The 116,755-nt window shown below is 32.5% G+C and overlaps 6 protein-coding genes across 12 annotated transcripts; 4 read left to right on the top strand and 2 right to left on the bottom strand.

The window, feature by feature from the left end:
- The first annotated feature begins 22,914 nt into the window (after window positions 1-22,914).
- On the top strand, window positions 22,915-26,443 carry LOC124539711 (general transcription factor IIH subunit 3). The gene is made up of 9 exons (XM_047117050.1): window positions 22,915-23,069; window positions 23,139-23,319; window positions 23,712-23,810; window positions 23,970-24,066; window positions 24,192-24,308; window positions 24,506-24,634; window positions 24,808-24,943; window positions 25,393-25,429; window positions 25,997-26,443. Exons 1-9 carry the CDS (start codon window positions 23,054-23,056, stop codon window positions 26,058-26,060), a joined length of 876 nt encoding a protein of 291 aa, XP_046973006.1. The 5' UTR covers window positions 22,915-23,053; the 3' UTR covers window positions 26,061-26,443.
- A 12,394-nt stretch (window positions 26,444-38,837) lies between these two features.
- Window positions 38,838-52,361, bottom strand: LOC124539729 (E3 ubiquitin-protein ligase MARCHF5). Its single transcript, XM_047117073.1, has 4 exons — window positions 51,921-52,361; window positions 46,621-46,866; window positions 42,120-42,310; window positions 38,838-40,814 (listed from the first exon to the last, which is right to left on the bottom strand). Exons 1-4 carry the CDS (start codon window positions 52,098-52,100, stop codon window positions 40,445-40,447), a joined length of 987 nt encoding a protein of 328 aa, XP_046973029.1. The 5' UTR covers window positions 52,101-52,361; the 3' UTR covers window positions 38,838-40,444.
- A 709-nt stretch (window positions 52,362-53,070) lies between these two features.
- LOC124539675 (ileal sodium/bile acid cotransporter-like) lies at window positions 53,071-85,693 on the top strand. 6 transcript variants are annotated; one of them, XM_047116995.1, is made up of 12 exons: window positions 53,071-53,291; window positions 72,804-72,980; window positions 74,925-75,077; window positions 77,968-78,098; window positions 78,581-78,700; window positions 79,915-80,089; window positions 80,457-80,719; window positions 81,404-81,590; window positions 82,565-82,640; window positions 83,221-83,234; window positions 84,026-84,132; window positions 85,227-85,693. In XM_047116995.1, exons 2-12 carry the CDS (start codon window positions 72,818-72,820, stop codon window positions 85,251-85,253), a joined length of 1,416 nt encoding a protein of 471 aa, XP_046972951.1. In that variant the 5' UTR covers window positions 53,071-53,291; window positions 72,804-72,817; the 3' UTR covers window positions 85,254-85,693. The 6 variants fall into 6 exon arrangements, with proteins under 6 accessions (XP_046972951.1, XP_046972952.1, XP_046972950.1 ...); XM_047116996.1 differs by having other exon boundaries at window positions 53,079-53,283; XM_047116994.1 differs by lacking the exon at window positions 53,071-53,291 and adding an exon at window positions 57,500-57,629.
- Window positions 85,694-86,930: 1,237 nt separating this feature from the next.
- Window positions 86,931-89,610, top strand: LOC124539727. The gene is made up of 4 exons (XM_047117071.1): window positions 86,931-87,302; window positions 87,711-87,966; window positions 88,308-88,427; window positions 89,450-89,610. The coding sequence occupies exons 1-4, from the start codon at window positions 87,100-87,102 to the stop codon at window positions 89,537-89,539; spliced, it is 669 nt and encodes a 222-aa protein (XP_046973027.1). The 5' UTR covers window positions 86,931-87,099; the 3' UTR covers window positions 89,540-89,610.
- Window positions 89,611-89,632: 22 nt separating this feature from the next.
- Window positions 89,633-97,108, bottom strand: LOC124539726 (isocitrate dehydrogenase [NAD] subunit beta, mitochondrial). 2 transcript variants are annotated; one of them, XM_047117069.1, is made up of 9 exons: window positions 96,948-97,108; window positions 96,552-96,641; window positions 94,483-94,575; window positions 93,873-93,989; window positions 93,326-93,533; window positions 92,564-92,727; window positions 91,277-91,486; window positions 90,601-90,737; window positions 89,633-89,900 (listed from the first exon to the last, which is right to left on the bottom strand). In XM_047117069.1, exons 1-9 carry the CDS (start codon window positions 96,987-96,989, stop codon window positions 89,804-89,806), a joined length of 1,158 nt encoding a protein of 385 aa, XP_046973025.1. In that variant the 5' UTR covers window positions 96,990-97,108; the 3' UTR covers window positions 89,633-89,803. The 2 variants fall into 2 exon arrangements, with proteins under 2 accessions (XP_046973025.1, XP_046973026.1); XM_047117070.1 differs by having other exon boundaries at window positions 96,585-96,641.
- A 391-nt stretch (window positions 97,109-97,499) lies between these two features.
- LOC124539889 (sideroflexin-1-3) lies at window positions 97,500-114,670 on the top strand. Its single transcript, XM_047117249.1, has 9 exons — window positions 97,500-97,680; window positions 101,073-101,238; window positions 101,890-102,044; window positions 102,494-102,611; window positions 103,287-103,362; window positions 110,759-110,847; window positions 111,866-111,993; window positions 113,497-113,681; window positions 114,133-114,670. The coding sequence occupies exons 2-9, from the start codon at window positions 101,090-101,092 to the stop codon at window positions 114,190-114,192; spliced, it is 960 nt and encodes a 319-aa protein (XP_046973205.1). The 5' UTR covers window positions 97,500-97,680; window positions 101,073-101,089; the 3' UTR covers window positions 114,193-114,670.
- Window positions 114,671-116,755: the final 2,085 nt, after the last annotated feature.

Below are 116,755 nucleotides of genomic sequence, written 5' to 3'. Positions count from 1 at the left end.
TATACTCTAATAACTTATTTTCTAACGATTATAGAATTTTTGACAACCCTACAATGCGATTGGTTAGTTACTGCTAAGAGGCCATGAAAATTGTTTTACGCCTTTCCAGTGTCGACGGACCTCTTCATTTAGCAGCTAAATTGAAACCTAAGTGTTCAAGATGTGACTAGTAACGCAGTACGAATGAATTTCAAATTAAAATAATACATTAAAATAAGTAAAAATGATTAATACGTACGATGAAAATAAAACTTGCACTCAAGAAGTATTGATTAATCTACCGTAAAAATAAAAGCTGGTGATAGAATATCTAGATATCAGATATTTATACAATTATATATACTAGTTGTCACCCTCGGCTTCGGTCGCTTTATAGATTTTGGTTATGAAATGTCAGGCAAAAAAATAGCCTATGTCCTTTTTTGGAGTTAAAGTTTGCTTCATACCAAATTTCATCAAATTTCGGTTCATAGGTTTGATCGTGAAAGAGCAACAGACAGACAGATTTACTTTCACATTTATAATATTAGTATAGAAGTATTTATATAAACACAAAAGTTGGCAACTTTTGTTTTATGGAGAAGTAGCTTTATAATCCTCGTATATATGTATGTATGACTACCTCCGTGGTCGAGTGGTGTGTACACCGGTTTTCATGGGTACGCCACTCCGAGGTCCCGGGTTCGATTCCCGGCCGAGTCAATGTAGATTATCATTAGTTTTCTATGTTGTCTTGGATCTGGGTGTTTGTGGTACTGTTACTTCTGATTTTCCATAACACAAGTGCTTCAGCTACTTACATTGGGATCAGAGTAATGTACGTGATGTTGTCTCATATTTATATTTATATTTATTTGTGTATATCCTTCATAGCGCAAGTTTTAAACGCAATCTACCACGTGTGCGTTAAGGAAAATGTTTATTCCGAGGTACATGTAAAACTCGGGTTACAGTTTTTACAAGGTCCGCCAGACAATTAAACATAACATGCAAAGCCAGGCATCCCGAAGTGAGTTATCAAGTATGAGCTGTTTTATTTGTGCAAAGCAATTAACACAGCGCCGCCTTCTTTATTATTCTTCGCGATTAATCGATTTCAATCGCGGTTTTAATATCGATAACGATCTCGGATGAATTATGTTTATTTGTTTTACGATATGAATTTAATCGACTTCCACAATTTAAATACTGTTATGTTACATAAAATTATAGAAGTTATTAAATATATATTATACAACAACGTAATAATTTAAAAAAAAATTGTTGACATAATAAGTTTTTATATAATTTTTTTTTTTAATTAAATGTGAATTTTTCTGGATAATTTTATTATAATACATACGCAGTTAGGTTTTTATATAAAGGCAACGTCTAATTACTTGTCTGTGTATAACTTGAAAATTACCCGATAAATATTAATGCGGTTTCATTTGCGGAAACATTTTCTAGACAGTTATTATACTCCTGCAAATACAAGTACATTCATTTATTATTTTTCATACAAATCCTTGTTTCACGTTGTATTTTGAACTTTATTTTTAAGGTAATAAAGGCGATACAAGACTTGTTTATGGATATAAAATACACCAACAAAAGTACTAATGAGTGGAATTCAATTTCCCATCGCGTATATACCATTTTGAGCGCCAATTAAACTTTCGAAATGACTCCACTTATATGGGGTGATAGCAAAAAACTCTTCTTCGACTTTTACTACGTAATACAAGACTCGGTACCCTGTTGCGCATCACGCCTATTATGTCGATGTACAGACATTGTGATGTGACTGAATAATGTATAGAGGCGCCTTCTTCGATCTTAGTTAGGATGGGTCTACTTTTCCGATAAATTGGTAATACCGTAGCTGTCGTATTAAGTGTGAACGTGTTCTGCCAGGTCTGTGGATTTAATGAGCTATATTAAATTGCTTTATATAGTTTAGCTGCTGCCTACGAACTTGGATATTTCTAGCTTTTTATTGTTTGAGAACTATAACAATTTATTTTACAACAAGGAACGGACGCTAGAAATATTATTATTAAAAACTGTCTTTCTGCGACAATTTTGTACGAATTTAACACAATTCTAGAGATCTAGAAACAAAATTATTAAGCAATTATGTATCATAAAACTGCAACGTTTTCGTACAAGAGGCCGTTTTATATTAACTAAATATATTTTTTACATTAAACACTTGGTACTTTTAATCCTTGCACTACATTTTTAACTCTACATCATATAAATACTTTTTTAACAAAAAAAAAACTAGTTTAACAAACATCTACAATGTATAGGTACATGGCCCTTTCTAGGTTTGAAATAATATAAGCATAATTTGTTAATTTATATACAAATGAATAAAATTATTTAATGGCAATAAATCGCTGTTAATATATGACTAATGAATATGAACAAATTTAAATTATAAAAAGAATATTAATAGTCAGTAATTACTCGAGTTAATGAGCAGTGTACTGATTATTAACGAGATGTTGATTGTTATTATTGAAATTATTTTAAGTTATTTATCTAATGTGAGCTGTCTAGTTGGTCTACTGACTGGTTTGAAGGTTGATTTTCCAGAGGTCGAATGCAGAAAGAGGTGGATGAAAAAATTTTATGTTGCAAGAAGTTCTTAGTAGCAGCCTGGAATTTTGGAAGTTTGCAAGTTTTCCACTTTAAAGAAGAGTGGAATGGTTCTCAACAGTTAGATCTCGAAATTATTGACAAACTTAACTGTTCACCGTATCCATGATTAACGGATACCATGTAAGCCTCACACATATTATGGTGACGACAATTCACCAACTATTCCTTATTATATCAGATGTCCCCTAGGATGAGTGACATCATCCCAGCGCCGGGTAGGAATTCCTTTAAATCTCATACATATATAAAACTATATTATATAATATATTATACTAGTAGTCGCCTGCATCTTCGCTTTAGAGGGTTGGTTGGCACGTCACAGGCAAAAAATATCCTATGCCCTTTCTTATAGTTCAAGTTTGCTTTATACCAAATATCATCAAATTCGGTTCTGCGATTTGATTGTAAAAGAGCAACAGATAGAGAGACAGACAGAGGTAATTTCACACTTATAATATTAATAGAGATTTAATTTGTTAAGCTTGTGTTGGAACCGAGTTTTACGTGATCTATGAAGTCCAAAATAATACAACGCTACTTTTTGCCCAACACACAAGCGCTCTAAAGCACGAGCGAACCCGCGGGCGACTATCAGTATATCATACATAAAATTAAATGAGCAAATCAATAACAATGATTACTCAACAAACGCTGTATCGTGTGTCATCATTCGTATAATTATCCGAGCCGATGATAGCCGAGCGCTACGCTTATCCGAACTGGTCCGGTCGGTACACAAGCGCCTTAATTGACTTCAATTCTAAGAAGGTAATTTCACAAATTACTTTTAGCTACCGGATTTTAAGATCGACACCGGACAACGCTTAGAACCCTGTCGCAGTATACGATTATAGGTAAAACCGTGGAGCGTATGGAAAACGTTGGTGTGACAAAGTTGCTCGTGTACCGGTGGACACAAAAAACGACGGTGTTTCGTGTCCCCAACTCGATGTTATAGGCGAGTTTGGTTTCGATGTTTTTGTTTAGTTTACCGTTTAATTAAATTAAGTATGAAATTATATTAGTTATCTAGTTTATATAATAATATATAAGCCGAGATGGTCGAGTGGTTCGAAAGCGTACAACTTAACCGATGATTGAGGATTCAAACCCAGGTAACTCACTGAACTTACTTAATTTTTGTTTATAATTCACATCTTACTCAGTGGTAAAGGAAAATATCGTAAGGAAACCTGCATGTGTCTAATTTCACCAAATTCGGCCACATATGAATCCACCAAAACGCGTTGGACCAGCGTCGTGGAATAAGCTCGTAACCTTATCCTTAAAAAGGAATGGGAGGCCTTGGCCTAACAGTGGAATTTACAGGCTGTTACTATCTTCTATCTATCTATCATATTAATAATAAGTTATTTACCTATATAGAATTCAGTCTTACATTACCCTTAAAAAATTACGAATATTTGGGAGATTTATGAAGACAATTAAAACAAATGGCGAGCAATAAGCACGGCGAATATGAAAACTACTGACAAAACAAAATGCGTGTACTTTATTAACCTTATTATTTTATTTCACATTATAGTAATAATTACCCCCTATATAACGTAGAAGAAATAAAAATAATGTGGACATTTCGAATATTGCCGTAAAACAGTATGCACTACAACATCGGTCTGGTCGTATCAAGAAAAAGTATCACTTAAAATTTTGTACCCAAATTAAAATTCGTGAATTTTGTCGTGTCTGCGTCCCGTCGGGACGAAGAATTTTTCTTGATATAAATTTCCTCATAATTAAACTTAATTTGTATGAAGATCGCAACTTTAAGTACATACCTACTAAAAACATAATTATATTACAAAAAATAACCATCAGTCAACTCGTCCGAGTAATGATTTTTCTCATTATCTAAGAATTCCTCTTAAATTGACACCACGAAAATCCTTATTAATCTATAATAATGATCTTCATATTCCGTCCAGTTAGTGTTACCATCCGAATATTTTCATCCAATTAACTTGTTACATTCTCGCTTCCGAAAATAGCTACTTGTAAAAAAAAAAGGTATATCAAAGGCTCGTTCCCCGAAATTCGACCATTATTGACCGTTACCTCCCAAATAGAGTGTGATCAAAATATAAGATAACCCTTTCACGTTGACTCTACTAATTGGTGCAATAAATTTAGAACGAACGCGACAAGTCAGAATACATTAGTAATCCGAAGCCCTATTTTGAATTTGGAACGTTATATTTTTCAATCTCATAGACAAGACTACAAGAATCTGTCAAATTCGACCGCTGGGAACAAACGATTCTCGTCTCTATTGACCCCAATTAATGAAGAACGCGAGTAGATTTGCCTCGACAACGGACGTAATAAAGAATTGTCATCTCATTTAAATTCCATTTCGAAGTTGAAAAAAAATTATACAGACATCGAATAACCAACTTTTAGCGTTTATTTGGCAAGTAGTTCTACATACATACATGAAACCTAAAAGTTTTTAAATGGTATATTATTTTTATTTCTGGATTATTAATTAAATAAATGCCATTACCGATTAATGGCTTATAATTAAATAAATCACCCTTCATACTTGATGATCTTAAACGCCGGAAGTGTGTCACGTGTCCGAATGATAAGAACAAGGATTTTTATTGACAGATATTGTAATTACTTTTTAAAATTATCCATAATCATCGAGAGCTAGCAAAATGCACCATCAGTTGTTCATAATTAAATCGATATTTCAATCGACATTACACGAGTTTCGCGGATTTATATTCGCGTAATTATAGCCCATAGCGATGTCGGCTGGAAGCTGCAATTCCTTAGTCGTGAAGACGGACGTTTTGTCTCATTTTTTTTCTCTTATATATATTTATTGTTCTCGTTATATTTATTGTTCGTTCTCGCTACTGTGCGTGCTTAACGATTTTGGAGATAGCGGGTGCATCCAAATTAGGTCGTGTTTGGGTTCGGGATGCAAATGGCCTGCTTTGCATAATCACAAAAACAAGATGGCTGACGCAAATGAAAACATCGTTACCGCGATGCAAATGATCATGGGAAAAATCGAATATACCCAATCGTTATTTTAGAGTTATTGGGGCAGCTGAAACCTTTTATGGAAAACAGTTTCAATTTTTTATAGCAACTTTTCGATAGTACTTATTGGTAGTTTCGTTTTTCATTGGATATATAAAATTTATTTTTACGCGCGAAAGTTTTGTAAACTTTTTTTGTATGATGAGTCCAAATGGTGTTATCGGTTATCAGAGAAAATCGGGGTGAAGAGTCATCTAATTTTTCTTATTGTTGAGAATATTTGCAGATAAAGGAAAGATGGGATTCGAGGGGTGATTATTATTTAGATATTATTATATTGGGTATGAAAATTCGTAAAGAAGAATGGTTGAACGTTTTAAAGAAGGATCTTTTGAAACACATAACTAACGTAATTTATTTGTTATCGACTTGTTAGCAATTTTGCTGCTTTTTTTATATGGTTTGTATGTTAACTTCTAATTTGACAACATGTTATTAAAAATAATTTAACGTTCCCATCAATAAGATAGTACATCTTATTGAGTTGAGTGAATGAGAGATATTCATACGTATTCGTATTTGAATTCAAAACAGGTTAAGCGCCATATGTAGTCTTCACTGAAAAATCACAGTTTTTCCAACTAAAATTGAACAGAAAAATCCCTTAATAAAAATTCCACGCAGGCTCATAAAACACCTTTGAGTTGTCATGATACAGTATTCAATTCAGTGTAAACCAATACCAATATACAAATATAATATCAAATGTTACAGCAATTTCAACAGCTCTATTAACTATAAATTCTTTGTATACCCTGATGTAGTTGTCCTTTTTTACCATAATATCACAAACTCATGACTTCATTGAGCAAATGATTGAAAATTGCCTTTTATCTATTTGACCAAAGCCTTACATTGCAATATCAATAAGTTAACTGCCAAAATGAACACAATAATTCAAAATAGCTGCGTGTGGCCAGCGTCAAAATATTTGTTTACGCAAAGTTGTCGTATTCTTGGAAAATAATTGTACCATTTCGACTTCAAATAATGCTATAAATTGACTCTATATAGTTAGAAGAAATAGTTTTGATATTTTGCTAAACAATCTTACATATATTTGACGTTACTAATTTAATTATAATAATGATGAATTGTATATATGGACAGCTACGCATTGATATTTTACTTATCAAATGTTTTGCGTGGATAATCATTTCAAATCAACTGTATACATTAAAACTTTAAGATATGCAATAACAAGTATCAAGACGATTTCATCTAACAACATTAATTTTAGTACAAAATACTTTGACGTAAACATGAATGACTACAGATACAATATCACAGCGGGTTTTGCAAACCATTTTTGCACAGTTCACTCAATGAAGTAGTAAATAGAAATATTTTTCTGCACCATTCTATTTTACTACACTATAAGTGCCCCTATTATTGTAAGTAGATAGATATCTGATTTACCTAACACGTTTCATTGCACTATATATAAAAAAGTTAGCTTTTAGTAATGGTAAAAGACCTAATTTTTTTTTTGAGATAGGTGGCAAACGAGCTGGAGGCTCACCTGATGGAAAGTGACTACCACCACCCATAGACATCTGCAACACCAGGGGGATTGCAGGTACGTTGCTGGCCTTTAAGGAATGAGTATGCTCTTTTCTTGAAGGTTGCCATGTCGTATCGGTTCGGAAAAACCGCCGGCGAAAGCTCCAGCTTCCACAAAGTGGTTGTGTGAGGCAGAAAATGTCTAAGAAATGTATAAGAATGTGGATTTTCGGACATCTTTAATACTTATTTGTGAATATAAAATGTTGACTCCTTAAGAAATTTATCAATGAATCTTTTGTTTATAAACATTTATATTTTTACATGAAATTATGGAAAATGGATGATATAAAATGTTGAAAAAGTGTAACTACTGAGTTTCTTGTCGGGTCTTCTCTATATAATATGCATTCGAATCGATGGTATACACATAGTTTGTAAAATTACGATCCAAAAGTGCTTGTAAAAACTTGAATAAAATATATTTTATTTTGATTTTGTAATATAATTGTCAATCAAAATGGATAAATTAAGCAAGAAATTGAAACATTCGATTCATATTTATTTTGTTGAATCGAATTTGTTTAAAATAAGTAAAGTAAAGTAACAAGCTGTATATTTCCTACTGCTGAGATAAGGCCACCTCTTCCATTAAGGAGAGGGTTTGGAACATATTCCACCACGCTGTTCCAATGCGGGTTGATGGAATGCACATGTGGCAGAATTTCGATGAAATTAGACACTATGTTTTCCTTCACCGCCGAGCACGAGATGAATTATAAACACAAATTAAGCACATATATATAGTGATGCTTGCCTGGGTTTGAACCCGCAATCATCGGTTAAGATGCACGCGTTCTAACCACTCGGCCATCTCAGCTCCTTAGCTCCAGGAATTTGTTTATAAGCATTTATCCCGGGTCAATAAATTTCATACACATTTCATACAAGCGTAAGTATAAAGACGCCATATTCTTTAGAAACGTTCATAACAGTATTTTATAAAAAAAAAAATGTACGCATGAAACTTTCATCAGTTAATTTATTGATTTATATATGAAGTAACGCGACGACAAAACAATAGAACAAAACTGTTAATACAAAGAAACCTCTTTGGTTTCACACATTAAATCATATCTCCGTCTCGGCTTTACTTACGAGCATAGACATTTAAAGTACACAGATAATACATTGAAAAACAAAGAATTTTAATAACAGTGCTTTTCAAATTAATTACTTTTCAAATCTTATTAAAACCTTATAATTAATTTTAAATTCCTACCATAAGAGATACGAGAGCCGTCGATAATAGACTAATTGTTTTTTTTTTAATTGGCGCTTATAACGTCAATGATCTGAGTTTAAAGCGGATTAAACTGTTTGTAATTATATAACAATAATATATATTAAAACATTATCCAAAAAACGCCCCGTCATCTTCGCCTAAATCAAATTCTAAGTCTAAATAACATGTATATTAGTGTAATGATTTTTTTCAGATAAGCATTAGGTACGAAAATAACTTGTACTTGATTATTAGTATCAGAGATAAATAATATAATATTTTATTAAAAAGTCAATTTAACATTGTATACTTACCTACTAAAACATTTTTAATTAGTTTCATACACATTTATTAAATGGTTTTTATTTTAAACATTAAAAAAGGAATGTCATTTATTAATATAAATAATTGCTATAAGTGATTGTTATATTTGGATATTGATATAAAAACTGTAACATTCATTCTCATCATGTAGTATTGATATACAACGCCATACTCGTAACCGTTATATATCCATTTAATTGTGATTTAGAACATTGTATTGGCTTAGAAATGCGACAAAAACAAAACTCCAATGTAACGAGAATCGTTAGCAGATTGGCGCTGAGTAATATTAACATTCTTTATGGGAGAAAAATGTTTTTCTGTCATGTTCTGATAGGGTTGTCAAATAACCAACAATTGAATTATCTATATATTTTTATAATTATAATAACACAACGAATGTTTGTTTTACGTAATGTAATAAAACATTAATTAAGGTAAAATTTTAAAATAGTACTTAACTTGTTTAAAAACTTTTCTTCTTTTATAAGGCAAACCTTACGATCAATATAATATATAATAATATGTAGCACTGTACAAAAGTGCTTATATATTATACTACACTTGTTTAATATAGTAATTATTGTACAACAAATATATATCGAATTTATATTTTAAATCAATATAAATAAAAACAAGCAAAATAAATATTCAAATTGACATATCTATAAAGTCAATATATCTTTATTCATAGCAACCCTATTTATACAAGAGACTAATTAATTTAATAAAAATGAATGCGCCTAAAGAAAAACCTTCTGGCATAATTAAAGCGAGCGAAGTATGCGTAATCATTAGCCAACACTAATATAGTGAATGCGTTCAGTTTATTAATAATAAGTACTTAAAATGAATATATTAAATTTCTTAACATCCAAAACACATCAGTCCAAAAATATATTAGTTTTTTTTAATCTGTGCAAAAAGTTTTTAATTTTAGATTTTTAACTTATTTTTTATTTATTTATTTCTTTTTATCATAAAACATACACATTAATATATTTTACAAGCCATTAAACCATTTTCTGGTTTGTATTGGCTAAGAAAAGTATTCGCATATACTATTTATTAAAACTAAACAATACAGGCACAGTATCGATCAATTCTGCCAATCGATTATCAATCTTGTCCAATAGAGCATGCTTGAATAGAGGAATAAAAAACATTTTCTTAAAGAAAGATTTCCATTCTTTTTTAAAAAATAAATTGTAGTGATTATAGTGAACCAAATATTCTTCTTGTCTCCCACGGAATTCCGCGCGATATTTGTCACTATAGTGTAACGTTATACATTAAATTGTACATACTAGTAACCTGCGCGTGCTTTACGAGTTTTGAATTCGCTTCGATGTTATAATCTATATTCTCACAGACCACTGACTCTTTTACTTATTTACGGTCGTAATCATATCCCTAGTGATGTTCCAATTATATAATTATAAAGAAAATAGGAATATCAATTTCATTTTTAACCCTATTTCAGTTTGAATTCTGAATATATATTTATTTTAATTGTAAAAAAAAGGAATTAGAATTTTTTAAGTTTATAAGGTATTGTATACGATACTATTTCTATTTAGTGTTTTCCTCACCAATCCTAAATTTTTCGATAGGTTATTATTTTTACTGTTCAACACTATTTATAGAATCGGATCGTTCCTGGAATTGAATAATAACCCATAATCGTGATAAATTTACGGACTATTTTTTCACAAATTCATATTTTTAGTACAAAACAAAATGATGAATATAATCATTATCAATTACGATGCAAATTTGCAGAGCTTATATGAAATACAATAAGTAATTTTTAATCGAATAATTAAAAACTCAATCCATTATACTACAAAATCACAAATAAACCGAAAAACGTAGAAATCTTATCAAAATTTTAATAAAACAATATAAATTATAATTGTCACAATAATTCGCATTTAATGTTGCCTGTTTAAAAATTCCACTCAACGAACGTATTCGTCAAAATGTCGGGGGCATACCGTTGCACAATTAGCACAAATATAATCGGCTTTTTTGTGACAATCTTTATAATTAAATTCATAATTATATTTACTATAATTACTTATAACTTAACATTCAGTTGCTGTTTCGACTTAATTAAATTATGAGCAATTTCAACCTCATTTATCAAATATACTGTCCAGTTTTTCACGTAAGTACTACATACTAAAATATTTTAATAAATAGTATTGCCATATTGACGATTATTATCAAATGAACGTTGAATTGAAACTTCAGATAATGTGATGGCATAATATAACAAACGCTGGTTGAATTTCATGCCGATTGCAAGAGTTAGTCGAAATATAACAAAAAAAAAATGATAAAAAGTTTTTTTCCTACGGCAATAAAATTTTGAAAAGGTTTAACGTAGAGTCATAATTCCTCACGATATTGAATGAATGAAAATTCATCATCACATTCACAAATCCCACGGGATACTAAAATGAAGACGTAATAGATTAACTCTTAACAATAAAATGAGATACCTTACTGGCCATTTTTTGCATGTCATGAATGAATGGAACTATTGAATGGATTGCCACTTGTACCAGTGAGTTCGGACGATAAAAATTTGTTTTGTTGAATGTGTTATTATTTATGGTTTTAACTTTTTTTGAATGGTAGCGCGTAGCAAAGGTATCACATTTTGGGGACAGTGTAAATCAAATACATATAAAAAGTCAGACAACGTTTAGAAATTAAGTATGAAAATATTCGTAAGTTCATATAAAATTTAATAATAAAATATTTTTTCTTACAATTTAGTCTTAGATTTATTAAAATTGAACTTCAATTTAAAATAAACTTTTTGAACACATTATTAAAACACTTTGTTCTTAATTAACATTAATGTATAGGTTCAATAGCGTAAATTAGAGATTTATTAAATTTATTCATCATTAAGGTTAAACAATGAATTTATGAATGGTTATTGTAACAAAAACTTAACCGCATGCGTTACTTGGCTTTATTAATAGCCCAACAAAATTAATCGTTTGGAAAGAATTGACAAAAATTGTCGTCGATTGATACCCAAGAGATACAAATTGACACAATGTTCCCACGACACGAAGCAGCATTTTCTATTCACCTGTGTTAAATAATCGACCGAAACATTCCACATAATTAAACTTATGTATCCACTCGCCGCAGCTTAGTACAGGTAACTCACCGTAACAATATCTATATGTTGTGTCATTTTATCAAAACGAGACCTTCGGTAGAAACCGAAACAAATCGCTTGTTATATCTCCAATCCGAACAGATAACTAACGCTCTAAAAAGTTTATATTGATTTCGTTCGGTAGTGTTAAAGCCTCATATAAACAGTCATAAAAGTTCAAAAATCCCTATCTCGTAATCTCTCGGTACCCTCATGAATGAAACTAGCTGGTGTATAAATTCAAATTTCCTCTTCTCCACACGCTCATTTCCATATCTCGGCCACCCCCTATGCTTTATTAAAACTCCGGCAAAAACCGACACCCGACTTATTCGCTATCTATATTCGGAAATGGCATTATCGGCCGAGCGGCCCGAATCGCACACGTCTCAGCCAATAGAGCATTCTTATCAGAAAATGACTCATTTCAAATGACAGAGTGTTCTAAAGTGCCTCGAAACGTAAAACGCCGCAAATGGTCACTAGATAATCGTTCAGATTTAAACCTTATGTATTTATAGTGAGAGTTCATTATGACGTGTTATAAAATAAAGTAGTTACGGCCAGTAATTTGGAGGACGCTCGTAGCGAGAGGAAATTGGAATAAGAAAATTTGGGGTGTAAAATGAAAGATAGACGAGTGCTAATTTCCGGCTATTACTACGTCTCTTTCTTTCCCGCACATTTATTGGGGAGGGGGGTGAGGTGGTGTATGCTATCTTTTTCAGTCGTGTGGTGGACTTTTAATAGATGCGGTGAAACGGGGTGTTGGGGAAGCGTTCAAGTTTGTGAAGCACTGCAATGGGCACGGCAAATTGCAATTTAGTTTTAATTTCCATTTCATTGTTATTGTTCAGTTTCTTGTCGAAATTCAGCAACATTTGTAAAACTGAATGTACATTTTATATTTAACAAAAGATATGATACATTCAACGCTGTATAAATATTCCTTGTCAAATGTTTAGTCTGCTATGTTTTTTTTAATTACCTATTTTAATTCTTAAGCCCATATATTAAAATATACAAAAATATCGAGACGAAGAATCTTAGCATTTTAAAGAAATTTATGTGATTACTCTAAGAAAATTTTACGTAGATACGTAATTACCTACAAGATTGATTTTCCAATGACGTCCAACAATAGTAATTCCAATTTAGTTATGAAGTCGAAACTCTATTCCGCAATGTTGATAAACTTTCAATATCTGACTCCCCTTCAAGCTTTCAATGGATTTAGCTATTCCGATTAAAATATACGTATTCAATAAAAAAACTGTTGTATGTTTGTCGTATTATTTTTAATATTCCTCAATATTTTGAAGACAAACATTTACTTTGAAGATTAATTTTAAATTGAAAATAACACTCAATAATATTTATTCATTTAATTGCAAACTTCAAACGATAACTGCCAAATGATTCATTATCGAATTAAAATTTATGTAACAAATTAAATATTAAGACCTACTCTTATAGGTCTCTCCATAACTTTGCCTAAGACACCAGCACCTATATATATCATTAATACAGCTAGCTCAAATGATACCTACTCTATTATCAAGGACTTCAGCTATCCTTAGTCTCTTTGGACATAGAGAACCAGCCCACTTTACTTCGCAAATTTTGCAAGCTATTTTGTCCGGCCTTACTAAAAATAATTTTAATTTTTCCTTTTAAGACATTTTGCAATTAATGCTCCACAATATGTTGAATTACCTGAAATCTGTAAAATAATCCCGTACTGCGATTCGAGGTCATAGCAATCTTTATGTACAAGGAGTTTTAATGTATATTACATGAGTTTTATCTGTGTCTCTGAGTGAAAAAAAATTATTGTTACAGGTCAAACCTTTTTTTTACGAGGCGAGGCATTAAAAATAGCAAATATTGTTCATAATGTAAGTTAAAATAATATATATATTGTTCATTGCAACCAAAATATAATCTCTGAGAAAATAAATAACTAACTAATAACATTGAGTTAGTCGAGATCATGAATAGTCACAGTGACATTAATTAGAGTCTTGTGAAAAAATTACGTCACGAAGTTGCTATCAGGCTTTTGGAATTAAAAGTGAAGTAGGACAGTGTTGAATTATATCTAAGAAAATATTCACTAAGTACTTCAGTGTAAAGGTTGTGCATTATATAACAGAGATATAACCAAATGGCTTAGAATAAGGTTTGTTTATCGTTGTTATTATTTTCAATAAGGGGTAAGGGTAAATATGAGTTCAATATGTGATACAAATGTATCAGATGTTAGCTGAAAGTAAACAACAGGAAATCGTATATTTGTCTAGTTGAATTTTCACCTTTGTCCGATTCACATAGGAGGAGCTAACATCCCTTTCCTAAATCCCATACAGATGAGGAACTATTTGATCAGCTTTGGAACACTTGTAAGTCGTTGAAAAGCATTCTTATTGATTTTTTCTTATAATATTGTTTACACCTATAAAGATGTGTCACCTCGAATGTCACCCATATCAAATATTATTTTTAAGTTTTCAGTGATATGTCGATGCTGTAACTTTTTACAATAAATAAATAAACAATAAACAATTATCTTAAAGATGTGCTACTCATACACATAACATTATTTGAAATAAAAAATAGCACATCTTAAAAGTTATCAATTTATACTTTAGCCTAATAAGAGATTACTATAGAAATTCGAAAAAAACGAATAAATGTTTAAATATTTATGTAAAGAAGTAAAGTCACGGTATACGGCGAGTGTCGCGCGGTCCAATAGCGCTACCTTTGCTACAATTGCTTGGACACCGGACCTCAGTGGAACCTGTGAACAATTCACTTGTCGGTAACTCCGAACTAAATGGAATGAAATTTATTATAACACTAGCAGTAGCGCGTGGATTTTCCTCAAAATTTATATTTTTTTAATAAATTTTCAGTTGTAATAATTTATTGGCTTAAATAACATGATTCAAAATATCTAAAAAAAAATTAAATTTTCACTTCTGTGAAATTATTTTATTACACATTAATAATATCAAAGCTGAGAGTGTTTAAAATAAATAGCTAACTATTGGAAACAAAACAATAGTTGTTTTGTAAATATCTATCGAAATTTATAAACAATCTAAGCTCTATACTTTATACATTTAAACAAAATCTACCTAAGAAACGATTAATTAAGGCATCGATGTCTAAAAGTCACCCAACGGCCGCATACAGTCCCATAGGCATTGTTTTATAGCTTTCATGAAATGAAAGCAAACTGTCAAATGTGTGATGCCTAATAAATAATATTTTCTTAACAACATACAGTGAAATTTATTTGAAAAACGAATTATAAATCAAGAACATACCAACATCAAAAATTATTAAAAAAAATGTGTTAAGTTGTGTGACCAGCCAGAAAATAATTACGCATCTTTTAATTGTGTTTCGATAATACTTAATTTAGGTTTTAGGACAATTAAATTAACTTGAGTTAACATTTTATGTTACGACCTCTTTAAGTAACACGTTTAAAGCGTAAACATCAAATGAATTTTAACCTAAATTTACATACAAAAATTATACTAATCAATGTCAAGTTTGTTACAAATCCAATAAAATAAAAATAATCGTATTTCAATCGAAGTTCTTTGGTTTGAAACTGTTCCGAGGACTCTACTGAGGGCCGGCAATCATCTAACCTAAGTAAGAAATATGCTAAATCTTAGTCAAGTTATAGGCAGAGACTCTCTATGGTATAATTGTAAACTTAATGTGTTTTGCGGATTTTAGAGTTTAGTAATAAAACAATTATGCGTAATTATTCTAAAATAATTATTTTTTCAATAAACGTTTGAGGTGTTTAATACAAAAACAATAAGCACGAAGTAAGTATGCTCACTTTCAAATGACTTATCTGATAAAAAATGAAAAATTTAAATTTCGAGTATAAGAACTCTTATTGCACTTTTTTTTCTTCTCAATCAAATCATATCCTAAGGCAGATGATGTTCTGCCATGTCATATTACTTGATTAAGTTAATTTGTTTTATCTTAAAAAAAAAAACATAAAACCATCGCAATATTACCACAAGCGCGCAATCTCTGTAATAAGTGCAGTTTAATTTGCTGAGCCATTTGGGTCGGATGTCGTGTAACTGGAGAACCTATTGAGGGGCTATTAACACGACGCTAAATGAAATCACCACTATGTTAACTTAGTAATAACGACACTTTCGTTGATTATTTTTAAAAATAATATTATTAAAAGATATATGAAAAAATTTAATTTAACTCTATACAAAAATCTACTTGTGACAGGAATAATAATAAAGTATAAAGAAGAGAAATAAAATAAAAAAATCTAAAATATATAATTGTTTGTAAAAAGTCCTAATAGCTTCTATTTAGGGATGATAATAATTAAATATGGTAATAAAAAAATACTACCCAAAAATCAAAAGCTTTAAATACAATAACTGTAGTGAAAGCGAAAAGCAAGGAGTAGTTATGTAGGTATAATTGAAACAAAAGAACAATTGGTCAAAAGCGCAAACAATTTATTTATTGTGTAGATGACACAGTGAATTGGGATTACATATTTTTTCTAATTATTGTGATAGATAGTAAAAGGCATATCAGCTGCTATTAAATTAAATTACTAATATTTGACGACCTAAAAACAGACCAAAGTGACAGAAATATAAACGAACCAATAACACCTGTACCCGATGATTTATATATTTTTTATCTGTCACAACTAATAAAACGATTCTTAGACAGTCCCGCTACCATAAAATAACTCATAAATCATTCGAAAAACAAACATGAAAAATTGTCGAAATTTTAATAGAATACATTAATTATATTTATTTTATTAATGAAGGCCACATTAACCTCGATGTATATGTAACAAGTAAAACAATTCCTTTCAAATTAAAGTTCCTAAACAATAAAAAAGCCGAGTCACAATTAATTCAAATCGATTTCCACTTAAGCAGGCCTTGGCCGCGAATGATCAGAATTTCAAATTGACCTTCCGAGCAAGCTGGCAGCACCGTGTAAAGGTTCTTTTTTGATTCCAATATGCCATTTAAACGGAAAGCGCCAAAAGAAATAGTAGTTACGACCGAGTTAGGTTGGCCAGCCTGATGCTATCTTGGCAGTTGGCACACCTGACCGACGCTAATTGGACAATAAATCAATTCTTCCCCGCTTCTTATTGGCGAATCGTGGCATTCCAATATAGAAAATTTGGCCGCGTGATATTGACAACATGATAAAAAACAATAGGCTGTTATCTTTTTCTTTTGTGTTCATCTCGGTCCCCGGTTCTTATTAAGGTTGAATCGTTTCTGTTTTTGTTTTCGTCGGACGTCTTATCGTTTAGACAATTTGTTTTTGGGAACTCGTTATTGAATTATTAATATTAAACGTTTGCTACATACTATGTATCAACTAAACATCAACTAAATAAAGCATTGTACTCAGCAATGATAAAAATGTAATAAGCGAGCAAAAATAAATAAATAATAATGCACCGGTCACCCATTATTAGAATTATTAACTAAAAGGGGTGTGCGTTCGGCTAATCTAGACGCTGTGAGCATAATTAAATTCTGAGAACAAGCGAGCTATTAAAGCGAAACGGTAGCGAGACGCCCATTACGAAACGGAACGTGCATAATTATTTCGTTCCCGCCTTTTTTTCTTATTACCATTTCGATTTTCGAAAGCTTTCGCTAATGTAGCGTCTCTGCCCTCTGGCACGAAGTCTTGTAAACAATGTTCTCGTAAAATCTCATTCAATTACCGAGTGCGTTTAATAAACTGATAGGCTGCGAACTGTTAATTATTTTTACTGAAGAAATTACCTGTTTATAAAGTGAGCTGCGCCTTTAAACCTCGCTTGAACTTTTGCTAATGGCAACACTAAATATCAGCGCTACGTTAATACGAGGGATGTATGTATGTGAATAGATGAATTTATTACCGTATTAACCATGTAACCTTTTCATTAAATAATAGTTAATTTAAGCAATGTCGTCGTTACTCGTTGTTTACATAGCTGGGCCTATTCCTAAAATAGGTTTGGTTTATTTGAAAGTGATTCAGAAATTTTAACACTATTCTGTAACATACTATAAAGGCCTGGCTGGACAAAGGATGTCCTTTTTCTCTTGAGGATAAAGTTTGGCGCTTATTTCAATACACTATAACGATAAGGATGGGCCATTGTCGTGTATATTGTTTTATAATATAGTGGATAATTTATATATATATTTTTTTATGTAAAATAAAGAAAAACAAGATCCATAGTTTCAGATAGTTTTATCTCGTTAAGTATTAACTCATGTTAAACGCTATGAATATATTTAAAAAAAAAAACAATCGAAGCTGTCACAATAAATTATACAGCGTCGAACCCTTCTTGATACAATATTTCCTTACGATAACTCATACAAACTTGTATTGACTGGATACTAAAAACTGTAGCACTACACGGTTTTTTCTAGCCCGACCACCAAGGCATTCAAATGAACCATATCATTAGCCGTGTATAAACAATGTCGTAAAATGACAGGTAACACAGCTTGTCAAACACACTGTATTATTCGAGTTATCGGTCGACGTCATCTCGCCGGGTACTGTTAACATATATTTTGACAGATGACATAAGTTTAAGTCCTATCTCCGATGAAATACAATTTGAAACCAATAATAAGCTCCCGTCTTACGTCTGATAAAGCGGTTTGTGTAAATCAATGTAATGGTTTCTTGTGTAGTACCTTTTTTGGTACATTTAAAAATAATTTATGTCCCTTTGTTTAATGAGTTATGGCTTAATATTATTTATACAATTTAAAAATTAAGGGTTTTTTTACAAAATTGGCTAAGTTCGTTTGTTATTAAATTTCTGTAATCTCGACAGTATTGTGTACAGAGTTAATTTATTATCACTGTCGTAACTGGATATTATTGTAAGAAAGATAAGCTACTGTCATTAAATCATTAATTAAAAAATAACTAATAAAGTTCAATTCAATTATCTAAGTAACAGACATACATAGTACTCATAAAACAAAAATCAATATCTAAGTATCAATATTATATACATAAAATTATTTCTCTACCTCGTTGGAATCGTAGCTAACTAATAAGGCTGAAAACCCTAAGGTCCAGAGTTCTATCCTGTACGAGTTATTAAAAAAATATTAGAATACCTCATAAGCACTTCGGGATTATGAGTGATTATATACAAAAAAGAATGCATCTATATTTACGCACAAACTTGTGCAACATAATATGAGAAAAAAATACATCGTCAGCGACGTCATCAGTATACGAGTACTAACTTACTCATAATTATCGAAGTACCTTTTAATGCCACGTGGAAGAACAGTCAGTTAATAGCCAGTACAGAGTTTAATTGTATCAGGTACCAGCTACGCCCTTCGAGTGCGTTTTAATTTCACACAATAGTTATTGTTCATTTCGATGTTTTTATTATAACTTATTAATTATGTATTAGGCTTTTGTGTTATTAAGTCGTTGGTGGGAGGCGCCCGACTTGACGCTGGAGTAGTGGAATGCGCGACAGTATTAGGATATATATTTTTTTTATGTTATAGGTTGGCGGACGAGCATACGGGCCACCTGATGATAAGTGGTCACCATCACCCATAGACAATGACGCAGTAAGAAATATTAACTATTCCTTACATCGTCAATGTGCCACCAACCTTGGGAACTAAGATGGTATGTCCCTTGTGCCTGTAGTTACACTGGCAATGGGAACACAACAATACTGCGTACTGTTGTTTGGCGGTAGAATAACTGATGAGTGGGTGGTACCTACCCAGGCGGGCTTACACAAAGCCCTACCACCAAGTAATTATTGCAACGTGTCTTTAATGTTACATTATACATAACTCTAAAATACAATAATAGTAGCCTTAGTAACTCCTTATTAGGTACATCAGCTTCGGCTAGTGGAAGTCCCATCAAAATCGGTGCAGCCGTTCCAGAGATTAGTCGGAACAAGCAGACAGACAAAAATTGTAAATAATATTTATTTTGGTATATTTACCGAGTACACATACATATGCATTTATTAAAAAACGGTTATTATAATATTACAAATAGACATCACAATTATATTATTTGTATAGATGACTGACCTACTTGTGTTACTAGTATTATGCTTTAATTATATTATAGATCAATTGGAACTGATAATCATATCTTAATATTTTCCTTTCATTGTATAGACACATAATATAACAACGCATTAACTATAAATTATAGTTACAGAGAAAAAAAACTTGAAAGATCGAGATGTTTTCAAAGAACAATCGTACAAAATCGTCATTTAATTACAGGCTCGAAGTTGGTCTGATATTATCAACAAGAGCACGAGTCATAACCGGGACATCGGTATATGATGGATTCGTGCGTCTACATAAACATTTGAATAACGTTAGTGTGTAGGGCTGTCGCTTAGAAGTTATTATATAAAAATATCGGCCTTATTATTGTCTCAGAAAATTATAAAATACTAATGTGTTTCCAAAATCAATATATCCTTTACTGAATTAAGGTATAACCGGTGTTATTTTGATTCATTGTTTTACAGTATTAAATTAAATAGAAACAATAATTTAACTGTTTCAAGTTCACAATTTGGTATTAGGGTTAAAAGGATATCGTATGGAATAGTAAATATAACTCTTAGTTGCACACACAATTGCTCAAAAAAATCCAACCAAAAAGTACAAGCATAATTTAAAAATTATAATGTATTTTTAATTACGTATACCACTTTAGAATTATGCTGACTGTTAGATTACATGAAGTTGTAATGGTAGCGTTGAAATTATTCTTTTGTTTAAAATTGGCTTAAGCTTCAATATACAAATAAACCCTTTGTACAGTCGCGGTAAGACAAGGTTTGTTACCTTACGATCTATTTTCGTGTGCTCAGTATGAGCGATAATCTACTTTTCCGATCGATAATGACATATTGTGCCGCAATGTTTTCATGTTTACATTCAAAAGGTCCTAAGATTTTAAGATCTGATAAAGGAATGAATTTGAAAACTGACGAAGGTTTTTTTACTCTGACCGTACATTATAAACATTGATATAATTTTATGTCGTGTGTATCAGCCCTATATCGAAGTCACAGTTGCGTGGGCAAGTATGCATGGAATGCCCATTTGACAAATATGAATCTATGACATCTTGACATCTGTCCACAAGTGGCCATCACACTATTAATTAATCATTTAAATTCTTATAAATGCTTAGATATGATTTACATAACTCTACACTCGAATTATAAATTAAAACATATCGTATGATAATTATCTTTTTTTGTTCCTATCATTTAATTCTACCAGGCTATAGCTTAAACTGTTACTGCCAAATAAATCGTGACTGAGTAATCATTTCAATATTTTAAATTATCTGTTTCTTACTTTTAGTAGAGCTTACAGTCAGCCCCTCTGGTAAGATAACATCAACCCATTGAACGAGCCAGCGAAACTTCAAGTAAAAGGGACATAACATTCTAGTTTATAATTTACAAGGTTGGTGATGGATTGACGACACCCTATTTGTGGGCGGTGCTGATCTGGTACCATGGTAGGTACCAAGAAGATCTATACATTCATCGTCATCAATAATTATTTAAAAGCTTCAACTTAATTTTCCTTTTTTTTCGAACTGTGTACTGCTGTTCGCCCTACTGGCCTTTACAGCGTCACCGGGCGGGGTATTTTTCCTGGATATTGAACAGACATACAAAAGGTTCATAAGTATCCTGTCAGTTTCTCAGAAATCCATTTCCTGGAAAACGCAGTAAGACTTTTTTTATCTGTATCTTAGCCTCTAACAGCATATATTAATCATAGTTTCCTTAAATTATACATAAAAAAAATATATTTATAGTTAATATTAACTTTAGATATTGCTTTATTAATACAATATCATAGATCAGATACCAAAGAGCAATATTCTGATTATTTTTCTATTTTATATGAAATATTGAAATAATTTTAATTAATATAATAGCATGTAGATATGTATTATAATATTCTCTGTGTACGTAGGCACAAATATTTCAAGACGCCTGTTAAATAAATTATGCAATACTTCTATTAATGATAACGAAAATATAAAGTGTTGGATCGCAGTACAATATATTTTTTTAATTTTAAAATGTAAAAAATATTTATATAACTATATTTTAAACTTTAAAATTAATTTTAATCAAAAGTGCGAAGACAAAGCGACATTTGGAATCATACGGCATGATATATATCTCTCATATATCCATGGAAGACAGACTTGGGGTAAAATATGGAAAAGTACCGTTTTCAAAATAAATAAAAATAACCATATAAATTAAAAAGTCGTAATTTTTAAACTACATGTCATTTGACCTAAAACACGAGCCGCCATTCTGTGACGTAAGAGGGGCAAATTCGGTCAGTTCAGTGTTAAGTTATTAACAGCTAAACTATATCTATCAACTTTAACTTCAAGGATTTACTTAAACATTAAATTAAAAAAAAATCAAAGTGAATTTTATTTCTTGGTATTTATTTATTAAAATGCAAACTGGATTTGTAAAAGCAGAATGCCGGTCGTTTTTATGAATCTGGATTGTTATTTATATAGGTGTGACGTCACAAAAATGACTAACAGCGTTTTTTGTGGAAATAAAAAGGGTTAAATTTTGTTTTTTTGCCATAATATATATTTTTGTGGATTTTTATGAAGATATCCCACATTTTGAGGTACTAATTTAAACACCGTAGAATACCCTATTAATAATATTAACCATAGACCTTGGCTTGCCTATGCTATAGACAAATTGACCAAAAACTATAGTTACTACATGACAGTTGACACTTGACAATGACATATGACTTTATTGTCGAATAACAAAAACAACGCACGTTTCTTCCCGTGATCAATGTATAAAATTATAAATAAATACTTTTATTTTATTATAAAGTAATTAGTGATAGTAAAGAAACTTTATAGATTACATTAGCAAAATGGCAGACGATGATGGTAATTTTGTGGCGAATTCAATTAATACGACTGAGTACTTGCAAATTTAACTCTCACTTTACATTTTAGCGCCTTCAGACAGCAGTCTTTTAGTAATAATAGTGGATACAAACCCGAACCAGCGATATATAACAGAAGATCCAAAAGTACTCACCGGCTGCCTCGATGCCGTAATAGCATTTGCCAACTCACATCTGATGCAGAAATCCAGAAACCAGTTAGCCGTGATCGGTTGCCATTTTCATAAAAGGTACGCCACTTCTACTAGCAATCTCTTCACATAATAAGATGTTTGGGTCAAGTTTAACTAAAACAAATAGTATTAACAACCTTTTCTCAGTGGGGGATTTCTCAGCTGACAAAATAAACTTGAGCCTTGGTCAGACTTGACAAATTAGCCAATTTTTTTAATTGTATTAATTAATTTAAATTTTTGCCCTTAGGAAAGAAGTATTTATTTATCATATTCAAAATATAAATTGGTCTATAATTAAATACATAATAAAATAGAAATTTTTACTTTTCTTCACATTTTGGCACTGTCAATTAGTGAAGTGTGAGTAAGGAAAGGAGATTAATTAGCCTATACTTAAACTATATGTAAATCCAACAAGGTCTATCTTTAGAATTTTATTGTTTCAGTGAATACTTATATCCATCTCCCGGAAAGCCATTGGATGTACGACAAATTGATGGACAATATGAACTATTTACTTTGGTCGAGAAAACTATTAAAATGAGGTAAATCTTACCCTTTTCTACAACATTTTATTGTACATAATATATCATCAGGAATAAAACATCGCACACAAATTGAACATCCTAATTGATCTGTAGGATAAATTTCTTTAATAAAAATTGGTTTGAATGCTGTATGTCATTTAACAAATTGTTTTTCAGGCTTGTTAATTTAATTAAAAGTCAGCCACAAGAAGAGAGGCCGGGAGAGTCTCTGCTTGCTGGTGCAATGGCAATGGCACTCTGTTGCATAGCCAGGGTAATATACTCATAATTTCTTATCTATTTGCTGTTTAATCAATATAATGAATAATATCTTAAAAAATTCAAACATTTTTTTTTTCAAATAAAGTGTAGATGAAAAAGCCTTAATGCTTTTTACAGATGCGCCGAGAAGCATCACCAGGCCTGAGACTGAGCAGTCGCATTCTCATAGTGACAGGGAGCTCGGATACTGCAGCCCAGTATATCAATTATATGAATGTGTTTTTTACTGCTCAGGTACAATATGAAATAATTCATTATAACAATACTAAAGTTATTAAAAATTTTGAGCATTACTTTAAACTACACATATGAGTAAAATTACATATAAGGGACTACACCTTTGGATTTTATTGCTCAAAAGGCCAATCTAAATTTCGAATTTCCAAAAAGCTACAATTGGACACCACAATTAAAATAGCTTTTAATTTCAGAAACAACAAGTATTGATAGATGTATGCTCTCTGGACAAACATCTGAGCTTACTTCAACAAGGCTGTGACATCACCGGCGGACTTTACTTAAAAGTACCTTCACTGGAGGGATTATTACAATATTTATTGGTATGTTTTCTATTACAATATATACTTAATACATATTACACTTAGTCGTATTTATTATTTTTCAATTGAAAACGATTAATCCTCTTCAATTTTTCTTTTATGTTACAAATGAATTATTCATTTCTCAAGTTAGTTTTACTTATGAATTTGCATATTTTTATTTGAACACATAGTGGGTCTTCTTACCTGAGGCATGGGAACGCAAAGAATTAGTGTTACCAGGTCGAGGCAGGGTGGACTACCGCGCTGCTTGCTTCTGTCACAGGGAACTGCTAACTATAGGCTATGTGTGCTCCGTTTGTCTTAGTGGTAAGTTTATTGTTGTTATCATTTATGATTATTTCTTGATGAACAAGTAATTATTTTAATAAAGAGAGGAATAATAATTTCAAATCGTTTTTAATAGTTAATGTTAATGTTCTTAGAAAAATGAAAATAAATTCTGACGTAATTTACAAATATTCTTACACTTAAGTATCAATTACTAGACTAACAATTATTCTGACTTCTTGATACAACAACTTAGATGTAGCATCGGAAAAATCGTAAAACAGATCACATCCGAATTATGCATCTTCAAAATCTTCAATATTTATCTATTTCTTATGCGAAAATGATCCTTACGGAGACGTAATAAGTTGTTATGTCATATATCCAAATTCATTAGTCAAATTGACGATTGTTTTTTTTTAATTTGTCGATGCTCTATTTAAATTGTGTCGTACTATACTATTCTTATGAGTAAATTGATGTTTCAGTGTTTTGCAAGTTCAGCCCTATATGCACAACATGCCAGTAAGTATATTTTTAATAAGTGTGATCTAAAATCCATTAACAATGAGCCATATAATCAGATAGTATATATATCATCAATCTCCTGCCCTTATCCCAATTTTATTTGGGGTCGTCGCAGCATGTCTTCTCCTTCCATACTTCTCTGTCAGACATCATCACACATGTAACATTCTTTCTAGCCATATCGTCTTTCACACAATCCATCCATCGTTTCCTTGGTCGTCCTCTACCTCTATATCCATCCACATCCATGCTCAAGGCCTTCCTCACAATGTGTTCCGCATTCCTCCGCATCACACGCCCATACCATGATAGCCGCCTTCCACATAACTTCTCGGCTATCGGTGTCACTTTCAAACTTCCTCTTATGTACTCATTCCTTATTCTATCCATTAGCGTGACACCACACATTCCTCTCAGCATTCTCATCTCCGCAACATGCAATTGTCTTTCAGTCATCCCTTTTGTAGCCCACTCACTCAGATCCATATAGGACAGAGGTCTGATCGTGGTATATATATAAATATGCTAAATATTTTTATTCAATAATGACAATAAATATTTCAGCACCGTATTCAAAATCGCTGGTCCGTTGCCGATTAAGCCCAAGAAGAAGAAAATGAAAATTTAAGTTATGGTTTAATAAAATAAAGTTTAATAAATTCCAATGGCAGATATAGATAAACAAAGTTTGTTTGCAAGGACATTTACATGACTAACCTAACGTAATTAATCTGCTACACTATGTACCACAAACAGTTCTTGATGAATATATCTTAATTTCAATTCCAATATAATTCCACTTAACTACTATAATTCACTATAATTTTACTTCCAAAGCTCCAAGAACAACTTTGCCAAAGCGTCTTCATTCACGAATCCATAGATTATTTTAGATTGCAACCATGGTGTCGTGTACATTCAAGGTCAAAGTGTTTCATTTATCTCTTGCCACTGGAATAGGATATATCTGTATATATAATTAGTTTTATGACAGTAAAATGATTTTTTAAAAATATATTATTTTCTACTTATTATAACCCATCCCTCCTTCGTTCACACCTTGTTCTTTGAGGTAATGGAGTCCGATATGAATTGGCAGCTCCTGCGTCACCTTTAGGTGCAAAGTGATCTAGCTTGCCTCACACAAAGATGGACGAAAGAAAATGGGGCATTAACAAACAGCTTAGATATAACGAAGGCCTTCGTATGCATCTGACCAAACCGCTTCCTTCGAAGCTTTCTTCCTATGAGCTTACCCGGAAAATTATGCAATTGGATCACCAGCGTTGTTGTCAACGATGCATGCTCTGACTTCGTCAATACTAAACTCGAACTCTAATCAATTTAACACCAAAAAGTAGCCAAATATTTTGCCCGTTAACCGATAAAAAGCCACAATTAGTCGTATCTCCACGTTTTAAGAAAACTGCTGCCATAGCTAATATTGCATTGGCATTGATGTTCACGTTCACTGCCACCTAAATTTTTCCTATGCTTATAGCGATGCCGGCATACATAATGCCGCGAACACGCTAAGCGTGTCCCCGGCATCGCAAGATAAATTGTATGGACAAGCGTAGCGTGTCCACTGGCACAGGAACAAAAAAATGATTATTTTTTTGTTAAAACGGTCTTTTTTAGTTAATATTTCTTGTGTTATGCAATAATTAAGGTGTTTAGAATAATGTTGTCAGTGTTTTATCCTGGAATTATGACAAAAAACCGCTTTTATGGTAAATAAACATCATAATGTAATCAGTGGTTGTAAAACTTTTTAATAAATTCCCACATATATTTATATTGGTGTCGAATTTGATATATACTTTTTATCGCGTTATGATTTAGTTCGTATTTCAATAAAAAAATTGTTCATGATATATACTGTTACCTGTTATCTACTGTTGTATCCCTGCAAAGGACGCGGGTCAGTTTGAAAATAGCAAGGTATAATCAAATAAAATAAAATAGAACTTTCAATACAAATAAAAACAGAGTTTAAATTTCGCTTCATAAAGTGTCCATAAAAATCCACCTTTTTTTGTTTTCTCAAATACATACTTATTAATTTCTAAAATCAATTTTTATCTCACTTTTTTCGTTCACCTTCTTATTAGTTGCTAGAAATGGTCAAAGGTCATAGGATATCGATTCGGTGCACATGTCTTGATATAATAATAAAGAAAAATTAAATAAGTAATAATTAATAAACAAATAATTAAAAAATAATCAAGCTTCTTGTAAGCTAAACTCGTTTTATTGTTTCATTACTTCAATTCTTGTAACACGAATTTGAAGTTGACATGAGTTTACATTTTTAAGGTAAATCAGCCTTATTTAGTGTTTAATTTTATATATTTGGTGTATGTATGTGGTAGTTAATGATTAATCGAACTAACATATAGGTACTTGTAATACATAATCAGTATCAGTATCAACATAACACAAAGTAAGACAATTTACTATAAACTTTGTCATTAAATAGGAATGGCAGAATTACGGCTTATATAGTTTTACTACAAAGGTGTATAAATTTTTATAATAATAGATATTTGTACAAAAAAAAATGTAACTAAGTTCTGCAAATTTGAGAAAACAATAACAAAATTAGTTCAATTGTCAACAAATTGGTAATAAGCCATAAATAAAATGTGGTTTGTTGAAAAAACAGTTTGACAATCTATGATTATCCTTAATAAGTGAACAAGCCTAGCGTGTCGCCGGCATTACAAAAGACACTTTTTTCTAAAATAAAAAAAAATATTATTTTTAACGGGCCACTTAAAAACTCAGTAGCTTATCGCTTGAAGATTGCACACAATTAGTTTGAATGAATAATTTAGCCTAGTTTTTAAGATATCACTGAAATTCTTAGAACAAGCCTAGCGTGTTCGCGGCGTGGCTATAGAAATTCGCATGAACACGCTAGGCTTGTCGCTGGCACTGAACGTGTTAAGGTAAGACTTGGTGTTAGCAAGCAGAAACAGTACTCACGCCCATCACCTTAAAGTTCTGAGCAATCGTTTAGATCCGGAATCCCGGAAGAAAATTTTATCCGCACTACCTAGATGGCTGAAAATCCGCGAGAGCGCTATTCTTAAAGCATTTCTTGCCTCGCATAACTACTGTGGAACCATATTTTGCGGTTTTCCGCACCGAATTGGGATTTTTTAAGAAAAGACTGTTTACATTTCTAAAGGCCGGCAACGCATCTGCAAGCACTCCGCAGTTTTAGATATAAGTGAGTGTTGGTAGTCGTATGCCATACATGTATACCTACCATAAAAAAACTATATCTAGATGACAACTAACTAAAACATCAATTTTTAGTCAAGTACTCAGCTAGCTTTAAATTCAAGCTGTCTGCTACGTAGGAATAAATAAAGGAGTATTTTAATTAATTTGTCTCCATCTTTACTCAGCAGTCAGTACTATTTATACTTTGAATCGAAGTTGTATGAGCGGTAAGTTTTGTACTACCCGTATAGTGTACTTTGTTCTAATTTAACGTCAAGTTATTTGAGCGTAAAATTTAGCACTAAGTCTACTAAGCATAAACAAATCAATTTAAGTAATCATTCAAAACAAACTTTATTCAAGTACTTTTGAAACATAATATTTGTACGATGAATTATACGTATAGCTTCCACCGGTTCGAAACGTAAATATAAACATCAATAATGTAAATAGCACTCAGTTCCTATCTTTCATTTGAAGTTAACCTAATTGGTCATTTGTTACATTCAATCTTGTTTATACATTAGAGAGAAATAGGTACTACTCACTGATTAATCACGATATCTTAGAAACTATCACACCTACAAACTTGAAATTTGAAAGAAAGGATTCCTTATAGGATGTTAACATCCGCTAAGAACGGATACGAAACTCCATTCCTAAGGGGGTAACAAGGGATGCCTGAAGGAGTAAAAGTACATGAACGCTTCAAAACTCCAGCGAGAACACCTACCGCAAGTCACCTTTGGTGACAGGACCTTTGAAAAAGTTGACCAGTTCGTGTATTTTGGCTCCCTAATAACAAGCAGCAATGAAATAGCTGAAGAAATAAATCGACGACTTATTGCCGCAAATAGATGCTACTTCGGCCTTCTTCGCTATTTACGATCCAAACTCTTATCAAGAAGAATTAAAATACTTCTTTACAAGACCTTGCTTAGACCCATATTAACCTATGCATCAGAAACGTGGGTTCTGAGCAAAAGAAGTGAGGAGATGCTGCTTGTTTTTGAGCGCAAAGTACTGAGACGCATATACGGTCCTGTCCTTGAGAACGGTCGGTGGCGCATAAGATACAACCACGAGCTGTATGCCCTGTATGCCGAGCCAAATGTGATTGGACACATAAAAATTGGACGTTTGAGGTGGGCTGGTCACGTGCAGCGCATGGATAACGCAAGAATGCCTAAACTACTTGCAGAAAGCCAACCAGAGGGTCGCAGAAACCCAGGAAGACCAAAGCTTAGATGGTACGATGGTGTTAATAAGGACGCAAGAACTGCGAGAATTTCGGACTGGAAAATAACATCTCTCGATAGAAAAGTCTGGAGAGACCTACTTGACCAGGCCAAGGCCCACAAGAGGCTGTAGCGCCAGAGATGATGATGATGAAGGGGGTAAAAAGGGATGCCTAAGAGGGTAAAACGGAAATCAGAAATTTTTTTTATGCTGCGGCTTTACCCGCGTGAAATTAATATTTCACACGGGTAAAGCCGCAGATTCAGCTAATTTACTATATAACAATGACTGAAGAAGAGATCTACTGAGTACACAATTACATCTGATATACTTTTTTATATACTTACAATTATATTATCACACTAAGTCCTTAGTGTCGTATATCTCTTAATTCACTACCGACGATTATCGACGACTTCCGTGGTCAAGTGGTTACGCACCACCGGTTTTCATGTAGATACCTATACCTAGTCGATGTAGATTACCATTCGTTTTCTATGTTATCTTGGGCCTGGGTGTTTATGGTATGTACCCTCGTTACTTTGATTTTCCATAGCACAAGTGCTTTAGCTACTAAAATTGGGGTCAACAAAAAAAAAACTACCTATTCTTTGTAATCCGAATTAAACCGTACTCGTATAGACTTATTTCTTTTTCGAATTGACAGACTCTTTTGACCAAAGTCGATTCTACGGTGGGCGAGTCTGCACTCTGCAGAGTACAGCTCTCTGGCGTATGGTCACCTTTTCATAGACATTAAGATTATTCCATAGACAATTAATAATTTTACTGACTGGTCAAGAACAGGTTTTGGATTTGTTTATTCACATTTGATATCTTCGTTAAGAAAGAGTTTCCTATACTCCTCATTTAATTTCCATTGAAATTAGTTTTCTTTGCGAAGTGAGCATCAAAAATAATTTTAAATCAACGGCTAGTTGATTGCCATTGTCGTTATCTCAAGCCCAATTTGGTTGTTGCGTAGATTATAATTAAACAAAACGTACGTAAACATTGTCTAATTGTTCCAGAACAAAATAGTCTACCGTGCTTTGTCCGATTGCAATCAATTTTTGTTCTTTAACCTTAATTATAAACAGCGAATATATCGCTTTTCCCATCTGTAAATTTATATAATATTTATTATCACATATCTATACAATTATCGATAAACTCTTCGATAATATTCAGCTTTCTAAGACTCTTATAAAGAAACCGTCGGTACATAATAAAAGCGTAATCGTGTAAATTGATACACAATTGCTGATATATTCGAACGTATAGTAAATAATATAAAAGGTATGGCTGTATACGGTTGTACTTTTGACCTTTGGCTTTTTTAATTTCGATTATGCGCAAGGATACCCTTGCCATGCGGCAACATGGAGGCAAATTGAAATAGAAAAACATTAATATTTATAATACTATATAATAAATATGTCTATAAAATGTTGTTCAATTTATTTAAATTGATCTTAATCGATACCGGCCATTGTAAATTTTGCGTAACTTAATTGTCTCCCATCGTTTGTCATTGATTTAACAAAAAATATTATAAGTCTATTGTTTACTATGAGTATAATGATTTCCATAATCTTTTCTGATTCTAAACAATCCATTGACTTCGCTGTTGTAATTTCTTAGAATGTATTCAATTTGGAAAAACCTTTCGCTTCATGCACAAAAAAGATATAATATCGAATTTAATATGGCCCAATTTCAACAAAGGACGGTATACAGATTATTATCCGTATTATATGTCTGCGAAAGTGAATATTTATTATAAAACGTTATCAGAAGGTATGAAGATTAATAATGCATATCAAATTTGTGAAATCAGTCTTTAATGTCGTACATAATTTAGCTATATATATTATATCACAATATTAACTGCTTTGAAAATAATATAAGTATCAATAAAAGTTATAACATAAAGTTACAAATATAATTTTTCTCGATAAATTTTTATTACTAAATAGGTACATATAATTTATATGGGATGAATTTATATCATCTTTTTTGCGGTTATTTATAATCACAAACCTTAAATAACATATTTAAAAAACACACAACTTACACATTAAAAATTATTAGATATTAATTTTATTTATAGCTTTGTTATATTATATTTAATTATAACAAGAATCATTAGCAAAATCTTTACATGACAATTCAATTAAGCTACTATCATGAATACTGTAATTATGATTAAGATCGACACGCTTCAAACAATGATTAAAATAGCCGCTGTTATTTACGACAACGCGACGTACCACAATACGACATTGTACTGGGTATTTTGACCCAACGTGCAACGTCTCAAAATTTCCTATGTGCCAGTATTGGCCCAATCGGCCAACAAACCGGACCACATAATCGGCGGTCGGATAAAGAACTGTCGATTTTTCCGACTAACAATTGTGTCATTTGTAAAGAAATTATGCGAGACTTTAAATACGAAAAAAGCGTTTTTTGTCGTATATTATATGAAAATGAATAATAGATTTTTATGGATATTTATCATTCATTATTTCACGTATAAGGTTATGAAAACTATTGTTATAATCTAAAAAGATAATATTGACATCTTTCAAATGTGCTTAGAATATAGACACTAACATTGATAACAGATGCGTGACGTAATCGATAGGATATTATCAAGAAAATATTATAAATAAGTATGTTTTTTTTGCAAATGAAGTACAAAGTTAACCAAAGTCGATTCTTATGAGAGCTCATACATAAATGTAAATAGAAATTTTAGGAACATCTTTAAACGATTGAAAAGTTATGACAAAATAAAGCAATAATTTTCGTCAAATTTGACATTGTCATAATCCAGTAACATTCAAATGTAACTTTACTGCCATGTTACCAAATACGATTATTTTTAGCTCTGGTGTATGTAGTTGAATGAACGAATTCACACAGATAGTATTCCAGATCCCCTAAACACGACACTTGAGATACTTTTTTGTATAAATTTAAAACGGACTATTGATACTCGGAAAAAATGCTTTGTTGGCGTATGTTTTGTGCCAATTTGTTCATCTACTTCAATAAAGTTTTAAAGTAAATGGTTTTTGACTGGACCTTCTGACACAAAACTGATATAAAAGTGTTTTCAAACTAAAAAGAGGAATCTGGAGTCTGCTCTGACAAACCTAACTTTAATTTTAATTTGAAAAACGCAATTAATTTTCGTTTCAATATTGAATTTTTTACAAAAATAACCTTAAATAAGTAGTCATAACAGGAGTGACGTTACTAAACGCTATATTAATATTTTGAAATAAGTTCCGTTTCACGTTACTTTAATTCATAATTATTCTTAAAAACTAAATTATATCAAATATAAACCTTGCAGTGGCCCTTCTTTTATAATTTTTAAAATTTTAATAGCAACGTTTTCATAAACATTCTTTTTGCATGTAGCGATAGATCCGTTAAAACAATCGTATAAATATGTATCTTCTTTGTAAATGATCACCTCGATATCTATATTTTAACACATATGATTTTCTCAGACCATAAATCACGTTAATGATTCAAATTTGACACATTGCATCTTAATACAGACACGAAGATCGAAATTCAAATAATTAATTTCTATTTAGAAAAAATCACAATAATCTAGATTGTTTTGTCACCAGCAACACAGTACAGTTCAATCCGTAAAAGACACTACACACACGCACATAAACAATTACAGTTGAAGGCATGTTAACTATAGGTATGTACTGTTCCTAATTTAAAAAATAGTCCTGTCATTTGAATTATTAAAATCAATCTTTGTTGATATTCTTTTATGGAATCTTTCTAAGCTTATAAAATATCTTACAGTATATTTCAAGTAAATTATAATTATAATCTAAATAATAGAATAAAACCAATGATATTCTTATATACAGATATGTTATACCCATACAAAACAACAGAAAAAACGTTTGCCGCGCCGAGAACCGTTTATTTTACATTTCGTTACAAGTAAAAAGGATAGCTTGATAAAAGCAATAAGTAAAAGGGATAACTAGATGTTTTAATTACGCAAAACGTATTACTACGTATTTATGATGTATTATATCGTATTATTGGCATAATTATGATTAAACCACTAAAGGCAAACGTCCCAATTAGGACGTTTTCTAGTCTTCACTTTTTGCGCGTTAATGACATATCAGTTTACTAGAACATCATTGAATAGAACATTTACATTCTTACTTATATTTTGTCAATAATTTCAAACGCGCTGTCGATTTCTTCTTCGGGAGTTTTAATTTCTGTTGTTTGATTGAGTTGAGTTGAGAAGTTTGTGGTTTGACTCATTTCGATAACCGCCTGCTTCTGATTATTCGTGTGATATTCATTACATTTACTTTTTTCAGTCATTTGTATTTCCTAGAAATTAAACAAATATATCAGACGAGATTTTATTTAATAAAATCAATATTTAATGTGACGTCGTTATAACATTTTTTGTTTTTTTTTTCTTTAATGGCTAATTGGTTTCTGATCGTATGTACAACGATGGCGGAAATATGTTAAAAATACCAAATAAACAAAAGAAAAAAAAAATAAAGACCCCACACTCAGACTTGTTAGACGGTTTGGAGATATTTAAACTATGCTTCTAGTGGTGCAGTTTGGTAAATGACATCATTTCATCAGATAAATGCTGATTACTTCACTAAGTTTTCTTTGTTTCCGAGCAAGATATAAATTAAATTATAAACAAAAATGATTCTATAGTTTGTCAGTATTTAAGTAAGCTACTTCCGGTTAACCAATGGTTAAATTCTTGTCTATTAAAGGTATAATAAGGTAATATATAAGAAAGAATAAGCGATTATTTTCATCATAGATATATCTTCACTATAGTCTTCAAAGAATTTAAGCTGTGGTTTTGCAATCTAATCGTCAACAACTTATGTTGACCACGTTAGTTCAAATTGTCACTGTAAGTAATAAACGCATTCCTATTTATATGGCACTCTCTATGCGCTTCCAATCATAGACATCTTAGATGTCAAGTCCCGAATTGCTTACTCGCCTTTCAAATTAGATTATTACTTTAAAACAACTGCTAAGCAGGTGGAACTAGTCCAATCATGGTCAGGTACGTGCTACTACTGAATAAAATTGGTTGTTAGAAGTATTGCAGCCTTTATAAAAAATTGAAGTGTTTATAAAAAGGCAAATTTTATCACGAGACCTAGGTATAAAAACTGCGTTCTGGCATTTCCTTTATCCGTGGGTGCCAGGGCGCTTTATAAACTTGTAAGACTGGGTTTGAGGGTAAGATGATCCAGATCATCATGCCCAATTTTCTGATTAAGGAAGACTTATAGAGTGCCTAAGTCATTTGTGTGGCCAAACTCTTTAAATAAAAAAAGACCTAGGTATATAACTTGAAACCTACACCACAACTTCTATTACCATAATTATATGAAATACATAAATAAAACTTACATGATTATACAATTCTAAAGACAATGAGTGACGTTTTCTATTAGCTTGTCTCATTCTGCCAGATCTCGATATAGATAACTTTCTCCTGCCGTCTAATGGCGGTGCCACATTCGGCTTATCTTCTTCCGACTCCTCGTATCTAGACGATCTCCTTCTATCACTCGTGTGGAAGATGGATTTTATGAACTTGGCCATATTTCCTAATCTAATTAATTCGTGACCAATTATCTGAACATTTTCGATTTTTTCTAAAACAGAATATTAATATTATGCAATGGTTCACTTCAGTTTCATTTCACTTGTATTTAACACTTCAAAGTTAGAAATATATACATACACAGATAAATACACATATCATATCAAATTTTCGATATAGAACAAAATCCAAGATTACTTTAAGATACCGAAAAAAAAATTGATCCAAAAAACCTTTTAACTATTTCAAAATAAAATATAAAAAAACACTTACGTACTCTTGCAAGTGAAGAAATAAATGGACTGTTGATTCCAGCAAAATTAACAGTACCGCAATATGGACCTTACACCAAATTAAAGATAAACACGTATTAAAAACCGAAACACGTCTAATTACCGACAATTGTTTCACCCGCTTGATAAGCTTGTTTGAAAATGCAATCTTTTCGCTACTGATAACACGCGCGAACACAAGTGCAAATGGTTATACACTGCACTCTATTATTTACTGTGTGTGATAAGATACGATTGATATACTTATTGATAAAGTTTTTATGATAATGAATTAGATTATCATTATAAGGTTAATGATTTTGTTTGTTGTTGCTTTATATTAAATTTAATGCCATGCAACTTTAACGGAAATCGAGGATTGGTTGGTAGATAAGCAGTATCATTGGACTATTACCCTAATTATGTAGTATTCGCGAACATTATTATTGGCTAAGCCATTTACTCGCATTATTTTTTATTATATAATAGGAAAACATACTAGTAAGTAGTACAATAAAATGATGGTAGGTAGTCTCAGCATAAGTGTCGCTTTAGGTCCATCGGTGTATTTGTAAGTACAGAGGGATTAACTACTTGAGAAGATTTTAGTTGAGTATCGAGTTATACTACTAGTTATATTAGTTAATCTGATTCATGATAATTTAACATTTAAAATAATATATTAATTCCACACTTTTCAGAACATCAACAAGAAATTAAAACAAAATCTAAGTCATTAAATTGAAGTATTTTTCACAGAAATCATACGCTGGGATAATGATTAATAATACACATTGTATTTAAAAATATCTATTACGATAACTGTACAAAATAAATGAATAAACGTACAAAGTTACAAATACCGCTCTCGACGGGATATCAAGACGCAACATGTTATAACTTGTTGCCTATTCCGATGGCAGGTGTAGTAACATTAAATCAACTGCTTTGACCTTGATTCGATATGACATTGACGTTTGGTTTTGAATTTCGACAGAATTATCATCGATTCTCTAAAAGCAGTCGTTAAAAAACATAGTACTCTATTATATAATGAAGACATTTAAATAAAGAACTATTTTAAGCAGAGCTAAGAGCAGATCGCATAGAAAGTCTAAGTCTAAGTTATGTGTAGCGTAACTACTCCTGCCAGTGGAATATACACATTAGTAACTGTAAACTGATATATGATTTTGTCTAAACCTGCAGATCTGTTAGATCCCAATAAAATAAAAAATGCTTAACTGCTGAAATTTAAGATAGTTAAAACAAAGTAAAAAAAGGAACAAATTTTCTTAAAAATCCATTATTTTTTACATAAAAAAATCATTAATAGTTATTTTTGTTTATACTCAGTGTTGCGACTGATTCTATAATTTTATATTATAGTAACACATTATACATAATAAAGTGAAGTTCTCGTAATTAATAATTTTTAATTATTCATGCTGGTACATGATCAAACACCACGAATCACTTTAAAAGGCCAGCGCTAAAAATACAATTTTTCAATAATTTCAGGCAATTTGGCATTTAACATGCTAGTAATAGTCATTGCCTGTTTATCTTATAATATTAATTTGTCATGATAGAGTTGTAGACTATTTATATGGAAAATGGATTCAGCGAGTTACCAAGCTTTGAAGATACAATTACCGTTACTAAATAACGTTATAATAGTACAAAGTCTTCATTACAAACTTTCATAGAGCACTACTATATTTTATTACATACGTAAAGGAGAGATCTATAGGTTTTGCTTGTACACTCACCTTATTTCTTTATAGAGAGAGAAATAAATCATTGATTGTAGTTTTTACATTTAGCAGTAAAGTAGTTTCAGCTAAAAGAAATAATCATAACAGCGAAAATGAATGTTAATATCAACAAGATTACGCTTTAATTAGATTGAATAGTTGTGACTGTTAAGTGAGACATTTTTTTTGCAGTTATAAAATGTTAAGTAAAATATACTTATTGTCAAATTAATGATATTGATGTCAATATCACAACTATAGTCTATTCCTAATCAACAAGAGGACAAAAGTCAAACTACAATGACACCGAATTGACGCCACATCATTGATCGAGAGCTTTAATAATACTCTATATAGTATTTGCTTTTTGAACATATCAGAAACTACTATCGGAACTTTGGAAATAGTATAAAAGTGGATATATGTATTGTATTGTAGTGAAGTATTATAAATAAATATATGTTAGGCAAGAAAATCGAGATGGCCCAGTGGTTAGAACGCGTGCATCTTAACCGATGATTGCGGGTTCAAAACCAGGAAAGCACCGCTGATTCATGTGCTTAATTTGTCTTTATAATTCATCTTGTGCTCAGCGGTGAAGGAAAACATCGTGAGGAAACCTGCATGTGACAAATTTCAAAAAAATCTGCCACATGTGTATTCCACTAACCCGCATTGGAACAGCGTGGTGGAACATGTTCCAAACCTTCTGCTCAAAGGGAGAGGAGGCCTTTAGCCCAGCTGTGGGAATTTACAGGCTGTTGTTGTAGTAGACAAGAAATGTTAGTAATGCACAATATAGTTGTCTATTTGCAAAAGCGAGGATACGTCAATCTATGGTTTGTTTAACTTTATTCCTACTATGATTGGAATAGACTACAGTATGTAACAGGATATATCAAACGCAAGCATGGCATCAATAATTAGTACATATTAAATACACGCATAGCTTCATTTAGCTCCTCTCAATCCGGTCTCAATTCATAAATTCTAAATATAGAAGAGAGTAGAGTTTTTTCATGATTTTATACATATTATTACAATGAATTAATATTATTTTTGTTTCACCACTGTCATACAGAGTTATGTTTTCTTTTACATTAAAAAGCGTTGATATAATGGTTTTTATTGTATATGATCACAGCTATAAAAGAGCACAGAAAAAATATATTTAGTATTACTCTATAGTTTTACGTTACGATAGAAAAATATTTACAATTTTCAATAAAACAAAAACATGATGCCTGAATGGACGGACCATCCAATTTATTTTACAATATTTATATAATTTTCTTTTATTTCGTTATAAATTATTTTTATTTACATTTTAGTATTAGTGTTGTTTTACTAAAATTGTCTTAATTAATTAACACTCGAATAATTTAACATACTTATTATTTAAATTTCTAATGAATAAAACATAACCGTTCTCACCGAATAGTTTCTTTTGACAGGCACAGATTTATATATACAAAAAAGAATTAAATGGCAAAGCAAAAAAAAAAGTTGCCGTAAAGATACACAATTTTCCGCAAACCGTATACTATTTTCTCAGTCCTTCCTCGAAAAGAATCTCTTTGCATTACTATATTTTATTATCGATTATACAAATCATTAATTAGAAATGTAACTTTTCGAATGAGAATTTTAGTTTAATGGCAACACTAGACGTTCACTAGACTAATTCGCAGCGATATAACTTTGTCAAATATTTTCTGTTTCAAGTATTACGACGAGTTTGAATGCCTTTATGAATTAAACGCGCAAATAACTCAAATATGCCAAAATATTGCAAATAGTGCATGGCTATTGATCGAACCGAGTGTGGACTGTAAATACAAATATTTGTCTCATTTGATGTGCAACTAAAACCGACGACTGGACGGACGTACTTTCTACTTGCGTTATTTGGCATATTTGTGAAAGTGAAGCATATCGGTCTAATGCATTCTATCGGATAATTAAATGAATAAGACTCGTTGCGTCAAATAAAGTGCTGAATGTAATTGCCTTATGAAAAAATGGTTAATTAAACTATCGATTCACTTTCTTTCAATCTCGTCAACATTATTTCCAAAGACAAATGTGTGTGTGAAATTTAAAATAAATCGAATATTTTCATAAAAAAATACGTGCCGATTCACAAATTATGCAACTTGTCGATTTACGAAATGAAAAAAAATCAATGTCAAAATTAATCGCAGGTAATAAAATTTATATGAGCCAACTTATTCACGTAAATAAGTATGGTATATAACTTTTTTTTTTAATTTCATGAGAAAATGAAACTTAGGCACAAATATGTTCGTATGGCGCATTAAAGAGAACTGTTGCCGTATTAGTTGCCACGTGTAAAAAAAGAACTATCAAATAGAAAATTAGTTTAGCAATACTAGTTTTTTCTATTGGCAAGCACAATATAATTAAATACTTATATATTTATATTTACTTCGTTTATTTACTAAATGTGTAGAGAGTATTGAATTGTTATCGATTATTTTTTGTTTTTAATGTTATTAAAGTAACGTTTTTCATTTGATTATAATGTAAAACTGATTAATTAAAAAACCAAATTAAAAATATAGTAACCATTTATTTATAGAAGCTGCTTTTATTAAAAAAAAAACTTGTCATCGCAGAATAATGATTTTTTTATTATTCTAGCGAATTAAAAAAGAAGAATTATAAGTTATCTTATAAAAAGTAGAATAAAAATACACAACAGTCAATTACGCGTTTATCACATGCCATATGTACTGTAAGTACAACCGTTACTAGACGTTACGTCACACGATTTTACGTTACGTTTAAAAAAATAACGTTATTTTTAACCATTTCTAAAGATTTATATAACCTGTTCAGAATCGTTGGTGCTGGAAACGACATCGGTTGTATTCGAAGTCATGGCACTTCTATATAATTTTAAATTCGACTCTGTGTAATCTAGAATTTTCCTACTAGAATGTCTTATGTATAACATTTGTTTGTGGTATATTTTGAGAGCTCCTTTGATTGTGATGTACGTCAGACCGCCTAGTATGGTCCGGTGGAGGTTATTTTGCACGGAACGGAAAAACATCTTGCCGATTAATGTTGAAATTGTCGGCAACAGCAATGCGGAACAAAATATTCTGGTTGGTGACAAATTTGAGTTTCCATTCTGATTTGCGTTGTTATTCTGTCCTGTTACGATGGCACCTCTGTCACCCTCCACGCTGAAAGAATGCAGAAAACACTGTTAATTCGTTATTGTATAAAAATAATAACTAGCAATGCACCTGTGTAGGTACAGTCAGCGTCAAAAAATTAGAGACCCTCAGGATATTCAAATAATTAGTGAATATGAATTGAGTGTCTCTAATTTTTTGACGCTGACTGTACCAACCACTTAGCTTCACCTACCGCCAAGCTGAAATACTAAGTAATGGTATGCTACATTTTGAGGAAATATACCAATACTTAGTATTATATATTTAAGAAAACAATATGTCTTTGAGATTTTTTTACAAATTTTAATATATAATAGATGATAAACATTTAAATATGAAAGTGGAAAACATTAATTTACATTATAACCACGACAACATATTTATATATAATTACGAAATATTAGGAATCCTATTTATTTAATCCTATTTTATTTTTTTATTAGTATCTTTATTTTCATTTTAGATTAACTATTATGATCAATTTATTCGAGTACTTACACTTATTCCCAACAATATATACTTGCTTATAATTTTAGTAGCTAAGTAAAACTTCTATCAGGAGGATAAAAACGTGTGAATGGTTTTATTCTATTATCTATTGTCCTTCTATTGTCTATTTCTATGACTTTGACTGGTCATTATTTATTACAACGATTGAAATTAACACTCAAAGTATTAAATGTTTAAATTATTTACAGTTTAAATAAATTTCAACAGCTGTTTGGTTTTTAAATTGAAAGGTATCCATAACGTTATTTTACGTATTATTTTGTCATAGTAGAATTCATTAATAAATTAGACTGTACTAAAATTAGAACAGGTGGCCTCATACAAGCATAGACATACAGCAAAATGATAAATGGGATTATTTGAGATTTAAAATCCTATTGACACAGTTTGAATATTGAGATATGGCTGTGAGAAAAACGAGGAACTTCTTACCGAATTGTTGGGAATCCAGGAAGGTTATTTTAATGATAGCTATATTTTTTGAAACGCTTAAAACTGGTCTACCTAAACTTATGTCCCTAATATAATTTTAACGACCTCCGTGGTCGAGTATTGTGTACACCGATTTTCATAGGTACGTGGTCCCAGGTTCGATTCCCGGCCGAGTCGATGTAGAAATAGAATGCTCATTAGTTTTCCATGCTGTCTTGAGTGCTTAGCTGTACAAAGGCGCTTTAGCTACATACAATGGGATCAGAGTAATATATGTGATGTTGTTGTCCAATATTTCTATAAAAAACCATTCTCTACTATCAAAAACCAGCCAACAAAAATTGTGGCAGTTACATATTTCGTACTCACTTTCCAAACGGTAGTATATACGCAAGAGCCGGAATCTTCGCACAGTATTTCCTCAAGAAGAGAAGCACTGAGTCCTCCCAGTTGTACATCTTGGCGCTGATCAGCGTTACTGGTATCGTTGGCAACAGCACGAGAAGCACTAAAGGATCAGCTGACTCCATCATTTCTAGACCTTCTCTATGACCGACCACCTAAAAAAACGTTTTTTAAAGAATGAATGAATGAATGAAATATACTTTATTGTACACCAAGGAAAGTACATAAAATTTTAAAACAGAAAAAAAAAAACAATGTTATAGAGTATACAATCGGCGGCCTTATCGCTAGAAGAGCGATCTCTTCCAAAAACCGGTTGGCATAGGACATTAGAACAAATAAATAAATTTTGGGTGGAGGTGTACTATAATACAAATATAATAAAGTAGTAAAAATAATACATACATATATAATGAGAAAATACACACATAACTGGTAGAGTTTACAAATTCAAAATAGAACTGTTTATTTATCGAATAATTGTCAATTGTTCAGGTTTACAAAAAGGCTTAGCTATGATAAGTCGATTCGAAACAAGGATTTAACCTTGAAAGCCATCAACACTTCCTTCATTCCGATCCATCAAATTAATGACCTTTAATATATTTGAATAACATCATGAGCTTCAACAAACATTAAACTAACGTAATCTTTACGAATTGCAAATACTATATAATTATATATTAGCATGTATTATATATTTTTACAAACAGTTATTTTTGAGTGTTCGACCAGTTTCTTAATATGTTGATAAAGGTCAGTTAACTACATCCACTTCAATTTAACTTTCAAATACGTCGCCTCCATTAAAAACGCCAAAATCGCAAGTGACATTGGCATAATAATCACATTTTTTTAATTGGCACAAAAAGAAAATATACAGGAAAGAGTGAAACAATATATCTCGACCAACTATATGATGTCAATTCAAGAATAGTTTTTTATTATCTGTGCATTTGGAATCTGTGTACTATTAAATTTATACAATCGTAATTTAAATTATTTGAATAGATTATATTATTTTCTATCAATATATTCATGTACTTAAGAGTTATTTAACGAAAAAATACGATGTACATAATGTGCATAAGAATCAAATATGATGTTTTTAAATCATTTTAAAATATAAAGATGGTTTTATGTTTCATGTGAGACTGAAAATAAACGAAGATAATAAGTTCGTGTAGGTATTCCATATTTCATTGTATTTCAACCTCATTTGAATTTCGTGTTTTTTCTTTTTTATAAATGGCGAAGATGTCTTTAGCTTTAAAAAATATTTTCCTTCTCACGTATATAGGACGTAATATGCTTTTGTTATAAATATTTCCAACTTTTAATTTATATATTTCTTTTAAAAAAAAGTAAATTTATAAAACAAAGAGTTTTATTGTTATTAAAAATTTACGAAACAAAGACGTCATACAATTCCTTAAACATACATTATCTGTTCGGAGAACAAACAACAGACTCATCGGCTAACAACAAAATAACAATTTCTTTGTCATAAAAAGTACTGAGTTTTAAGATATTTTTACTAAAAAGAAAGTAATATTAAACTACCTGTTTAAAATTTAATACAATACAGTACGCAGTTAAATAAACAAGTTAAGTGTTTCAACACGAGTTTAACACACGATATTAGAACACAACGGTAAAGGCACGTTATACAAACAGCTAACACGTTTAGTAACAAAAATCGGTACGTTATGGCAAATCGAGAGCTATTATTATGTACTTTGTTTTTTTTTTTAAATTGTATTATTGTCCGTCTAATACAATGATTCCCAAAGTGGTCCGGGTGGATCCTCAGGGGTCCACGGGAGACATGATGGGGGTCTATGTAGGTGTGAATAAAAAATGGGGGTCCACGAAAATTTATTTGCCTTTGATAGTAAAAGGTTTGACAGGCTCTTATTGTTGTTGATGTAAGACTGGCATCGAATAAATGTTTATAAATAAATACATTTAAAAGGCAACACATAATCAAGCTATGAATATTTATTACATTTGACAATGGTGTAACCGTAACCAATCACACTTATCAAAATTGTCAAATTCGGTCACTGTTAGCTGAGACACACTTGCCTTTGTAATAAATTAAATGAAAAAATTACCATATAAAAAGAAACCACATATTTTTCGTCCAAATTAATTTTACAGACATTAAATATACTTCAAAAATATTGTCGAGATGGGGGACTGGTTAAAACACCTGATTATTATCCGAAAATTAAGCGATCAAAAACGGGCAAGGAGTTATTCACTAAATTGTGCTTAGCGGTAAAATTACCGTGAGGAAACCGACAACAACATGTGCTGGATGAAAATCTGCCCCTATCCATGAATTCACAATGGAGCAGCGTGGTGGAAATACTTTGGCTTCTAACCTTCTCCTCAAACAGAATGAAGGCCATAGCCAAGCAGTTCCAACTGCATTAAAGATTGTTTCCTTTTTTTATGGTATAGGTTGGCGGACGAGCATATGGGCCACCGGATGGTAAGTGGTCACCATCACCCATAGACAATGACGCTGTAAGAAATATTAACTATTCTTTACATCGTCAATGTGCCACCAACCTTGGGGACTAAGATGTTATGTCCCTTGTGTGGCTCACTCACCCTTCAAACCGGAACATAACAATAATACTGAGTACTGTTATTTAGCGGAAGAATAACTGATGAGTGGGTGGTACCTACCCAGACGGGCAAGCACAAAGCCCTACCACCAAGAAAACTTACATCCATTCAAATTACTATTCTTACTACTTCAAAAAATACATCCATTCTCGAAAAAGATATTTTAGATGCGTAATCAAACTGTTGCTAAAGTTTTCTTTGCATTAGGTATTATTCAAAGATATTGCTCATTAATAAGATGACTAATTAATTTGTATCTAATAATTAAAGAAATCGCAATACCCTAAATATGTATATAATTACTAATACTCTGATAAACTACTCTCAATTAAACGCTGATATCGCACGCAGATATTGAATAATTATTCCAAGATTAACAATTTTATTTTTATTATATTTTCGCGATATAATATATTCTAGATTCGAAGGCCAAAAAATATGTATAATTTTTTTTTTCGGTTTTTTTCGGTCAAATTATATGTATGCGTGCTACTTCTTACCATCGTAACTTTTGAACGTCTGAAAAAATTTGGATGTATTGGGATGTACGTCAAACTCTCGATTATTTAAAAAAAACATTTGATTTGATTAAAAACTTCTTTGCAAACGATGTTATTTATTTATTTTATGTACTGTTATTTGGCGGTAGAATAACTGATGAGTAGGTGGTATCTACCCAGACGGGCTTGCACGAAGCCCTACCACCAAGTAAATGTTTATAAAATGTCCCACTTAAATCTGACTACCTACAATTTCGCTCTCTGTAACGTTTTATTTGGAAAAACCTTTAAATTTTATATTTGTCACTCTCACCTAATGACGTCGCACTATTTTTGTATAACCTATTCCAATTAAAAGAAACAAAAGTAAAATAAACTTATGGCATCGAATTGACGCGACGTCTTTGGTTAAAAGCTAAAATATTTATGGTACCTATACCAATATTTTATTCCAAAAAATGGCATTATAAACGTCAACGAAGCTGTTATCGGAACATTTAATGGCAAAATCGTACATACGAATTAAACTTTATTGCCCAATCACTAAAACGATTATTTTATGCGCAATGTATGTACTTTGAAATAAAAAAACGGAAAAAAAGACTACCATAAATGTGCTTTTCTCATATTTTACTTTATTTCTCAATAAGAGTAAAAGCAACAAATTAAATCTATGATTTAAACTGCGTTACATTTCGAGAGATAAATATTTGTCTAACTGGGTTCGGTTCAGCAATTTTGCAACAGTTGTTAGATCCTATTTAAAACAAATGACTAAAATATTTAATCATATAAAAACTTTCTACTAATAAAAATTACGGTATGCACGTTTAAACGCAAACTACTATACTATACTAACGTATTATACGTTCAGTAATATTAAACGATGTTTCAAAATAGTTTATAATGAAAAGTCAAAGCAAATCGTACGGTTAATCTGATCACTTGTTTGGTAAACAATGACGATGACATTCCGTTTATGCACTTGTCACTCGCTGGTCGAAAGTCTAATTAGCCAAAGATCCACATTATTACATAACCCTGATAAATTATAATGTTAAACATTAAACGATTAGAGATGTATTAGCAAACAATTAAGAAGTTCAAAAAGTTACTATACAGTATGTACATTAATTAGTATATATAAGATATACAGCTTTAGTAAATAAATTATTAAAGTAGGATCATATTGTGGAATGATGGAACATCAACTAATTTCAAATACAAATCAAGCACATGAAAACATTAACAGTTGTTTCATTTTTCACTTTTTGTATCCATAGAGAAATGTCCGTCATCGATGATAATAAAATGTATAAACTAACCTGCATCACAGTAACAGCACCATATGTAATCGCTATCCAGTATATTGAACCCAGTAAGACACCGCCAGCTATAAACGGGCTAATTTTATATGTGATCTCCTCCAAAGCATCGAGTAGTGCCACAAAAGCGCCCATTGAAGGAAAGACGACAATATATTCTGCTTTACACTGAGGACACAAAACTTTTCTGCTTATATTTCCACGTTGCTTTTCATCTACCCACCGCTGGAGACAACTCTGATGAACCTGAAAGAATTATAAAATTTAGGCTTACAAAATAACATTTTAACATAATATAAAAAATAATATCATCACTATTAAAAGAATAATATATTTGTAATTCAAAATTTTGAAACTTTATTATTCCAGTCACATTTATTTAACTTTTTAAAAATACCTTGTTATGAAACAAAATCTAGTATTATAAAATATAAAACAAGTCAAATAATTAACACAGTTATCATTATTTACATTTATATTCATTCAAACAATCATGCTATACGATCAATACATTTTCCCACACCTCGTAACACTATCAAAGTTCATAAAATTATTATATAATTATTTAATGGTGTTTGGTTGTGCCCATAGAGTGAAGATTATTTGAACATGTGCTCTTAGATCTTTTCGCTTCTTTGAAAAAACAACTAAGATAAATATTTAATGTCTATATAATTTAGCAACACAGTGAATGAATATAACGGAGAAGGCATGTCCGAGCGCGTTTTTAAAAAGCATGACGTCAGCACAGCTGACGTCACGAGTGTCAGAGTTTCGATCTTTAACCATCTTCGGTGGTATGAAATAAAACTCAGGAAATAAACCTCTCTGATTTATTCCAATATGAGACGGTCCGATCGCTCCGGCGGCTCGACCAAGTCTGTCGAAACCGGCGGTCGCTTGATCTTTTATAACAAAAATAGGTGGGTAGACTTATTCACTCAAGATAACAGTTGTTTACAAACATTAAATTTTTCAGAGTAATTTAACATTTCAAAATTCACTAAAAATTATTCATTTAACAATGAAATAGTTTTAAATTATTAAAATAATCATTTCTGGACACGTGTTTTTCTTAAATTCGTGGTTCCGCGCCGACACGGCCATTCTGACAGGCGGTGCGCGCTCTGCACCTGCCTAAGTTGTGCGATTGGAAATCTGCGAATCAAAAAACATTTTTGAAGCAGGTATCTGTAAGCAACACATCATGTTGACCTTTGATAATTGTTTTGTAAAACAGTACACAAAGAAATCTCTCATGCACCTTTATTATAATAAATGTGGGCAGATTTTACGCATACTATGCTCAGAACTGTTAAAGGTTCTCGTAGATCTGTGGTGTATACATGTCTATACCACGGTCCACAAGGTCTCCCTACGGTATCTCATGGTTCTCTGTGGATACATCAAGGATCCGTGGGTAGCTCGAGGGTAACACGTGGTTAGCTCAGAGGTATCACTCTCCAGACTATGGTATATACATGGCTACTAAAGGTTCTCGTAGATCTGTGGTGTATACATGTCTAACCACGGTCCACAAGGTCTCCCTACGGTATCTCATGGTTCTCTGTGGATACATCAAGGATCCGCGGGTAGCTCAAGGGTAACACGTGGTTAGCTCAGAGGTATCACTCTCCAGATTACGGTATATAAATGGCTACCACGGCTCCACAACGCCTCCCAACGGTATCTCATGGTTCACTTTTGGATACATCAAGGATCCGTGAGTAATACGAGGGTAACACGTGGTTAGCTCAGAGGTATCACTCTCAAACGAGAGTGTACGTGTGTAGTTATGGTTGCATGAGGAATCTCAATGGTAATTAATATTCAAAATTTTTTTTTTTTTTTTTTTCTTTTTTTTGTTATTGCTCTTTTTTATTTCTTTAGATTTTAAGAGGTAAGATAAGTAAATTTTGCCTCACAGTTTTATGCGATGATTAGTTCTCGTCGATGCTGACCACTCGCACTGACTGACCAGCTCGTGATATGGACGACAACTCCCACTGTCACGGCCATTCTGCGGGACGGTGCGCGCTCTGCACCGGTCGCGTTTCTGGTTGTGGTGCTCGGCGAAGCTGATCACGAGCGCCCTCTGCCAAGCTGATCACGAACGCCCTCTGCCGACCACCTTCTCCACTGTCTTAATTTTTATGAAACCTGTAAATCTCGAAAGGCACACTTAATTAGTCATATCAAGTAATAGTGGTTACGTGGACTCTTAATCTTTATGTTGAAAATAATTAATTTTAGTTTTATGAGATTAGAAAAGATGACTGTTATATTTCGAACAAGAGTCATTCGTTGCTGTTGTTGTGTAATTAGTGCTATTCTGCAGGATGGTGCGTGCTCTGCACCAGTCGCATTTCTTGGTCGCCCGGCTGCGGTGCACGACGAAGCTGATCACGAGCGCCCTCTGCCGACCCCCTTCGCGATGCGATGCGACGTTATTCTTATGAAACCTGTAAATCTCGAAAGACACAATTAATTCATCACATCAAGTAATGGTGGTTACGTGCTCTTTAATGTTTATGCTGAAAATAATTAATTTTATTTTTGAGAGTAGAAGCGACGACTGTTCTATTCCGCACAAGATTAATTCGTTATGTCCTCTGTTTGGTTATTGATATCGATCAGGTTTAAGAAGTTCAGGTGGTATGCAATGTTTTCTTTGTGTAATAAGTAAGTGGTGCAACTCCATATACTAGATGCACTGTTCGGTCTCATAGTTCTTCATTTTTATTAATTCGTTTTTGAGGGTAGTAATAATTCTTCCCATTTGGCCATTTGCTCGGCTGTTTCCTGACGTGTTGTTTATCTTTGTATCTCATTTCCCGATGATATCCATGATCTCCGTGATCCACATGGTCACTTGTTGATTTTTCAATTAAGATGTTCCACACATATGAACAGCATGGCAAATGTGGATGCCCTTGATGCGTATTGTTCTTAATTGTAAGAAGTAGCCGCCTCAAGTGTTGAAGTGGGTACTCCCGCACTAGTCGGCCTCGGAGCTGATGAATGATTTATTGGATTCGTGGTTTGCGATCCTCCCACATAGATGGGCCCCATTACACCGGGCAGTAAGTGTGCAGTGCTTAGAGATCTTCTTATCACTTCGCAATATGGTTCTGTCTTGTAGCGATCCTTATATGACATGGAACCGAAGCTGATGAGGACGCGGCAGAGATCGGAGCTTGTTCCGATCCCACTTCTGATAACGGAGAAGGCATGTCCGAGCGCGTTTTTAAAAAGCATGACGTCAGCACAGCTGACGTCACGAGTGTCAGAGTTTCGATCTTTAACCATCTTCGGTGGTATGAAATAAAACTCAGGAAATAAACCTCTCTGATTTATTCCAATATGAGACGGTCCGATCGCTCCGGCGGCTCGACCAAGTCTGTCGAAACCGGCGGTCGCTTGATCTTTTATAACAAAAATAGGTGGGTAGACTTATTCACTCAAGATAACAGTTGTTTACAAACATTAAATTTTTCAGAGTAATTTAACATTTCAAAATTCACTAAAAATTATTCATTTAACAATGAAATAGTTTTAAATTATTAAAATAATCATTTCTGGACACGTGTTTTTCTTAAATTCGTGGTTCCGCGCCGACAAATATATTATTATTCTAAAAAATAATTACCCACTAAATAAAATACCATATCGTATGTTATTGCTTATTGCCAATTCAGACAAACTTTCCAATAGATAACAAGAATTGCAATCTTGAAATAAAAATTTCGCAACAAATAAAACACACAGCTGATTTAAAAGTGAATAACATCCAGACAAGGAAGACATTGATGTATTTGTTTAAAATGCATTGTTTGTGGGAATGGAAAACTTGCTATCATTCTATATGTATGATGCTATTTTCAAGATGTCAAAGAACTCACTTAAATTATTTATAAAACAGATTACTGTTGATAAAAAGAATATACAATATACAATTATATAAAATTGCTGGCATTAAATTATGTATATTTAAAAAAAATTACTTACAACAAGAACTCCTCGAATGTAATTGTTTATGTGTAATCTTATCCATCATTTTACTAAGACATTCAATTTTCCTGATTACATTTTGATAACATTTTTAAATCAGTACTTAATTAGTCTGTGTTAGAATCATGTCTCTATATATATTTTTTATAAGTAGGTGATAGATGACAAGTAATCAACATTGCCTGAAGATATTACCACTAGTTGCTTATTCATCCTTCAAATGGGACATTAAGAATTGCAAAATTGAAGATGAGTGGGTGATACCTACGTAGACATGCTTGCACAAAGCCCAACCAAGTAATCTAATTAAGTGGAACTATACCATACTTAATAAATAAAGGAACTAGCTGAACACACAAATAGTGAATTATTTTTTGCTGAGACGATAATACTTCACAATATTGCATGACGCCATTCATCTTTAACAAACAAGGGGGTAATCCTTGAAGAGTAAAAAAGGTAGCCTTCACCCATCATGCTTAGGACTAAAATTTGCTTCATACCAAATTTCATCAAGATAGACAGACATTATTACTTCAGATAATATTAAGATGAATTTAAGACAATAGCTTTTTTTGATCATCAACTTTGAATAGTTTGAAATATTAATAATGATATTTAGTATCATTTTATTATTCGAATTATATTATGTAAATTAATATATTTGCTTATTTATAACATATTGTAAAATTGTAAAATAACCTTTAGACTTTATAATAACATGTTTATTTTAATTACTTAATTACAAATAGAAATAGTCTTTATTTATTTTATAATAAGGTTCAATGTTTTATTCATGTTCATATATTAGTTAACACTGGGGTAATACATTGATTTGTCACAATACTCATTTCTGTGTATACAGAAATTAAGATGCAGAAAAGGTACTCAATATTCAGAATAAAGATGAAATATAACTATCTAGCTCTATTATATGTACTTAAAATAAATAAACAACTTCTAAACAAATACTGAGAGGTAAATAAATCAACTAACAAATTCATAACAAAATATCATAGTTACATCACATTTTTTTGATCAATTTAAACAATATATTGATACTGGTTATTGGAATCAAATTAATTAGGTGAACAACTCGTATGATTCACTAATAGAAGATAACAATTATTACAACAACATTAAAAGCAGGTTGTTGTCCCCGATTAGAAAATAATTCCGACTGATTGAACATTATTAACATCAAATGTTTACATTTTTTTTAGAATTTAATTATTATTGTGACTTATAAATAAATAGATCGTAAATATATTTTCATTGACTTTACTCACCCATTTCGTAGTGCCAATGCATTTGCACGGCTGAACCCAAGCAGCGAGCCTATCATCGGCCTCCGTGGCGAAACAAACCCAACAAGACTTGGCATTTTCATCTTCTGGAGATTGTAACGCCTGAGTATTGACTCCTTCTGAACCTTGCTGTCCAAAAACTGCTTTGTCCTCACTAGGCATTATAAATTGCGTATTTACACAGGCGAAAAACGGATTGTGATACCAAAAAAACACTACGAATAAATATTAAGAAGTTAAAATATTTTATGAAAACAACACTATAATTACTAAAACAAACTTATTAGTCAAATGATTGGTCTCTGTAATGTATGACTTTTGAAATCAATGTGTTTTTCGTTTTCGTCACCGACAGGTCGTCAATCAAGACGACATGTACGACTTCGACATAACTTTCCTTTGATAATCTTTCAATTAACTTGACACTTGACAAGTTGTCAATGATACTATTTTATTTTTATGCATAGTAAGTTTTCATAACTTGGAAAAAGCAAATAAATTGCACCAATCAGTGTTGTTTTTAGAATACACATTTTTGTCAAAATTTTCGGGCTTTATGCTAATGCATTTACGTCATTGTAGTTTTGGCATATCAGTCATGTCTCTTGCTTTTATAGCTACATAATAGTAGAAAAATGTTTGTTTAATAATATTTTATATGCCGGCTAAAATACTTTAATTGAATACAATTAAAAAACGAGGTGTTCAAAGAAATATTTAATTTGCCCATGTCTTTTTGTGGTTTTTATTATTGATGAGAAAGCACAAATTATTTTGCGATACTCTGCGTAATATTTATAACTAGCTGTCCGGCGCAAAATCGTGCACGATTGAATTTAACAACAAAGTTATTTTGTAGCCTAAGTTACTCCTGATTACATTAGCTTTTTGCCAGCGAACCATGTACCATGTACCTATATATTTAAAAAACCGTTAATTTTATATTACAAACAGATAATCAATTTTTGATATGTATAAATGTTCAACTGCATGTTCATGCTGTCAATATGAATAAAAAATACAAAAGACTTGGCTGTACGGTGTAATACCTTTGCCTTTTCCCTCTAAGGAAAGAATAAAAAAAAGTTTATGCTGTCATCTGTCACTGTCTAGGCAGTACAGTGTACTGTCAACTTTGTAGACTAGAAATCGACTTCAACTTGCAACTGTGGGCAAACGTCTACGCCAAGTTGTAATATGGATAAAAATGTGTATTAAATATTTCGGGAAATGAATATTTGAAACACTTAATATTATATAGTGATACAATATTGATTGATTTTAACATTTAGAGGAGAATTATCTTTAATTCAATAATTTGAAGTAAGGAACTCCAAGAAATAGTGTAAGACTGTAAGTATATTTTCTTTTACAACATTTAGTTACTTAGTTGTACAGCTTAAAGATGTGCGTATTATCTTGCTCCGCAAATAATAGAAGTAACTTTGTTGTATGATCTTAAGGATGACATAACTAAGTCTCAAAAATTACATTGAAGTATCTCTTACATTTTTATATCTTTTACATAACCAACTTTTCATGCCTTCTTAAAAAATTAACGCAATGCATGTGACTTTTTATGTTAATTCCAAATTTAAATTATTTTAGAATCCTTATATCATCCTATTCTATTAAACTTAATATAGAAAATTAAATAAAATTAAGTAGATGAAACAGCATAACCGGGCAGAGCCTCATAAGTTATTCATACTTTGTGTGTATTATCCTTTATGAGACAAACTTGATTTTAATATTGATACTTGGAGCAGCATTAAGTGAGTTAGTCACAAGTTGTTTATTTTTTAGAAAATGTAAACTTGTTCTAACATTTTTTTATAATTACCTTATTTTCCCGGTAAAAAATACTTTTGATAAGAACCTTAAACTCCAGTGAAATCATTTTAACAATCCAGATTATTCAGAACCACAATTCATTGAAGGTAAGCAATTTACATTAATTCCATTTAAAATAAACCAACAAATACAAATTTTTTTATAGAAATGAATACAACATTTGCTAATTATTACTTTTAAAAATAGCACTCTAGAGCATTTCTTTCGTTTTAATTTCTTATTAAAAAATATTGTTTGCAGTTCTTGTTATTGGTTGTTAGTTGTTCAACATAAAACATACAACATCATAATATTATTAGTAGAACTACAAAGATGTTTTTGTTTGTTGGTAATCTATATAATCTTATCTTAGGTATAAAATAAATTTAATGCTTTAATATTATTGTAAGTTACTACATTCAACAAAAAATAAAACAAATTTGCTCTATATTTTCAGGATCTGTGGGCCAACAACACAACAAAACTCAATCTTTGTATATACAAGTATTGAAGAATATTTGTGAAGATTACCTTAAGGTTACAGACCATGAAGAAAAAATATCCAAGAAAATAACTAAATAAAAAATAACTTACTAATCTGCAACCAAATGCACATGTGACCTTTATTTTTTTAATGAAGTGAAAATGCGTTTCCGCAAGTCGCCCGGTCGCGGGACCGCGACGTGTATGTAGGACTCAACCGGAGCCATGAGGGCCCCTTGCCAGGGCCTAATGCCTTGTCCTACCCACTAAAACCATTCTCGGGTTTCCACCATGCCGCAGAGTGGTGAGACAACGAGATCGCCTAGGGCATACAACCGCGACCCCTACTAGCCCTACTACTGATGACGAAACATAGGAAGCGCGCCTAGTGCGTGCCTTCTTCCTCATCCTCCATGTGCGGATGTGACGAACTCCCATGAGTCCGCCACTGGAGGCTGCGGCGGATAAGATGGTTAGCTCCGACGTGACCGACGGTGTAAAACACTCGGGAGCCTCGAGTAGCGTGCCCTCCCACTCCCTTCTAGCCAACGAAGCCACTCACATGACGCTGACGCCAACCAAGGACGTATCAGGAGCAGTCCCACGGCATCTCTAAAGCTAGTCTTAGCCGTAGCCGACAATCAAGCTCATACCGGCCCCGTTGCCCAGAAGAGGCGACTGACATGCACCCCAAATGCACACATCACCTACTATTTTGAGGAATAGAATATTTTAAAGAGATACTATACAAAAAGAATATAAAGATAAATTTGAAAAAACTTCTGTATCAACCCCAATGGATTGAGTATATCAATATATATTTATATTTTCAATATCATAATAATGTTATAATAACAAATTCTATTTTGAATGCAGCTTTTAGCTTGCAGCTATCATGGGGAATATGAAGTATAAAAAGAAAATGTCTTATAAATTGCGAATTATGTTATGTATCAAGAAGACAAACCCTCACGTCAGTGTCCTGTAATAAACCTTTAACAGTAATAATTACTAGTTTACTGACTTCCCTAAAGACTAGCAACACACCCTGGTGTAGTAGATGTGTATAGTTGCGGGTAGTCACCTTCCGTAAGGTGAGCCTCATACTCTTATGCCATCTATTTCAGAAATCGACACTAACGTGATGGGTAAGACCTGTAACTGTAAAAAAGGAACTAGTAATAATGAAAGAGTAACAGAAGCTCGAATATTTAATCAGTTTCAAAAGCTTAAACGTATTTATGGTATACTACGACAGACATCGACAAATTAAAAAAAAAACGATTCATTGTGAATTTGGCGAATGTATCTGATTACCACTTCCGATGATTGATTTTGAAGTCACTTAACTCGGATGTAATCGGTTTTACGAAATTTGTTGATGTAAGTTGTGTCGTGATATATAAGTATTAAGTTCTTTGCTTTAGAAAAAAATATCTGGTTGGGAGAAGACTAGCCAAACAAGCAATCAACGAAGTATTAGCAGCATCTTTGATTTATTGTTTTGTTGAATAAAATAAAATTCTTATATAAACATATTCATGTCGAATTTTCATTTTTTATTCAGACATTGTTTCTGGTTAGAATCACACCAGACTTGATTATTTTGCTTATGCATTGAAAAATGACAACAATATAATTATTGCTTTCCTGATAAGGGACGCACCCAAAGTGACCAGAAATACATAGCACACAATTATTTATACCCCTGATTTTTATATTGATCCTATCCTTAAGAAAAAAACACGTTTCTTGACGACGGATTCTGAAATGTACCACTCAGGATTGGCAAATGGAACACCTGGATGGTAAGTAGTCACTGACGCCCATAAACGCTTATGCTGAAAGAAATATAAACCATTACTTACCAATGCATTACAAATCTTGGAAACTAAGATGTGTCCCTTGTACCTGTTACGCTCACTCACCCTTCACCGGAACTAAATACCGATATTGTTGTTAGACGGAATTATTTATAGTTTATATCATCAATATGTATTATATCATAATTATGTTCAATAAATATTCATTAATTTTGGCATTTTTTTTTTTCTATAAATTATAATCAATCGGTAAAACATCGATTACTATCATTAAGCCTTAGTAGATGCGACATTGTTCATTCCTATCTTTAATAGTAAAGGGTCTTTATTCAGCTACACTATGAGCTGTGAGTACAGACTATAGTGCACTGTCAATTGCATTGACTGTCAGTGGGCTTCTAGTTTGTTCCATCCAAATTCATTCAGTAGTCGGCCATGAATTTTTGAATGCACTACAATTTAGACTTATAGTATGAGGAAAACTTACTCTTTAGAAACATAAATAAATAGCGACTGGAAAACCCATTTTAATTTTATTTTATAATTATTTTAATCAATGGCGTAACATTAGTAACCTATGTCAAATATTTCAAGGACTGGTGATCAAATCTATCATAATATTAATCCAATAAGATTTGGAGTTCGTATTGTATTGAAATTTATATTCTTAATGTATGAGTTCCGGTTTGGAGTAAGCCACTGTGATTGATAATGTTCTTTTGACTAATTTGGGTCGCGACCGCCAATTCCCACACTTTCATAATCTGATAGAACGGAAATTAGGTATCAGAAATTCCAGAAACTTCATTTGCACGCACTTTTCATGCTTTCCGAGAGCAAAGGGAAGCCTTAAGGGACTTATGTTGTTAAATATACTTTTATATTACATATATCGTGCAGAGCTTGAGTTTAAATAATCATTGAGATGTAATTTAGAGGAAGGCCAAGACTACAACCGGTCCTCCTCAAGAGAAGGGCATTATTTTTATATATGTATTAAGAGCCTAGTTTTTATAAAGGGTAAATTTTTTTCTAATTATACAAAAAATTGAAAAAATTGTTCTAGATTTTTGTATAAAAATTAAAGAATATAAAAATATTTTTTTTTGCATAAGTGCTCTTTTTTATATACCCAATTGTCGTAAATGCGAAACGTATGTTTTATTATTTTACAATTTATTTAAATATTAAATAAAAAGTAGAAAGTTACGAAATAAATTTTATATATTTAACATAAACGTAATAATTATAATGTTGTATGTAATTATAACTTTATTAAAACGGTAGTAAATTAAATTAAAAAACGAATACAGTCGCGAGTCTCGTTTTCTTGGAGCGGGAATCCGCTACGATACTCAGTAGCCTTGATATATTAAGTGGGGGACAGAAATCGTTCTCATTGGCTGTGCGAACTTACGGCGAATATTATGCCAGTGACGAAAGCAAGCGGTTCTACGACGGCCGCCTCGCGTTTGACGATTAAATTCATGTTTGTCACTTTCTCTTAAATTGAATTAGAAGCCTGTTTTGTTATTGTTACGTCATTTGATAGGTAAGTCGAACATGTGATCCACTTTATTATTGCGTTATAATTTATTACGAATGTGAATATAAATTATAAAGTGTTTAAAATAAGGTATGTAAATAATGATTCGTTTATGTAGTTTCCGGATAAATTTCCATTGAAAAATATTCGAATTGCGTAATGTGGAAGGTCTAGAATATGACTAAACCAACAATTAAAAAGGTATTAAAAATATATAGATTTAATTAGTATAATAAACAATTAATCTTAAATACCTTAGTATGTATATTATAGCATATTAAAAGAATATATATAACGTTAAATTATATATAATGATCAGAGTAAACATCTATTTCCAGGAACGAAACCATGCATTGGATGATCTAGTTAGCATAACTGATATTGTACTCACTAAGATACGCAGGATTTTATAACAATCATATACATAGTGGTTAATACACGTGATTTCTTAAAAAAGATGCTGGTTCAAACCTGAGCAAACACCACTCAGTACTGCTACTGTGTTTAATTTATGTTTATAATTAATGTTATGTACGGTGCTGAGCTGTGGCGTAGCTAGATGACGAAGGGCCCCGGTGCATAGAAAATTAATCGGGCCCTCCCATCCCTCTTTAACTAATAATCACCCTTTAAAATAACAGATACCAAATAAGAAATTTTGTAGCTTCAGAACCATAAGAATTACTTTAGAGGGCCCCCTGAACTCCGGGGCCCTGGTGCACTGCACCACCTGGTCTTACAATAGCTAGCATTGGTGCCGAGGCATAGCACAGTGAAAAAAGAGATTTTTTGTGGTACACTAGGTTGGAACGTAATACGTTATAAATAACAGAAACAATAAAATAAATTTACAACATTTGGGAATAATTCAATGATAAATTATAAAATTATTTAAAAAATGTATAAAAATAATAATAAAGTAAATAATATTATATAAAACCCAGCACAAAATATAAGAGACATAGAAAAAGAGATCGCCTTGGGGTGAGAAAACCACTTCTTCCTTACGTGACGATTACTGCCAGTTCACTAAAGTATGCCGCGTACAAGCAATCGTTTCTCAAACCGTCCTGAAGAAAAGATGTCTTAGTCCATTTGTAAGAAATTTACAGCCTGGTATTTATGCATTTTAATACTTATTTAGTTTTACTTTATACCCTTATACATTCGATGCACCAAGCGTTTGCAAAGCAATTGCATAAAGATAAGTGAACCGTTAAAAAGTTTATAAATACGGCAGGGATATCCATTTTTTATTTATATTAATGAACAGATATATCAACATGTTTATAGTCTTAATTATCAATTTAAAAATATATTTTAAAATTATTTATAAATATACTCTTATCATTCAAAGTGTGCATATTTCTCAATGACGATTGATGGGTTGAACGGATGTGGATATGTAAAAAATATTACCCAGAAATGTGCCAATATTTCCCTGAAAAAATATAATTCAATGAATATTCAATATTCATGAATGAATGAATAGTTTTAATGAACCAATGTTGTTGGAAATGATATTGTACAGTCTACATAATTAAATACTAGCTATATGTAATTATTGTTATACGAAGTAAAAAAAAAAATTTTTCACGCAATAATATTTGACACGTCAAATTGTTTCAATATATGTATATATTTTGAAAGATATTACCTGTATTTTAATAGCCAAAGACATAAATACATTTTCTCCTCAGTTTTATAAATTGACGAGCTATAGCGTTATCATTAAAAAAAAAACGATCACGCAAGTTCATTGGTATTATAATACCCATATATATGGTTGATATTTAACTACTATGCGAACACTACTAATATAATAGCTCATTAATTAAGACACTACGATAATGCAATATTTTAAAAACAATATTGACCATCACACTGATGGAAACCTCATAACGTTGTATAACATTTTATAACTGTTATGTTGGATTTAGGCCTACTTTCCAACGAGCTTGTCGCATTTGGACATTTTCTCATAGGTTGGGCAAAGAAAAGAAAAAGCACGTACTTTGTCACAGTAAATATCGTCCGTGAAAATGTGCCAGTAGATCCTTTTCAAAGTTGACTTGATAACGTAGAACGTACATTGCGAGTCTATATAAAAAAATAATCGTTGCAGCTAAAACAGGTTTCCATGGTACTCGTATAGGAATATATAGATCTTATGTGTAAGCTAATAAGAGTTATATTAGAGTGAAACATGGAAGCTTTATAAAGACCTTCGCACGTACATTCACACTCGATTGCATATTCCGTTTTTATTCTCGTCAATGCGTCTGAGTGTGTATTCCAAACGCAAATGTTTTATTCAGGCTTATCCAAGGTACCTTATGGAATCATTTTGCTTTGGCTGTATTCAATATTTATGAGTGCACTATGTATTCAGTCAAGAAAAAACGAATACTATAACTTTATATAGATAAAGCAATATATAATAGATAAGAATTTTTTGTCTATTTGTTCTAAATAAAGTATGATTCTAGACTTCGATAGCCTTTGGACTGTTAAAGAGGAGAAAGACTGTTTGTTTTAATCGATTACATCATTAAAAATTCACGAATAAGTATTTTCAAAGTAGAGTCTATCATTGTTTATTGTAAATCGCTTTTTATTCCGTAACAGCGCCATCTATTGGCTTTAATATTTGTTATTGATTTAATTTCTCCTTGTCATAAATATTTTAAGTCCATAAATATAGACAATGGAACAATTGATGTTCGCCTATTCGATCCCAACATGAGTCACATCATCTCGGTAGCACAAATATATCCTGTGATTATGAGTGCAAACGATCGTCCAGTAGTTGTAACTAACAGGCCTACCTACCAGGCAGGCAGGCCTATTATTTATATTTACTACAAACTAGTGATCGGACCCGGCTTCGCACGGGTAAAATACTGATAAAAAATGCACTACAAAACATGTTACGACATGACATTTGAAAAATCTAGATTTTTTTTATTGGTGGTAGGGCTTTGTGCAAGCCCGTCTGGGTAGGTACCACCCACTCATCAGTTATTCTTCCGCTAAATAACAGTACTCAGTATTATTGTTGTGTTCCGGTTTGAAGGGTGAGTGAGCAAGTGTAACTACAGGCACAGGGGACATAGCATCTTAGTTCCCAAGGTTGGTGGCACATTGACAATGTAAGGATTAGTTAATACTTTATGCAGCTTCATTGTCTATGGGTGATGATGACCACATTCCATCGGGTGGCCCATTTGCTCGTCCGCCAACCTACACCACAAAAAAAAATTATAAGTGTTTCGTTAATATATTGTACATACAAAACTCTTACTCTCGAATCAATCTATCTATTAAAAAAAACCGCATCGAAATCCATGGCATAATTTAAAGATCTAAGAATAAATAGGGACAGACAGCAGTAAGTTTGTTTTATACTATGTAAGGATATAAAAAATGCGTCAACAGTTTTAAAACAAATATCGCCCTCTGTTATTCAATTAGATAAACTTAAAAAACAAGATCAGTATTTATCTTATTATTTAATAACATGCAATTATTATTATAATTAATAAACCATTATTTCTTACCGCTTCTTTTCAACAAAGATAAAATTAAATGATAAATTAATAAGTCAAGCTTATTTATGTTGTCATATTCACGGATATCATATTTAATTTAACTATTATTCGTATCAAAATGGCGTAACTACCGTAAATCGGATTTCGAGTTTCGACATTTTATGATTGAATTTAATTAGCCGTTTCCATTGACGATTCAAAAAGTATCACCTAGAGGTTGCAATATATCCCTATTTACAACTATTTCGTTTTTTGTTCCGAAATAAGCCACTTTTAGAAGTTATATTTTTTTTAATCGTTTAAAATTTTGTTTTTATGTTATGTTTTCATGTCTTTCTGATAATATTGCTGGATAAAGGTCATTGTTGAAAAGTAAACATCAGAATAAGTGTAAGATAAATTAAAGCTTGATGTAAATCAATCTGAAAAAGAACCGAAGACCTCTAACACTGCATTTTATAGAATATAAGATGTTTAATAATAATATATTATCATCACTATCACTACATAGTGTAAAAGTCGCTTCCTCTGTCCCTATATGTATGCTTAAATCTTTAAAACAACGCAACGGATTTTGATGCGGTTTTCTTAATAGATATAGTGATTCGAGACGTAGGTTTTTGTATGTTCATTGTATGTTCTGTTTCTTATATTGTCCATGTATCATAATACATGGACAATATAAGAAACAGTGATCATTTTAGAAGTTTCTAATGTGATGTCGTAAAGTAACAAATTCTGTAGTACATTTAATATCAGCTTTGCACCCAAGCAAAGCTAGGGCTGGTGGCTATTATATATAACGATATGAATACAGCTACTGAATTAAATTCGTTATCAAATAGCAGGACAGTAATTAATTGCTATCAACAATGCTGATAGGTTGGAGTTCAGTGGCGGGTATTTTATGGTTTGCGGACAATCCCGATTAATTAATCTCTTGCAATAAACTCTTAGACTATTTGGTTTTTTTAGTTATGTCATGATCATACTGGAAAATGTTTCACTCGCTAGAGAATCTCCGTCTTAAGCCATTGTCGCAGAAAGTAAGAGATTTTCTGTATTTGCTAAATGTCAGATTCCATGGTTTGTGGAATATTGAAATAACATATATCTACTTCTTTACCCCTTGTATCACGAGGTCATTAACCATTTAAATTAAATTGCAACGATTGATTGATTGATATTTGGTAGTATAACAACATGATTTTACCTAGCCTATAAATTATCTGAAAAAATACAAAGCAAACTTATAGCTCGCGTCATGTAAAAAGAACGCTAGCAGTCAACCTGCGCACTAGACGATTTATCCGTCTATTTGGTGGTATGAGGTGCGGCGGGTCAAGCGCCGCATGCTTGCCGGTGCGCTATTGGTTCGTCAGTCGCCCTTTGCTATCCACGCAGTGTCCACGTTACGTTTGTTCTCAAAATACCATCACGCAAAAAAGTTATTATTACGAAATAGTTTTATATAGGAAAGAAAGAAATAATATTTATGACGTAAATTGTTTTATGAAGAGAGAGGATGATATTAATGCAGTTGATAATAATTTATAACAATCTATAAAATGGTGGTCCGTTTTATAGATTGGCACAAAATGGTTCGAATCTAAATATTAAAAGGTTTAAAAGATTCGGAATTTCTTACTGTCTTTCTAACTAGCGGCAAAAATAAAAGAACTGAATAAAGCCTGCCTATGGTGTACCTATCAATATTTAATTTGCAAACCCGCGAGCGAGGCTACTTCAAAAATAAACAATATGCCTAGTACTTTCTTGCTCGATAGTACCCATGCGCAAACACACCCCCTCCGCTTTCTTCCAGCGTTCTTTTTACACGACGCGGTCTATAACCGAGGTGACATTTTGGTAGAGGATTATGGCCTTAAAACCGAGCAACCGCTAAAAAGTTTCTATATGTCTTTAATTTCATTGATCCAAATGAGTAGCTACCTCAAAATATTGTTAGAATCTTCATTTATTCACTCATAACTCACAAACATTCTAAAAGTATCATGTAGATAGAATGATTGATGATATGAATAAAAATGGATAAATCGGTTTCATGCTATGCAAAGTGATTTATATGTATATATGTAACGCTATAGAATGGTTCAAGGTAATTTAGTTGCAGTCTTGTAAACCTCAATGAAATAATATAGCCACTAGTAAAGCCGCGAACCGTTAATCCTTGACACCCTATATTAAACTTATAATCTTATAAATGGATTAACATTTTTTTTCTATGCAAGCAACTATATTTTATTGTGCTGATCTTATATGTATATTAATAGCGTAAGCCGATATCTGTGTCGAGATGAGTCGAGATGGCCCAGTGGTTAGAACGCGTGCATCTTAACCGATGATTGCGGGTTCAAACCCAGGCAAGCACCGCTGTTTCATGTGCTTAATTTGTCTTTATAATTCATCTCGTGCTCAGCGGTGAAGGAAAACATCTTGAGGAAACCTGCATGTGACTAATTTCATAGAAATTCTGCCACATGTGCATTCCACCAACCCGCATTGGAACAGCGTGGTGGAATATGTTCCAAACCTCAAAGGGAGAGGAGGCCTTTAGCCCAGCAGTGGGAATTTACAGGCTGTTGTTGTTGTTTTGTTTTGTGATATTTGTCCAAGTGATTATATGACCATAGTTGTACGTAAAAAAAAAAATGTTATGGTCTTATTTTAAAGAGTTCCTACAGAAAATTAAAGAGAATTCTCGTTTGCGTTTTACTAAATTGCAACTTATCAAAGAATTGATTTTACTTAGCGGAAAAGAGTTACTGGCAAAAATATTTAAATTACTTGTTTTCGAAAACCTCTAATTGTAACCGAACTGATGTATGCTATTTGATATTTATATTTGCTATTTCCAATTTCACAATTTTTATTCGAATAAACGCGAATATTCGCGGGAATTTGACAATTGATTACTAGTTAAAGTCAATCATTACAGTGCCATCTTAGACGTAATTAATAAAAAGTCGTTACGCACTGCTGGTAATTTACATTTGCTTCTTATTTTGTAATCGCTTTTCTTACTTCACAATAGTTATCCGCTCCCTCCAACTCTTGTTTTTTTATAATCTACGTTTAAATTATTACTTGAGGTGTGATTAATGATTGCGCGAATTTAGATATTTTACAGGATTCATAATAACAAACTATTGGATCCCAAACGCAGTACGCTATAATTAATACCGTTTGCATAAATATTGTACGTGTATGTTTTGACTATAAAATATTAATGATCATTAATTTAGTACCTATTTATATGTGGATAGGCAATAAACAAATTATCCATTTTAATTTTTATTGGTTTCAATGTCTTCGCATTAGAAGTTGCCTGTAAGATTTTTATTTGAAAGTTGTAAGTTATATGCAGTTAATTTTTGTAGTCTATTAACATTAGTCAACTTAAATAGAATGAGAGTTATATAATATTATATTCTAGGTTTTTTGCTATATCTGTTAAGACAAGTCATCTATCAAAAAACTGTTGCGTAATTTTTGTGTGAAAGGGTAATAAACATCCACCCATCGTTGCAAACTTTCACAATTATTTTATTAGGAGGATCATATTTTATTACATATACAATCAATTATTATAATATAATAAAAATGAGTATAAAACCAAAAGGCGCTTTTAAGAGACGACCTATTCAAACAACAGTCTCAGAAACAACATTTACCATGAATTGCATGTGATATAATGCGACAGAAAATGGTTAATTATATTGTATGAGTGAGACAATGAAAATAATGTAGACTTTTTATCGTATTCGCATTATAATTGTAATATTTAAAATATCATTTCAAAAAAACAGCTCAAAAGTTTTTATTTTAAATAACTCAAAAATATACTGTACTATATAAATTTGATAATGAAATGTATGGATCTGGTATTTAAATTAGTTTTGACATTATATGTAAATAAATTTAACTAAATTATTTTTACTAGTTTATTATATTATATACGTTCGACGAAATATGCAAATCATTTCATTGCATATTAATAAACTAAGCAAATGAAATAAATATTAAAATTTAGCGAGCCATCTCATTTTAGGTGGTCATCACTGTGTATTGGCCTCATCAAAAATATCCTAAATATTCCTGCTTGCAGTAGAATATTTGATGTGTGGGTACCATTTTAGACGGGCGCGCAAACAGCCCTATCGTCAAATAAACTGTTCATTGTAAAAAAAATATTATCCCAATTGCGAAAAATGTAACCTTACCCCATAGGAATTTCGTTTATACTATCACTACATATAATAAAAAAATATAGTCCCCCAGCCGCTTCTGTATATACGCGATAATCTCCAAAACTACTGAGAATTTTCATACGATTTTCAATAATAGACAGAGTAATTCATAAGGAAGGTTTGATTATATAATTTATAAAGTTTATGTGTAAATAATTCGACATAGAACGACAATTGTTAAACGTGTCTGAAAAGAGCAACATAAAAAATCAATAAAAGGTAAAAAAATAAAACTCTACTAGTACTTTAAGATTATAACAGTAACTTGAAACCTTTATCAAGCAGTACATGCAATGTGCGTTGACTGTTCGCTATAACAATATATATATATATATATATATATATAATTTGTAATAAATACATATTTTATGTTATCGATACAGCATACATTTGGAACAGGTTTAAACGGAGTCGTGACGAAAGTTGATCTTCCAGTTTAACCGTTCTTACTAAATTGTGACGACACTAAATTACACTATCTTACGCAATACAAAATATTTATTTTTGTACAGATACATATACAGATAATATCCGATATAAAGCTATCGTTATTTAAAACATACCATAGAAATGTGAGCCAAGATGGTCCAGTGGTTAGAACGCATGCATCTTCTATGATTACGGGTTCAAATCCAGGCAAGCACCACTCAGTTTTCATTAGCTTAATTTGTGTCTTAATTCGAACTTTGTACTGGTAAATGTCTTAAATTAAATTATGTATTTAGATTTAATTTATTTACGTTATATGTGCGTTTTAATTTTTTTTATATTTTTAAAAGGATCGTTACTATACATATATTTAAATTTCCGCATAAATATTAGATTTTTATCGTTCTACTCAAGAATCCGTGAACTTTACACAAATAAGACAATTAAAATATACAATACGAAATATATTATCTTTTTGAATCATACGTGTCATGTTTGTGACCTAGATACTAATCTATATTTTTGTGTAGGTTTTCGAGTAAATCTGTCAAAATATGTTGACGTTTTTTACTTTCTATTTCACAACTTCGTTCTTATTTCGAAATGTGATTCACTGCAAGGTTACTACGGATTACGTGACAGCATAATATCAGATGAAACAGTTACCATTTCGAGAAAAAACAAAGAAAAAAAATAACCTAAAATTTAAAATATCCTAGCTCGACTTCGCTGTGAATCATCTGATTTTGACAATCCCCTTTGTAATGTTCATCTTTAAGTGAAATGTTCGCTGTGCACACACACCGTCTTCACCGCGCGCCAATTCTTTATATCCTCCTTTCCCGCGCTTTTGCGATGTGTCACTCGAAATGACAGATGCATAATTATACAGATTATATATACATATATTTATACAAAATGTAAATCTGATGTACACTACATCCTTATTTTTGTTCAATTAAATATTAAATTCACGAGTTTATGTGTATCAAATCGTTCAACTTTTATCAAACTAATTACGACAAAAACATCACCTGACAGCAATGATATTCTAATAAACAGATATTTTATATCCATACTAAACAATAGAGAAAAGTGTGCCGCGCCGGGGACCGTTTATTTTAGTTTATTTTTACATTTCGTTAAAAGTAAAAAGGATAGCTTGATAAAAACAATAAGTAAAAGGGATAACTAGATGTTTTAATTACTAAAAACGTATTACCACGTAATTATGATGTATTATAACGTATTACTACGTAAAACGACTAAAGGCAAACGTCCCAATTAGGACGTTTTCTAGTCTTCACTTTTTGCGCGTTAATAACATATCTGTTTACTACAACATCATTGCCTGACAGAATGAAAACAGTTAGGAACAAGCGCCACAAAAAATATAAAATAATCTTGTATCCTGTAGACTCATAATGAAACCGGTTATATAATTTGCGCTTTTTTGCAATCCAATTTATAAAGCACAAATGATCTCGACTGATCTTGACGCCTAATTTTAACATTATTAAATCATATTACATACTCTTTGGACGGATTCAAGGAGAAAATTCATTTCACGAGAGATAGCTATTTAATCCTAAGCTTTCTTTAATTCTGTTTGTGGTATACAATAAAGTGTATTTCATTCATTCATATTAATTATGTACTTACTATATTGGTATATTATTTACCATTTCGTGTTAAGCTTCAGTTAGGAAGACGACATTTGAAGTGGATAATGATATCGGAAATTGCACTGCACGATATCAAATGCCTACGTGCAAATTGCGAACAAGTCTTCATTTAGCACTTAAAGCAATGACTAATTCCACAGTGGCTATTGGTGTTTTACTCAAGTAATTATTGAGAATTAATATGAAAATTAAGATACTCTTTGACACACAAGGATTAAAAATTGCCGACCGCTGGCATAAACGATTGTCATAAATTCTTATATTGTATTGTTTATTTAACTTGCTTACATGCATTTGTTGATCACTGGCTATAGTAACTTGTTTGTGTCTTAGGTGTATTCATTGAATTATTTGATTAAAATGTGATAGATGTTCCAGGCTCCGAGAGAGAGTCATGACCTAATGCGACATGCATTATTTTATTATTCAGCAATACATACTCTGAAATTTATACATACATGTCTGAAATTTCAGAATAAACGATATAATTCTTTTGATTGTCTTAAGTTCATTTCTGTATTTGGTGTTATGTTGTGAATTTGAATTCACGTCATTTGAAATCCTTAGAAGTATAAACAAATATGGCTTTTGGAATTTGCAACTTAGAAACCTCACATTCCTTTAAAAATGACCGAGACTCAAACAATCTTTTAAAGGTTGGTTGTTCAATGCGATTGGTTTAAATTATTTTCATATTGCTTTCATATAATAAGTAACTTCTTAGCAAACTTATTTTATAGGTACTTCCACTCGCTACTTACGTTGTGAGTTGTACGTCAATCCATTATTGTTATAGTTTTATTATTATGTGTACACACAGACATATACAGTTAGAACTCTGAAAATCTGAAAAAAAACATTAAATTATCATACAAATGTCAAGACATCCGGTACCATCGAAGTGATACCGGTTATACCTATATAAATAGGTTTGATAATCTTAGACAATAACCGGGCCTCAAGAATTCGCATTCATTCAATGACTAGAGGCAATAATCATCGTACAGCGAGCCTGACAATGACTGACGATGTCCTGTTTACAAACAAGTGTCTATTGTTCTCGAATTCACGATAACAAACAATACGAATTGCTTTCAAATTATAACGATTAAAGGGCGATTATGGCCAATTAAATTAGTAGTTAAAATAAAGTCAATAAGGCTCCAATATTCCAACAATATTTAGTTTTAACTGTCAAAGATCCATATCACTCCTTATAGACTGGCATACAATAATAAAAAGTTGCAAACAAAAAAACAATGATTGCATTTAAAACTAGAACCCCGGAAGCTCGATTGTGTTGCTACCTGTAAAAATAAACATGAACTATTTAAATCGAACAAAATATGTAAAGACACCAGAAATACGGCAAAGTTACGATCGTTCAAAATGCAAACTATATATTCATGGTTTTATTTGCTAGCTTAAGTTTAATTTGCATTACTTTTACTTAACATACATGTCCATAATACAATCAGCTCGTCTTGCCGATGATAGTCGAATCATGGACTATAGCTGAAGATCATATTATAGAGTTTATTTTAAGATAGGCCAATAAGCAATTGTTGGGTTTGGAATTATTGATTTCTGATAGTAAAGTGTATTATTAATAATAATTCAAATAAGCGTATCGACGTCACAAGCATGATTTTCATGTTTTTATTTCTCTATTGGTATAACATTTTAACATATAGCATGTTGATGCATGTAACTAATTGGTACATATAAAACAGTAATCGGCGTAAACTCGATTTTTAGTCATTGACACAAAAACTAAAGAACGCATTCTTGTACATCCGCCGTAAATCATACTTAAAAGCTAGTATTTTAATTGACTGGTAATTATTTAGTACTACCCAGATGGTCCTACACAAGACCCAACAAGTGAATTTTATTAAGAAATAATACACTGTATATATGTATGTGATCAAACTTAGCATGTTAAACGAAGATGAGTTATCGTTTTGACAAATTTTCTAACAAGATAACAAGTACCGTTAAAAGACATATTTTAGATAAATGACCCATTTTACTGAGATAACATTATATTTCAAAAGATATTATCTGATACGTGTTTTCCTATACGTCATAGATAACTTAGGTAGTATCCTCGTAAGCGCCCTTTGTTTACTTAGTGGTGGCAATAGAAGGCACTGTGAAAAGTAAAATTAAATACTTGGTGGTAAGGCTTTGTGCAAGCCCGTCTGGGTACCACCCAGTCATCAGTTGGTTAATATTACTCACAGCGGCAATCTCTATGGGCGGTGATGACCACATACCATCAGGTGGTCCATTTGCTCGTCCGCAAACCTATTACATAAAAACAAGAAAAAAAGCCGGCTTCGAAGGTACTACCCACGCGTCACATGTTCTATCGCCACACAGCAACACTCAATATTACTGTTTTTCAGTTCGTAAGTTAAACGAACCACTGCTACTACAGGCACAGGGGACACACCTAAGTTCCCAAGAAATAAGGATTTTTTAAAACTTAAAATATCTTGCACAGAAAAATAACAATTGTTATATCTGTATTGAGCAGTCCTTAGTCTATCAATGGTAATAGTAAATAACCTTCACAATCATATCAAGTCATGATGACAAGGCGAAATGGCATTCGAACTTAACACTAACTTGTTCGTGACGTCGATTGTCATGGATTGGCTTTGCATGTAGTTCTTCCCATTGTTAGGCAGCAGTTTTTCTTGAAAAACTATACATACTATTTTAGTTCTTAAGTTCGGTACACAGCGACGATTTAATGCATGTTTCAAATTCCTCAAAGTCACAGTCTATGAGCTTTAGTACCTTACCATTAGGTGGTATATTTGCCAGTCTTCCTATATATGAAAATAATATTATGATCCTAATAAAAAGAGCGAAATTTTTCTAATTATTATTACAAGAATTAAATGAAGTAGTCAGACAAGTTACCAGAAGATCTTTTTACAAGATGCATCATTATATTCCAGTGGGGACGAGCTATATAACCACAATACTGTGTCATTTAATAATGCAGTTGAATAACTTTATAGTACATAATCAAAGCAAACTTAACAGTCTTAAAATCGTATACACAACGTGTATAAAATTATTAAGATCTTTAATTAAAGAAGTGCGTCTTTGCATAGTATTACAATATTTGTTCATTCTGTAACGATAACATCTATGCTTCTGTATGTTATATTATCTTATTAAAAAGTCAACTGTACTCACGGTTGAATTCTTTATCATATTTAAATAATAATTTCCAATTGAAATGTTCTATGTAATTAAATATATATATTAAAGTTTGTATATGAACATCGCACAATAGTCACTGATAGTTTATAATCGTTGTGAAACAGATTGTAAATTATAAGGACGTGGTGATCGGAGCTCTTAATCTGTACTTATAATATAAATGCGGAAGTAATTTTGTCTTTCTGTCTGTTTGTTGCTTCTAAAACTTCTAAAACATGCACTTTTGAAACACTGATCCGACTGAAAAATTAAAAATCAAATGAAATTTCGTATAAAGAAAGTGTGTGGACTTAAAAGGCTAATTTTTGCTGCCTGATACGTGACGAAGCCGGGAGCGACGTCTTATTTAATAAAACGTATAAAGAATCAATAATTTCGGTTAGGTTAATATTCTTGTTATTTAATGACAAAAGACAAGTAATTTTATGACCAATAAGTACTGTTCAAAATGTTTCGACGGCTTACAATATAGCTTTATTATGAGCTAACGGTCCTTAAAATTATTCGTAACATATAAAACCTTTTTATAAATCACTCAATGCAAAGTAACTGGACTTCCATTAGGATTCGCTTAAAGCATTTAAATATTCTGATAACAGTCCGCACGAACGACTTACGTTTAAAAGCTTTTATGAATTGTAATTATATCTAGAACTGATAAATTCTTCAAAAATATAACGAAATATAAGTTAGGGCCCGATGACTGTACAATACGTCAATCTTCAAACACAGCCAAGAACCACTTAATTGTCATGTTTGTCATATTCTTAATATATATTTATGAGGAATTATGTGATCATTCTCGTGCTCGGCGATGAAGGAAAACTTCGTGAGGAAAACATGTGTCCGTTGCAATTATTATGCTTGTGTGTTTCCACTTTAACAACTCATGAAAAAATTGCAATTATCTATCTACACGAGACTGAATTAAAAGTCTCGTGAACAAGGCATTTGTAGATAATGTCGAAATATCGGGCTCCGTCAAATAAAAATTATGGTAGATGTCGGTTTAAATAACTGTAGTAATAAAAAAACCCATCTTTATTTAAAATAATTCCATGAAAAAAGTTTCAAACATTCTTCTCCAGATATGAGGACACCTTTGTCCAAAAGTAGGATATTAATTAGCTATTATTATGGCATATAAAATAAATAGGAATAATACAATTTTTTCAAGGCAATCAATAAAATCATGGATCAGTATTTTTTGTAGTAAAACCGCAGAATCCTTGCAGATTGTCAATCCTGCGTTATTAGATAATAGCTCATAGATAAATTAGTGATAAATTAACTAAATACATTCTTATCGTCATTTATCGCTACGTGACATCGTCCACGATCGGTTCGAAAACAAAGCAGAATTGCTTATCAATATTAAACCTTATCCCATTGACATAAAGATGCAACAATCGCTATCACAATTCGACAAAGGTAATTTAATTAGGGTCGTATTCGTCAAATCAAAATATTATAAGTTCTCTTTGAGTCTGGCTTCGGGTCCAGACAGACATAAATTATATTAGCTTAGCTGTACATATAATGTACAAAGTGTTTTTAGTTTAGTAAATATTGTGATATTAGTTTTTATTAATTAGTTATAAAATATACATATTTAACAAAAGTGAGTTAATTTGATCAATCAATTTTGGCACATAACTTTGTTCCTTTGCATAGGATATATTATTTTTCACGGATTATTCGACGTTCGCCTCCAGTTTTCATCTCAAAGTTAAAAGTGATACCTGAATAGTTCACACTAATAATCGCCATCGACATCGTCTTCAGGGTGTATTATTCATGTACCATAATTGTATAAAAATAATCCAGAAGTAGTGCAAACCCATGAAATTCTCACTATTCTCGTGGATGTTAATAATATTTTCTTCTTTTTTTAAACCGACTTCAAAAAAAGTAGGAGGTTCTTAAAGCGAATGTATTTTTTTTTCAATAAAGTGTAAAGTAAAAACAGAAATATATTTATAAATATTTTCTTTGTTTTAGTGTACGCATCCAAGATGTGTCCAATATGGCCACTGCATCTAATAATTTTATACATAGTGGCAATATGTCCTATGTGGGTGCTGTGCCAGGCAGCACCGAACTATCTCGCCAAATTCCTATCAGAAACGGTGGAGATTCACATGGGCGAATATTATTACGTCAACGTCTCTGTCACAGGTAAGGAAATATTTTTTAATTCATCATTAAAAAAAGTAACATTTTTTTTTAAATTAAAACCAGCCGGTACATTTAATAAACAAAAAACATTATTTGCATCTTCTGATTCTTTTTTTAAATAATTGTATGTTTAATTATTTACGCAATATCACGATATACTTTTAATGATATGTAACATGCAAGTATTTTTAAATTAAATAATTATTGTTTAAGGATTGAAATTAAAATTAATTAAATATTTATAAACAGAGGAAACACGTGATTAAAACCTTAAAAACAAGTTCTAGTTGTTAATAATAATATTGTATGATTGTTACGTAAATAACCTAGCTTTGATATTACGATGTATAAGAGTATTAAAGAAAAATGTAGTACATATCGTAATGCTATATTTTTAAACGAATATTTTTATTATTCATCATAAATAGTTTATTGTTGATAACAACCTACCTTCGATAAGAATAGATAGTTGATTTTATCATGATTATCTAAAATAACTCTGTAAAAATTATGGACCAGTTTAAATATGGAAGAACCACTTTGAATGTAAAAAAGTTGAGATGGCCCAGTGGTTAGAACGCGTGCATCTTAACTGATTATTTCGGGTTCAAGCCCAGGCAAGCACCACTATATATGTGTGCCTAATTTGTGTTTATAATTCATCCCGTGCTCGGCGGTGAAGGAAAACATCGTGAGGAAACCTGCACGTGTCTAATTTCATCGAAAATCTGCCACATGCACATTCCATCCGCATTGGAACAGCGTGGTGGTATATGATCCAACCAGTCTCCTTAATGGAAGAGGAGGCCTTAGCCCAGCAGTGGGTAATTTACAGGCTGTTACTTTACTTCACTTTTAGTTTAAATATTTTTTACTTTTACAAACACCAACAAATTTCACAGAGTACTCTACACTTAATTTGCAGACATCGTAGAAATAAATCCCTTATAAAACTAGATATAGTGAAGAATCTATGGCAATAGATAAAAAAACTTTAAATATTTCATGAGATTTGGACCGCATTATGCACAAAAATAGTTCTTATTTAGCATATTCTTATTTTATGTCCAAAAGGTCCAAAACAGAGCGATATTCAAGGCACCATTTTTTGACGAATACACAATGAACGCCATAGATTATTATTATTATTTATTCAAGATCTCGATCAATGGTATAGCGTTGATTCAATGTCAAAGTTGTTTATTTGTACCCCTCTTGTTATCCTACCACAGTAAATCTATAATGCCGTTATCTACCTAATCTCAATTATGATTTATGAGCAAATAATGCGTTAAAAATGTATACTTATGTAATTTATTGATGATAAGACCAAACAATTATTACCTAAACTAATCGAGATACAAAATAAATTAAAATTTTAACAAAAAGAAAAACCGAATTCAAACAAAACACTACTTTAAAACAAATAAACATGCACTAAATAGTAATAAAAATAATTGCGTATTCCTCATATTTTTTAGAGTCCTCCTACGTAAAATAAAATGAAAAATTTTTGTATTATTGCTACTTAAAAGTCGATTTACGATTATATAATGTAGTTATAATTATTGCTATATTTTAGAGATTTTTTTTTTCTTATTAAAATGCAATGAAAAGTTCAAAATCGATTAGATGTTAGTTAACAGCAATTTTATTATACCACGGCTATACCTATAAGAATAAGCACTAATATCTCTGTTTTTAAACAATTCAATTTTCCCATACTATCTAAGTAATGTAACACTAAAGAAAATGAGTGTTATAAGTTAAAACAATTGTGAACAACCTTTTTTTTGATATATGCCTTTAATTTGTTACCTTTGCCTTTTTGTAAAAAAAAACTGGATACCCTAATGTGAGTTCACGCACACATTGACACAACTATCTCTGCATAATCCAACTTTTTTTTTAATATTATTAACATTATGAATTGATTATTTACAGGATCAGATCTGCAAGTAGGTGATACATTATCGCTAGTCACGGAAAATGAACATATAGCGACAGGAAAATGGAATTCGTCGTATCAGCTCACGGATTTAGACGTCAATAGGGGTAGTTTTGAAGGCAGAATGAGGGTAGATGGACATTTCCTTGGTAAGAAGCTTTATTCATAATTTTGTAATACTAAATAACACGGGCGCTTTTTCACCGAATACACGAATATTTCGTAAATCTCCATCACAATGCGAGCTTTCTCGTCGAATTAAATAGTGAAACTGGAATAGTTCGTACTACTTAACTTTGATGACTTGTAGACAATAGTTCCAAGCAGTTTCATTTGAAAAGAATTGTGTACAATACCGTTGGAAAAAAGTTGATTAGTCTGTTAAAATAAGAGACTGTCGTTTTCTGAACGAACCTCAGAAACTACCCACCTTTGAAAAATATTTTTTTGCATTAGGTATAACTTCAAAGAAGTAAACCGTAAACACAAATGGCAAACAACAAAAAAAAACATATATGTATACATAGTATTAAAATTGTAATCAAGAAAATTCGATTGTTAGCCTTGAAATAAAAACATGTCGACGCAAAAAATAAACCAAAAACACGGAACTGTGGTGATCGTTAGTTCATATAAACGGATATGTATAATACAAACTTGATGCGGGTACGTTTAATATATTCGTTACTGATTGTCGCCCGCGGCTTCACCTGCGTTTTAGGAGTTAGTTATCATGTATTTGGTAAAACGTAGCCTGTGTCCGCTCTTGGAGTTTTTTCTTTATGGTATAGGTTGGCGGACAAGCATATAGGCCACCTTATTGTAAGTGGTCACCATCACCCATAGACAATGAAGGTGTAAGAAATATTAACTGTTCCTTACATCGTCAATGTGCCACCAACCTTGGGAACTAAGATGTCATGTCCCTTGTGCCTGTAGTTACACTGGCTCACTCCCTTCAAACCGGAACACAACAATACCGAATACTGTTATTTGGCGGTAGAATAACTGATGATTGGGTGGTACCTACCCAGACGGGCTTGCACAAAGCCCTACCACCAAGTAAGTTCAAGTTTGCTTCACGCCAAATTTCATAAAATTCGGTTCATTGGTTTGGTCGTATAATAGCGACAGACAGACAGACAGTTACTTTCACATTTATAATATTAATATAGATTATATGCGTCTTTATATATTTTCATTTCAATTACTTTATAATAATATTATTATAATTCCCGAACTAATAAATAAGAAGACGTTTTTTTTATGTAATAATTAACTAAAATAACTATTATGTATAAAATTTCACTCGAAGATAGTGTGTTTCGGAGTAGGTCTAAGATAAATAGAACTATAGCAGACAAACTTCATCCCCACTTTACATCCTTAAGGGGTTAAACTACATTTAAATCTTTCCAAGTTGTTTACGCCTGAACAGGTGACTAGTTACTTTCGAATTTATTTATAGGGATTATCTACACGCGATAGAAAATTCACGTGATGAATGAGTAATGTAAGGTACTCATTATATAATATTATAATTACGAAATTTAATCGCGCTGATATTAATTTATTTTTTAATGACATTCATAAATTTCGATAAACATTCTTCTTGATTATTATACTTTGCAGTCTTTTATCAGTCATTATCGTTTACCCATATGACCTTTAATGTGGATTAAATATTTATACGCATTGAAATTTAAATTTTAAACAAGCGATGTTATTATGAAACGATCATCGTATTTAGCATCAGATGTTATACAGTATGTTCACAGTATGTACTTCATACAGCAATAGAGATTTTCTTAAGTAGAAAAGCACTGTTGCTAAAAAGAGATGCATATGTCTATCTATATAAAATATATACTTCTATACTAATATTATAAATGTGAAAGTAACTCTGTGTCTCTGTCCGACTGTGTGTTTGTTGCTTTTTCATGACCAAATCGATGAACCAAATTTGATGAAATTTGGTATGAGAGTCGAGATGGCCCAGTGGTTAAGTCGCGAGCATCTTAACCGATGACTGCGGGTTCAAACCCAGGCAAGCACCGCTGATTCATGTGCTTAATTTGTCTTTATAATTCATCTCGTGCTCAGCGGCGAAGAAAACCTGCATGTGACAAATTTCATAGAAATTCTGCCACATGTGTATTCCACCAACCCGCATTGGAAAAGCGTGGTGGAATATGTTCCAAACCTTCTCCTCAAAGGGAGAGGAGGCCTTTAGCCCAGCTGTGGGAATTTACAGGCTGTTGTTGTTGCTGGTATGACGTAAAATTGAACTCTAAAAAATGACGTAGGCTACTTTTTTGCCTAACACATGACAGACACTAAAATGCGAGCAAAACTGCGGGCGACTAGTAGTTCTTAATACATGAAAAAATTACTAACATGTAATTAACTTTGTGTATAGAAATTTATGACATTTCTTTAGAGAGGGGAATTCATTACTGCATCTCGGTTCATTGATCTTTGTTGCTGCCCTTTCACACTCAACAAATACTCACAATCACTTTCTCGTTGGTAGTTGGTAGGCGCTACCTACCTTGTAATAGTACAGGTCTCATGTGTTTGTGATCAAACACCGGATAATATTTTAATGGGTTTGCCTAAAAATAAACGTGGTAAAACCGTAGTAAAGGTTGTAAGACAGTGTTTACACTACCAAAAAAACATGCTCACATTCTCGTTTCTTACAAAGCAAGTGAAGCATTTCCTTCTGCGCTTGAGCTAATCCCAGCTTAGTTAGTTTTATAACACTATCGGATTTTAGGAGTGGAGAAAAATAAATAGACCAAATATTTAGCTGGTAGCCCTTCATTGGATGCCGTAACTGAAATTGGTCTATAGGAGATCATCGAGTTACAATAATTTCATAAGATTTAATTACCTACATAAATTCCATTTTCTTTCTAATGACTTCTTAATATGATTTTTATAATTTTAAAACCGGCTATTTAACTTATGGCATTGTGCCAATAAAGATGTGCAAAATGGATAGCATTTTAATGATTTTTCTTTTTCTTTTTCCAGGTCGAACAGAGTTAGTTGTAGAAGCAAACCGTGGTACTGCACAGTATGTCGCAAATGGCACGCTACCAATCACGGTGACGAGGCCACAGCGAGTCATAGATACAATATTCACAACCAGTGTTGCTGTATTTGTAAGTTCACTTGTAAATGTTTAGAAGATAATGCATGATAATATTTTAACACCAAAAACCAGAATTTTTTATAACTTTATCACGATTTGTTTGCTAAGTAAGCCCTGTATCTTATTATTTTTTGTAAATTACTAACTTGTAGTACCCAAGAGTATAGAATACTAAACCTTTGCTTAACTATGACCTGTTACATAATCACATTAATTTGTGTAATTAAAAAAGTAAGTTTTAATAATAATAAATAAATAAATATTGGACAACATCATTACTCTGATCCCAATGGAACCTGTGTTATGGAAAATCAGAAGTAACGAAGGTTCCACCTGAGAGAACATAGAAAATTTCTACATCCACTCGGCCGGATATCGAACCCAAGACTTCGGTGTGGCGTACCCATGAAAACCATTCAAACTACTCGACCCCGGAGGTCGTCATAGTTTTAATGAATATAAAAGTTATTTAAGCAATATAATATTTTCCAGGTGTCATTGATCTTTATCAACTTCGGATGTGCGATGCACTGGCCCACTGTTAAGGGCGTGCTCAAGAGACCCATCGGGCCAGCCATCGGTATGTGTGGACAGTTTCTCTTCATGCCTCTGGTAAGACTTTTTTACATTTTTACCTATTCAACTCGTTTAGAATACTTTACTTATTTGTTGGATTCGGAGTCGAGATGGCCCAGTGGTTAGAACGCGTGCATCTTAACCGATGATTGCGGGTTCAAACCCAGGCAAGCACCGCTGTTTCATGTGCTTAATTTGTCTTTATAGTTCATCTCGTGCTCAGCGGTGAAGGAAAACATCGTGACCTGCATGTGACAAATTTCATAGAAATTCTGCCACATGTGCATTCCGCCAACCCGCATTGGAACAGCGTGGTGGAATATGTTCCAAACCTTCTCCTCAAAGGGAGAGGAGGCCTTTAGCCCAGCTGTGGGAATTTACAGGCTGTTGTTTGTTTTTGTTGGATTTAATATATTCAAATATTTGATGATAATTTTGGTCTATTACCTAGTATATAAGACCGCAGACCTCAAGGGACTAGATTCAAAATGTTATATATTAATGACTGCTACTCTGGTTTTTCTGTCAAGAAAATCCCAATAGCAGTCCACGTAAAACAGTAGATCGTAAGGAAGACTGAGATCGTTTGAATAATAAATACATCTCTATTCCAGTGGATAGATGGATCTTTGATTACGTTACAAAACTATAAGATCAACCTAAATTAAGCCTTAACCACGTTTAATATATTCTACAATGGATGATAGAATATCATATAAGGCATAGTTTCATAGCGTGTTTTGTCAATAGTATTATACCTCTAATCATTACATAGTACAAAACAAAGTCGTTTACCGTTGTCTGTTATGTCAAAATCAAAATAAACTATAAAGTAGGCTTTTACAAGCACATTTGAATCGTCATTTTTCAATTAAGTGAAGTTACCACCGGTTCGGAAAGTAGATTCTACCGAGAAGAACCGGCAAGAAACTCAGTAGTTACTCTTTTACAACATTTAAAAAATACAAAGTCATGTTAGTTAATACAATTATTTAAATTAATATATCCTGCTTGGAAGTCAAAAGGTGTATGCTTATATCTTTAAAATTTAGCAACCGATTTTGATGTAGTTTTCTGTAACAGATAGAGTGACCTGAGAGGAGGGCTATTGTATAATATATGGACAATTTAGTAAAGAAAAACTGATCATTTTAGAAGTTTCCCATGTGATGTCCCATGCTGGTGCATTATAAAAAAGTTAAATGTTAAAAGTCCATTGACCTATAAGTTGTTTTTAATTTTTTCCACAGATATCATTCGGTCTCGGTTTCCTTATATTCCCGAACTCGCCCGCCATGCGACTGGGAATGTTTTTCACGGGCGTGTCGCCCGGCGGCGGAGCGTCGAACATATGGACATTTATATTGGGAGGAAATCTTAATTTATCGCTCGCCATGACCACCATATCCACCCTGGCGTCGTTTGGTAGGTTCCGTTTATTTATATTCCATTTAAGTTAATTGAAATTAAAAACAAATGATAGACTATTTGCTTTTTTTATTTCTATCAAATTAAAATTTCCATATTTAAATCACGCACGAAAACGCAACTTGGACAATATCGTTACAATGGGGTCTGTGACGTCACTTGCCTGTATTGTATATGTAATCTTTGGTACATATATTCCATATACAATAGGCAAACGAGGTTAACAAGCAAGTGACGTCATCATAAACGCGACCAATCAGGAGCGTTTTGTGTCACGTGACAAACGTTAAAAGAAATGCCTTTTTATTTATGGATTTTTAAATAAATTATAGATGTAGTATTCTATTTTATTATGGTTTTGCAGCGTTCATGCCGGCCTGGCTTTTCTCCCTCGGGCAAGTTGTATTCGCGAATGCAAACATCGTAGTGCCGTACATGCGCATAGCTACGTTCGTGGCAGGTCTCATCATCCCCCTGATGATCGGGTTGGCAATGCAGAAGCTCACGCCGAGGGTGGCGGCGTTCATGGTCCGGATCCTCAAGGGATTCTCGACCACGCTCCTCCTATTCATCATTATATTCGCGATTGTGACGAATTTGTACATTTTCGAACTGTTCTCCTGGGAGGTTAGTTATACATTATTGATGAGGTTTTGTTTGTTGTATTTTTGTATTGTGTGAGAGGCAATATGGCCTGGTTAGAACACGTGCATCTTAACCGATGATTGCGTGTTAACCCAGGCAATCACCACTGATTGTTCGTGTATTTAATTTGTGTTTACAATTCATCTCGGGCTCGGCGGTGAAGGAAAATATCTTGAGGAAACCTGCATGTCTCATTTCATAGAAATTATATATATACACATAACGGAACACCGTCGACGTCAGTGTAATCGTCACCGCACGCCCATGCAGATTGCGTCACGTTGCGTCATTTTACAAACCTAATATGGTATTGAATGGCATTTAGAATATGTTCATATGTAGATAAATAATAAATAAATAAATAAATATTAGACAACATCACATACATTACTCTGATCCCAATGTAAGTAGCTAGAGCACTTGTGTTGTGGAAATCAGAAGTAACGACGGTACCACAAACACCCAGACCCAAGGGAACATAGAAAACTAATGATAATCTACATTGACTCGGCCGGGAATCGAACCCGGGACCTCGGAGCGGCGTACCCATGAAAACCGGTGTACAGACCACTCGACCACGGAGGTCGTCAAAGATTTTGTACATGTGTACGATCACAACAAAAACTAAGAATAATCTCAGCAATTGTTTATAATATTGTATTGCAGATAGTAGTGGCGGGCATGTGCATCCCATGGCTGGGCTACGCTGCTGGCTACGTGGGTGCGCGGCTGTTGCGCCAGTCGCACGAAGACGCGCTCGCCATCTCCGTCGAGATCGGCATACAGAACACCGGCATCGCCATTTTCCTGCTGCGATACGCTCTGCCTCAGCCCGAAGCAGACCTCACCACGGGTAAGTACTGCACTTAGCGATGCCTATTCCCACTGCTGGGCTAAAAGCCTCCTCTCCCTTTGAGGAGGTTTGGAACATATTCCACCACGCTGTTCCAATGCGTGTTGCTGGAATACACATGTGGCAGAATTTCTATGAAATTTGCTCTTCCTTAACACACCCATACTTCAATTCAAAGTTATAAGATGAAACAAGCTAAGAATTACAAAAATATATATAATAGTTAATGGTAGAACTACAATTATTAAGTATAAAAATATGGATCAGAGTGTTGAGCAAAGGGATGACTTAAAGACAATTGCATGTCGCGCGAATGGATAGAGTAAGGAATGAGTACATAAGAGGAAGTTTGAAAGTGACACCGATAGCCGAGAAGTTATGTGGAAGGCAACTATCATGGTATGGGCGTGTAATGCGGAGGAATGACGAACATATTGTGAGGAAGACCTTGAGCATGGATGTGGATGAAGATAGAGGTAGAGGACGACCAAGGAAACGATGGATGGATTGTGTGAATGACGATATGGCTAGAAAGAATGTTAAATGTGCGATGACGTCTGACAGAGATGTATGGAAGGAGAAGACATGCTGAGCCGACCCCAAATAAAATTGGGATAAGGGCAGGAGAATGATGAAAATACAAGCTTCATTTTTGTTAATTCATTTTGTGTTCGGCGATAAAAGGAACGTCGGCTTAAGTTGGATAAATAAGTCATGTTTTGGATAAATTTCTGCCATATGTTACCTATGTACATTGTACACATGTTTTGTATGTTATTTTTCCACAATATATGACATAGCCGTTTAATCACCGAAATATTATTTTCTCTCTCGAACCAGAATTATTTGTAATTGATTTTATTGTATAAAATATGTGTTAACAAACAATAATAATTAAAACATTACTTGCAAAAAAATCCTTTTTAATATACATTTTGAATCAAATATATAATATTTGTATATTTTTTTTTCAGTGGTACCAGTGTCAGTGGCGATCATGACACCTGTACCAAATACCATCATATACATAATACAGAAGGTTATGGCCTGGTATGTATAACGCTATATTAACTAAAGAGTGAAATTTGTGTTGTCCCCAATGTTATTTTTTATATAAAATGCTAAGAGATTTTTTGCAATGAATATATTTAGTGATTCTTAAAATAAGATCGAAGTGGTTGACACGCTTTCTCGAGGGATTCATTGATTCATTAATTCGATTGATTGGGTTTATGTTTTGGGATCATTTTTATGTTCTGAGTACAGGGTTTATGGTTGCCCTTGCTCTTTTTTGCACAAAAATGTGTTAATTGAGAAATATTACTCGACGACATAAGGAGATAAATTATGTATGGCCCAAAATACTTATGATATTTTCCTCAAACTCATTTCAAAAACATTTTTTTTATTCTTAAATATAAAATATTGTTCTTAAGACCGTTATTCACATTATTGTTTATGGTTACGAAAAAAAAGGTAAAATGCACAAAAATGCACTGATTGCAAATAAATAGTGGGTTAATGTTATCTGTGGATTAGTCCAGTCCTGAAGTTATTCCGTATTCGAAATTTTTTTAAGACTAAATTTTCTATTTTCCATACCATGTCATCATTCCCATACGCGCCATAGCAGGGGATGTAAGCGTACGTATTCAATATCATAAAGGGGTGGTGGTCGCTTGGGATGTTGTCAATGCATGTGGTGTCGAACGTGAGAAATATGTATACTCTGTACCTTCAACGCCAGAACTTTTAGCTCTCGTTTCAAGAAATGCTAGTCAATTTGGCTAAATTGAGTTTGTTCTGAATTGTCATTGGTCAATAGCAATTGATCAAGTAAGGCGACCAATGAGCATTCGGTATTTTGTTTTATTAATTTTTTTTAGGAAATAACCCAATTATTTTACTTACTTTAAAAGTAATAAATTGCACAATAATTATTTATCCAATTAAAATCAATTGACTTATATATGTGTCTTGGGTCCCCTCTTCATATAATTGTGAAAAAATATATATTTTCTATGGATTTAAAATTGACTCAGAACTATTCAAAACATACCATGTAACTCTCTTTACTTAACCAGTATAAGTACACAAGTATTTAAATATGTCATACTATCAAAATAATTTGAGCTAAATTATAATGATGAAGATAAAATAAATTACACTATTTCTCATGTTTGAATTCCAAATGGCTCGCTTTAGCAATTTTTGTGGTGAAATTACTACTGCTGTAGAGAACAAGACTACTGTTATGATTATTATTACTATTTAAAAATATTTTTTTATCAAATATAATTGAAGTTTAATATATTTTTAATCTACGGTTCTATTTCTCTATACAGCGTATAAACTAAATAAAGTAAATTTTTGCTTTGTAAATAGCTAAATTATGTTTAAAAACTATATACTAACCATAAAATTTATATCCACAGCGTCAGAAACAGAAATGCCCACAAAAAAATGTTGGAAGACGACATCAAACCAGTTCCCGAGGCCCCTGAGCCCGGCGTCATCTCTACCATTGATGTCAAATAAACAGGTCTCTTTAGGACTTTAGACGAAAGATTAATATTACTATTTTTTCCATAAAAAAACTTATATACCATTATATATACCACTACCTATATACCTATATACCACTATATGCTCGTCCGCCAACCTATATACCATTATATAGGTTGGCGGACGAGCATATAGGCCACCTGATGGTAAGTGGTCACAATCACCCATAGACAATGACGCTGTAAGAAATATTAACTATTCCTTACATCGTCAATGTGCCACCAATCTTGAGAACTAAGATGTTATGTCCCTTGTGCCTGTAGTTACACTGGCTCGCTCACCCTTCAAACCGGAACACAACAATACTGAGTACTGTTATTTAGCAGTAGAATAACTGATGAGTGGGTGGTACCTACCCAGACCGGCTTGCACAAAGCCCTACCACCAAGTAATTTTACCAAACAATTTAGAATTAAATATATTTCATTCATAATGCAATATTTTCAAAACTACTTGGTAGTAAGTGGTCACCACAGCCCATTAACATTGGGGCTGTAAGAAATATTAACCAATTCATATATCGCCAAGGCAGTATTCTCAGGAACTAAACGTTATATCCTTTGTCTCTAATGAAACTGTATCTTTCACCCTTTAAACTGGAATACACTGTGAAAGTTTTACTACTTGACCATATACACGTAGCTCAATTATTTTATGTTGCAAATATTATATTTATCTATAATATGCATAATATTAATAATCTAATTATATTAATTTATATATTCTGTAAATAATATTGATACTTCTTGAAGCTATATATTGCACTGCACATATAATTGGAATATAATGTTTTTTTTTGTAATGTTATTGGTTACTTTCTAGTTTATTCAATTATATTATTAATTTTGGGGTTCCAATATTCGAAAACAAAACCATAAAATAATGTCTGAAAACCTTATACAATCTATAATATTTTATATGTAATTCGATGTACAATATCATTGCATTGTTAATTTTGTGTATTTTAAAAAAATACGCAATCATACATTTTGTTGAGCGTATTAAAATTGCCTATTCTATAATTTTGTTCAGTTATTTAATTATTTTAATTCATTTTTTTTTTGTTCATAGGAGGAGAATTGGTCATCTTCTTCGTAAGCTCACCGTATACCAGTTATTACGTTGCAATAGAGTCTACAATTACTACCGACAAAATCTTCACGTCTAATCAGGACCATAGACTAAAACATATCAATATTTTTATGATTGATATATTGATGTATTCTATAATTTTATAGGGATTTATTATTTTAAAGGAAGTGTCTAACTGTAAAAAAAATCGTCTGTGGTGCTGTGTTTTTTCTTTACAATTCAACTAATTTTAATGGAGAAACTAACTGATTATGAATGAATAAAATGTCTTGGAATATTTTATATGAAAATTTAAGAACAAATTTTTGATGACTTTTTTATGGCGTTTTCGTATACATTATATTTGATAACGCATTTACAAAAACATACTTACTTTACATATCGTAGCAAGGCCTTCATATGTTTTGGCTCAGTATTGTCTATGGAATAAAAAAGTCTAATTCGTAAAAAGAATATCGAAACAAAAAAAGTCTTATAAGGAAATTATTTATTTAAATCAAAAATTGTTACACATTTTATTTAATTATTTGTTAAAGTTAATACTTTTTTACTACTTATTGTTCAATTTTTTTTATTCCAACGCGTATTTTTTTTTCTTAAATATTTTTAACGTTTTGGTTGTTATAATTCACCTATAAAATTTTCGGTATTTATGTAAGACGTATGATGTGTGTAATTTTTCTAACATTTTTATGTTTATATTACACTTTCTTGAATTATTATTGATATACAGTACTTTTCAATAGAACATTTACAATGAAAAAACGCTCAAAAATTACGTCAATTCAAACAGATTGGCAATTATTCGCCTAATTCTAAAATACGCCAATTTATATACTTCTCACTTCGTAAGATTTCTATTGAAATAAACTATATTTGTAGAACTAAGAACTTTTTTATCGGGTGTTTTGAGGCAGTATTTACATACATAATTAAAAAAGTTGATATTTCAACTTTATAAGCGAAAATAGTAATTTTCAATTAAGTCTAAATGTTGATGTCGCCTTCTCAATTTAATTAAAATTATGTTCATTTTTTTTTCTGTGGTTGTAAATTGATCTCTAGCATAACGTGTCGGTTTTTCATATGACTGGTTTTATAGGTGAAACAGATGTGAAAAGACTGTTAAAATAAGTAATGATTGTTATGAGATCAGTATTTTGTTATTGGATGTCATCGTATTTATTATAAAAGACAATTATTGAATGAAAAAATGCAGTTTCATTTCCCAATCGATAAAAGGAACCTGTTTTGTAAGTGCTGATAAAGTCTAGCTTAGTCTATTCTAAAGAGGAGGATTATTCCATCATTCTGTAATATTTTATAATGTTTTGGATACACGTGTGACATGACATGACTCAATTTAATCTGACGGGTATTTGCTATTTTCTTCACCTATACAATACACGAATTATGAAAGAAATAGTAACTCGTGCGATAGATTTCGATAGATCTAGATAACATATCTAGATCTTGATGTATGATACGCGTGTGATCACGAGGCCACTTAAGCTCTTAATAATTTGATTATTATGATAATTTCCGGTGATTTATTTTACCGTATGCATATATTAAATTCACTTCATACTTACATATATGTATATTATTATAATAACTATATATCTTATATGAAAATAGTTATTAATTAGCTAAAAATTAAGCATTATAGTGTGAACATTAAACCTTTTTTATACATCTACGTCGTTTTCGACAAACATAAAAAAAAAGTTAATCTGTCAAACTTGTTGAAAAACCATACAGCAACGTCCGATAAACCAATAAAATAAATAGTGAAAAATGTAATTCCTAACCATCTCCCACGAACCGTATAACTCTCTGAGTGGCTAGCACCATGGGTAAACCTAAGTATGATCCTCCCACGAGCACGTACCCATACAAGATATCGAAGAGGTTGAATGTTCTCAGTGTACCTAGGAAATACATCATAGATACAGGTGAAGGTATGCCAGCATTGACTCCCAGGGGAATACGGAAATCTGCTATAAATAGTCACATATCTGACAGAGTGAATGATGTCGCTTGGCCTTACTTACGGTTGGTAAAAATATATGTTATATATTAAGAACCTTTCCCCGCAGAATACAAGATTTATATATGTATATACATATATATCATAATTAATCGACGTTGTGGTTTATAGATTTTTTGAATTATTTTTTTTCCTGTAGATAATGTATTTTAAAATACAATTTAAATTAAGCACAAAAAGGTCAGTGATCTCGATCAAGATTTACATGGTCTAAACCCTTATACATCTTTTATAATTTTGTAATAATTTGACTGCTTACCATCTGACCGTCCTATTCTATAAATACTAAAATAAAAGTTGAAAAGTTTTAGTCTTATTATGGTTTCTTATAAATAAACAATTTTTAGTTTATAAACATAAGGCATATAACGTACAATAAAAACATTCTGTTTTGATACATTTTAATATTTCAGTCGTTTCCTCATAATAAAACGAATGTACAAGCATAGATTCAGTGCTGAACGTATAGAGCGAATTGACCGTATGATTGAAGCCGCGAATGCGACTTGTTATTCAAAACTAGCAAACTGCGTGCTTGATCTTAAGAAACAAGATACGAAGGAGGTTAAGAAGAAAAGAGGTTGGACTGAGAGTGAATGGAAGAAGCACATGGACTATATCAGTCAAATAGCTGGACCGAAAAAGGACTTCAGATCGACTCCAGTTAGGGTACGTAATAAGACGAAATAAAAATTGTAATATAGGCTTTTTGGTATAGAAAAACACGGAGCGTAGCATTGTTTATATATAAAAAAGGAGATATTTTTATTGCAATACTTAACTGACAAACTGGTTAGTTTTGGTATTATTTTGATGTTATTACATCCATCGCTTCACAGTTTCCTCACAGTTCACCTACCTTAAAATTTTACTACTTGCGTGAGAAGCGTATATATATTATTCTTTTAATGAATAATTGCAATCAAAATTCTGCCTTTTATAAGCAATTGGATAAAATTGTATACTCTTTAAGTTATTATATATAAAAATATGATGATTTTATTTATCAGCGAGGACAAAGTAAACCTTTGGAGCTTTTGTTGCCAAGAATCAACCAAATTTGCCACTTCCCCGAATTCAAAATTTATAAAAGGTTATCTAAAGAAGCTTGGTACAGAGACCCCGTGAAGGTATGCGAAACACTTACTTGCTTTATATGTCGTCATTTTTATTTATGTCCTTATTCATAGATGATAAATTATAAAGTGAATTTTCCCGATTATTGCGGGTTCAAACCCAGGCAAGCACTACTGAATTTTCATGTGCTTAGTTTGTGTTTATAATCCATCTCGAAAGGAAATCGCGAGGAAACATGCATGTGTCTAATTTCATTGAAATTCTGCCACATGTGCATTCCACCAACCTGCATTGGAACAGCGGGTTGGAATATGTTCCAAAAACCTTATCCTTAAAGGAAGAGGAGGCCTTAGCCCAGCAGTGGAAAATTTACAAGCAGTTGTTGAATTTTCCTCCTAAATGGTATTTTCAAGAAATCTTTAGTCACTTTATTTAAATAATCACAGGGGATACAATTTTTAATTCAAATGCATCAAGTTAAATAAATCGTAAGACTCTTAAAAAAATAACGTTCGGACTACAGATCAAAATGAAAAACAATCCTCATCAAAATGAGAAACATCTTATGGTCGTAGTAGATGTATTAACTTTATTTATATAGAATGGTGTAAACTTTGGATACTTTTCAAAGTTGACGGTAGCTACGGCTCCTGAACTTAATTTGGTTGATAACCATTATAATTTGAGCTGTGCTAAAATTGACGTATTTAATTACGAGTGAAACTTTGTTTTGCCGGTATAATGTTATTCCGCCATTTGAGTCCATATTAGCAAGGTTTACCAAAAGATTGCATCACCACGACCCTATTTGGTAGATATAGATATGAATTCGAAAACAGTTGTGTCAATATATTAATTTGTGGCGCGCATTTGTCATCTCGGAGCTGACTGGTGACAATAGTACTTAATAAAAAAAAAAAATTGTAATTCGAGACTCTTCCAGTTACCTACTTCTATCGTATTTACATTGAAAACGATATTTCTTCGCGAATCATCAAAGTGTATTTTTACTCATTCTTCCATTGAAATAGACTTTGTTAATAAAAGTTATATTAAAAAATATATTTCTTTTTAGGTACCACCGAATGCGCTTAAGTATGTGATAACGGATCGAATAAAGAAGCTAGCTGCTCATAGAGTTATACCACAGGCTGGTTTTGACTGAACCACTAAATGTCTCAAACTTTGTATAAAACAACACGAGAAACAAAATACTACAGATAATAATTTCGAAGATCTTAAATAATAAACCATTAACCAAGTTTTGGAATTTTATTTCTGGTAACATTAAATACTTAACAATACTGTTACTATGCCGTCTATTGATTACAGATCACATTTTAGAACAAAAAAAAAATATATAAATAACATTTAAATAAATTACGCTTATTACTCTATGAGTAAATTGTCTACATTTGGTATGTTTGGTTTAGGTCGTGAGGCAGTGGATGACGGCGTATGTGAAATCTTTAGTGGTGGACTGACCACCGAGGTCCTTTGTTCTGACTTTTCCGTCTGTCAGGACTCTGTAATGAGAAAAAATAAAAACAAATTTTAGTAAAACCTTACCTTCCCAATGGTTTTATATGACGTTTCGTAATATGACTTACAAAGAAAGACTGTTGCTGATTGTTTTATCTCTTTACTCAACTTATGATGTCCCCCCCCCCCCCACTTAACAAAAATCGGACAAATCATCTTAGAAAAATTTGAAATGTCCGGATAAATTGGAATAAAAAGCTCTTGACAATTGGAAATCTAGTTTGAATAGGACAATTGGAACTTTCCTCTGATTGGCTAATCTATGAGTAGATTTATAATATTTTTAATCTTATTAGTCAGAACATGTCGCTAGCCAATCAAAGCATTCATACCAAACGTAATCAGCCAATCAGCGCTCATAAAGTCAGTGGCCATTAATAAATAATAAATAAATAAATATGAGACAACATCACATACATTACTCTGATCCCAATGTAAGTAGCTGAAGCACTTGTGTTATGGAAATCAGAAGTAACGACGGTACCACAAACACCCAGACCCAAGACAACATAGAAAACTAATGGTAATCTACATCGACTCGGCCAGGAATCGAACCCGGGACCTCAGAGTGGCGTACCCATGAAAACCGATGTACACACCACTCGACCAAGGAGGTCGTCATTGGCGACTCACCTATGATAAGTAGATATATGGGGGGGGTAAAGTAATAAGTGAGGTACAAACTTGTTGATGGCGTTCTTGATCATCTTGGAGTATGAGTGCAGGTTGACGTGCGCCAGCAGGTTGGCCGAGCACAGCAGCATGGCCGTGGGGTTGGCGATGTTCTTGCCCACGGCGCCCGAGAACACGTGACGCGCGCCCTGCGCGCACACACACACACACACACTTTAGTATCAGGTGCACAGCACAGTGGAGTAATCCGACAAACGTTTTGCAGGCTGTGCCCGACTATCGAAATAGTCGGGTTATAGAGTACCCTAATGCCTAAGAGTAAGACCCCCATGATGCCTATAATTAGACTCCCCTAAAAGTCTGAATTTATTTACAATAGAGTACCCTGTGATCCTATAAATAACTTATCCCATGATAATACTATATATAGTATATTTTGAAGTATAAAGAAGCGATAGCTATCACATGTAGTCAAATTAAATTCAATAGTGGCGGCGTACAGGGTGTAACCTTCAATCATGCATTATCTTCGTATGCGAAGATTGTCAATAAAATATTCAATAATAATAGGCAGCTCAATAGCCAAGAGTCGGAATACCGGGAATACACTGTATTTATTTTTCATCTACAAGCCTCATCAAAATCACTCTAATGACACATGTTTTATGACCTACTCGCCCAAGTGTGTATGTGATTGGTGGATGGTACCACCACTATAGATCATCACCTGCTCAAAGACGGCGCAGTCTGCGCTGTAGGAGGCTCCGGCCACCACACCAGCACCGCCCACGAGACCGCTGGCGAGGTTGTCCACGATGTTACCGTACAGGTTGGGGGTCACCATCACGTCGAATTGGTTCGGGTTGGAAACCATCTGCATCGTGCAGTTGTCCACTATCATCTTCTCGAACTGGATGCGGGGGTACAGCTTTGCGATCTGGTTAAAAAAAAAAGTAAAGTAAAGTAACAGCCCGTACATTTCCCACTGCTGAGAAAGGCCTCCTCTTCCTTTAAGGAGAGGGTTTGGAACATATTCCACCACGCTGTTCCAATGCGGGTTGGTCGAATGCACATGTGGCAGAATTTCGATGAAATTTGACACATGCAGGTTTCCTCACGATGTTTTCCTTCACCGCCGAGCACGAGATGAATTATAAATACAAATTAAGCACAGCTTTGCAATCTGGTTAAAGGACAATTATTTTGTAAAGAGAGATAATCAAATAACAATTTATTTAAAGTCGAAAAGTTGAATATGTATTATTTTGAATTCCAGAAACTACACTATTATTTTTAAAATGAAATAAATATATTTTTATTTTTAATTAGTATGTACTAGTGAGTCGAGATGGCCCAGTGGTTAGAACGCGTGCATCTTAACCTAAGATAGCGGGTTTGAATCCAGGTAAGCACCGCTGATTCATGTGCTTAATCTTTATAATTCATCTCGTGCTCAGCAGTGAAGGAAAACATCGTGAGGAAACCTGCATGTGACAAATTTCATAGAAATTCTGCCACATGTGTATTCCACCAACCCGCATTGGAACAGCGTGGTTGAATGTGTTCCAAACCTCCTCAAAAGGAGAGGAGGCCTTTAGCCCAGCAGTGGGAATGTACAGGCTGTTGATGATGTACTAGTAAAAGCTTTTGCAATTTGAGAGGCTATCCTAACGAGTCGAAAGAAACGGCATGTGTATGTATAAGTATTATGTATAGGTATGGGTACCTCAACAAGAACCGTAGATATATAAATAGGTAGAACCGACAACCGTTGGGGAAAACGTGTTCTAGAGTGGAGACCGCGTCTCGGCAAATGTAGGACGTCCTCAGGCACGGTGGAGACATACGCAAGGCGGCAGGCAGGAGCTGGATGCGAGTTGCCGGAGAAAGACCACAGTGCGTGCACTGGGAGAGGCCTATGTCCAGCAGTGGACAAAAATGGGCTGTTGATGATGATGATGATGATGATGATGATGATGATGATGATGATGATGATGATGATGATGATGGGTACCTCCTCGCAGCTGCGCAGGAACAGTCCGTCGCCCAGCTTCATGATGTTGGCCTTGTGCACGGCCGTCACCTTGCGCCGGCGCAGCTTCACCGCATAGTCGAACGCGAACTTCGCAATGCGCTCAGACTTGGCCGCCGTTATGATCTTCAGGCACTCCACCACTCCTGGCGATCAATACAGTCGTTAAGTTTGGAGAGTTTTATATATAGAAACTTTTTGCTAATCCCGTTTGGCAAAAATAAAAGAAATATGTATAATGCATACTTTTAATATTTTTTTTTATTTATTACTAGATTTCGCCCGCAGCTCAGCTCACATGTGAGGTTAGGAGGGGATGCTGTGCATGTGACACAGATATGACTTTATCACAGTGCCAAATTACATTCGATTCCTCAGTTTAAGTCAGATAATGCAAATGAGTCTTTGATTATTACCAAATATCTTTGTATGAGTATATGCCTTGTGATCTTGATATAAATATAATATTGACTTAGTGTCCGACCGAAGGTTCGGTTTTCGGTTTCGGCCGAGTTTCGGCTAAAAATCAAGTTTCGGTTTCGGCTAAAATGGACCGAAACTTTTGCCGAAACTAAAACTGATTTCGGAAGTTGTCGTGCACGCTTGCCTAACTTTGTTTCTAGCGGTAACGTTTTGTTGTTTGTATTGTTTTTTCGTATTGTTCTAAAAAGTTTGAAGACAAAATATCAGAGAAGAAAAAAATAATTGTTTAAAAAACATGAAATAAGGTAAGTTAACACTAACCAGGCACGGATTCGTGTTCAAGGGCAGAGTACTCGCCCTCAGTCTGCTCTCTGATGATGATGCAGTCGACGTCCTGGTGACGGCTCTTCACGTTGGGGAGCGACTTCACGTGGACCACGTTGGCGTAGAGGTCCAAGGCGTTACGCAGTTTCATGTTAAGGGTTTGCAGCTCGCCAGTGTGGGAGAAGTCAGGGGTTGCTAAGATACCCTGGAAACATAATTACAGATATATGTAATTATATTTTTTTTTCAATTGAAAACCATTGTCTATTCATTGAGAGTGGCAAAAAATTGAGATGCTCAAATTTTTTTCCTTTTTTTCTCGCTGAAAAAACTCATTACGGGCTTCCCCCACGTGGTGTTATGTGAGGGGTGTGTGGGACTCCCCGGAGCCCTGGACTGGGTTTATCCACTAAAAAACCAGCGGTACACTCTCCGTCATACGGCGGGCGCCACGGGATTGCTACCGTGACAACATCTATAGGCCTGGTACAAATACTAACATCTTTTTTTATTATTTTACGCTGTTTACACATATAATTCTGACCTTAATACAAATCTTATTTCTTGCAATAGAGCCGACGACATCTTCCAGAGGCGCGCTCAACGTGGGGTTCACTTCGGAGAAAAAGAAGGATTCGAAGTCCACGGGGATGCCTGCCGCCTGCAAAGGATGAAATATGTATCACGTAAAAAGTTGACAGTTTCAATTTAATTTATTTAAATTATTTATTAATATATCCAGTAGTGTAGCGCTTCAATAATTTCACTGTAAGCTGAATAAACAATTATATAATGCGAATAAATAAATATACCGTAGGTTAAGTCAACTTACTTTTTCAAATTACTTTTAATGTATATGAAAAAAACATACATCTTTTTAAATACTTTATAGATATTTTGCACTCATTTTAATTTAGTATCTACTCTACATGATCTCAAAATTTTACGATCATGTTTGTTTTTATTTTGATTCTAATTTGAGGACAGAATGTCCTAGTGTAATAATAGTTTCCATAATTACAGGTTTAATAAAAATATTAGAAACGTTATTATTTCTTCTATTACACTAAGAACCTTTTATACACCCTGTTGCTTTTTTATTTAAAAAAAAAAAGTTAAAAGAATATTAAAACACATTTAAACAAAGAACATACCTTGAAAACTTCTTGAACGGAATAAACAAGCTCTGGTCCAACGCCATCACCGGGAATGAGCGTGCACTTGATACGACCCTCCTTGCTTGTTTGCTGTATCATAAAGCTTTATTTTATATATGGCAACATTAAAATATACCGACAATTTTACACTTATAACTTGTGTAACATTTTATTTATCAATACTTAGTTTAGCATTGGCATCAATTTCTACTTGTAGTAAGAAATAATCAGCGTTAACACAATAGATTTATCAAAACAATATAACATTAAAAAAATATACATATTTAAAAAAAAATTTAAAGGAACATACATACATAATTCATAACATGTACAATATTTGATTTTAGATATTTCTTGCCTTTCCAAAGCAATAACTATATGAATTATAAACATATTATATACCTACCTGTTAAAATAATATATCCACTGTAAAAATAATGTCTTTCTTACTTAGTCTATACACGGCAAAATATGTCAATACCTTTTCAAATGTGGATCAAAATAGTTTACCTTTAAAGCATAATTAAGATAAACAATTTATAACACTAGAAAAAAAACTTACAAATTTCACCAAAACCTTAATTAATAATTTGATAATCTTAACTAATACACATATCAAATTAGAAATACATATATATTTAATATCAAGGTATATTTATGTAATGTTTGTGGACAACACACAACATGGTGTTACTTGTTACAATGCACCGGACAACACAAAGGCTTGAATTGCATATGACAGTGCGGGATACATGCTATGGACAGATCCAGATTAATGATCCGGTAGGTCCAACCACCCAATTTAAAACAAAAAAAATTAAATAGGGCTTTGTTCACACTATAAATTTGTCTCTGGATCTGTCTCTTACAATAAATATAACATTTAATTAAAATTAATTGCAATCAACCAGAGACCTATTACATGCTAATTATTCACAACCATTCTATTCTTTATATAATATTCCTTTGCCTAATTCAATATTCAAATTTTGGGGAATTCCTTTTTTAAATTTTTAAAAATTGAATAGAATGGCTTTTTATTACACCGGTATATACATGCATTTTTAAAACAAATAGTCTTACATTTTCATCTGTAGATGAACATGTGGATCCTGATAAATAAACTTAAAAATATTACATTTTTAATTTTTGTATAAATTTAGAATTTTGATGCCAACTCAATAAGAATAAAATTTTATACCAATTACATAATTCAAATGATAACAAATTAAAGGATTTCTTTACAATATTTGTTCTGAATAAAAATAAAGCAGAAATTATTGATAATAAACATCAACAAATAATCCATAATGTAAAGTTGTTCTTACAAGGTTAAAGTTCATTTATTTTTCCTAGAGTACAGAACTAGTTCTCCATGCAGCTTAGAACTCGGTTCAGAATAAGTTGATGATATCACAAATATAATAATAATAGAATTTTATTTAACGAGCCAAAATGACCCATTGGCTATGACATATGAATGAATCTAATTATGATTTCAGTTTGTATCTTAAGTAGCACTCTTTGTGTGACCTAATTTAAAAGTACACCCCATACTTGGCAGTGAGGGAAAACATTGCGAGGAAACTTGAACCAAAAGTGTATCTATCAAAATGTCTCAGAGCTACAAAGTAAATTTGCAAAATATTCTCTTCAAAAGAGAAGGCCAATCAATGGGCCATTTATGAAATTAAAAGACAAATAGAATACTAATTTAATATAATACCTGTCCTATAATATATTAAGATTCAATCAAAAAAATCAAATTATTAATTTTATGATTTATATAATATTAATGTAATAATTTTCAGTTTAATATTTATTACAACGTATAACTGTATCAGCCAACAAATGTAGGGAAAATTAAAATATGATTTAATGAAAAAATATTCTTTTGGAAGAAAGTAAATTGTCACGATAAATTACTTAATAAAAATAGAAACAACTCAACTTTATAATTTTATTTTCTTTAATAATTGATTGCATTGTTGTAAATGGATTGTAAAGGGATTTTTCTGCTTTATTTTAAAAGGTGCGACCATTAGTAAAACAGTTAGTATTCTCACCAAGGTGCTGATTGAAAGTGGCGCGAAACATACGTTTTTGTCAGAGTTTACCGCACTCGTGTGCAAACCTTTGCTGGCATGTTGTGTTCCCTGAAATATATTCCATATAAGAATTTCGAATTCATAAAAATGTTTATAATTGACATTGCGATCACGTGAGCTTCTCGGTGTAAATTAATCTCAAGGCTCAAGAACAGTCGCAATAGATCGCATTTGATAGATTTATTTAGTTTTATTACATATACATCTTATGTATATACTTTATGTACTTTGCCTACTACAAAAATAAAGTTCAACTTAACGTACATAGAAGTTACGAAACAGCTTCAATTTTTTTTATTATGAATGTTCAATTCAAATTATAATGGTATATAAGAAAAAAATATATTGCTTTACCTGGACCAAGGCACGGAATACGTTTCTGGTTATAAGGGACATCGTCTGTAATGTATAAGACCTTCAAAAAAGGTTAATTTTTCAGCAAAAGTATTTCTGGATCGTCTTGGCTGACAAGACGTAACTTCGCCAACTTCATTTGACGTTATCTCTTTGTAATGTCAAATATGTAAATAGTAAATGATTTACGAAAATCTATTTATTATTATTTTTTATAACTATCGCTATTATATGTCATGTGTCTATTTTAGTTAACAATACTATTTATTAAAATGCCTAAAAATTGTTATTATAAAAGTATCTGTAATAAAATTTCAACAACTGAGAAATAAGCGTATTATGCTTGAAATGAAACGCGTTTTAGTACTTTACTTTTATGTTGCATTATAAAACATGGTATCAAATAAATGTTTTGAAAAATCTAATATTTTTAAATGTTTTTAACAAATAATTCGCCCCGTTCAATTAATAGCGAAAAAAGTTAGAAATAAGTTCAACTTTTTATTTACTTTAAGAACTGGCAACTCTTGATGCATCTGTTCAGCAGTCGATTGATTTTTACGTCATTTTTCGAGGTCTTTTGACGGCGCAACATTTGAACTTAATATTGCGATAAATTTTATAAGTGAAGATATAATCTAAAAACAATGAGTGTAATCATTTAAACGTGGTGAATAATTCTTGTTTACTAATTTAAATTTTAGAACGACATTTTTTTTTACAAAATTCATAGGTAAGTGAAATAATATGTATTTATTATACATTTAATTTTACAATATTAGGTATTATAATAAAAAAATATGGCCTTAATGGCCATATTTTAATAAAATAGATCTGTGATTTAATAAATATATATTTTATATAACACCAGATACCTATTGTTCCATTTATTGATCAATCATAATAGTAGTCGACCAAGGGTCAATCTTATAAACGTAGTTTTAGAAAAGAATTATTAGTGAAATAAGAGAGAGAAATTTTTAATCGTTGTACACAATTTCCTACATTTTGCTATCATAATTAGTATCATAGTTAGTCCGTAGTTAACGAAATCAAAGGACACGAAGATTTGTCGATTTCTTCTTGAATTGCCTGAGATATATGCCATCTCCACAATAATTTATACATTGACGATAATAATAATTTCACACGAGACGCAATTAATAGAATAATATCAATTTTATGAAATACTTCGCTGAATTATTTGTAGACTGTGACCTTGTGTACATAATATGTGTATAATTTGACCACTTTTCGTATTTCGAATAAATAAACATATATTAATTATACATTTATTTATTGAATAATTTTTGCGACCTACTACGCGGCGATTTGAGGGTTGGAAAAATCGTCTGCTTAAAACAATGAATCTATATCAATTATTTAATTTTAATAATGAATGTATTCCTTTCCATGTTTTCTTAATAATCATCCTTTAATTTCGTTTAAATAAATATGTTTTCTTGTTAATTAATTCATTTGTATTTCACCCGATTATGACGCAGTTGAAGAAATTAATCGTAATATGTTTAGGTGCAATATATTTGTCACTATCTATTTCATTGTATTTTTTTAAAATATATTACTTGAAAAAAAAATCGTAATCAGTAATTAAATGTGAGAGCAAACTGATTTAAAATTTTTACACTGAAAATCACACACCGTTTAGTGTATCACTCTTGTCACGATTCTGTGTAAATACTGTAAATAAAATTAATATTATAGTGGCATATGGCATAGAACCATTTACATGTAACCTCTTGGTATATAAATATATTATCATAAATACTGTAACAATCCCATAGACACTTACTACGTTCATTAATGAAAAAACTGTAGTAAATAGTAGGTATTTAATCGTAAAAAGTCATTACAAACGTTTTAATTAAAATAAATGAATATCGCTTACATTGTATTGAGTATACAGTTTTTTTTTATGAAACATTGTTATCGTTTTCATTACTTAAGTAGAATTTTCGTTAGATAAGACATGTCCGTGACATGTGCTTGTTTATTTGTTTGATTAAGTTATCGGAGTTCAGAATCGTTACTATTGTTCTTACAAATTTATTACGAACTTATTAGATCGGTATGCTTTTCTAACATTACATTAGAATCGTTTAACAATTTAACTTTAGATTTTAGTTACATATCGATATAATTTATATATTCTTATTTTAAAATACAGTATATATATAATACTTAATTCATTTTATTATGCCAGTTTTATATTAACGACTCGTTAATGTAAATTGATTTAATCTATCCTAGAATAGCTGTGTTTGAACTGCAGAGGACTATATTCTACAACCGTTTGTAATCTTAAATTTTAATGATGTTCTTCTACTATAAAATATAAATTATCTTTATTACTTACAAGTTGTTACTCGCGGTCTCGCTCGTTGTTGGAGTTCAAGTTTGCTTCATAACAAATTTCATCAAAATCGGTTCAGTGGTTTGGTAGTGAAAGTGCGACAGACAGACAAAAATAGTTCCTTTCACATTTATACTATTAGTATATAGATTTTAATATATCTTAAGCTTTAAATACTAAGTCTACGTTATTCATAGATTAAAATACGTCGGTAGCAAAATGCTGCATTTAACTTTGAAGCAAACTGAATACGATTCATTAAACTACTATAGAATATAAGATAAAATTTAAAAATCAAACGAACATTGACACTATGAACTCATTTAGTTGCTGTAGCAGGGCTTATCTACAAACCTTGTAATTCACGGATAACGTTGCTCATTACTTATTGATTAAAATTTTCTGTCACTAAGTAGAGCATACAAAACTTGATGATTAATTAAGAATATTTGAAAAAAAAAAAATGTAGTTTTCGGAAAAATACCCCATTTAAAAAGGCTGGTAATATCTTTAAGAAAACGCCGAATGGATCCAGTGCATCTATAATTGATCGTCAAATATAATATTGTTTTTGTAACGTCTATTAGGCGATTTCAATTATATACCTATTTATTGCCCTATATAGTAACAGCGTGTAAATTTCCCACTGCTGGGCTAATGGCCTCCTCTTCCATTAAGGAGAGGGTTTGGAACATATTCCACCACGCTGTTCCGATACGGGTTGGTGAAATGCACATGTGGCAGAATTTCGATGAAATTAGACACATGCAGGTTTCCTCACGATGTTTTCCTTCACCGCCAAGCACGAGATGAATTATAAACACAAATTAAGCACATATATATAGTGGTGTTTGCCAGGGTTTGAACCCGCAATCATCGGTTAAGATGCACGCGTTCTAACCATTGCCCATTGTCCTATATACCTATTGATTAATAAGTGTAATGGTTATAATTTTATGCATGGAAAAAGCTATGATTTTCCGTCTCGTTGAGCGTAATGTACCCAAAATTTCCCTGACGCTCTTTAAACTTCACGTCACGTTAAATTTACCGCGAATAGAGGTGTGCCTGACGCTAATCACTCGACGTCACGATGTGATCAAAACGTTTAATATTTAAATAATTTGAATATCTTTATTATGCTTCGGTGCCGTTTATATTTGAATTTTGCAGAAAGGTTATTGATCATTGTTTTCAAGATTTTATTACATCCATGGCAATCAGATTATGATTGTTTGAAAAAAAAAATGTTTTATTTTGGGCTCTCCTAATATGTTATGTAAAGCTTTGGGTCATACAATTCTACAATAGTTACTTTATTGGAAGACTTAAATGCTATTTCTACCTAAAGAGTTACCAAACCTGATACTTTTGAACTGACTGAACATAAATTTTACATATTTCGCAATAAGCTACCAATCCTATGATATGTACGTAGGTAGTGCGTAGACGCTTACGTATTTAAAGTGTATATAACTCGTAAAAAGTATGTCATTTAAATTTCAATACAAACACTCGTTTTTTCATACTTGAATATCATTTTACCTTTTATTCTGTATAGAATAACCACCCAATATAATACTTTTATTAATTTGAGTAATGTTTCGGTGGATTTAAAACTAAAAACTCAATAACTCAATGTATATTGATCCAACTTCTTGATCGAAGTATGAAACCAAAATGACAAATATTCGAAAGTATAAAAAAAAAAATCCTGTCAATGTAACTGTAACACAATATTTACCTTCCAGTCTAGTCATCCTTTACAATGAGCCACATAAACTTGGACAAGCCCCGCTATGACCAGAGCACGTATATGGGCCGTGCGAAGCACTTCCTCCTCTTAACCAACCCCATGAACGCCTTCGCCAGCAATTCGGACTTGGAGGAAGCAAAGCGTATTGTCACCGAATTCAGGTAACGATATTTGTTAAGTATAATATAATGCTTTTCACGATTATAAAAGTTTTTTTTTTGTAAAACCAAGCATTGTGCACTCTAAACATTACTGGGCCAAAGCCTTCTCTGCATTAAGGAAAACTTCAGCAGTTTATTTCACCACGCTACTACGTAGGTCAAGATGAATTATAAACACAGCAAAACAAACGCCTCTTGGCAATTCAGGGCTACTTGCCTGGGTTCGACTACTGGCTTAAGATGCATTCATCCGTGGGATAAGAATATAGAATATCGGCAATCAAGAACACATCTGAACTGTCTTGCTATTTTTTTCCAGCACAAAATTTATTGTTGTGATTTAATATAAAATGATTCAACTTGTTTCTTTTGTTGTACTTGGCAATAAAAGAGTTATTGTTATTTAGCAATGACTTAGATTTTCATTGAGATCTTGCGATTCCTGTCTAAAAAACTAACGTTAACTTAAATTTTATTTAATTTTGTGAAATGACGGTATTAAAGTTATTTTAATCGATTTTGTCCAATAAACTTGATAAATGGCATTGAGCAATATATGCGTATCAAAAAATATTTTTAGTATATCAATAGGCAATAGGTTCATCCATTAAAGATACCCATTAATTGCTAAATTTACTTTTTACTCTATAGGAAATCGCGTAGGATGCCACCTGGTTATGATGAGGATAAACTGTGGGCGACTAAGTATTTGTACGACAGTGCCTTCCATCCGGATTCAGGGGAGAAGATGTTCGTGCTCGGTCGCATGGCCGCTCAGGCGCCCATGAACACGATCATCACTGGCTGTGAGTTCATATCGGGATGAATAACGAATTACCTACTACCATTAGAACTAAGCTTCACATATCTCTTGTAACTTTTATTATCACTAGTGGATCTCTCTCTTAAACTGTCAGATTTCACTCCGTTGTACAGTGTAAGTCACTTACCAACATTTGGCGCCGATTTGATAAAATCTCTTTAAAATTAACATTGATAACAATGCAGTTAATTGCAATGGAAGATAAAAAGAGGTATTGGTTATATTTTCTTTACTGCCAATGTCTAAGGGCAGTGAGCTTCTTACCATTAAGTGCACCGATCAATCTCATTAGTGTCTTCTCCATCCAACGTGACATTGGCGAAATAATCTGTGTAATTGAACTGAACCATTAAGTGGCCAATTTGCCAGTCAACCTATCCATTTTCAACAATACAGTAAAGACTAAAACGAATGTTCCATCACTAAATCCAGGCATGATAACGTTCTACAAGACGACCGCCGCGACAGCGTTCTGGCAGTGGGTGAATCAAACGTTCAACGCTGTCGTCAACTACACGAATAGATCGGGAGACGCGCCGCTACCTACCTCGTGAGTAAAGTCCTATTGTATATTTACTTAACTTTGCCGCAAATTCATAACTAATTAACTTGTAACAAATGACGATATAATTCTTTTTATTAAAGATCTCATTAAATCTGTATTTAGAACGTCCTAGACACTTATTCCTCTACTAAATATGGTACAGGTGCACTCTCCTAGCCCTCACTCTCATAACTAACTTTATATGCTTTTTGATGTATGAGAGTGTGAACCCTGCAAAATCCTAACTCCAGGATTCCATTGATAAGTCTGATATGAAATTTTGAAGACTCATAAAAAGTAATTGGTGGTAGGGCTTTGTGCAAGCCTAGGTGGGTACCACACACTCATCAGTTATTCTACCGCCAAACAACAGTACTCGGTATTGTTGTGTTCCGGTTTAAAGGGTGAGTGAGCCAGTGTAACTACAGGCACAAGGGACATAATATCTTAGTTCCCAAGGTTGGTGGCGCATTGACGATTTAAGGAATACTTAATATTTCTTACAGCGTCATTGTCTATGGGTAATGGTGACCACTTACCATCAGGTGGCCCATATGCTCATCCGTCAACCTATACCATAAAAAAAAAGTTAATACATTATTAAGGTACGACGACCGATGTATATACCTATGTAAATGGTGTACACCCATTCGTGAAGTAACTCTTGACTTTGTCCAATAGACAGCTGGTTGCGTCCTACTGCGCAGCCTGTGGAGGCGCGCTATCAACTGCTCTCTTCCTCAACAGCAAAGTCAAGGTAAGTTCGATTGTAACTTACCTGAGTAGAGGTAAGTACATGGCCGATGGAAGAACGCATGCATCTCAATCGATGTTTGTTCAAGTAAAGCTAGCACTATATTTCCATGTGCTTAGTTTATGTCGTGTTTGGTTGTGAAGGATAACGTCGTGAGGAAACCTGCACGTGTCTAATTTCAATGAAAATCTGCCACATGTGTGTCCACCAAGCCGAGAGCTTTAGATCAGCATGTGAAATCTCCAAGCGCCCTCAAAGGGATAGGTCTTATTACAGCAATGAGACTGTTACAGACTTTTTTTGCCTAAGTTCCTTATGTTTTCGCAAAGATTATTCTATTATGGAACGTTATTTGAAAAATATTTAGAAATCTTCAGCGTATATACGTATGTATATGCTTAATGATAAAGATATGTATTTTTAGAATTATTTAGGAAAAAAGAGTAGAAATCGTTAAAATAACTTTCAGTGCAATCAGCAAGTCTTTTGAGAGTACAATTAAGCGGAATAGCGATATATTATGAATCAATCAAAATGTGTTATTTTGTATCTCTTTCTTTCAAATTTTAAATTGATGATCACAGAATGAGAACAGTGGCGGATTTATAAATCTGCCGTTAGTAGGCTATTCAATTTTTGCCGCCCCTACTTTTTTTTTGCAACATTTATGATTTGTGTTCTATCGTCCTCATTACATCGGTTTTTCCCGTATTACTATGATTATAAACTAGGTGATATTTCTGTCAGTTTCTAGATTATTTTTCCAACCCTTTATGTAGTGACGAGTATACGGATTACGGTCGTTATGTGTATAGGTACATATAATTACAAGTTCTTTTTTTTCATTTCTGTAAAACAATAACAAATTTGGGCAAAATTTGCCACCCCTCTGATTCTACTTAGCCTATTGGTAAATCCGCCACTGAATGAGAAAAAGAGAGAAAATCATAACTGATTAAAGAGTAGCAAAGTTTTGAAGGTCGTTGGTGTATTGGAACCCATTCCCCTCGCGTATTCGTATCACGTCACTCGTGTCATTTGTTTTATACGCGCGCGACGATAGCTTTCATTATCTTGTATTTACAGAGATCCGTAATAAATAACACTATTTGATATTTGCGCAATCGTTCCGAGCTTAGCTCTCAACTAACGACCATGACATAGCATCTCTTATCAACTCAGTTCAAAGAACTGACGAATATCATTATTCCTACACGAGTGAGTTTAAACTATAAAATAATAGTTATGTAGTTGTTTGTGTTAATTACGGGGAAAAGGGCCACTTAATTGTGAGGGATCACTGCCCATAGAGATGAGTCTACCTCTCCATAGACATAGGGATATGTAACGGTTGTGTTTGTTCGAATTTCAAAATTCGAAACGAACAGATATTGCCTTGTAGTACTTGAATACGATTTGTCACGGCGATCGATTTTACGATATCCTTTAGCGCATTCTTGGGGCGAATTACATAAAATAGTTGACCCTTGACCCAAAAGTAAGTAAGTACAGTATGGTATAGTAAGACACAAATTAGATGTAGCATCGGAAAATGCAATGGAATGAAAATAAAACCGAATACTGCCGATTTACACAACCAATAGAAATAGCTCCCTATCGCGCCATTCGACGCTATTCGTCGCTATAGATTCACGCGTCAGAGAAAGCAAGTGCATGTAAATCCACGCGTGAAATTGACAAATATATTAGTTCATATGATATTACAAGTTATTACGTTTATGCAAACATCATATTCGCGTGAGAAATAAATATTGATAATTTGGGATAGCGTACTTAATTCGGGTGTGATCGGTTTTACGAATTCTGCCGATGCGACATCTAAGTTGTGTCGTACTATACGTGTATCAACGAATGAGGGATTTCACGGGAATGAGAAAAACTTTGATGTATACCAGCATCCATTTCTATATGATACTGGTTATAGCCCTCGCGTTTTAGAGGATTGGTTTTCAATAAAAAAGTAGCCTTTGTCCTTTCTTGGAGTTCAAGTTAGTTTCACACCAAATCTCATCAATTTCGGTTCATTGGTTCGGTTGTGAAAAAGCGACAGAGGTACTTTCACATTTATAATCTTAGTATATAGGTAATTTTTCCAAAATTATCCCAAGATTTGGACATACACTTAATATCGTTATTTCACAAATCAAGAACGTTTCGTTTCAATAAATTCACAATACGAAAGACAAATATTTATCATAATCAGTCGTGCAATTGTTATGTCAACGAAAGATCACATTACGATCGACGTCACGACTTTATGATACATAAGACGTATCCAATGCACCAATCTCCTTTCGTCGTCATTTAGTTCGTGAAACAAAAGAAATTCATTTCATTTCTTCTATTCTATCCAATCAAGTATAAGGGCATCTAGACAGACAAAAATTACTAGCTTTTTCCAATATGAGATGTTGATGACAGTCCCGACATCCATTTTTATTTAAAACAAATTGGTAACCGCGACTTCGTTTGCGTTTTATTGGTCGTCAGCTGTTAGACATAAAAACCCTATGTTATTTCTAGGAGTTTAACTTGGCGTTACACAAAATTTCTTCAAATTCGGTACAGACAGAGTTAAATTTCAGTGCTGGTTGAATCTGTAGCAATTATTATGTTTATTGGAATCGGCGGAAAGTATGAAAAATGTCATGTCATGGCTGACTTTTACGGGCGGTTTATACATCGAAGCCAACCCCTGTTGGCAAGGTTTTTATATTGGCTCCTAGCCATCGTAAATGATTCAGGCTCACATTATAGATATGTAGGCTCTTACCAGTCTTAAGGATTTAGATGAGATAGCATTATAGTATCCTGCTAAAATGTAAAATTATTTCGTGCGAAGATAAATATGTCTTCCGACAAATCATATGGTTTGAATATAGATTGACGAAGTATATTTTTTAACCTTTCAATGAATATCAGTATCCTTTACTCGAGTTAAATTTATTAATTCTAACTGATAGATTTCAAATTAAATTAATATTTTATCTCAATCTGGGTTTAGTTTACCTACATTAAATTAGGATGTCGTTTCGATTAATGTAATAACTCTTAATTATATAAATTATAATGTAAGTATTTAAAAAATCCATAGACGGAGCAATTTTTTAAGTTTTTTGAGGCATCTTCGATTGCCATGACTTTATATATTTTCAGTCTCATAACTTTTCTTTACATCACGATCATGATGCTGCAGAATTTTTATCTAACTTTACGTATTAGTATGTGTGAGTAATTCGAATAAAGTTATTTCAACATAATTTTAAACAATTTTCACTCAACCGCTGCTAAATATTTTTATCGGTACGGTGACAAGACAATCAAGTATCCATAATTTTAGTAAACAAAACGAGTAATTTGAAATAACCCACAGTGAATGGGCGTGTACCTCATATTCATCATATGTTTTATTGTCAAATGGCAATACTTTTATTGTGTTGGTTTGAAGAGTAATTTAGCCAGCGCAGTATTAGCACATGCACAAGGGACAAAATATCTCTGTTCCCAAATAAGGGGGTGTATTGATGAAATCAGGTAGTAGTGGTTGGTTACTATGCTTTGGCCAATCTGTCCGTCCATCACCAATTTTATAAACAAAAAAATAAAAACAAAGCGTTTTGGGATAAATCAGTTATAAAATCCATAAATCTCAGGGAGCTGAAATACTCTCAAGAACATCTATTTAGTCTTGATTCTTGAAACGTCAATCAACCGTGTGTAAACGCACGTCATAGAGATAAGATTAGGAAAATTGCGATTCCTCAATAAACTTGTATAATAATATCGCCTTATCAACGGCATTTGTTTGATTTGTCAACAAGTCGCGTCAGAGAGGTGTGTCGCAGGGTTATAATGCGGCAAATACATATACAATGCAATCTCTAACAAATTCACTCACGATGAATTGCGCTTTAATTAACAAAATAATATAATATATGTTGTACATTTTTTTCTGTCCTTATCTAAGGACAAGGACACCGGGGGCGCCAGGGACGCGCCTTCGCGAGTGAATCTATGTTTACAATGCGATATATTTACTTAATTAGTCGAGTCAATTTGTCTCCATATTAGCGCTTCTATTTTTAAATTTCAATGACGTTTTGATGTCGTATTTTTTATCTGTCATAGTGTAGGAATACAGATTATTATCGATAACAATAATAAAAATTAGTTTTAGCGTATTAGAAAATTAATCTGATATCGTTTTATTCGTATTTTTATTGTAATTTCATCAGATTTTCAGGTTTTTAATTTTCCAACCTAGTTTTCCTTATATCGTACGAAATATACGAAATTAAAAAGTAAGAGCAATTATTCAATAATAAAAGTATGACAGATAATCCCCGGTGGGCGGTGATAATATTTAATAAAGGGATTATTAGTTACAGAACGTATTTAATAGATAGTAATGGCTACCGTTTTCCTACATTATAAAGTGGGTTTTTTTTCTATCAATCACGTATAGTAGATATGATTTGGTTCTAAATTCATGGGCTCAAACAAAACATTGCTTTCATTCGTAATCATAATTAGATAAAAAATCATGTTAATGTATCATTGAGAACAATTATATTTTGGACTACATATTTTAATATATTTCTGGTAACAAATGGAAAAAAGTTTATTAATCAAAAAATACCTTTGGCTTTTCGATTTATAGTAATTAAATTGAGAAGTGAAGAACATTGTGATGTGCGTTACTTTGAACTTATTGAAAGTTACATGCAAAGTTAAAGAAGCACTGAGTTCACGGTTCCATCAGCGGTTTTTAACTGTTAATTATTTCGTAATCCCATAGTCTCTTCATGAAAATAGACATTTCACTTTCATCCTGCAATTATGCCCTCAAGTAGAAAAAAATAAATTAGAGGGAGTTCAATTCTCCACTAATACTTGACTACTACACTACTAGAATTAAAAGGAATTAAAGGTTGTAAGATAGACATCTGCCTTTTCTGTACTTCTAATTTATAAATACCAATCAATTAACTTCAGGAAGTAGAGTAACACCATTCTGGAAATTTATGGTACCCTTTTTTCAAATTTTTGAGTGGGCACTCTTTCTGATGAAACTCAAATGAGATGTTGTCTTAAATTTTCGCGATTATTACACATTTAAATAAAACTAGTTATTACGGATTTTAATCGCGTGTATTAATTATTTGGACATCCAGACGTTTCGAGCACTTTACAGCGTTCGTGGTCAGTCTACCCGTGACTCGTTTTATTCAAATGAGATGCTTCTCCTTCCCTTTACACATCATAGGATGATGATGATGTCCTGACGTCCTAGCCGATTTAGATCACGGTGGCTAATCTCAAGGGAGACCAGCTAGGGACTGGCTAACATATGGTATACATACATAAATGCACTCCGAATTCTCTCAGTCCTACAATCCTGTTGCACAAGATAGAACACACTTCAAACTTATATAGACTCTAGTTTTATATTATTAGTTATTACCGTAGACATGAGATTGCTAAGTAGTGTGTAGTTCTCGCGAATAGTATTTATATGTGACAAATACACCAACTCGTACGTTTGATGTGTGTGTGTTTTTTAAATCTGATAACTGAAATTGCTACGATTTTATTTTCCATTTTGATTCTTATCGTTCCTTTATTTTGATAAATCGATCAACCTTGCAGAAACACGATATTCATAGATTTTTTGGCACCTTTATTTTTAATAAATTATTGCTATTATTTGAATCGGGGGGCACGACATTGGCCCCGCTAAGTCGAGCCAAATTATAAATTACTTACCTACAATTATAATTTTTGTTCATACCTATTATTGTTTGATCATGACAAAAAATACGCTTGTATTAAATAGATGTAAAATAATCTTATCGCATTAATGATAATGATTTCAATTTTTATATTATGATTACATTATTTGCCTTAATTTATGCATTCCTCGATATGTTTTTTATAGCCCAATGAACGTTTCATAAACAATTCGAGGAAAAACTTGTTCTGCCAATTGTGTTTTCTTATTTCAGAAACAGAATTATTGGTAATTTTATTTATTAACAAAAGTAGCTTATCAGGTCATTAATATGTATATCTTTTTATTATCTGTTATTTACTAGCTGTAAATAGTTTGGGTAGCCTTGTGAACCACTGTGCCTTGGAACTGAACTCAACTACAACAAACAGTTATATTTGTAAACAAAACGCCATGGCTCCCTATTTATCACATCTCATCTAATGAACAAATATGATATCAACATGAAATAACTTAAAATACACAATTTCTTCTGCTCACGTCACGGCCACCGCCTTCTTACGTAAAATAGTATAATATTGTGACATTTCTCATAAAAATGACTATGATTTTTTTCCTACTATCACACTTTTTTCATAACATTTACAAATTTATTCCAACCAAACCGAATTGAAGCAGCGTGTTGGAATTAGCTTCCACGTTCTCTCCCGTCGTGGGAGCAAACCAGCAATGAATTTACTGACTGTTACTGATCTAAATAATGACTATATTTTAATAAAAGTAATATTTTTCTTTGAAAAACTATAATGCATAATTTGATTGATGATTTTACGTACGAAGGAACGAAATCTTACAAAACACGATCTCTCGAAGTAACGGCAAATTTTTATGAGGAAATAAATATTAAAATTTATAATATTTTAACAAGTTCGAGTATACACAGCAAAAGTCAGCCATGGCATACATATATTTAAAAAAAAAACGCCAAATGTGATGAAAACATTACTATAGTGTATTTTGTCAATTTTACAACTAAGTAAGATTAGAGTTTTAAGGAAAGTTTTCACTGACTGAGGTTATTCCGGACATTTTCTTAATGGTAGTTTTGGGTGCCCACTTGTCGATCTAATGATGATCGACATTTGCTGCAACATTATATGTAAATCATCAATTGTTTATTTGTAAAAAACAACAACGATAGGCCGTAAATTTCCCACTGCTGAGCTAAGGCCTCCTCTCCCCTTGTGGAGAAGGTTTGGAACATATTTTACCATGCTGTTCCAATGCGGGTTGGTGAAATACACATGTGGCAGAATTTTTATGAAATTAGACACATGCAGGTTTCCTCACGATGTTTTCCTTCACCGTCTAGCACGAAATGAATTATTAACACAAATTAAGCACATAAATATTCAGCGGTGCTTGCCTGGGCTTAAAACCTCAATCATCGGTTAAGGGCACACGTTCTTACCACTGGGCCATCTCGGCTCCCCTTATTTGTAAATGTTAATCTTAATCGTTTTCATAATATTTTGTACGATACAGATCACGGAATCAATGCTTGTATTTTTAAATTTATCCAATAATTTGATACCACAAATACACATCTCTCAAGAATTATTAATATTCATATAATATTTATTACAGAATATGAGCAATCCAATCTACGCCCGCTTGGTACCGTTTGCGGCGGTTTGCGGAGCCAATTTCATCAATATTCCCATGATGAGAAGCGGGTAATTATATTTTCTTTATTTTAATAGAAAATTCTTAAGCAGACATCAGACAGCAAATTACATAATTAGAAAGAAGGGTACACTTTAACGAAAGGATCATCAAAGATATTCGCATCTATTTCCTGTTCCGGTGTTGATGTAAGATATCATCATATAGATATTTACTTGGTGGTAGGCCTTTGTGCAAGCCCGTCTAAGTATGTACCACCCACTCATCAGTTTTTCTACAGCCAAATAACAGTACTCAGTATTGTTGTGTTCTGGTCTGAAGGGTGAGTGAGCCAGTGACTACAGGCACAAGGGACATAACATCTTAGTTCCCAAGGTTGGTGGCACATTGACGATGTAAGGAATAGTTAATATTTCTTACAGCGTCATTGTCTATGGGCGATGGTGACCACTTATCATCAGGTGGCCCATATGCTCGTCCGCCAACCTATACCATAAAAAAAATATATATTTGGTATATAAGCTACAGTTAACTTGAATGTCAAGATGATATCACTAATCGGAAATATGAGCAGATAACGCTTATGGTACACGGCTACAAAAATTTTGATTGCAAAATTCCGAAATCAGAGATAAGCATCATTGGAGAAAATTGTTTCTTGAAAAGTATATTTTATTATATTATTGAGACAATTTTCTTCGTCTTTGGATTATATGTCGTATAATATAATATTAAGACTTAAATCAAACTTAGACTGAAGTAAAACAAAAATATACCCCAATTTTTGTCCATAATTTCTCCAAAATCAGAATCAGTTATTATTATAATTATAATTGGACAACATTACATATATTACTCTTATCCCAATGTAAGTAGCACTTGTGTTATGGAAAATCAGAAGTAACGACGACACCACAAAAACCCAGACCCAAAACAACGTAGAAAACTAAAGAACTTTTTCTAAAACCGGAATCTTGGTATGAAAACCGTATGAAAACCATGAAAACCGATGTACGTACCACTCGACCACTGAGGTCGTCTCATCGTCACATTTGTTTTTTGTTTCAGGGAACTAATAAACGGTACGCCAGTGTTCACAGCTGATGGAACGCGAGTGGGTAACTCCAAGAGAGCCGCCAAGTACGGTATCGGCTTGGTTTGCTTTTCCCGTATTCTCATGGCGTTGCCTGGAATGAGTGAGTATTTGTGAGATATTTTTTGAAATTACCATGTAAAATTCGCAACCGACTGTATTTTTTTTTTAGAATTCGATCGTTAGTTCTAGAAATTGTTCCTCGACAAACAAACTATATAACAGTCTGATGCTATCTCTAAAGGCGGCTGTACACTCCTGGACGAGTGCTTTCTTACGAGAGTGTACATGATAGCGCTCGCCTAGTCTCGTGATGTTTCGTGGCGTTGCGTGGCGCTCCCGTGGCGGTTTTTTGCGCAGTCAAACGGTCTCGCTTGCCTCGTGAGCGAAGGCGAGAGCACTACTGTACATTCTCGTGCCTTTCAGTTAACATTGAGCTTTCAAGGCGTCCATGTTCTCGATGCGCGCATTCGCAACTGAACCGACGAGAATGTACAGGGTTGTGCTCGACTCGTGTGAAGTTCTCGGCGAGGCAGTACAAGAGCTCTCGTCCGGGAGTGTACAGCCGCCATAAGATAATGTTGTTTTCATAATATTGATGTTGTTGATTTCCTCCTGATCGATTTCGGTCACGATGCCTATTCTTGAGGGAGACGCACCATCTGCGTAGGAAAAACGGAATGATTACGTATAATCAATAAATAAAAACAACTAAAAATATAATACATGTATATTTAAGAATTCTCAAAGGAAATGTTCTTTGGATATACGACCAATGATTTCGTAACAGAGTTTGTTATGAAATCGTTGGTCTGACTGATATGGCAAAAATAAGATGCATTTAAATTAGACTCAATTTAAAATTGTTAGTCTTTCGCGAGCTTGTGATTGAAATAGTTTACACAGTGTCACACAAATATACATACGTACACTTTATATTTACACAAGTAATAAGATTTGAGTGTCATTATCAAAGATATTGGTGACTATTTTTATCATTTGTAGATCTACGGTATGCCTTGCCCGGAGCTTAATTTGTTACCTATTATCTATGCTATTATTATAAATGTATAAACCAATGATATTCTAATAAACAGATATGTTATATCCATACTAAACAAAAGAAAAAGTGTGCCGCGCCGGGGACCGTTTATTTTGGTTTATTTTTACATTTCGTTAAAAGTAAAAAGGATAGCTTAATAATAACAATAAGTAAAAGGGATAACTAGATGTTTTAATTACGCAAAACGTATTACTACGTAATTATGATGTATTATAACGTATTACTACGTAAAACGTCTAAAGGCAAACGTCTCAATTAGGACGTTTCTAGTCTTCACTTTTTGCGTGTTAATAAGTAATAACATATTTGTTTACTACAACATCATTGGTATAAACTATCTGTTGCACTTTAGCCATTGAAGGGAATTTGGTCTGAAGCAGTCGTAGGTACTTCAATGAAGGACATAGGCTACTTAAATATGCCTAATACTTAAGAAACGTGTAAAGCCTTGTGCGGCAACTATTATTTGATAAATGCATACCGTCCAACAAACAATGCCATCGCATACGACACTTCGCCAATCAGAAGTGTAATTGTTGGCAGCGGTGACGCCAATCATCACGAGCATGGCGGCGAAGCGCGGTCTGTTCGACAAGCGGCCGTCGATGGTGGTGCCGTTCCAGTTGTTCATGGTAGGGCTCTGCGTGACGTTCGCCACGCCGCTGTGCTGCGCCATATTCGACCAGCGCGCTGCCATCGCCGTCGACAGCCTCGACCCGGAGCTCAGGGTATGCATGACCTTACCCTTACGTACGCGGGACCGCCCGCACGATATTGAAATCTAATTGGGTACATACATTTTAATTACGCGGGTATATCAACGTTTACTGCGTTCCATTTTTAAATTTTGTTTTTTTTTATGATTGACAGTCTCGTGATTTAAATTTATTTTAACTCAAAAGAAAAGAAGAAGGAATCCTGAAGTGTGATGCAGTTTATGAGTCAATATATACATCTATATACTTGTAGTTTGAACAGCCACGGAGGCATCCACATTAAATAGATAGGCAGGGCATTATTTCTCCATAACATGAACTAATTTTCATAAATCACTATGTTTTATGAAGCAACGAATACGGGACCATCGGCATTTTTTAACCTATTGTTTTGGTCGAATAACGCCTTAAACCCTAAATGTTTGAATGACGAAATGATAAATGTTTATAAATTTGATTACAGGATTCGGTTAAGAAGAATTACCCAAAGATAAGTGAAGTATACTTCAACAAGGGTCTGTAAGCTTGCGCCAGAAATGTAGTACAAAATAAACATTGTAAGGACGAAATTTGTAAACGCAGTCAAAACATAATTAAGACTTAGTAGCAATTTAGCTGGTTTCTGTTATTTAAAAGAATGCATTTATTAATTAATTGGCAACAAAACATTCCTAAATGTGATTTGTTCTAATATAGATCTGAATAGTGTTTGGAATTCCATATATTTTTTTAGAGTATTTATTTTATTATTGTTATATAAGTTTATATGTTGAGTTTTGGTTTTATCGTTTTAAAATAGGAATTATGATTGTAAATTAAATTATATAATTTAAAACAAACGCTCAAATGGTTAATTTAGCAATAACTATAAAGTATTCCAATTATTTATTTGCCAATTGTGACGTCAATTATTATAAGTGAAAGCGACAATAAAGCTGTTCCAAATTATGTTTGAAATATAAAATTTATCTGTTATTAAATATATGTACAAATAAATGTTATTATTTAAATATTTTTTTACCCGAAGTCAAAATCTCTATGATTAAAACCCCGTTCACACACGTCGATTCAACGACTTAAAATGATTCAATTAAATTGAAGCAAAAAATGTTGATTCAAAAAAGTTATCAATCTTTCGAGTTTTGTTGAATCAATTTTTTAAAATAATTATTCAATTTTATTAGTCATAGTCGTTAAATCTAATTTAAACCGTGTGAACCAGTTTTACCGACAATTTTGTAATTCTAAATTTGAATTAGGTAACAGTTGATTGGTAAGTTTATGTTGATTACTTCGATATATCCAAAAAAACCGTTCCTGCTGTATGGAATCATTTGAAAAAAACGGATGCCTAAAAATATCCTTTGTCTTCTTTTAACATCACACTCGAAAAAGAGATAGCACAATAGCTTGATTCCTGTTAAATTAGAAATATAGTAGATTTGTTAATTTTTATTCATATAAAAGATTAAAATTTACTTTGTTTTAATTGATATCTAACGGAGCGTGTAGTTTGCAAGCGTATTCAAATATATGAGAAAGTTAAATAAAACAAATACTATAGCAATTTATATATATTGTTTAAAATATACTTTACAAGACAATCCTGTACTGGATAAATTTAATAAATATTTATAATATGATTTACAAAAAAAGTACATTTAAATTTATTGGAACATAGTTGAAAAACGTAATTTCATTTAATATAAAAAGTATAATAGCTTGATGTTGACTTAAACTCATAACGTCAATACAACCTTTAGTCGTTATATCTTATTTAATACAAATACATTTTGAATCACAATTAAGTCACTTATGTATATTTCTTAATTAAATAAACTGGTATAGTACGACACAACTTAGATGTAGCATCGGCAAAATTCGTGAAACCGATCACAGCCGAATTAAGTACACCATCCCAAATTATCAATATTTATTTCTTACGTTAGTATGATCTTTACGCAAACGCTACAACGTGTAATATCATAATAACCTAATATATTTGACACGTCTTTTTGCTTTCTCGAATTGAACTGACCTGAGATTCTATAGCGACGAATAGCGTCGAATGGCGCGATAGGGAGCTATTTCTATTGGTTGTGTAAATCGGCAGTAATCGGTTTACGAATTTTGCCGATGCTACATCTAAGTTGTTTCGTACCATACATATTCATGAGTCAAAAATAAGATACAGTAACCGTCCATAAATATATTTCTGTTAGCTAAAAAAGCTAAGGCATCCTATTCTATTAAAAATTAAGAGTCGAACCTATTCATTCTTTTGCATTTCAGATTGGTGAGATAAATTTACTCAGATAAAAGAAAATATTTGTAATGAAAACACAGTGGGGCTCCCATCAAATCAATCTCATCTCCCAATAATATTCTTGTTAGGAATCATATTTAAAGTTTATTGCCTTAAAATCTTAAGCACTTTAATTATTTCATATATATTTACATATATATTAAGTATACCATTTATATGACAAAATATACAGAATAATTTATTTTTACACGCCTTACACTAAAAATATCCTTATAGTTTTGTGTTCGGAAAGTCTGAAACGAGTAATAGTAACTGTGCGAGGCTTATTTAAACCTAACTAAGTACCTAAATAAAAGTTTATTTTCAAGCATAGATTGAAATTTAACAATATAAGGGAAACTGTGGAATATTTGCTCTGATTTTAAACATATTTTCACCCACCGAACTGTTCGCGAAATACAGTCTGCTAAAAATATCACATTTCAAATCGTTACAATCGAGTAGATAATAGATCCAATGTATGTTCAAGTTAAGTCAATGATATTTTTTTTAACATATAAATATAAAGTTTCACAACGAAACAGTTTCTATTTAATTCTTTCATAATACTGATAGCGCGTCGACCGCTGACGTATGTGACGTCACAATGGTAAGCATGCCTTTTGCGTGTCGTAGTCGCCCGTAGCGCGACCGCGTCGACCGCTGACGTATGTGACGTCACAATGGTAAGCATGCCTGTTGTGTGTCGTAGTCGCCCGTAGCGCGACCGCGTCGACCGCTGACGTATGTGACGTCACAATGGTAAGCATGCCTGTGTGTC

This window comes from Vanessa cardui, chromosome 23 (genome assembly GCF_905220365.1).
Source record: "Vanessa cardui chromosome 23, ilVanCard2.1, whole genome shotgun sequence".
Taxonomy (NCBI): domain Eukaryota; kingdom Metazoa; phylum Arthropoda; class Insecta; order Lepidoptera; family Nymphalidae; genus Vanessa; species Vanessa cardui.
Note: the sequence above shows the minus strand (reverse complement) of the source record. Positions and strands in the feature narration are given on the sequence as shown.

Bases quoted from the DNA above. Each gene is read 5' to 3' on its own strand.
- LOC124539711 (XM_047117050.1), top strand. The intron at 23,811-23,969 runs GTAAATCTTACC...ATTGTTTTTCAG, and splicing joins GAGAAAACTATTAAAATGAG to GCTTGTTAATTTAATTAAAA. The intron at 24,944-25,392 runs GTAAGTTTATTG...TTGATGTTTCAG, and splicing joins GTGCTCCGTTTGTCTTAGTG to TGTTTTGCAAGTTCAGCCCT.
- LOC124539727 (XM_047117071.1), top strand. From the start codon at position 87,100: ATGGGTAAACCTAAGTATGATCCTCCCACGAGCACGTACCCATACAAG. The intron at 87,303-87,710 runs GTTGGTAAAAAT...TTAATATTTCAG, and splicing joins GTCGCTTGGCCTTACTTACG to TCGTTTCCTCATAATAAAAC. The intron at 88,428-89,449 runs GTATGCGAAACA...ATTTCTTTTTAG, and splicing joins GGTACAGAGACCCCGTGAAG to GTACCACCGAATGCGCTTAA.
- LOC124539726 (XM_047117069.1), bottom strand. From the start codon at position 96,989: ATGTCCCTTATAACCAGAAACGTATTCCGTGCCTTGGTCCAG. The intron at 92,728-93,325 runs GTTAGTGTTAAC...ATTGATCGCCAG, and splicing joins TGAACACGAATCCGTGCCTG to GAGTGGTGGAGTGCCTGAAG. The intron at 90,738-91,276 runs GTGATGATCTAT...GTGTGCGCGCAG, and splicing joins ACTGCGCCGTCTTTGAGCAG to GGCGCGCGTCACGTGTTCTC.
- LOC124539889 (XM_047117249.1), top strand. From the start codon at position 101,090: ATGAGCCACATAAACTTGGACAAGCCCCGCTATGACCAGAGCACGTAT. The intron at 101,239-101,889 runs GTAACGATATTT...TTTACTCTATAG, and splicing joins CGTATTGTCACCGAATTCAG to GAAATCGCGTAGGATGCCAC. The intron at 102,045-102,493 runs GTGAGTTCATAT...CACTAAATCCAG, and splicing joins GAACACGATCATCACTGGCT to GCATGATAACGTTCTACAAG.
- LOC124539675 (XM_047116992.1), top strand. The intron at 72,981-74,924 runs GTAAGGAAATAT...GATTATTTACAG, and splicing joins CGTCAACGTCTCTGTCACAG to GATCAGATCTGCAAGTAGGT. The intron at 78,701-79,914 runs GTAAGACTTTTT...TTTTTTCCACAG, and splicing joins AGTTTCTCTTCATGCCTCTG to ATATCATTCGGTCTCGGTTT.
- LOC124539729 (XM_047117073.1), bottom strand. From the start codon at position 52,100: ATGCCTAGTGAGGACAAAGCAGTTTTTGGACAGCAAGGTTCAGAAGGA. The intron at 46,867-51,920 runs GTGAGTAAAGTC...TAATTCTTTCAG, and splicing joins GCATTGGCACTACGAAATGG to GTTCATCAGAGTTGTCTCCA. The intron at 42,311-46,620 runs GTTAGTTTATAC...ACGTTTTTTTAG, and splicing joins GTGCTGTTACTGTGATGCAG to GTGGTCGGTCATAGAGAAGG.